Source organism: Pongo abelii, chromosome 3, assembly GCF_028885655.2.
Source record: "Pongo abelii isolate AG06213 chromosome 3, NHGRI_mPonAbe1-v2.0_pri, whole genome shotgun sequence".
Lineage (NCBI taxonomy): Eukaryota > Metazoa > Chordata > Mammalia > Primates > Hominidae > Pongo > Pongo abelii.
In genome coordinates this window covers 39759323-39903501 of record NC_071988.2, presented here as the reverse complement: position 1 = coordinate 39903501, position 144179 = coordinate 39759323, and the positions used below count along the sequence as shown (strand labels likewise).

The 144179-nt window shown below is 42.8% G+C and overlaps 2 protein-coding genes across 2 annotated transcripts; one reads left to right on the top strand and one right to left on the bottom strand.

Annotated features, from left to right (window-relative positions):
- Positions 1-48068: 48068 nt before the first annotated feature.
- LOC112133062 (large ribosomal subunit protein eL37-like) lies at positions 48069-48425 on the bottom strand. The gene is given in 1 exon segment (XM_054553842.2): positions 48069-48425. A coding segment is annotated over 1 exon segment (294 nt). The 3' UTR covers positions 48069-48131.
- Positions 48426-66157: 17732 nt separating this feature from the next.
- On the top strand, positions 66158-118104 carry RBM47 (RNA binding motif protein 47; the record flags this gene model as incomplete). The annotated part of the gene is given in 6 exon segments (NM_001134132.1): positions 66158-66227; positions 75274-75396; positions 102975-104128; positions 105177-105383; positions 108934-109145; positions 115299-118104. Coding segments are annotated over 4 exon segments (1782 nt in total). The 3' UTR covers positions 115539-118104.
- Between the last annotated feature and the right edge of the window lie 26075 nt (positions 118105-144179).

Sequence of the window (144179 nt, the reverse complement as noted above, 5' to 3'; positions counted from 1 at the left end):
TGTTGGTCAGGCTGGTCTTGAACTCCTGACCTCAGGTGATCCTCCCACCTCGGTCTCCCAAAATGTTGGGATTACAGGGGTGAGCCACTGTGCCCAGCCTGTTCATTTTTAACAAAGAATTTTAACGTCCTTCTTATATTCTCTTTTGGCTAATTTCTTTTTTAAATTTTATTTTATTTCATTGACAAATAATAATTGTACATATTCATGAGGTACATAGTGATGTTTTGAGACATACCATGTAAAGCGTTTAGATTGGGGCCTTGATTTTTCTCAAGCCACAGCAAGCATATTTTCCTTGATCAACATGGCACCTGAAGTTAGATGGTGGCGATCTGTAGGAAAGATTAGGGAAGGAAATACCACAGGGCTACTGATGGGAACTTTAAGTAAAATAAAAATAGTAAAACATTTGGAGTCCTTACCCTTTCCTACTAATCATAGCCTAGATTTTCATTCCAAGTAAGTTAATAAATTAAGAGGTAGATATTATTTAACTCACAAGTTGAAAATGCAAGTTGCATTTGAAAAGGAGGAAAACGTGGCCTGCTGAAGACATTGTTTCTTTGGTAAATGGCTCTTCATATTTTGGAATTGTAGCTCATTTAGTGAAATCACAGATCTCTTAGAAATAGATTTTCCTAAAATCCCTATCCTAATAACCTAAAAATCACTAGAAGATATATCTTTTTTTTTTTTTTTTTTGAGACAGAGTCTTGCTCTGTCACCCAGGCTGGAGTGCAGTGGCACAATCTCGGTTGACTGCAACCTCTGCCTCTCAGGTTCAAGTGATTCTCCTGCCTCAGCCTCCCGAGTAGCTGGGACTATAGGCACCCGCCACCATGCCTGGCTAATTTTTGTATTTGTAGTAGAAACGTGTTTCACCATGTTGGCCAGGCTGGTCTCGATCTCCTGACCTCAGGTGATCCACCTGCCTTGGCCTCCCGAAGTGCTGGGATTACAGGTGCGAGTCACCCGTGTCTGGCTTAGAAGATATACCTTTTGGAAAATGGCCTCCTCATCATGTTGTTTCAAAAAGGCATACTCTAACCCAATTAAGACTTCAGGTAAAACTCATGTGGTCCATATGAGGGATGCTTACTAAAGAGCAAATACACCCAAAGGTCAAACAACTGAGCTAAAACACATTGACTTTTCCTTGGCCAACCACTGGTAGGGAACTGTCACAAAATGACCCCAGGCTGCTCAAGGCAATCCCAAAAGGCAGCTTCTAAAAACGAGTTTTCTGCTTCTTCACTTGAAAATGGAAGAGATTTTTTTTTTCCATTACACATTACTTGGTACTGTTTATTTTGTACAACGTAGCTTTTTACTACAAAGAAGGGGAAAGTGGCCTATAATTTAATTTGATTTAAATTAAATCTATGTAGGACCATCATATAAAAGATACTGGAACAAGTATGTGAGGGATACAAAGATAAATCAGACACTATCCTGGCCCCAGCAGAGTTTAAGAATGAGCATTTAAACATTTAGTTAATAAGAAACATGGCTGGGCACAGTGGCTCACATCTGTAATCTCAGCACTTTGGGAGGCCAAGGCAGGCAGATCTTTTGAGGTCAGGAGTTCGAAACTGACTGGCCAACATGGTGAAACCCTGTCTCTATTAAAAATACAAAAAAATTAGCTGGGTGTTGTGGTGCACATCTGTAATCTCAGCTACTTGGGCTGAGGCAGGACAATCACTTGAACTCAGGAAGCGGAGGCTGCAGTGAACCAAGGTTGTGCCACTGCACTCCAGCCTGGACAACAGAGCAAGACTCCGTCTCAAAAACAAACAAACAAACAAACAAACAAACAAAAAAGGCCGGGCGCCATGGCTTACACCTGTAATCCCAGCACTTTGGGAGGCCAAGGCAGGCAGATCAGAAGGTCAAAAGATGGAGACCATCCTGGCCAACGTAGTGAAACGCTGTTTCTACTAAAAATACAAAAATTAGCTGGCCATGGTGGCGTGTGCCTCTAGTCCCAGCTACTTGGGAGGCTGGGACAGGAGAATTGCTTGAACCCGGGAGGCGGAGGTTGCAGTGAGCTGAGATTGTGCCACTGCACTCCAGCCTGGCGACAGAGCAAGACTCTGTCTCAAAAAAAAAAAAAGAAAAAAGAAACAATATCAATAAAACAAGAGTGAATTAGATCAAGGAGCATCCTACTTCACATATGTAATGGTATATTTGAAAATGCAGTAGAAGTTACTGGATCCCTTTTCTCATCTGTATCCAGATGTGCCAGGGAGTATATTCACTACCCTCTTGTCTGGACCTCTCCCTTTTCTTTCCTTCTGCCTGATCTCTGATCAAATTTGACGTCAGTGTTAATTTAGGTATGGAGCCTGCTGGTATTGAAAACTTGTGCAAAAGTAACCCTGAAGTCCTTTGCTGTTTATAAGCATAAATGTATAATTACCACTATGATGCAGACTGAAGAACTTTCCAAGACTTGATGTAGCTGGGCATGGTGGCACACGCCTGTAGTCCTAGCTACTTTGGAGGCTGAGGCATGAGGACCACTTGAGTCCAGGAGTTCGAGGCTGTAGTGAGCTATGATTTATGATTGTGCCACTGCACTCTAGTCGGGGCAAAACAGTGACACCCCATCTAAAAAAAAAAAAGAAGGAAAAAAAAAGACTTGTCAGAGTAATTGGGCTGAATTTACACTTAGCCCGTTGTGAATACGGACAACCAGTGACTTCATCACAAAGCCTTCCTGTAAAAGCTAAGATGGTGCTGAGATCTGCTTTCTGGACCCAAACAGATATTTGGGAAAATGGTTTTTGGTAGAACGTAAGAGCAGTGAGTTTAAGGCTAATTCCAAACTTAATGATTTGCCCTTTTAAAATCAGTTCATCAGCCTGGGCAACACAGTGAAATCGTGTCTCTACAAAAAATTTAAAAATTAGGCCAGGTATGGTGGCTCATGCCTGGAATCCCAGCACTTTGGGAGGCTGAGGCAGGCAGATTGCTTGAACCCAGGAGTTCAAGACCAGCCTGGGCAATGGTGAAACCCTATCTCTACAAAAATTAGCCAGGTGTGGTGGCTTGCACCTGTAGTCCCAGCTACTCAGGAGGATCTCCTGACCCTGAGGCTCAGTCAAGGCTGCAGTGAGCTGAGATGGAGGCACCACACTCCAGTCTTGGAGACAGAGAGAGATGCTGTCTTAAAAAAAAAAAAATAACTGGGCATGGTGGTGCATCCCTGTAGCCCCAGCTACTTGTGAGGCTGAGGTGGGGGGATTGCTTGAGCCTATGAGGTCAAGGCTGCAGTGAGCCATGATTATGCTACTGCACTCCAGCCAGGGCAACAGAGTGAGACCCTGTCTCAAAAATAAATAAATAACATAAAATAAAATTAGTTCATTCATATGGGCAAAAGTTTCATAGATCTAGTGGTTAGTTACTTTGTCTGTGTGCTCTTTGATGTCTTGCTATTTGCCAAACAAGATAACCTATTTTCAAAACTGAAAAGGCAGGCTGGGCGCAGATCACTTGAGATCAGGAGTTTGAGACCAGCCTGGCCAACATGGTGAAACCCCCCATCTCTACTAAAAATACAAAAATTTAGCCTGGTGTGGTGGCAGGTGTCTGTAATCCCAGCTACTCAGGAGGCTGAGGCAGGAGAATTGCTTGAACCTGGGAGGCAGAAGTTATAGTGAGCCGAGATCGTGCCACTGCTCTCTAGCCTGGATGACAGAGTGAGACTCTGTCAACAACAACAACAATTTAAAAACAACAACAACAACAAAAAAAGCAGGACGGGGTGGCTCACGCCTGTAATCCCAGCACTTTGGGAGGCCGAGGCGGGTGGATCACGAAGTCCGGAGATCGAGACCATCCTGGCTAACATGGTGAAACCCTGTCTCTACTAAAAAATACAAAAAATTAGCCGGGCGTGGTGGCGGGCACCTGTAATCCCAGCTACTCGGGAGGCTGAGGCAGGAGAATGGCATGAACCCGGGAGGCGGAGCTTGCAGTGAGCCGAGATCGTGTCACTGCACTCCAGCCTGGGCGACAGAGCGAGACTCCGTCTCAAAAAATAGAAATAAAAAATAAAAGACTCACCAAAAACTGCAAAGGCAGAGAGGTGGATATGAGCCATGACTCAACCAATAACATGGCAGAGAAGCAGACAATTGCCTACAAAAGGAGGCCTGTCTACCTAAACAGAAGAGATCTGGACCTACCATAGAGGAAGAAAAAGAAAATTGTGGACATCAACAAAGTGTATGCGTCTTTTGGCAGAATAGCAGGTCAATAATGGCTTTATGCTTTGTAGGATGGTATTTAATGCTCTAGAAAGCAAAGAGAATACTTCAAGGTTATGAAGCCGAAATTGGTAGCTAATGTCAGCTTTGAAACTTGAGGCAAATTTCATGGGTGATACTTAAATGTCAGCCCTGTAGTTTCCAAGAACAAGGTCTCCAAGCCAGTCATTAGACATGCATCAAAGTTCTGCTGAGGTGGGGCCTCATCCCAGGCTGCACTTTGGGTAAAGCAGGTTGCCCCAGGTGTGTCAGCGGTTGCTGTCAGGTGTGGGCAGACAGAAATAGAATGTCTGACATTCACTTCAGCCATGCTCATTGGTTTCTGTGCAGGTATTGCCTGCCAAGAAGTAACAGTATGAGAACGGCCATACCGCTTTCATAAAGAATGACAAAATTTCTATGTCTGCAAAATAGATGAGTTCTTTGAAACTAAGAACAAGGTCAGCAAAATACAGGTGACACCTCAAGCAAAGAATGAAGTGGGCATTGAAATACCATACCAGAGGCTGGGCGCAGTGGCTCACGCCTGTAATCCCAGCACTCTGGGAGGCCAAGGCGAGTGGATCACCTGAGGTCAGGAGTTTGAGACCAGCCTGGCCAACATGGTGAAACCCCGTCTCTATGAGGGGGAAAAAAAAATACGAGGCCAGGCGTGGTGGCTCACGCCTGTAATCCCAGCACTTTGAGAGGTCAAGGTGGGCGGATCATAAGGTCAGGAGTTCAAGACCAACCTGGCCAACATGGTGAAACCCCATCTCTACTCAGAATACAAAAAGTAGCCGGGGGTGGTGGTAGGCGCTGGTAATCCCAGCTACTCGGTAGACTGAGGCAGGAGAATCGCTTGCCCCGGGAGGTGGAGGTTGCAGTGAGCTGGGATCTTGCCACTGCACTCCAGCCTGGGCGACAGGGATAGACTCTGTCTGAAAAATACAAAAACAAAAACGAAAAAAAAAAAAAAATAGCCAGACGTGGTGTTGGGCACCTGTAATCCCGGCTACTCAGGAGGCTGAGGCAGGAGAATCGCTTGAACCCGGGAAGCGGAGGTTGCAGTGAGCTGAGATGTGCCACTGCACTCCAGCCTGGGTGACAGAGCGAGACTCCGTCTCAAAAAAAAAAAAGAAATACCATACCAGGCTGGTATGAAAAGGTGCTGAGCACAAACTGGGCCTTTCAATCTAGGCATGTCAGTACCCACTGATTTTTGTTCATCTATACCTGTGTAATCAGTGATTCTTGGGATCTTAAAATATTAGAGTTATAAGGAACCTAGAGGTCGTGAAGAAAATAATAATGATGATTTACATTTACTGAGGGTTCACTATATGCCAGGCATAAGGAAGTCTTTTACTTGTATTATCAGTTTTACTTGTATAGCCTCATTTGATCTCTTCCATAATCTCTAAAGAAGGGGCTAGGATTCCTATTTTGTCAATAAGAAAACAGACTTAGAAGACAACAAGGAACTCACACAAGGTCATACAGTTCATGCATGGCAGAGCTGGCTCACGTACCTACGTCAGTCTGAGGCGAGTTTGCATTTTTTTTTTTTTTTTTGAGATGGAGTCTTGCTCCGTCGCCCAGGCTGGAGGGCAGTGGCGCGATCTCAGCTCACTGCAAGCTCCGCCTCCCGGGTTAACGCCATTCTCCTGCCTCAGCCTCCGGAGTAGCTGGGACTACAGGTGCCCGCCGCCATGCCCTGCTAATTTTTTGTATTTTTAGTAGAGACGGGGTTTCACCGTGTTAGCCAGGATGGTCTCTATCTCCTGACCTCGTGATCCACCCGCCTCGACCTCCCAAAGTGCTGGGATTACAGGCGTGAGCCACCGCGCCCAGCCGAGTTTGCATTTTTTAACTACCAGCTCCTTAGAGGGCCAAGGGATTCTCAGAAAAAGGTATGTCCATCGACATTCTGACCAGGTCCCCAGGAGTTCACTAACTCACAGTTCAGTGAAAATGACCAAAGGATGTATTGAAAATCATGGAACCTACACCCTGAAATTTTAACTATATGGAGTGTAATACGCAATTATAAAGTGTATTGGTGGGTTCTATTTTGGCCTCTAGTTCCCGCATCACTAAGGAACTTACTGTAACCCTTAACCTAGGTGGCTAAGGGCACAGTGTGGATCCCAGCTGCTCTGCTGTCCCTTGAACTGTTTTTTCTCTGGGGCATCTTCTTGTGTTTCAAGTTTCAATCATGCTGTGAATTTTAAAAAATTACCAGGCTAGGCATGGTGGCTCAGGCCTGTAATCCCAGCACTGTGGGTGTCTGAGGTGGAAGAATCACTTGAGCCCAGGAGTTGAAGACCAGCCTGGGCAACATAGTGAGCTCCCATCTCTAAAAAAAAAATAAATTAAAAAAAATTAGCCAGGCGCCAGGCATGGTGGCTCATGCCTGTAATCCCAGCACTTTGGGGAGGCTGAGGCAGGTGGATCACCTGAGGTTGGGAGTTTGAGACCAGCCTGACCAACACAGAGAAACCGCATCTCTACTAAAAATACAGAATTAGCCGGGCGTGGTGGTGCATGCCTGTAATCCCAGCCACTCGGGAGGCTGAGGCAGGAGAATCACTTTAACCTGGAAGGCAGAGGTTGTGGTGAGCCGAGATCACACCATCGCACTCCAGCCTGGGCAATAATAGTAAAACTCCATCTCAAAAAAAAAAAAAAAAAGAATTAACCAGGCATGGTGGCATGTACCTGTAGTCCCAGCTACTGGGGAGAGGGAGTGGCGAAGGTCTAGGATGCAAGGATCACTTGAGCCCAGGAGGTCGAGGCTATAGTGAGCCATGTTTTTGCCACTGCACTCTAGCCTAGGTGACAGACTGAGATCCTGTCTCAAAAAATAAAACAAAATAAGACAAATCAATTCAGAGGCAACCCTTACTGAGTCTCTGATTTAATTGGTCTGAAGGGGAACCCAGGAATCAGTATTTTTTAAAAATGTATAGATAACCTCTGGTGTAAACTCCTGCTTATTGGCCTGGTGAATGTCTTTGTATTGCTCTTTCCTACCTGAGAGCATTTTTTTTTCTTCTTTTTTTTTTTTTTTTTTTTCTTTTGAGACAGAGTCTTGCTCTGTTTCCTAGGCTGGAGTGCAGTGGTGCGGTCTCAGCTCACTGCAACTTCTGCCTCCCGGGCTCAAGCGATTCTCCTGCCTCAGCCTCCCAAGTAGCTGGGACTACAGGGGTGCACCACCACACCCAGCTAATTTTTGTATTTTTAGTAGAGATGGGGTTTCACCATGTTGGCCAGGCTGGTCTTGAACTCCTGACTTCAGGTGAACCGCCCACCTTGGTCTCCCAGAGTGCTGGGATTGCAGGTGTAAGCCACTGCATCTGGCCTCAGAGAGCATAATCTGTATTCCCTAGCAGCTGTTTTTACTATTGTTTTTCTTATAGTCTTCAAAGATGTATTGGGCTTTGAAAACCTTTTGGCTCCTAGGAAAAAGCTATTACTGCTTGGTGGAGTCCTGTCTGAAAGTGAATTCTCTGTTTACACTGCCCCATTCATTCCCTGTCCTGTGAACTACAGCTACATATCCTCTTTGTAACACTGTTCAGAATAGAAAGTTTAATTACTCTACCCCTAAAATCTTGCAGATTGCAAGAGGCTAAAAGCTACTGGTATAGCCTAGGGATCAAGGGATCTTGTGTGGTGTTATGACAACTACTTCTATTTATATGTGATGTTCACTTTAAATATACACAGACATATCTGTACGTTAGTTGAAGGGGATCTCAAAAATCTCATCTGACCTTTAACTAGACTCCAATAAGAAGTGGTTAAGACATTGACGTATGGGCGGGGCATCTCAAAAAAAAAAAAAAAAAAGAGGAAAAAAATATTTAAAAAGGAAAAAGAATAATATATTTTTAAAAAAGGCCAGGCATGGTGGCTCACGCCTGTAATCCCAGCACTTTGGGAGGCCGAGGCGAGTGAATCATGAGGTCAGGAGTTCAAGACCATCCTGGCCAACATGGTGAAACTCTGTCTCTACTAAAATACAAAAAATTAGCTGGGTGTGGTGGCACATGCCTGTAGTCCCAGCTACTTGAGAGGCTGAGGCAGGAGAATTGCTTGAACCCAGGAGGTGGAGGTTGCAGTGAACTGAGACTGCGCCACTGCACTCCAGCCTGGGCGACAGAGCAAGACTCCATCTCAAAAAAAAAAAAAAGATTAAAAAAAAAAAAGAGAGATTGATGTATGGCAAAACCAAGGCTGGGAGTTCAGGCCCCACAGAATACCCAGGTCTAGAACTCCTGTCTTTGGAAGCTAATTCTCTTTTCTCCTCACACCCCTGCCTCACTTAACGCTGTCTTTCATGGCCTTTTCTCTTCATTCACACTACCACCTTCCTAGTTCAAGTCATAATGTTAATTCCTAAATTACTGCCCTAGCCAGAGAAGGAGGAAAAAAACTGTAAGAAACCACATCAAAATGTCATCTGTGGTTGGTAGACATCTGATTTTAATTTTTTTATATCTGCTTTTCTGAGATTTATACATTTTACATAATAAACAAGTTTTACTTTCCTAAAGGAAAGACACACATCATTACTGGCATAGCCTTCACCCTGGTATCTGAGCGCATGTCCGTTATACAACCTATCTGTGCCTAGCTGTCAGAGTTGCCTTTCTAAAATGTGTTCTCCAGGCTCCTGCTGAAACCCTCAGGGTGTCCTGGAATTTCAAAGTCATAACCCAGACCCACCCTTCCGCCTATCCCCTTATCTCCAACCATACCCAACCCAACCCTCTCTGCTTGGCAGGCCAGCATCCTCCTTGTCCTAGGACCAGGGGAGCTCCATTCAGCTCCTTCGCAGCTACTCTCCTCTATACAGAGAACCCCATACTCTTTGTCCTTTCCCCTTTATCTCTCCAGATGTTATCCTTTGAAGCTCAGCTAGTCTACGGCCAGACCACCTTGATCACCCCTGATCTCATCTGAAGCTCAGCTCAACTCCTTCCTTCTCCGGGTCAACTTTGTCACCTTTTTTTATCTGCATCAGGAATGGCAAACAGGTTTTGTTTTATGTAAACCAAGTCCATGCCATTGACAATGGTTGCATAGAGAATTCTATTTTCTTTATTTATCCCAGAGTCTTACTCTGTCACCCAGGCTGGAGTGCACTGCCGCGATCATGGCTCACTGTAGCCTCTACCTCCAGGGCTCAAACAGTCCTCCTGCCTCAATTCCTGAGTAGCTGGGACTATAAGCATGCACCCCTCATGCCCAGCTAATTTTGTTTGCTTTTTGTAGAGACAGGTCTCACTATGTTGCCCAGGCTGGTCCCCAACTCCTGGGCTCCAAGGATCCTCCCACTTCAGCCTCCCAAGGTGCTAGGGTGGCAGGTGTAAGCCACCGTGCCTCGCCTTGCATGGAGAATTCTGAAAGCCTGCCCATGTTCAAAGGAAAAAGAGTCCTGTGATTATAGTGGTTTTTGCCATAGGCAAAAGAAGGAAAAGTGACAGAATGAATGTGACATATTTTTCATCCAGATTTATAATAATTATTTTAGACATGTGATGTCCGGTACTGAAGTCCCTAGCCACACATGGCTATTTAAATTCAGATTAAAAATAAGAAAAATAGGGCCGGACGTGGTGGCTCACGCCTGTAATCCCAGCACTTTGGGAGGCCGAGACAGGTGGATCACGAGGTCAGGAGTTCAAGACCAGCCTGGCCAATATAGTGAAACCCCATCTCTACTAAAAATACAAAAATTTAGCTGGGTGCCATGGCGTGTGCCTATAGTCCCAGCTACTCAGGAGGTGAGACAGGAGAATTGCTTGAAACCGGGAGGTGGAGGTTGCAGTGAGCCAAGATTATACCACTACACTACAGCCTGGGCAACAGAGTGAGACTCCATCTCGAAAAAAAGAAGAAGAAAAATAATAATTTAATTAAAATTAAGTAAAGAAGATTCTCCACCTAGAATGTTTAAACTTCATGATTGTCCAGGCATGGTGGCTCACACCTGTAATCTTAGCACTTTGAGAGGCCGAGGTGGGCGGGTCACCTGAGGTCGGGAGTTCCAGACTAGCCTGGCCAACATGGTGAAACCTCGTCTCTACTAAAAATGCAAAAATTAACCAGGTGTGGTGGCACACGCCTGTAATCCCAGCTCCTCGGGAGGCTGAGACAGAAGAATCGCTTGAACCCGGGAAGTGGAGGTTGCAGCCGAGATCACACCACTGCAATCCAGCCTGGGTGATAGAGTGAGACTCCATCTCAAAAAAAAAAAAAAAAAAAAAAAAAAGGGTCTAATATCCTTAAAATCCATCGTGAAGTTTATTTACTTTTATTTTAATTTTTATTTATTTATTTATTTATTCATTTATTTTTTAGATGGAGTCTCACTCTGTTGCCCAGGCTGGAGTGCAGTGGCACAATCTTGGCTCGCTGCAACCTCCGCCTTCCGGGTTCAGGTAGTTCTCCTGTTTCAGCCTCCCAAGTAGCTGGGATTACAGGTGTGTGCCACCACACCTGGCTAATTTTTGTATTTTTAGTAGAGACAGGGTTTTGCCATGTTGGCCAGACTGGTCTCAAGCTCTTCAGGTGATCTGCCCACCTTGGCCTCCCAAAATGCTGGGATTACAGGTGTGAGCCACCATGCCCCACCTTAGATGCTTTTTTTTTTTTTTTGGTGACGGAGTCTCCTTCTGTCACCTAGGCTGGAGTGCAGTGGCACGATCTTGGCTCACTGCAACTTCTGTCTCCCAGGTTCAAGTAATTCTCCTGCCTCAGCCTCCTGAGTAGCTGGGATTACAGGCATGCGCCACCATGCCCAGCTAATTTTTATTTTTAGTAGAGACAGGGTTTCACCATGTTGGCCATGGTTGGCCCAGCTGGTCTCAAACTCCTGACCTCAGGTGATCTGCCCACATTGGCCTCCCAAAGTGTTGGGATTACAGGTGTGAGCCACCTCGCCCGGCCACATTTTTGACTTAGGATATTTTTTGCTTATGATGGGGTTAATGGGAAGTAGCCCATTGTAAGTCAAGGAACATCTGTAAAATTAAAAATTTTTAATATGGTAGCCAGTGGCACATTTCAAGTGCTTAATAGCCATTTGTTGCTACTGGCTACTATCCTGATAGCAGCAAAGATACAGAACCTTTCCACCATTACAGAGTTATACGAGATGGCCCTGTTTTATTATTTATTTCTTTGTTATTTATTTTTGAGACAGAGTCTCCCTCTGTCACCCAGACTAGAGTGCAGCGGCGTGATCTTGGCTCACTGCAACCTCCACCTCCCGGGTTCAAGCAATTCTCCTGCCTCAGCCTCCTAAGTAGCTGTGGCCACAGGTGCACGCCACCATGCCCAGCTAATTTTTGTTTTTGTTTTTTTTCTTTTTGAAACAGGGCCTTACTCTGTCACCCAGGCTGGAGTGCAGTGGCACGATCTCGGCTCACTGCAACCTCCACCTCCCAGGTTCAAGCAATTCTCCTGCCTTTGCCTCCTGAGTAGCTGGGATTACAGGTGCGTGCCACCATGCCTGGCTAGGTTTTGTATTTTTAGTAGAGATGGGTTTTCACCATATTGGCCAGGCTGGTCTTGAACTCCTGACCTCAGGTCTCCCAAGTGCTGGGATTACGGTGGCTCCCATTTTAGATATGTAGTTATATGACAATGCAAGGAAGAATATATTTGCTTAGGTGTGTGTGCCTTGTTTTCTCAGTGAGAGACCAAAAGTGTTTTTTTTTTTTTTAGACAGTCTCACTCTGTGGCCAGGCTGCAGTACAGTGGCATGATCTCGGCTCACTGCAACCTCAGCCTCCTGGTTTCAAGGGATTCTCCTGCCTCAGCCTCCCAAGTAGCTAGGACTACAGGTGTGCCATCACACCCAACTAATTTTTGTATTTTTAGTAGAGATGGGGTTTCAGCATTTTGGCCAGGATGATCTTGATCTCTTGACCTTGTGATCTGCCCACCTTGGCCTCCCAAAGTGCTGGGATTACAGGCGTGAGCCACCACACCTGGCCCAAAACATTTCTATGGGCAGTAATCTTCGCTTACATTTATTTTGTAACCTTAGTGCACCTAACCAGTGCTGGATATGTAAGAAATACTTTGTAAGTATTTGTTGAATTTATTTTTTAGTACTTAGTGGGCAGTGCACCATTAAAGTAAAGTGTATGAATTTTGAAATAGGAAACCAAGTTTCTGGCCCCTTCTCTTCTGCAAACTAGCATGTGACTTAGAATATCTCATTTAACTGAAGCAGGTCAGTTTCCTCAAGAGTAAACAGTTGTAGACTGGACTATATTGGAAGATTCTTCCAGGTTTGGAATTTTGTGGTACATATGGAGTATTCATTTTTAAATAAAAATGTACACCCCCCACCCCCCAAACATACACACACACAATGAAAAGTAGCAGGTTAAAAAATATTCTAGCTTATTTTAAACTTCATTTGTCCTGGGAGGCTGAGGCGGGCGTTATCAGTTGAGGTCAGGAGTTTGAGACCAGCCTGGCCAACATGGTGAAACCCCGTCTTTACTAAAAATACAAAAGTTAGGCCGGGTGCAGTGTCTCATGCCTGTAACCCCAGCATTTTGGGAGTCCAAGGCGGATGGATGACTTGAGGTCAGGAGTTCAAGACGAGCCTGGCCAACATGGTGAAACCCTGTCTCTACTAAAAAATACAAAAAAAAAAAAAAATTGCCAGGTGTGATCTCAGATACTTGGCAGGCTGAGGCAGGAGGATCACTTGAATCTGGGAGGTGGAGGTTGCAGTGAGCCAAGATCACACCACTGTACTCCAGCCTGAGCAACAGAGCTAGATTCCGTCTCCAAAAAAAAAAAAAAAAAATATCAGCCAGGTGTGGTGGCATACGCCTGTAGTCCCAACTACTTGGGAGGCTGAGGTGGGAGGATTGCTTGAACCCAGGTGGTGGAGGTTGCAGTGAGCCAAGATCACGCCACGACTCTGCAGGGTGGCTGCCTGGGCAAGAGAGAGTGAGACTGTCTCAAAAAAAAAAAAAAATAAAACAAACAAACAAAAAACCAACAACTTCATTTATCTGATTTTCCAAAGATATAAGCCTAGCATTTCAGGATTAAATTCTCTGCCACAGCTATAGCTGACTTGGGCAAGTCAGATGGAGAGGTAGTTGCCTTGGTCAAACCTGGTGAGGTTTTGTACTATCTTTAGTCTCACCGCATGCAGCAGTCACCAGTCAATGCTGCCAACCCTTTTCCATTGCTCTAAGTCAGTAAATTGTGGTCTATTGTCTGTTTATGTATGGCCCTCTAGCTAATGGTTTTTACATTTTTAAAGGGTTGCAAAAAAAAAAAAAAAAAAAAAAAAAAAACCAGACTGGGCAGCACAGTGAGAGACCCTGTCTCTGCATAAAATAAAAAAATTAGCCAAGTGTAGTGAAGCACACCTGCAGTCTACTCAGGAGGCCGAAGCAGGAGGATCCCTGGAGCCAGGGAGGTTGAGGCTGCAGTGAGCTGTTATGGCACCACTGTACTCCAGCCTGGGTGACAGAGGGAGATCCTGTCTCAAAAACAAAAAACAAAAACCCCAAAAACAAAAAAAGAAACAAATAAAAGAATAATATGTAACAGAAACCACATGGCTTGCAAAGCCTATAGTATTTACCTAGCCCATGACAGAAATGTTTGCCATCCCCTGTACTCAGTGACTTTCCTGTATAGACCCAACCATTTTTTAAGGCGAATCGTTTTCTGAAGTGTTATAAGGTCCTGTGACTCAAACACCATGGAATTAAACTCTACCTTCTCTATGGTTTAGAAAGAACTCTGAAGACAGGGAAGGGCAGCCAGGCTGGCAGGGAGTAGATGGGGATCCTCGACTTGATCAGCTTTGTGTTGAAATACTACAAAGTAGGCAGGATCACGTGTTCTGAAGGCAGAAAGCAAGTCCTTGGATCCAGAGTCTGTGTGTTCTGGTCTTGGCTTTGGGAATTTGATGAGTCACGGTTTCTGGCTGTGTCCTCCTTGACTTACAGCTTTCACAAGAATGAATTCTGAAGGCCCCATGAAGGGGGGAGGGCTGTGAGAATCGTCATCTAAGGTCCATGCTTGCATTTCAGTTTGTCCTTCTTTTTCTTTTTCTTCTTGCTGCCTCTCCTTTGAGCACTCCAGGGATCTAGATTGGATGGGCAGCTAAAGGGACTGAAATGAAGAGGCAAGAGCCAAACTTCAGGCCCTAGAGCAGGGATGGGCCAGTATCTGAATTCTGATAGCATCATTGCCAGGCAGCCCCAGGGCAAATGCAAAGTTGATTGATTTTTCTTAAGAACTCTTACTTTTCTTTCTGATGCTCACTGCCAGGTGTCCAAGGGCCCTGGAGCTTCCCAAATCTCCTTTCTACTTAAGCCTATTCCCTAGGTTTTTACCAAGCCTTGGCTTTTAAAATGCACCTCTTCTTAGTTACCAAAAAACTCCAGTTTTGGCATTTTTTCCCCTATTTATCCTTTTTTTCCCCCTCCTCTCCTTGTCCCATTCTTTCCTCTAGGCTATTTTCAAAGTTCTTTCGCCCCTGGCTTCTGTATACACAACTGCCTTTAGAATAATCCAGTGTGCCTCACCTTAATAAAAATCCAGATTTACAAAACAAAAATTATTTGAAAGGTGAATCTTTTTGTTAAAGAAATCTGGCCAATATGAAAGACTAGCATCTCTTTTTTTATGTTTATCACTTTGTGTGTTTGTTTGTTTGTTTGTGACAGTCTCACTCTGTGATCTGCAACCCCGCCTCCTGGGTTCAAGCGATTCTCGTGCCTCAGCTTCCCAAGTAGCTGGGACTACAGGTGTGCTAATAGTCGTATTTTGTACTAATAAAATAGCTGGCTAATTTTTGTGTTTTTAGTAGAGACAGGGTTTCGCCATGTTGGCCAGGCTGGTTTCAAACTCCTGGCCTCAAGCAATCTATGCACCTTGGCCTCCCAAAGTGCTGGGATTACAGACCTGAGCCATCATGCCTGGCCGTGTTTATCACTTTCTACATTTCATTATAGCAAGCGGTAACTAGGGGAGGTCCCCTAGTTGGGTGCAAGCAGATTCATTTTTGCATTTGCAGATCATGTAACACAGTGAAATTCATAGCCTTACCCCCATACTGGATCATAAAAATATTTTACTTTCCCTATTTTGTTTACTATCAAGCCTGAGCTCATTAAATATATCCAGTGGCCTGGATCAGGATCATGTGAAAAACAGGACCTTGGCTTGCTTACAACGTTTGCATTTGTTTTGGTTGGTACAGATTCATTTGGATAAATTCCCAACTTATTCTCAAAGAAGATTCTAGCGCAGTACCGGGCTCCCAGTGGCTTTTCATTCATAGTAATGAGCGTTAGCCGAGCGTGGTGACGTGTTCCTGTAGTCCTAGCTACTCAGGAGGCTGAAGCAGGAGGATTGCTTCAGCCCAGGAGGTCAAGGCTGCAGTGAGCTGAGCGGTGTCTGTGCACCATTGCTGCATTCTAGAATTCCCAGCCCGGAACTATGCTGTTGTCATGCCTAGGAAAGCATCCATGAGAAAATCCTTTTCTGAGTCCGAATGCCGATTCCAGTTCTGGTTAGAATTCCTTGACACACACGGCACTTCCAGCCTTGGTTTTCACGGTTGCTGTGATAGCAGAACACACAGCTGTGAAACAGAGAGAAGATGAGCAACAGAAATGGATGTGCTAAAATGTGAGATGAAAATATGCAGAAAAGCCAACCCTCTTTAGAAATCTCATTTATTCAGAGTTCAGTGTAAGCCTAATAGGTACAAGCTGAGATTTTGGGGTCTGGTGGGTTCCAGTCTTGCTTTCCACCAATCACTAGCTTCACTTGACTTCTTTGGGTTTCCGTTTCCTCATTTGTATGAGAAAATAGGGATCATGAGAGTACTTGCCACATGAGATTTGGCAGGAGGTTGTATATGTCGAGAATTTAGCACTGTGTCTAGTACACAGCAGGTGCTTAATAAATGTTCGTATTAGTGTTTTAGGACATGTGGGAGGGACATAGCCCAGTGCAGTGTTTCTCAAATTTTGAGGACTCTGGACATCTTCACAGACAGATAAGATACAGGGCACTCAATTGGCTGTAACTTCAGATAAGCAGTAAATAATGTTTTAGTACAAGTATTTCCCAAACGTTGTATGGAACATATATGAAAATATTCATTTCTAATCTGAAATTCAAGTTTAATTGGGCACCCTGAAGTTTTATTTGCTAAATCTGACAACCCTGTTTTCCTTTCCTTTTCTTTTCCATTTTTTTTTTTTTTTTTTTTTGAGACAGGGCTCACTCTGTCACCCAGGCTGGAGTACAGTGGCGCAATTACTGCTCACTGCCGCTTCAACCTCCCAGGCTCAGGTAATCCTCCCACCTCAGCCTCCAAAGTAGCTGGGACCACAGGTGCATGACACTATGCCTGGCTAATTTTTGGTATTTTTTGTAGAGACAAGGTTTCACCACGTCACCCTGGCTGAATTTTTTTTTTTTTTCCTAGATGGAGTTTTGCTCTTGGCGCCCAGGCTAGAGTGCAATGGCATGATCTCAGCTCACTGCAACCTCTGCCTCCTGGGTTCAAGCAATTCTCCTGCCTCAGCCTCCCGAGTAGCTAGGATTACAGGTGCCTGCCACCATGCCCAGCTAATTTTTGTATTTTTGGTAGAGACAGGGTTTCACCATGTTGGCCGGGCTGGTCTCCAACTCGTAACCTCAGGCTATCTGCCCGTCTTGGCCTCCCAAAGTGCTGGGATTATAGGTGTGAGCCACCACGCCCGGCCTACCATGGCTGATCTTGAACTCCTGAGCCCAAGCCAGGAGGGCTGGGATTACAGGCATGAGCCACTGTGCCTAGCCCTGTTTTTATATTCTTAAAAATTATTAGCCAGGTGTGGTGGCTCACTCCTATAATCCCAGCACTTTGGGAGGCTGAGGCGGGTGGGTCACTTGAGGTCAGGAGTTCAAGACCAGTCTGGCCAACATGGTGAAACCCTGTCTCTACTAAAAATATCAAAAATTAGCCAGGCCTGGTGGCGCATGCCTGTAATCCCAGCTACTTGGGAGGCTGAGGCATAAGAATCGCTTGAACCCAGGAGGCAGAGGTTGCAGTGAGCCGAGATCATACCACTGTACTCCAGCCTGGGTGAGTGAGACTCTGTCTAAAAAAAAAAAAAAAAAAAAAATACAAAGTGCTTTTAAAGTGCTTTTACTTGGGTTCTATATATTGATATTTACTGCATTAGAAATTAAAATTAAGAAAAATATATTAATTTCCTTTAACAAGAATAATAGTAAGCTCATTTTTTATGAAAAATAATTATATTTCCAAAAAAAAAAAAGTAGATAAAGAGAAGATCATGTTGTTTATATTTTTTCAAATCTCTTTTGATGATTGGCTTGATAGAAGTCAGCTGTATGCTCATATTTGCTTCTGCTTCAATCTATTGAGGTATGTCATTTTCACTGAAGTTCTATAGGGAAAGAAAATTCAACCTCACAAAGATATGCAATTGGAAAAGGGAGGAATATTATAGTAGACTTTTTGGATTATTGTGAACATTCTTCTTTGATACTAAACCCAAACTCTACAAGAGGTAGTTTTTGTTTTTGTTTTGTTTTGTTTTGTTTTGTTTTGTTTGAGATGGAGTCTTGCTCTGTCGCCCAGGCTTGAATGCAGTGGCACAATCTCAGTTCACTGCACCCTCCGCCTCCCAGGTTCAAGAGATTTTCCTGCCTCAGCTTCCCGAGTATCTGGGATTACAGGCGCCTGCCACCACGCCAGGCTAATTTTTGTATTTTTAGTAGAAACAGGGCTTCACCATGTTGGACAGGCTGGCCTCGAACTCCTGACCTCAGGTGATCTGCCAGCCTTGGCCTCCCAAAGTGCTAGGATTACAGGCGTGAGCCACTGCGCCCAGCCAAGAGGTAGTTTCTTAAAGGTTAGTTGCATGCAGAATCTGAAACCGTAACAAGGAAATTTTCATGCTCTGTTACATTAAAATTGGTTGGCCCATCTTGAACTTTGAATGGACTGCTTACCCATGCATGATTCTGTAACATCATGGTTGGTTATTTGGAAAATATTGGTTCACTGAATTGTGAAGATCTTCCAAATATTGAAACATTTCAGTATGTATTTTTAAAAATCCACATTTGTAAATGTCATAGCTGATCTCATGAGAAAAGCCCTTAATAACTGGCTAGCAGTCAAGCTCATGGTGATAAATGCGGGTTGCCCCCAAATTTTTTTCTTCCTTTTTTGTATTTTTTAAAATTATTTTTCTTCTCCTGGCACTGCAGGGCTAACTCATAGGCAGTGCACCCAGAGTCAGCCAGGTTCCCCCATATTTAACTTTTGCTTGAAAGCTTGAATTTGATCATTGGAAATCAGTACTGTCTGTTGTGTTCTTTGAAGTGCCAGGGTCACTTCATTCATTTTCTAGAAAATATCTCCCAAATATTCAAGTCTAAATAATCATAGTTTGTTTTATCAAGTAGTTTAGCCTGTGACTCTCAAGTGATTTTTCCTTGAGACAGCAATCGTAATTTGGTATACAGTAGAAGTGCTTTATCATACTTTCCATTTCATCACACAGAATATTTTAAAAACATCTACTTGAATTGAGACTTAATAAAATAAATAGGCTAGATGGGTGGCTCATGCCTGTAATCCCAGCACTTCGGGAGACTGAGGCAGGTGGATCACCTGAGGTCAGGAGTTCAAGACCAGCCTGGCCAACATGGTGAAACCCCATCTCCACTAAAAATACAAAAATTAGCTGGATGTGGTGGCAGGCGCCTGTAATCCCAGCTACTTGGGAGGCTGAGGTAGGAGAATCACTTGAACCCAGGAAGTGGAGGTTGCAGTGAGCTGAAATTGTGCCACTGCACTCCAGCCTGGGCAACAAGGAGACTCTGTCTCAAACAACAACAACAACAAAATTAAAATTAAAAAATTTAAAAAATTTTAAAAAGAAATAAAAAAATAAAATTGATACTGTGTTATCAAATACATTCTTAAGGAAAATTGGCTTAAAAAAAAAGTAGAACAACTTCAAATGCCTGGTGGTAAAAAAATGCCACAATTACTAGTATACTTTGGTGGCACTGCCTCTTACACTGCTAGAAGTTTTAGCCACCATTGCCTTTTTATCACTAGTCAGTGTCAATGCCATGTAAAAGGGAAATATGTTAGTATTATTAAGAACCTTGGAGCCTCTCAGCGTTCCAGGGACCTCACTCTGAGAACTGCTGGTCTAGTGACTGATGTCCCCATTATAGGCAGTACCAGACAGTGTAGATTGATCTCCCCTCTCCTATTGCAGCCCCTCCTTCCTTGGGCATTTTGGGAAAGCACCAAGAGCCCCTGGGCCCTTTCTTAGGCATCTGTTGAGGTTGGCTAGGTGATGAGCAGTTTCTGAGGTCACATTCATGGTACTCTTTGAAGTCCTCTAAAGGGGTTTGAATATGATTCATGGGCATTCCTAAACCCTTGGAAGATTCTGGAAGATTTAGAAGCTCCAGATTAAATCTCTACCTCTCCTTTCTGCTCTATTATTTCCTAGTGTCCAAGGGAGCTCAAAACCCCTTTTAGAAGCTGAAACTATTCTGCAGGCCAAATATATACTAGCCTCAAAGATATACAGGCTAGAAATGGGCCCCTACAGCTGAAAGATGCTTTGGAGTAGGCCTGGGGTGATAGAGCAGCACTTACCAGAGACACATTATTCTGCCCTATTGCAGCTCTGCAGTTGAAAATTCTAGGGGTATACCTGCATGCTGGCATACCAAAAACAATAGAGAAAAAACTCCACTTAGAATCACATGGCTGGAGGTGGAAAATGCTATTATAAAACATTTCTATTGCACAGAAGGCACAGTCCTTTCTCAGGGACACATAATTTAGTCTCTGAGCAGCATGAGACTTTCATATGCCAAGTGCCGTATAGAACACGGGGAATTCTAATACAACCTACAGGGTTTAAAGTCAAATAACAAATTTGTGATCACAGAAAAAAAAGAACATAAAAGGCTTACCCAAAGTGGGAGAATCCATATTTTTTGGTTGGATTTTATGGTCAAGGGAGGGCTTCAATATGAAATAGAGTTCATCAGTAGATTTCAAAGTGAACAGTAGAGATTATCTTAATTAGGGATAAGAGGGTAGGGTGGGCTGGGCACGGTGGCTTATGCCTGTAATCCCAGCACTTTGGGAGGCCAAGCTGGGTGGATCATGAAGTCAAGAGATCGAGACCATCCTGGCCAACATGGTGAAACCCCGTCTCTACTAAAAATACAAAAATTAGCTGGGCATGGTGGCAGGCGCCTGTTGTCCCATCTACTCGGGAGGCTTAGGCAGAAGAATTGCTTGAACCTGGGAGATGGAGGTTGCAGTGAGCCGAGATTGAGCCACTGTACTCCAGCCTGGGCAACAATAGCGAGACTCCGTCTCAAAAAAAAAGAAAAAAAAAGAAAGGAGGGTAGGGTGGAGGGAAGTGGGAGAGGAGGGTGAGGAGGCCAACGTAAAGGATTGAAGGATGCTGGGTGTGGTGGCCCACGCCTGTAATCCCAGCACTTTGGGAGGCCGAGGTGGGCAGATCGCCTGAGGTCGGGAGTTTGAGACCAGCCTGACCAACATGCAGAAACCCCGTCTCTACTAAAAATATAAAATTAGCCAGGTGTGGTGGCGCATGCCTGTAATCCCAGCTACTCCGGAGGCTGAGGCAGGAGATTCGCTTGAACCCGGGAGGCGGAGATTGCAGTGAGCCGAGATCGTTCCATTGCACTCCAGTCTGGCCAACAAGAGTGAAACTCCGTCTCAAAAAAAAAAAAAAAGGATTGAAGGAGAAAAACAGAGTTGAACTGGTTCTGGTCAGAGGTTGGCAGAAAATACATGCAAGTGATTTTTATTTTTTATTTTTGTTTAAGGACAAGATCTCACTCTGTTACCCAGGGCAGAGTACAGTGGTGTGATCTTGGCTCACTGTAGCTTCAACTACAACTCCTGGCCCAAGCAATCCTCCCACCTCAGCCTCCCAAGTAGCTGGGACCACAGGCACATGCCACCATGCCTGGATCATTTTTTATATTTTTTATAGAAACAAGGGTCTCACTATGTTGCCTAGGCTGGTCTTAAACTCTGGGCTCAAGTGATCCTCCTGCTTGGGACTCCCAGAGTGCTGGGACTACAGGTGTGAGCCACCACTCCTGGGCTGGATCTTGATTTAGACCAAGCTTGTCCAACCTGTGGCATGTCCAGCCTGGCTTTGAATGTGGCCCAACACAAATTCATAAGCTTCCTTTGGGATTTTTTTTTTTAAAGCTTATAAGCTATCATTAGTATCAGTGTATTTTATGTGTGGCCCAACACAATTCTTCTTCCAGTGTGACCCAGGGAAGCCAAAAGATTGGACACCCCTGACTGGGCAGTAGGGTGAGTAGGCTACAGTGTGCATGTGCATGAGAGTGTGACTCAGGCAAAGAGAAGGGCTCCAACTGGGACCTGCCTGGATTCTCAGATCTGTCATTATTAGCTGTGTATCCTTGGGCAGCCTCTCTGAGTCTGTCCTCTCATCTGTCTAATTAAATGAGGTGTCATATATCAAATACTTGATTACTGTAGGCACTTGAGAAGCAATGTTTGCAGCTGGGCATGGTTGCTCACGCCTGTAATCCTAGCACTTTGGGAGGCCGAGGCAGGTGGATCACTTGAGCTCAGGAGTTCGAGACCAGCCTGACCAACAAGGTGAAACCCCATCTCTAAAAAAATAGCAAAATTAGCCGGGTATGGTGGTGTGTGCCTGTAGTCCCAGCTACTCAGGAGGCTGAGGCAGGAGAATCGTTTGAACCCGGGAGGTGGAGATTACAGTGAGCCATGATGGCACCACTGCACTCCAACATGGGTGACAGAGTGAGACTTCGTCTCAAAAAAAAAAAAAAAGAAAAGAAACAATGCTTGTTTTGTAGTGTGATTTGATGGCTACTTTATTGGCTATCTGGACTTCATAATCCCATTTTCTCATCCTCATTGAAATACAAAATAAATAAATAAATAAATAAAAGCAAAGCAACTACCTTAAAACCCCAAATTCTGGCATTTGTTTATATAGTGATCCTTCTGTACCCATCGGGGATTAGTTGCAGGCCCCCCAGATTTTGGATGCTCGAGTCCTCTATATAAAATGGTGCAGTATTTGCATATGACCTACACATATCTTCCCATATACTTTGAGTCATCTCTAGATGACTTAGAATACCTAATCCAATGGAAATGTTAGTAAGTAGTTGTTATGCTGTATTGTTTAGGAAATAATGACAAGAAAAAGAAGTCTGTATGTGTTTAGTACAGACACAGCCGTCCTTTTTACATTTTTACATTTTTAATTTTTTGTGGGCACATAGTAGTATACATATTTATGCGGTACACGAGATTTTTGAATATTCTTGATCTGTGGTTGGTTAACTTCAGGGATGCGGAACCCACAGATACTGAGGGCTGACTGTACGTAGAATATATGCCTTTGAAACACTGTTTTGGATTCAGATTTTGTGTCTTCAAACTTTTTTCATCAAAATTTAAGTATATTTCTGAACAGTAAGGCATTGGACTCCATGCCAGGGGGTGCAGAGGTGAGTGTTCTGGTGATCTAGAAAGGAGTTGAGGGTCGGGCACGGTGGCTTATGCCTGTAATCCCAGCACTTTGGGAGGCCGAAGCGGGTGGATCATTTGAGATCAGGAGTTCAAGACCAGCCTGACCAACATGGTGAAACCCCGTCTCTACTAAAACTACAAAGAAATTAGCAAGGTGTGGTGGTGCATGCCTATAATCCCAGCTACTCAGGAGGCTGAGGCAGGAGAATCTCTTGAACCTGGGAGGTGGAGGTTGCAGTGAGCTGAGATTGCACCACTGCACTCCAGCCTGGGCAACAGGGCAAGACTCCATGAAAAAAGAAAGAAGGAAGGAAGGAAGGTGGGGAGGGAGGAAGGGATGGCATTTGAGGACACACAAGTACCCTCATGCAGAGTGGAATGAGACAGGTGACCCAAGAGGGGTGCTCATGGGAAAGACTTCTGTGATGGGAGTAATTACTCCCCAGCATGCAGGGGATTTACTCCTCTTGGGTTTGCATAAAGAAGGGCACACAAGGGACAAGAGGTCAAGTGAGATAAACCCTAACATTTGAATAAGGGGCTGGCCCGCGTGAGGGAGGAAGGAAGTTGAGGAGAGGGATCTGAGAGGAAACTATGCCACAGGTGGCGGGGAGAGCAGGTTAGACCAGGTGGGGCCTTATGGCTCTGAGAGGAGGTGCTTTTGGAGGTCAGTGGCTTAAGGGAAATCCTGGGCTGTCAGGAAAGGCCACCTCAGCCCCTGGCCTGTCAGCAATGGCTCAGTGACCTTGGGCTGTTGTTGGATCTTTCTACATCTCTGAATCTCGAGAATAATAATACCTGCCTAAACCATGCACTGGGTTGTGTGATATGTCACATAAAATAGTAGAAGGAGAAATAGAATGATGAGGGCCAGGCACCGTGGCTCATGCCTATAATCCCAGCACTTTGGGAGGCCAGGGCAGGCGGATCACCTGAAGTCAGGAGTTCGAGACCAGCCTGGCCAACATGGTGAAACCCTGTCTCTACTAAAAATACAAAAATTAGCCAGGCATGGTGTCAGGTGCCTGTAATCCCAGCTACTTGGGAGGCTGGGGCAGGAGAATCGCTTGAACTTGGGAGCGGAGGTTGCAGCGAGCCGAGATTGTGCCACTGCACTCCAGCCTGGGTGACAGAGCGAGAATCCGTCTCAAAAAAAAAAAAAAAGAAAAGAAAAGAAAAGAAAAAGAGAATCATCACCCTCCCCCAACACCCATTATGTTCCTCTCAGGGAAGCAAGGCAAGAAAGGGGAGAGGAAGAAAGGGAAAAAAGAGAAAAAGGGAGGCCCGGATGAGGCGTTATGAGGCGGGTCAGCTCACTGTGGTAGAGGGCAAGACGAGAAATGTTGTGAAAGCAAAAGGAGCTGACAGGCAGGGCTGGGGGGCGGGGAAGCCCTGTCGCCACGCCCCGGGCAGGCAGATAAAACGGTCATTTATGGTACCCACCCTAACAGATTAGTCAGTCAGACCCAGGAGAAGTGAGGTCAATTGCCCTTTAGTCCCAGGACTAACCGGAAGCTTCTGCAACAGGAGGACATTGAAAATAAGATGGAACCCATCCACATAAGGTAGGAGACCAAAAAATGACAACAACCCTTCTGACATTTTAAAACTGTCAAGAACTGCTCTGTGCCATTTTCTAGGCTCCTGGAGCTGGAGACCTGTCAGTTCTTGGAAATAACTTCTGTGGTTCTAGACATTTGTACTTTATAGATGAGGAGACGGGCTCAGGGAGGTTAAGTTACTCCCTCAAGGTCACACAGCTGGAGTGTAGAAAACACATGATCTCAATTCTAGGTTCAGTTTTGTTTTGCTTTGTTTTGTTTCCACCCCAGCAGACATTTTAAAGGTAGGAAATGCAAAATTCTGAGCACTGTCTCGGGGATTGGAGGAGTGGGTGGGGACAGAGAATGGGTTATCTTATTTGCCTATCCTGTCTGTGGGTGTGATCCTGCAACCAAAGCCAATTCTGGCTTCTTCTCTAGACGGTCTTGGTCTCCTTTTAGCGAGTGGGCTTGACTGTAGCTAAGTAATTCTACTTTTTCGTGTCTTAGACTGCCCCACTCAGTCCTCCAGCAGCCGACGAGTGCGTGCTGCTCGCATGGGCCCAAGACTCCAGCAATCTCCATAGGTAGTTTCTGTAAAACCAGGCAGACAGATCATCCCTGGGCACCCTCTCTTTATCTCATTAACCCTGGTGGTACCAGGAGGCACCTGACATTCTAATAGTTTGGTGCCAGCAAGTTTCTGTTATCCTCCAGTTGTAATTGTTAACTTGAATGGAATGCAAAACTTCTGGTTTGGAGCAGAGTTGGGTCTTAACTGTGAATAACTTGAAGGATATGGAAAATGGGAAGTACCTTTGGTTATTGTGGAGGATGGTTTATGAGCACTTTTTTGAGTTGCATTTTCTCTGATAAATAGGAATATGTGGTCAATGTGGAGATGCTACTGCGTCTACATATTCGCCGGTGAACTCCACCCTTTATTAACTCTTGCCTTTGACAGTTTTTCAGCTCGGCAAGCCACGACTTGTTTGAGGATTAGAACAATGAGCTTATCGTAATGCCACCTTTAAAAAAATTGCTCTAACGCTTCCAGCGTCAAGGTTTATTTCTATGAGCCTTTCCTGCAACTCCGCCCCCACCACCTGAAAGTTTGACATTGCTTTCCCCCTTAAGGGGAAGTGTGGAAATAGAGCCTGCTTGTTCATTTTCATTATTGTACATTACATTATATCTTTTCGACCATTATATTGTGTTCCCTCAGTGGTGTTTGCTCTGAGGGTGGGACACAAGCCTGTTTAGTGTCTCGTAAAACATTTACCAAAAGCACTGAGCCATGGTTTTGAAGGGCATTCCGTTGCCAGAGTGTGGGAGGAGAGAGCAAGCAGGGAAAGAGAGCGCCAGGTGCTTAGCAGGTACGTGCTTCCTCCTTTAGTATATTCATATTAAAAATTTCAAATTGCATACGATTTGGGTTCCCTTCTGCGGAAGGGGCAGGGATGGTGAGGGGAAGATGGGGGCAAAAGGGATTTCTTTGCAAACTCTATTTTTCAGTGGCTCAGAGTCCCCGGATAATTGTAATCTTTAGCTTCCATCAAATGCTGTTTTTGGTTTTGCTAGAGGGACGTGTGTGTAATGGAGAGTAAGTGGAAAACCTACTTGTGCTTGAGATTTTACAGTGGGCTGAATCAGAATCCTTTAGCAAAGCATTTGCTTTAGCAAAGAGTTCAGAACCAGGTGCTGTGTTTCTAGGAGGCAATGTGTAACTTTGCGATTTGCACTTCTGTGAGCTCGGGAATTCATTCCATTTAAAGGTTTTGCTAAATGGTGGTTCTGGTTTCATGAAAATACTTTTAAATTTCTCCCCCCACCCCACCCCCTATTCTGTTAAATTTAGACAAGATAACAGCAAATTAAAGGTCAGGTTAGGCTGGGTGCGGTGGCTCACACCTGTAACCTCAGCACTTTGGAAGGCCGAGGTGGGTGGATCACTTGAGGTCAGGAGTTCGAGACCAGCCTGGCCAACAAGGTGAAACCCAGTCTTTACCAAAAATACAAAAATTAGCCGGGCATGGTGGTGCATGCCTGTAGTCCCAGCTACTCGGGAGGCTGAGGCAGGAGAATCGCTTGAACCCCGGAGGCGGAGGCTGCAGTGAGCCAAGATTGTGCCACTGCACTCCAGCCTGGGTGACAAGAGCGAAACTCCATCTCCAAAAAAGAAAAAAAAAAAAGTCAGTTTAAAACGGCCTCTTATCCTCAAATCTGTGTTTTTGAAACAGACCAGCTTGAGACTGACTTTTTCTATACTGGTCATGGTTTAGGATAAACTAATGAATAAATACTTCTTGGGAATACTAAGTCTTTATAATCTAGCTTTTTTGGGCGGGTAGAAAATATAACAAAGCTACAGCCTTAATCAAATGTTTATGTATGATCAATTGTAATAATGATATGCCACACACAGATACCAGTAACTGTGTTATTAATAGTTAAAACTCAAACAGTTATAGGAAAATCTAGGAAAAAAAATAGTTCCAACAGATTTCTATAATTGCCAGTTCTTGGGGAAAGGTGTTGCAGTATAAAATAGGCAATATAACAAGGGTGTGGGATCTTTGGCCTGTACAAGGACAGTACTAAGTTGAAGAGCTCGCCAATTATGAAAGAACATGATTTGGGTATATTTTTGCCCAATGACGCTTGCAGTAAGAAGCCAAGGGTTTTTTCTTCTGAGAAGTGGCCAGTCATTTAAAAACGGCTGGAAGAAATGGTCGTTTCAAAATTGGAAGACATTTCCTCCATAGGACAAACTTCCCTGTGGCTTTGTATATTCAGGCAAATAGGAAGAAATCTAACAATCGTAGAGGTTAAAGACCTTGAGTTCCCTGGAAGCATGGCAGGTTTAATATCTTTTTGTATGCATATCGGAAAATTGAGTTTAGCAGAAAGTCATTTCAGTACTCTGACCACTGCAAGTTTGTGTAACTTTTGACAAGTGGATTAATGTTGTCTTATGTCTCTTTTAAGATTTTGATACTTACTGTATCTAATTGCCTGTTACATAGGTGCACTTAGATTGCTTGAGTTTATCAAGTAGGGAAAGAGAGCCATACCATGTGAATCCAAAATAGAAACCCTGACCAGTGAAATAATTCATGCATTAATAGCACACTTTTTTCTTTTCTTTTCTTTCCTTTTTTTTTTTTTTTTTTTCTTTTTTTGAGATGGAGTCTCTGTCGCCCAGGCTGGAGTGCAGTGGCACAATCTCGGCTCACTGCAACCTCTGCCTCCAGGGTTCAAGTGATTCTCCCACTTCAGCCTCCCGAGTAGCTGGGATTACTGGCACCCACCATCATCTCCAGCTAATTTTTGTATTTTTGTAGAGACAGGGTTTCACCATTTTGGCCAAGCTGGTCTTGAACTCCTGACCTCAGGTGATCCACCTGCCTCGGCCTCCCAAAGTGCTGGGATTACAGGCATAAGCCACCTCATCCAGCCTTTTTTTTTTCCTTTTTTTTTTTTTGGAGATGGAGTTTCATTCTGTCCCCCCGGCTGGAATGCAGTGGCGCAATCTCGGCTCACTGCAACCTCCACCTCCCAGGTTCAAGAGATTCTCCTGCCTCAGCCTCCTGAGTAGCTGGGATTACAGGCGCCCATCATCATGCCCAGCTAATTTTTTGTATTTTTAGTAGAGAAGGGGTTTCACTATGTTGGCCAGACTGGTCTTGAACTCCTGACCTCAGGTGATCCACCTGCCTTGGCCTCCGAAAGTGTTGGGATTAGAGGCATGAGCCACCGAGCCTGACAATACCTCACTTTCTAAAGTAGATTGAGCCTGTGTTGATTCTGAAATTTTATCAAAGGAACAGAAAGACTCTGGGAAAAATCTAAAAACAAACCATTTCTAAACATTTGTCATTCCTTGTTTCCCTTTATTTCATTAGGAAAATCCATATTCGGTACAATCTTTTTGTTTAGTTTTTCTTTTCTTTTCTTTCTTTTTTTTGGGGGGGGGACAGAGTAAGACTCTGTCCCCCAGGCTGGAGTGCAGTGGTGCAATCTTGGCTCACTGTAACCTCTGCCTCCCAGGTTCAGGCGATTCTCCTGCCTCAGCCTCCCAAGTAGCTGGAGCTATAGGCGCCCGCCACCACGCCCGGCTAATTTTTGTATTTTTAGTAGAGACAGGGTTTCACCATCTCCTGACCTCAAGTGATCTGCCCACCTTGGCCTCCCAAAGTGCTGAGATTAGAGGCGTGAGCCCCTGCGCCCAGCCCGACTTAGTATTTCCATGAGGAATTGTAAGAAGCTAAGATCAACAAAGGCTACGTTGGCTCCTCCTGTTAGGGGTTCTTATGGTTTCATGATAGTTTATTGACAGATCTAGTCATGCATCACATTAAGTCCTGAATAACTCGGCCCACGTTTCTGGCATTTTAAACTCTGCTGCTATTAAATGTGATATGATAATAATGCTTCTATGTCAGGTTGGCTGTATTAGGCATATAATTGAGTAACGTCTCTACAAGCGTGCTTGTTTGTTATCTGCTCCTTCCGTCCTTTAGACTACAAGTTCTTCTTGATTTGTAAAATGTCATGAGGCTGAAATTTCTGGGGACAATAATAGGACCCTAATGAAAAGGCATTTCACAACATGCCATAATGCCTAAGAGGCAGGCCTGCTGTCTTTTCTGAACAGAGCTGTACGGCTTTGTTAAGGAATAGGTAGGTGACAACCTTTCAAGGTGATTCTGGTGGCTTTGCCAGAAAAGTCACATGCGTAGGAGCTCGGATCAGAACTACATGGGCAACCTGGAGGAACCTTCATAGACACTTGGGCCATATGTGGCTGGTTTTGCTTTTTGCAGGATGAAGTAAAAACTGAATGCGTATAGGTTAGCCCAGTGATAATGAAAAATCCTTCAGTTGTCTAGCAACTCAAGATCTTAAGTAAGGCAATAAAACAGTCCCCACAGCAGCCAAAATTAATGCCATAAATTCAATCAGTACCTCACTCAGTACCTGTTGACTCTTTGTATTTTCTAGTAGAGACAGGGTTTCATCATGTTGGCCAGTCTGGTCTCAAACCCCTGACCTCAAATGATCCACCCGTCTCGGCCTCCCAAAGTGTTGGGATTACAGGCGTGAGCCATCGTGCCCCTCCCGCTATTGACTCTTAGTTTAGACATCTTTCAATAACATTTCTGGTTTCTCAGTGCATAATAAATCACGTCTCTTTCTTTTCTCCTTTCTACTTTTGCTAATGACCATTCAAGCAAGCGTTCACACATGGACTCATTCATTCAGTCAGTACTTACTAATGGCTCACTCTGGGATAGGGTCTCATCTCACAGTTCTTGAATGTCACCTCTTCAAGGTGACCTTCCCAGGTCCCCTAAAGGAGGTCCTCTAATTTTGCTCTGAAAATACACATTGTATTTGTTTTATGTTTGCCTCTTTTGCTAAAATATTAAGTTCCCTTAGGTCATGGATCACGAGTGTCTAACTTGCTACTGTATCTCCAGCGCTTAGCATATCCCACGCATTCAAAAATATGTACCAGATATATGAATAAATGAATGAAAGGAAACAAATGAGAAGGACAGGGATGATTACAGGCAGGCACACAACAGTGAGAAATAGGGCATTATAACAAAGGGGTAAAACTACTGCCATCCAATCCAGAAGCAATGGCCCCCGAACCTATTGTTCCATCTCAGCTGAGCTCTACCATGTAAGTTTCTTTAGTCTTTTTTTTTTTTTGAGATGGAGTTTCACTCTTGTTGCCCAGGCTGGAGTGCAATGGCGCTATCTTGGCTAATTGCAGCCTCCGCCTCCCAAATTCAAGCAATTCTCCTTCCTCACCCTCCCAAGTAGCTGGGATTACAGGCATGCACCATCATGCCTGGCTAATTTTGTATTTTTAGTAGAGACAGGGTTTTACCATGTTGGTCAAGCTGGTCTTGAACTCCTGACCTCAAGTGATCCACCCCCCTCAGCCTCCCAAAGTGCTGGGATTACAGGTGTGAGCCACCACACCTGGCCAGTTTCTTTACTTTTTAAAAATTTTATAGAGACAGGGTCTCACTATGTTGCCCAGACTGGTCTCGAATTCCTGGGCTCAAGTAATTCTCCCACCTAGACTGCCCAAACTGTTGGAATTACAGGCGTGAGCCACTACAAGTCACCAACCATGTAAATTTCTATGGATAACCTTGGTTCACCAAGAAGAATGTGCTTTGTAGCCTCTGTTTAAAATGATAGTGAGGGTACAAATCATTTTAGAAATATTTTTACCCAAGAAAGTAATAGTGTGTTTGCTTAAATGGGTAAATTCAGTTATTTGGAAAATATCCTATACAAGTGATGTCTGCAATTCTGAAGCACCAGTGAATGAATTTATCATTCAGAGAAAATATTAAGTCAAATAACTACTTTGAAAAAATATTATTTATTTATTTATTTATTTATTTATTTATTTATTTATTTATTTTTTGAGATGGAGGCTCTCTCTTTTGCCCAGGCTGGAGAGCAATGGCATGATCTCGGCTCACTACAACCTCCACTCCCAAGTTCAAGCAATTCTCCTGCCTCAGCCTCCCAAGTAGCTGGGACTACAGGCATGCGCCACCACACCTGGCTAATTTTTGTATTTTTAGTAGAGATGGGGTTTCACCATGTTGGCCAGGCTGGTCTTGAACTCCTGACCTTAGGTGATCCACCCACCTTGGCCTCCCAAAGTGCTGGGATTACAGACGCGAGCCACTACGCCTGGCCGAAAACATATTATTTTAAATATTCATTGAAGTGTATAACATAAAGGCAGTAAACTGCATGACAAGTATACAGCTTGATGAATTTTTACATATATATGTACCTGTGGAACCACCACCCAGATTAAGGCACAGAATATTTTCAGCATCTCAGCATCCTTGTGCCTCTCCTCCCATTATCCCCTCAACCCAAGGTGACCACCATTCTGACTCGTATCACCATGGCTTGCCTTTGGCTATCCTTACTTCATTAAGATGGAATCAGACAGTATGTACTCTTCTGTATCTGGCCTTTCACTCAACCTTTATCAGTGACGCTCATCCACATAGTTTCATGTAGTTATAATTTATCCTGTGGTTGCTGCGTAGTATTCCTTTGTAAGAACAGACCACGATGCAGAGCATTTTCAGGAATTAACAACATGATTATATGAGCTGAAAATCATTCCCTATCTGTGCCAGCTCTCTAAAGTTAAGTGATATCTTAAGGTGGGATGGAAATATTATGACCTGAAAGGGTGGAAGGAAAGAAGTCTGTTTCTGGGAGTGTATTTGCTAAGTGCTCTATGTTGGCTGTTTAACTGCAGTAATTACCCTAGACGGTGACTGCTGCTGTTTTGTACATGAGGAAACTAAGCATCAGAAAAGTTTTATGACTTTACAGTGAAGCTGAACAAAACCTGAAAATCGTTAGTTACACCAGAGGGCAGTCCCGTCCTGGCAAAGACAATGCCAGAACACTGTTGAGGCTCCGCCACCTCCGATTCCTGAGGCTCAGCTTTTCCGTACTGCAGACTTTTCTTTTCTTTTTGAGATGGGGTTTCTCTCTTGTTGCCCAGGCTGGGGTGCAGTGGGGTGATCTCGGCTCACCGCAACCTCCGCCTCCCAGGTTCAAGCTATTCTCCTGCCTCAGCCTCCCAAGTAGCTGGGATTACAGGCATGCGCCACCACGCCTGGCTAATTTGCAGACTTTTCTATCTTCTGTTGGAGAGCTGGCCAGCCACCTGACTTTGTTACTTAGGTCATTTTGTCTCTTTTTCCCTTCAAATTTGTTTTGTTTTAAAGATTAGACTTGCTCTGGACTTTTTTTTGAGATGGAGTCTTGCTCTGTCGCCCAGGCTGGAGTGAAGTGGCGCGATCTCGGCTCGCTGCAACCTCTGCCTCCCAGGTTCAAGCAATTCCTTGCCTCAGCCTCCCAAGTAGCTGGGATTATAGGTGCACGCGGCCACGTCCGGCTAATTTTTGTATTTTTAGTAGAGACGGGGTTTCACCATCTTGCCCAGGCTGGTCTTGAATTCCTGACTCATGATCCATCCGTCTCGGCCTCCCAAAGTGTTGGGATTACAGGCGTGAGCCACCACGTCCAGGCTTAGCTCTGGAATTTTAAATTTTTGCTTATGAATACTTGTTATTTTCAGACACACATGGTATTAATATATTCAAAAACTTTCATTTAGCAATTTTTGAATTCTTTTTTTTTAAGATCAGGTTTTAGTGTGTATACATAAGGAAATATTTAATCATCATAAGAAAATTAGGTGAATTTCAAGTGGGAATTACTGAGAAGTTTCCTGGGAGTCAATAATCATGTGTTTTAAAGTGGAGTTTATGAAAGTGCTTAAGGCCAGGTGTGGTGGCTTATACCTGTAATCCCAGCACTTTGGGAGAATGAGGCTGGCAGATCACCTGAGGTTAGGTGTTCGAGACCAGCCTGGCCAACGTGGTGAAACCGTGTCTCTACTAAAAATACAAAAATTTGCCGGATGTGGTGGCGCATGCCTTTGATCCCAGTTACTCGGGAGGCTGAGTCAGGAGAATCGCTTGAACCCGGGAGGCGGAGGTTGCAGTGAGCCAAGATCGTACCACTGCACTCCAGCCTGGGCGGCAGAGCAGAATCTGTGTTTTTGGTAGATGGGGTTTCGCCATGTTGGCCAGGCTGGTCTCGAACTTTTGACCTCAAGTGATTCGCCTGCCACAGCCTCCCAAAGTGCTGGGATTATAGGCATGAGCCACCACGCCTGACCAAGATTTTTTTGAAGGAAAATTGGAGAGAGGCATTCAAGCCACTGCTTGTTTGGCTCCATCTGAATCATTCTCTTCCTGCAATAAAGAGCAAAGTATTTAGGTAGCATAAGAAGTAGAATCAACTGGTTTCTAGCACCCAAGGTAGGTGCAAATGTCCCTGGCACTCAGGATGGTCTCAGAGACACTGAGTCAGCCAGAAGGTAACTTGGAAGCCAGTTGAGTACAAAAGCCATTGCCACAAGTTTGACCTCATGCTGGTCTTGTCCTGTGTAACAGAATGAAAGAGCCAGTCAACGGTGGAGCCCTCTGCCCTTCCCAGTGCAGTGGCTTTCTCTGTATAGAACTTTTACCCTTTCCACAAAGATTCCAACCATGGGTGTTTATTGTTGGGATTAATTGAGATAATATTCAGTATATTAAAGTATCTGGCACATAATGGGTGTCCAGTAGATCTCAGTTTGCCTTCCCTTTGAACAGGATTCCTTGGAGGGAAGTTTGCATACATGAACGGAACCGGACTCTTACTTAATAGTGAATTCAAGACATTGAACATTGTCCCAGGTGGCATTTTTTTCCCTTGAGGATTGTGAAACATTTAAATTAGCCATTGTTTAAGTAAGCACCGTCATTGTCAATCACAAATGCAAACCTGGACTTGGAGTAGAAACAAAACAAAGACTTTTATTCTGCTTTTCCAATAAAATGGCTTCTTACTATAAAGCCATAATAAATACCTACTCTTTCATTTTTTAATAAGAGTATTAGAGCAATTTGTCTGTACCATCACTGCTGTTGTTTGGTAGTAGATAGGTCAGAAAAAGATCGTATAATGAAGGTTACAGCTCACTGCCCACCCAACCCCCAGTGAAGATAGACTTGTCATATGATAAGGGCTTTATTTGCTGCATACAATGACAAGTAAGTTTTTTTGTTTTTTTGGGTTTTTTTGAGACGGAGTCTCACTGTGTCGCCCAGGCTGCAGTGGTGTGGTCTCGGCTCACTGCAACGTGCGCTTCCTGGGTTCAAGTGATTCTCCTGTCTCAGCCTCCTGAGTAGCTGGGGACTACAGGCGCACAGCACCATAACCAGCTATTTTTTTTTTTTTGTATTTTTAGTAGAGATGGGGTTTCACTATGTTGGCTAGGCTAGTCTCAAACTCCTGACCTCGTGATCTACCCGCCTCGGCCTCCCAAAGTGCTGGGATTACAGGTGTGAGCCACCGCGTCCAGCCAAAAATATATGTTTTTAAATTCTAGGAAATAACGTTGATTTGGATATAGAAAAATTAAATACCAGGGAATGCTGGCTTATAAATTTTAGTCCAGCATCTTTTTCTTTTTTACACTTTTTTTTTTTTTTTTTTTTTTTTAGATGAAGTCTTACTCTGTCGCCCAGGCTGGAGTGCAATGGCACAATCTCACCTTACTGGGTTCAAGCGATTCCCCAGCCTCAGCCTCCCAAGTAGCTGGGAACACAGGCACATACCACCATGCCTGGCTAATTTGTGTGTTTTTAGTAGAGACGGGGTTTCACCATGTTGGCCAGGCTGGTCTTGAACTTCTGGCCTCAAGTGATCACCCGCCCATCTCAGCCTCCCAAAGTGCTGGGATTACAGGCGTGAGCCACCATGCCCGGCCTTTTTTTTTTTTTCTTTTTAGACACAAGATCTTGCTTTGTCACCCAGTCTGGAGTGCAGTGGTGCAATTACAGCCACTGTGGCCTCAAACTCCTAGCCTCAAGCAATTCTCTTACCTCAGCCTCCTGAGCAGCTGGGACTACATGCATGTGCCACCGTGCCTAACTGATAGCCCAGCATCTTTTAAAGATAAAAATCTTTATCTTTGCCTAAAGGAAAATTAAGGAATCTTGTGCTTATTCTGAAAAACAAAATACAAACAACAATTTTTTGTCTTCAGAGGTTGGCAGTCCTTGGTCCTCCCCAAGTACTTCTTTGCTAAAGAATCTGCCATTGGCAGATAACTCACAAATGACTTATATCTAGGCCCTACAAAAACCATGACCAAAATAAGGAATGTGAATAGAATGTGGACAAATTAAATGGTGATAATTTTTGGTGGGTGGGACTTTCAGCACAAATAAGTAATCCAATATTCTTTTAATTTAATTTCTATTAGCAAGGCCTTATCATAGAAGCTGAGGTGGGGAGGGAAATAGAAATAAACAGTCTAATTCGCAAAAGAAAAATACTGGTTTACAACCTCACAAATAACCTGCAGATTAAAACAACAGTGGGGGTCGGGCTCAGTGGCTCAAGCCTGTAATCCCAGCACTTTGGAAGGCCGAGGCGGGTGGATCACTTGAGGTCAGGAGATCGAGATCAGCCTGGCCAGCATGGTGAAACCGCGTCCCTACTAAAAATACAAAAAGATTAGTCAGGTGTGGTGGTGGGCGCCTGTAATCCCAGCTACTAGGGAGGCTGAGGCAGGAGAATTTCTTGAACCTGGGAGGTGGAGGTTTCAGTGAGCTGAGATTGCACCACTGCACTCTAGACTGGGTGACACAGCAAGACTCCATCTCAAAAAAAAAAAAAAAAAAAAAAAAGAAGAAGGAAACAACAGAGAGATACCATTTCCCTTCCATGAAAGACCCCAGCTTACTCATACATGCCTGGTGGCCACACAAATAGCTATGCCTTATTCAGAAAACAGCATGTTTTCTGAATGTATGTCAAGAACCTTAAAGATGCTTAACTCAGTATCCCTAATACTGTTCCAAAGAAAGAATGCAAAATAGAAAACCATCCCTGAAGAATCTGAGCACTCTAATTCCCACCCATAATGAGAGGGTATACCATTTCATTAAAAAAAATTTTTTTTTCACTTTTTTTTCCAAGATGGGGGTCTCACTATGTTGCCCAGGCTGGCCTTGAACTCCTGAATTCAAGAGATCCTCCCACCTCGGCCTCCCAAAGTGCTGGGATTACAGGTGTGAGCCACCATGCCCAGCCTAATTTCATTTTTAATTTTGCTTATTTCCATGTCCTCTTTTGCGTCCCTGTTGTCTTTAATATGAAATCTCTGGCCGTACCTCTGTGTGTGTGTGTGTATGTATATATGTATGTGTGTGTATATGTCTGTGTGTGTGTGCAATATATTTACATATATTCTCTCCTCCCTCTTTAGGCTCTTCCATGCTTTCCATGAGTTTCTTATATAATGAGAAGCAGCATATAATACATACTATTTCTAAAAATAACTGAAATGATTAAAAGCCTTCTGCTGGCAAATCTACAAGACAATGACAGTAAACCCTGTCCAAGGTGAGGGGCAGCAGTGAGGGGTAACCACAGTCACCCTCTCTGCCCTTCGCCTTCACCTTTTTGACCTTTCAGTGGACACCGCTAGTAGCACTTCTCAAACTTGAATCCTCTGAATCTTTTCAGAACGTCCAGGACTGGCATTGCTGGTACCCACTCCTCCTCTTTCACTCTTGTCCTCCCTTAGAGGCAAACCTGCAAATCACCTTTCATGAATAATCCCCTCATCCATGATGTGAAGTACACCTTCTCTTCCCAATGCCCACCACCTACTAATGGCCATCGGCACCTCCAAAAGCATCTACCCAGCCTCCTTCCACCTTGAGGCCACCTTGTCAGAAGAGTCCTTTGCCTAATGCAGACTCATCATACTCCTGTGACAGTTTTTCTTTCTTCTCAGTTTTAGGTTCTGATTTCATATCTTTATAGTGCTTGTTTCAAAGACAGGAAGTGAAGGAGGAGGGAAGATAGAAATGTCAGACTTTAGTCACTGTTTCTGAGTCTGTGATGTAACACTGTCCTCTGTCTGTCCAGGCTTAACAAATTCAACTATTTTCTTTTTCCATTCTTTTTTTTTTTTTTGTACAGACAGGGTTGTACAATGTTATACTATGTTGACGAGGATGGTCTTGAACTCCTAGCCTCAAGCAATTATCCTGCCTTGGCCTCCCAAAGTGCTGGGATTGTAGGCATGAGCCACCACCCCCAGCCCTCTTTTTTTCCGCAGGGTTTTGCTCTCTCAACCCAGGCTGGAGTACGGCAATGCGATTACTGCTCACTGCTGCCTCAACCTCCTGGGCTGAAGTGATCTTCCTGCCTCAACTTCCTGAATAGCTGGAGCTACAGGTGCATGTCACCATGCCCGGCTGACTTGTAAATTTTTTTGTAAAGATGGCGTTTCCCCATGTTGCCCAAGCTGGTCTTGAACTCCTGGGCTCAAGCAATCTTCCTGCCTCAGCCTCCCAAAATGCTGGGATTACAGGCCTGAGCCACTGTACCCAGCAAATTCAACTGTTCTCAAGTTCTGTGTCATTGAAGTCTTACTGATTCACAAGCACTCACTGGCCTCTCTTCCTCACCTCCTCTCACCCCTCCCTACCAGAGAGATGGGAAAAACACTGTCTTAGCTGGGGAAACATTTCTCAACAGCATTCAGGGAGTTCAGTCCGCTTCCTCCTTCATGCTTGACTTCCCTTCAATTCAGACCAGGCTGTATTCATCAAATGACGTTCCGGACTCCATTTTTTGAACAGAATAACAAGGACACATCAAACAAATTTGCTGTGGGAAATGTGTCAACATGAAAACAATATAACAGGTGATTTGTCCAATGTGACGTACCCACCCTTGTCATCCAAGAAGCGAGGCAGTCCAACCTGCTTTAGACATATGTCAGAAACAGTTACAAAATGCTCAAGCTTGGCCTCTGTAAATTCATTCTGTTGAGCTGACTGGCCTGTATGGAGGTTCTAGACCATGATAGTGTTCAAGTCTATATGGATGGAAAACTTCAAGCAGGCCAAGCAGGAGATGGGTGGAAGAAGATGTGTGCATTAGAGGGCTTCGCTGTGGGGCTTGTGGTGGTGTTGAGTGGGTAATTAATGTCAGCATCAAAAAGGGAATTCTGCCTCTGGAGAAGAAGAACTAAAAGATTGAAAATAGGTCACTTGAGTTTCTGAGCTTTATTTCACTCTCATCTGAACATCTGTTGACTCTTGAGAAAAGTTGATCACACATTTCTAATGGTGTATTAAAGCATACTGGAAGCTTCTGCTCACCATTGCAATGGAAAAGGCATTAGTTAGATTAGCTCCTCCACCAGAGTGGGTGCAGCATTTCTAAGACTTACTGATCTAACTCTGCCCCAAATCTCTCGTTCTTCTGTCCAGGAGCTGCCCTATGAATGCAGACCTGTGTTGTCCAATATGGTAGCCCATAGCCGCATGCAGTGTAGTTATTTAAATTTATTTAAAATTAAATGAAATAATTCCTCGTTTGCACTACACACATGCCAAGGGCTTCGTGGCACGTGCGTATCAGTGGTTATTGTATTAGACGATGCAGTCGCAGAGTGTTTCCATCATTACAGAAAGCTCTGTTGGATGGCACTGGCCTAGATACTTGTTTTCAGCATCTGACTATTTGAAGTATGGGCCGTGTATCTCTCCACCCTCTGAGGTTAGAACTGTGAGCAGCAGAACCTAAATGGGTTTTGCATACTAGTCCTCTTTCTGCTTTCCACATCTTCTTTGTCATCCAACTTTTTTTATCATCCAAATTTTATTACAACCTTTGTCTTCATGTTTCTCCATAAGGTATGATGCTACATTGCAAGGATCAAGTTGAAGTTTAGATTATGCTTAAATTAAAACTGCGACTGTTTTCCAATGTTTTATTTTGCTCATCACGATAAATGAAGCCAGCAGCTGCTCTTCTATGCAGCATTTGGACTCTGAGTTAAAAATTCAGTCACCTGGGATCGCTTGTTTTATATTGCTGTTATTTTTTTAACATTGAGGAACTTAATGAAGAACATAATCATTGCCAGTGGCCAGTTTAAATATTGACTTGCAGATATTTTTTCAAAACTTAGAACTTGAAATTCAGAAACAAGTGAAACCTGAGTAAGAGACGTGGTAGAAAACCAAAGAGTGTCACGACCATGGTCAGTGGTTTCTGTGATAGATTTGTTACTGAAAAAATTGTGGTTAAAGGAACATCTGGTAAGTCAATCAGGTTTTAAATGTATTGAGAAAGCATAAGAAAAGTTGCTAAATCATTTTTTTAAATGACTTAAACTACCTTCTAATTCATTTGGTAAAATTCAGAAGTTTATGTACTATGTTGTTATCCCTGCAAGGCTATACCTACAACCAATTCATTAAATACAAAATTAAGGCAAGTTGTTTAGGGTCAAGTAGATGAAACTTTTATTGGTTTTTTATATAAGTAAATATATATATATATTTGGAGATGGGGTCTTGCTTTATCACCTAGGCGCAATCATGGCTCACTGCAGCCTCAACCTACTGGGCTCAGGTGATTCTCCTGCCTCAGCCTCCTGAATAGCTGGGACTATAGGCACATACCACTACACCCAGCTAATGTTTGTATTTTTTGTAGAGATGGGGTTTCACCTGGTTGCCCAGGCTGGTCTTGAACTCCTGGATTCAAGCATTTTGCCCATCTCAGCCTCCCGAAGTGCTGGGATTACAGGCATGAGCCACTGAGTCTAGCCTTTTTTTTTTTTTTTTTTTTGGGACGAAGTCTAGCTCTTGTCGCCCAGGCTGGAGTGCAGTGGCATGATATATATATATATATATATATATATATATATATTTGGAGATAGGGTCTTGCTTTATCACCCAGGCACAATCATGGCTCACTGCAGCCTCAACCTCCTGGGCTCAGGTGATTCTCCTGCATCAGCCTCCTGAATAGCTGGGACTATAGGCACATACCACCACACACGGCTAATTTTGTATTTTTAGTAGAACGGGGTTTCACTCTGTTGGCGAGGCTGGTCTCGAACTCCTGGCCTCAGGTGATCCACCCGCCTCGGCCTCCCACAGTGCTGGGATTACAGGCGTGAGCCACTGCGGCCGGCCTATTTTTTAATGTCACAACCAGATATGTTAGAATTGTTTAAGCACAGCTAGTAGCTTTGGGATACTCCAAATACAAAGGTGTTTTAGGGATTTATGTTATCTTTATGCTAAAAAAAGTTTATAGAGGGTTATAATTATATTATTATGGATCTTGCAAAAGAGAGGCATTAAGCACACATTTATTGAATGAATGACTGAGTGAATGAGTGAGTGAATACCCTATAATATGATTAACCCAGTGGTTCTAAGACTTGCAATTGTGACCTGTGTTTATCTAATTTATTCCAAGGAGTCATAGAACTTAATTTTTTAAATTCTAAAAACAGGCTGAGCGCGGTGCCTCATGCCTGTAATCCCAGCACTTTGGGAGGCCGAGGCAGCAGGATCACGAGGTCAGGAGTTCAAGACAAGCCTGGCCAACATGGTGAAACCACGTCTCTACTAAAAATAAAAAGATTAGCTGGACGTGGTAGTGTGTGTCTGTAATCCCAGCTACTCGGGAGGCTGAGGCAGGAGAATCACTTGAACCCGGAAGGCGGAGGTTGCAGTGAGCCGTGATCGTGCCATTGCACTCCAGCCTGGGTGACAGAGCAAGACTCCATCTCAAAATAAACAAATAAATAAAATAAAACAAAATTCTAATAACAAATTGAAATTAGATTTACCTTAATTTTACAAAAGAAAATCTACATCCTAACCTACTTTTAATGAAATAGGGGTGCTATTACATCAGTCACAGAATGTTATTTCAAAACCTTAAGAGAACTTTGACTAGCCCTCTGCGTTTTGTAGTCTTCATGTAAGTATGTACTAATTGGTTTTGTTTTTTAAAAATTGCAAACATATTGAAGTTTAGAGGGAATAAAATACAAATTCCAATATACCCATCACACAGATTTCTTAGCTATTAAGGTTTTGCTACATTGTGCCATCTATCACTCCCCTTTCCATTCAGCTAAGTCTTCTTTTATTTATTTATTTATTTATTTTTGAGACGGAGTTTCGCTCTTGTTGCCCAGGCTGGAGTGCAATGGTGCGATCTTGGCTCACCGCAACCTCTGCCTCCCAGGTTCAAGCCATTCTCCTGCCTCAGCCTCCCAAGTAGCTGGGATTACAGGCATGTGCCACCATGCCCAGCTAATTTTGTATTTTTAGTAGAGACAGGGTTTCTCCGTGTTGGTCAGGCTGTAACACCTTCAGTTTATAAAGGCACCAAATCACAGTCACATTTATACATTGTGTTAGAAGTGAAAACTTGTATTTTCAGGCACTATGTATAAATGCCTTATACCTTCTTGCAATCAAAAGCTAGTACATCGTACGTCAATTGTCATACTTAACAATTTTTTTTTTTTTTTTTTGAGATGGAGTCTGTCTCTGTTGCCCAGGCTGGAGTGCAATGGCACAATATTGGCTCACTGCAGCCTCCACCTTCTGCGTTCAAGTGATTCTCGTGCCTTAGCCTCCCGAGTAGTTGGGACTACAGGCAAGCACCACCATGCCAGGCTAATTTTTGTCTTTTTTGTAGAGACGGGTTTCCCCATGTTGGCCTGGCTGGTCTCAACCTCCTGACCTCAGGTGATCCCCCTGCAGGGATTACAGGCGTGAGCCACCGTGCCTGGCCAAGGCCAATACTTAACAATTTTTAATAGAATGCTGTACTATAATTTGCTTTTCAAGAATTCCTAAGAGGAATTCTTAAATTTACCAGTAATATAAGTATCTTCAGGAAAGGGAATTTAAAGAAGCATCAATTTTAGGTAACCAGTATTCTGGAGTGTGCATTACTGGAAGGCTCACCTCTGGTTATATGGCCCAAACCAATTGTATATTCATCAAACTAAGCAGAACCAGCTTGTTCAGTGAAGTACGATCATTTTAAAAATGGACATTAGAATTTTGAAGTTGGTCTGCTAACAGCGCTCAACATTTGTCTCTGCTTTCTGGAATTTTATATATATATATATGTAACAAGCACTTACATTTTATTTGCAAAATAAAGGAGGCTTACTTTGGTTTTGTTTTTGTTTTTGAGACAGAGTCTTGCTCTGTCGTCCAGGCTGGAGGGCAGTGGTGTGATCATGGCCCACTGAAACCTTGACCTGCCAGGCTCTCAGGCTTAAGTGATCCTCCTGCCTCAGCCTTCCAAGTAGCTGGAACCATAGTCATGTGCCACCACACCTGACTAATTTTTTTTTTTTTTTTTAATTTTCTGTAGAGACAGGGTCTCCCTATGTTGCCCAGGCTGGTCTTGAACTCCTGGGTTCAAGCTATCCTTCTGCCTCAGCCTCCTAAAGTACTGGGACTGCAAGGAAAAGCCAGTGTGCCTGGCCAGGGAGGCTTACTTTGAATTTATAAGTATTTCTTTGGGTTTTGCTAGTTTTTATTTTTATTTATTTATTTAAAATTTAAAAAAAAATTATTTTATTTGAGACAGGGTCTCACCTTGTTGCCCAGGCTGCAGTGCAGCCTTGACTTCCTGGACTCAAGCCATCCTCCATCCTCAGACTCCCGAGTAGCTGGAACTACAGACCACACACTACCACACTCAACTAATTTTTAATTTTTTGAAGAGAAGGGGGTCCCACTATGTTGCCCAGGCTGGTCTCGAACTTCTGGGCTCAAGCAATCCTCCACATTGGCCTCTCAAAGTGCTGGGATTACAGGCGTGAGCCACCATGCCCGGCCCTTTGCTTGTTTTTAAATAGTCTATATTTGTACACATGGCAGGATATTAGAAGGATATGAACTGAAAGTACTTTAGATTTTGTCAAAAGCGGAAAAAAGTAAAGCCAGAAGTAAAGACACACCGAAGTGAGGGACCATCTTTATAGTGGAGAGGGGTCGAACTTGGGAGTTAAGGCCAGCTGGGATTCAGATCTTGCTGTGCCATTTAATTGCTGTACCTTGTCTTGGGCAAATTCTTTAACAGCTCCATTTTTCCATTTCTTTCTTTCTTTCTTTCTTTTTTTTTTTTGAGATGGAGTTTTGCTCTTGTTGCCCAGGCTGGAGTGCAGTGGTGTGATCTTGGCTCACCACAACCTCCGCCTCCCAGGTTCAAGTGATTCTCCTGCCTCAGCCTCCTGAGTAGCTGGGATTATAGGGCATGTGCCACCACGCCCGGCTAATTTTTGTATTTTTAGTAGACATGGGGTTTCACCATGTTGGTCAGGCTGGTCTCGAACTCCTGACCTCTGGTGATCCGCCCACCTTGGCCTCCCAAAGTGCTGGGATTACAGACGTGAGCCACTGTGCCTGGACATTTTTCTGTTTCTTATGCTAAAAGCAGGAATGGTACTACTTTCCAGTCCAGGGTGGCTGTAAAGATTAGAGATTACGTATGTAATGTGCTTAGTACAGCCTGACACACTGTAAATTTCGAACAGCGATCGCTCTAGTTATCTGCTGGTAGAGAGGAAACAGAGTAGCCTAGGTAGCCATTTTGGTTGGTAGCTATTTTGGTTATAGCCAAAATTGGCTGAACAATTGCAATGGTTGGATAGAGAGTTTATATGAATGTCTGCATAGACAAGTGATTTTTTTTTCCAGCCTTGACTACACATTAGACTCACCTGGCTGGGGTGGTGTTAGAGGGTGCTTTTAAAAACTATTGCGGCCCAGGACCCTACAAAGATTCTAGGTTTTTCTCTCTTTGTGTGTGTGTGTGTGTGTGTGTGTGTGTGTGTGTGTGTGTGTGTGTGTTTAAGTTCTCCAGCCAAGATACTGAACAGTTTAGACCAAGTGACAGTTTGGAAGCTATCACTCCTGCTGGTAGCCTTGCCTTGATTTGTGAGTGAGCCACTGCGTAACCCACACAACACAGGTGCTGATCTGGTTCAACCCTAGTCAAAAAGTCTTATGGATTTTCCACAGTTTCCTGTACAAGTTGCCTCCTTGTGGGTTTTGTTCTTTACTCTGCCTTTTTTCTCAGAGGAAACCAGGAGAAGGCAGATGAAATAAAAGGGAATAGAAAGATGGGGATGATCAATTGTTTCTTAGTCCTTTGAGCCATCTCAGTTAACACTGTCAGGACATTAGGCACAGACAAGAGATCGACAAGCAAGAGAGCTTTTCAGGGCAGCATGTAAGCGGCAATCAGCTATAATCAGTGAAAAAGGTTCTCTCCATGAACGTGAGGATATTCTGTTAGCTTTTACTACAGAGGAGAGGGAGAGAGAGCGCGCGCACAATGTGACCACTTTTCAGAAGTTATAAATAAGGAACCTCCAGAAGGAGCCCTCTTTGATTACAATGTGCTTCGTCAATTTTCAGTCTGAATGCTAGCATGCCTCTTCAAAGAAATGTTAGATTAGCACCACTCTTCTGTTATCCCAAAAACTCTGTATAAATTATTAAATGTCCTTTTCAGTACAGGGAACGAGTCATAAACCAAACTTTTTTTTTTTTTCCTTTTTGAGATGAAATTTCACTCTTGTCACCCAGGCTGGAGTGCAGTGGTGTGATCTTGGCTTGCTGCAACCTCCGCCTCCTGGGTTCAAGCGATTGTCCTGCCTCAGCCTCCCAAGTAGCTGGGACCACAGGCACCTGCCACCACACCTGGCTAATTTTTGTATTTTTAACAGAGACGGGGTTTCACCATGTTGGCCAAGCTGTTCTCCAACTCCTGGCCTCAAGTGATCCACCTGCCTCAGGCTTCCAAGGAGATTACAGACGTGAGCCACCATGCCTGGCTGAGTAAAATTTTAGGGAACAAATTGAGGAGGGAAATGGCAACTTTTCATGAGACCTGGAAAAATAGGAAGAGTGGATCAGATGAGATTTCTATGGGACCTTGGTCATCCCATCCCCATAGTAATATATACCAAGGAAGAGACAGGGTGAGGCCCTTTGTTAATTCAGACCTTTTGGCTGCAAGTAATAGAAACCTAATCCAAAATAGTTTAAGGGCTGGGCATGGTGGGGCGTGCCTGTAGTCCCAGCTGCTCAGGAAGCTGAGGCAGGAGGATCGCTTGAGCTGGGGAATTCGAGACTAGCCTAGGCAACATAGTGAGACTCCCACCTCTAAAAATAAAGAAAATTTTAAAAATAGCTTAAGGAATCAATCGACAAACGAATGCATCAGATTACATTTATACATATATGTTTACCTAACTGGAAATTCCAAAGCATGCAGCATGACATGCTTTGGTCATCAGGACCGTTTTTCTCTATATGTTTTCTGTGTTGGTTTTATTTTCTACCATTCCTGAGGGAAACCTATAGCAGTCTTATCTGCAGGATGAGAAATTCCCCCAAAGGACTCTGATTCACCCTCGTGGTACCACACCTGGACCTGTCCCTGGCTTCTGGGGCTTGGAGGGGTCTGTCATTGGGAGACTTGGGAAGGTGAGTGCGCAGGAGAAAGCACATATGGGCTACACCTGAGAGCCCTCTCCTTGATGCCGTGCTTTGTTGATCTCTGGTTTAGGAATCTCCACATCCTACCCCACAGACTCAGTTGCCCCCAAAGCTGAATGACACCTTGTTCCTTGCCCTCCCACAGATTACTGACTCTCTGGATTATCTCTGTACACCTAAGCCACTTGTTAAGTGGTAGATTTAGCAAGATATTGCTCTGAGGACACTAAGTATTTGACTTGTCTCTACTGACAAACTTGATCATTTCTTGTTTTCACCAAGGAGAAGCCATTTCTAAATATCTAGTTCTAGAAATTAGCAACAGAAGTGCAGGAAAGGTCTGATCAGAAGGGACTCATGTTAACGTTATCTCACTGCTTTATTTCAAGAGCAAGAAAACCTCTGAAGCAATGACTAGGGAGGTGGGGGATAAATGCAACATGCCATTCTGCCGTGTATTATAATTATTGAGAACTTGTTTTGTCTTTCCGAGTCATCTGTAAACTTGTTGTAAGTTCAATTTTGTGTCTCTGTTACCTGGTATCACATAAAAGGGGGTCAATAAATATGTGTCTATTGAAGGAAGAATCAAGGATTTCTGACCATTGTTCTTTGGCAAAGTTAGAATTATCAGTTGAAATTCACAATATTAACCCTAAGACATCAACATTAGTTTGTTATACAATAAATTTATTATAATTAATATCCTTTCTTTTTGAGACAGGGTCTCACTCTGTTGCCCAGGCTGGAGCGCAGTGGTGCTATCTTGGCTCACTGCAACCTCTGCCTCCTATCTTGACTCACAAGCAACTCTCGTGCCTCAACCTCCGGAGTAGCTGGGATTACAGGCATGCATCACCATGCCCATCTAATTTTTTTTTTTTTCTTTTTTGAGATAGGGTCTCACTCTGTCACCCAGGCTGGAGTGCAGTGCCAGCCACTGCAACCTCCACCTCCCAGGTTCAAGCAGTTCTCCTGCCTCAGCCTCCCAAGTAGCTGGGATTACATGTGCCCACCACCACGCCTGGCTAATTTTTTTATGTTTAGTAGAGACAGGGTTTCACCATGTCGGCCAGGCTGGTCTCGAACTCCTGACCTCAGGTGATCTGCCTGCCTCGGCCTCCCAAAGTGCTGTGATTACAGGTGTGAGCCACCGTGCCTGGCCAAAACATATAAATTTTATTTTCTGCATCCCTAGGGCTCTTTGTGAAGAAAGAACTTCACATTCTTTGAGGACTTACCGTGTGCCAAGTGTTCTGTGGACACATTGTCTTACTGAAGTCTTACATTCACCCCAGAATGCCTTCTTCCTCCTTCTCAACCATGAAGAGAATTAATCCCTCCCACCTCCTTAATACCACCTGTCATGGCCTTTGTCACACTGCATTGGAATTTGTTTGCATTTCTATATCTGCTACTACACTACGAGTTTTTCAATGACAGTCTATGTGTCATTCAGGTTGTAACCTCGGCACCCAGCTCATAGCGGGAATCCTATAAATATTTCTTAAAACTGGGTATTGTGTGATCTTCATTTGACAAAGTTGACATTGTAGGCTTGCCTGAGGTTCCTAAGTGGAAAGTGACAGGGCTAGTTTTTGAGCTTCTCTGTGCCACACTCCAAAGCCTGTTTTCTTTCTGTCTCCTTTGCTTAATGTTTGCTTTGTTTAGCTTGGTTGCTTGGGAATATTGGAAAGCAACATTGAGATAATGAGGGTGATGGAGGAGGGGAAGCGGAAGGGGAAGATGCAGGGGAGTTGCTGCCTGCTGAGGCTGGGAAGGGAGGCTAATTATGCATTGCTCAGTTAAGCAATGCTCCAGCCCCCTGATTCCCATCCTCATCACACTGCACACTCATATGCATGCGCGTACACACACACACACACACACACACACCATCAGGGACAGGTCACGGTGGGAGTGCTGAGTGAACAGGGACCAGGAAAGCATTTTCTTGGAAAGCTATTTACTGTGAGAACAAAGAGCTGGGACACAAAACCAGGCAGCCATTGGGACATAAAAATTGTGTGCTAAAGAAACTTCTCTGTAAGATAATTCTGCATGGTGAAGTTTTTAGTGATAAGGTTCTAGTCTGAAGTGAAATTAGGGGAGAACATGGAACATGGACATCATGGCATCCACAGCTGCGTGCCTGAGCTTTATACCTTGGAAACTGATCGCAACAGGAGAGGTGTCACAGGAGCCTTTGAAATGTGCCCTTCTGAAGTGGAGGGTAATAAGTGGCAGCGTGTGCCATACTTCTCCCACTCTCGCAAAGTGTGACTTCATTATTTTTTTCTTTTCTTTACTTTTTTTTTTTGGACACAGGGTCTCGCTCTGTCACCCAGGCTGGAGTGCAGTGGCACAATCACTGCAGCCTCAACCTCCGGGGCTCAAGTGATTCTCCCACCTCAGCCTCCGAAGTAGCTGGAACTACAGGCGCATGTCCCCAGGCCTGGCTATGTTTTTGTATTTTTCATAGAGATGAGGTTTCGCCATGCTGCCCAGGCTGGTCTCGAACTCCTGAGCTCAAGTGATCTGCCTATCTCTGCCTCCCAAAGTGCTGGGATTACAGGCGTGAGCCACCGTGCCTAGCCTTTTTTTTTTTTTTTTTTTTTCTTCAGGTTCAGGTTTTACACCAGCACCTTTATGGCATGACTAATCACTGAAATTCTTAAGATAAGCTGGATGTTGCAATAGCTGCCTTCTTGGGTTTATGTGTTGTTCTTTCACAGAATCCATGCCTGAATCTGCAGTATGCAATTTTTAGGCGCCCCATATGATCAATCCTGGTGGTGTTTCAACTTTTAGCCTTGATACTTCAGTTACACTTTCTCTTGCACTTGGCAATGTAGCCACATTTGCCACAGGTTGACTTCTGAAGGTGGTAGGCTTTAGAGCCACAGCGGTGGCACATCGTGTGCATCTTATTGCGATGCTTTCCAGACGATGACGTTCCCTTTGTCATTTGGCTTCTGCAGCTGAGACCAAAGAGTGTGTGTAGCTTTAGAGAAATGTCTGTTCAGACTCTTTACCTATCTTTAAGTTGGGTTATTTTTCTTATTCATTATTGAGTTGTAGGAGTCCTTTATATATTCTAGATACAAGGCTATTATCAAATATACAATCTGCAAATATTTTCTCTCATTTTGTAAGTTGTCTTTCCTTTCTTAATGGTGTCCTTTGAGAAACAAAGCTTTCCATTTTGACAAAGGACAATTTCATTATTTTTTCTTTTATTGCTTGTGTTTATCATATTTGAAAGGTATCATATCTAAAAGGCTGCCGCCTACCTGAGCTAAGGTCATGAAGATTTATACCCATGTTTTCTTCCAAGAGTTTTACAGTTTTAGCTCTTATGAGGTGGTTGATCTATAATGATTTAATTTTTGTATATGATATGAATTAGGGGTCCAACTTTATTCTTTTGCATTGTGGATATCCAGTTATTAAAGCATAATTTCTTCAAAAGACTATTCCCATCAAATAGTCTTGGCACCCTTGTCCAGAATCGATTGACCACAGATACATGTTTTGGGTTTTTTCCTCTGAACTCTCATTTCGAATCTATTGTCCTATGGCCATCCTTATGCCAGTACCACACTGCCCACCCTCCCCGCACCTTATGGTTTTCCCCTAAGATTTCCGCATCCTATACACCGTCTTGTTTACTGTAGCTTTGTAGTAAATTTTGAAACCTGGAAGAGTGAGTCCTTGAGCTTTGTTCTTCTTTTTCAAGTTTGTTTTGGCTATTCTGGGCCCCTTGAATTTCTATAGGAATTTTAGGATCCATTTATCAATTTTTTTCCCAGAAAACTAGCTGAAATTTTGATGGGAATATTGTGTTGACTCTGTAGATCAGATCGAGGAGTATTGTCATTTTAGCAGTGTTAAGTCTTCTATTCATGAACAAGCAGTGTCCTTCCATTTATTTAGATTTTTTTTTTTCTCTTTTTTTTTTTTGAGACGGAGTCTTACTTGTCAGGGTGGAGTGCAGTGGCGCTATCTCTCCTCACTGCAACCTCCACCTCCCGGGTTCAAGTGATTCTTGTGTCTCCGCCAGGCGCCACCACGCCCGGCTGATTTCTGTATTTTTAATAGATGGCCTAGATCTTTGATTTCTTTGAACAATGTTTTGTAGTTTTAACACTTGTATTATTTTTGATGCTATTGTAGATGAAATTGCTTTGTTAATTTTATATTTTAGTTTGTTCATTGCTAGTGGATAGAAATTTATAATTGATTTTTCTATATTGCTTTTATGTCCTGCAACCTTGTTGAACTTGATTATTAGTTCTAATAATTTTTAATGGATTCGTTAGGCTGTTTGCATATAATTGACTATGTCATCTATGAACATAGTTTTATTTCTTCCTTTCCTATGTGGATCCTCTTTCTTCCTTTTCTTTTTTTTTGTCCTAATTATCCTGGCTAGAAACAAGTACAATGTTGCATATAGAAGTTGTGAGAGTGCACATCCTTGTTGCTGTTCTTCATGGGGAGAGCATTCGGTCTTTTTCACATTAAGTGTATTAGTCACGGGTTTTTTGTAGATGTTATTTATCGGATTGAAGAAGTTCCCTTCTGCTTTAATATGTTGTGTTTTAGTTATGAAAGGTTGGTGCATTGTATCAAATGCTTTTCTGGCAGCTATTCAGATTATTGTGTGTAGTTTTTGTCTTTTGTTGATATGGTGTAGTGCATTGATTGATTTTCATCTGTTAAGCTATCTTGCATTTCTGGGATAAATCAGACTTGGTCATGTTGCTGAATTCAGTTTATTAGTATTATAGTTGTGTATTTTTAAAAAGTCCATATGCATAAGACATATTGATTTGTCGTTTTCTTATATCTTTGTCTGTATTTTCTATGCATGTAATACTGGCCTCAATGGGAAGTGTTCTAGTCTCTTCTATTTTTTGGAAGAATTTGTGAAGGATTGGTGGTAATTAGACTTGAAAACATTTGATAGAATCCTCCAGAGAAGTCATCTGTTCTTGGGCTTTTCTTTGTGGAAAATTTTTATGTTACAAATTCAGCGTGTTTACTTATAAGTCTATTCAGATATTCTATTTCTTCTTGAGTCTGTGTTGGCCCTTTGCATCTTTCTAGGAATTTCTCCTCTACATGTAGGTTATCTAATTTGCTGGCATATAATTGTTCATAGTATTTCTTTGCTATCCTTTTTATTTCTAGAAGATCAGTAGTGATGTCACTTCTCTTATCCCTGAGTTTAGTAAGTTGAGCCTTTTCATTTCTTTGTCATTCTAGCTAGTGGTTTGTCAATGTTGTTGCTCTTTTCAAAGAACCAACTTTTGGTTTTATTAACTTTTATTTTGTTTTATAGTCCGTATTTGCTTTATTCCCACCTAAATCGTTATTATTTCCTTCCTTAATCTGTTTCAGATTTATTTTGCTCTTCTTTTTCCTGGCTTCTTAAACTGAAAGCTTAGATCGTTTACGGTATTTTAACTGTTGTCTCCATTCCCCCAAGCTCCATTTTACAGGGCAGTTTGTGAGTATGAATGACCAATGCTGAAACAGTCAGGGCATGCGAACTTTCTGCTTTGGGGACAGAGTTACAGGGCAACTGAATACATGAGGGGGCTATACAGAGTAAAATTGACACAAAGCTCTTTCATTATGGTGCAGTCCATATAGCATTGTGATTCTGGGGCAAAAACTTGGGCTCTGGGGTCTGGGAACCTGGATGTGAATTCCGCATCTGCCACCTAATAGTTGTGGGACTTTGAACACTTACTTAATCTTTGTAAGCCTCAGTTTCCAGATCTGCAAAACAGCAGAAAGGTAATTAGTACCTCATAGGGTTGTTGTGAGGATTAAATGAAATAGCATATGTGAAGCACCCAGAACTGGTGATAACAACTGTTCAATAAAGATTAACTATTCTAATCTGGTTGTTGTTGTTAGATCAGATGGGCCTTTGCTGAGTCAACTCCATGTAAAGTAGCTACAGAGCTTGTTGTTGTGTTTCCATTAGTTTGTATCTCTTTGCCAACCATCTATGAACTCCCCTGTATGTACTACCAGGGTAGACCTCACCTGCATTTGCTACCAGGTGCTGTGAGATACACTTCTCACTGCGGTTACAAAGCCCAGGATGTTATTTCCAAATGAGCTCTTTTCTCAGACCAATTGCAGGCCTTGCTTATTTGATCATCCACCCATATTACAATGATGATATGAGAACAAATGATGGTATGAGAAGAAAATATTTTCCTAAACAAATTTGAGACATGCTCGGGGTGGAAGTACCATAAATTATGAAAATGGTACTCACTGAAAAGTTCTAATTTTCATTTTATAGCATCTCAAGTTCTCCCCCTTCCCCCCCACCCTTTTTTTTTTCTTTTGAGACAGAGTCTCGCTCTGTCACCTAGGCTGGAGTGCAGTTGTACAATCTCAGTTCACTGCAACCTCTGCTCACTGCAGCCTCTGCCTCCCGGGTTCAAGTGATTCTCGTGCCTCAGCCTGCTGAGTAGCGGGGATTACTGGTGCGCACCACCTTGCTGGCTAATTTTGTAGTAGAGACCGGGTTTCACCATGTTGGCCAGGCTGGTCTTGAACTCCTGATCTCAGGTGATCCACCTGCCTTGGCCTCCCAAAGTGCTGGGATTACAGGTGTGAGCCACCGCACCCAGCCTCTCTTTCTCTTTCTTTCTTTCCCTCACCCCTAACTCTTATTAATCCCTTTCATCAAAAGCTTCACTAAAGAACAGAAAGGATGCGCATTCCGTTTTTCCCTCCTCTGGCCCTGTAGGTGCAGGGAAATTACAAAATACTAGGCTATACATAGGGGAAAAGTGAGAAAAATTCATTAGCGTATAAATTGATAACCAGCTTTCTTTGGTATATCCATCAACATGAATTTTATCCAAGTAGATTAATTTTTTTGGAAGACTAAATATAGTGTGAATAATCAATAATATTTTAATAACAATTAAATTTGATTTATCTCTTCATACTTGGGGCTTGCCATTCTTATTCTTTGTGTAGCTATGCTTACGAAGTGTTATGCCAGGACGTGAAAGGTGAGCAAAGAGGGGTGAAAGGTGAGCACAGTTGACTGTCTGGTTTTTGATAAAAAAAGAAATGATGAGGCCAGGCATGGGGGCTGACGCCTGTTATCCCAACACTTTGGGAGGCCAAGGCGGGTGGATCACTTGAGGTCAGGAGTTCAAGACCAGCCTGACTAACAAGGTGAAACCCTGTCTCTACTAAACAATACAAAAATTAGCTGGGCATGGTGGTGCGCACCTGTAGACCCAACTACTCAGGAGGCAGGAGAATCGCTTGAACCCGGGAGGTGGAGTTTGCAGTGAGCTGAGATCGCGCCACTGCACTCCAGCCTGGGTGACCGAGTGACACTCCGTCTTTAAAAAAAGAAAAGGAAAGAAAAGAAAAGAAATGATGATGTGGAGCTGAAATTACCAACATTATCAGATGGAGGAGTCCTTGAGGAAAATCTCAGTTCCCAAGACCCTGATTCCTTTGGGGTCTTTTTTGTTGCTTTCGGTTCCATCTGCCAATCCCCAGTGAAGGCTCCACTGAGTCTAAAAGAGCTAACAGATGACCCTTGACCATCCTAAGGTTGCTCATTGTGTCTGTCCTTCTTGGGGGAGCACAGAGAATAATTTTTTGTGGCTACTGAAATCTTAGGACTCTTCCAGTTTAAGTGAGCCTTAAAGAAATACTGGCCTTGACTTCAGGATCCAAAATAAACCTGAATCCTTGTGAGTGTCTAGACAACAACTATAGAAAACAGCAACAATCAGAGATCACCTGACAGTTAAGAACTGGCTAAAAATGTTTGCACATTACCAAGATCAAGCAACATATAAATTACCCAGAGACATAGAATAAATGTTGCATAAATGCCTTTGTTATTAAACAGGACATGTGCTCTGTTGAATCATAGTTACATGGGGGAAGTCCTTCTGCCTGAACTTCTAAATTTATGGAAATCACAGTCAAGGTTTCTCAATCCGTGTGCCCTCTACCCAACCCTCACCCCATTTCCTCTAAAGATCCTCTACTGGGGGTAAGATATTACAACTTCCATTTAAATCTGTGATGGGGTTTCACCATATTGACCAGTCTGGTCTCAAACTCCTGGCCTCAAGTCATCCACCCACCTTGGCTTCCCAAAGTACTGGGATTACAGGCATGAGCCACCGCACCCAGCCCAAATTTTAAAATTTTTGCTGATATAGTAGGACTCACTGTTTCGATTTCTATCTATTTTAATCAGACAAAGTTTGATTTGAATAAAGTTGAACTATTTTCATGTTTATTCATCATAGAATTTTGTTTTTCTGCAAACTGCCTGCTCATATCTTTGCTCATATGTATTGTGTTGTATTTTTTTGTTGATACAGAAGCACTCTGGCATATTAAGGAAATTGACTCTTTAATGACACACTCCTAATTGTAGTTTGTCTTTGATTTTGTTTTAATAAATGTTTTAAAATTCCATTTAATGCTCAGTTCTTGGAAAAAGGAAGATAGATTGGGGCCAATGTTTTGTTCAATTTGAAATTCAGATAAATAATCAGTTTCTTCCTTAGCTACTGTATTTAGTTTCTAAACTCTTCACACTAAGTTCTTTTTTTTTTTTTTTTTTTTTTGAAACAGGGTTTTGCTCTGTTGTCCAGGCCAGAATGCAGTGGCTCAAACATGGCTCACTACAGTTGGACCTTCCGGGCTCAAGCAGTTCTCCCACCTCAGACCCCCAAGTAGTTGGGACTACAGGCGCACGCCACCATGCCTAGCTAATGTTTGTATTTTTTTTTTTTTTACAGATGGGCTTTTGCCATGTTGCCCAGGCTGGTCTCAAACTCCTGGACTCAAGCAATCCGCCCACCTCGGCCTCCCAAAATGCTAGGATTACATGAGTGAGCCACCCTACCTGGCCTATTTTCTCTTTATAACAGTATAGTCTCATATTAATGTGTTGCCCCAATTTTTAAAATTGTCTAGTTGAGTAATTATCCAGAATCATGACCGACACTACTGTTTTCATTAATACTTTAGATCAAAGTAATTCTCACTTAATTCTTATAGTAATTTCACCTGACACTTGGGGACTGGTAATTTTAGCATTGGTGTTTCTAAAAACATACTGTGATAAGCTGCTGCATCACCATTTATTTGGTTTCTTTGTCTATAAAACTAAAGCCAGAGAAATGAGGTGCTTGACAAAGCATTGAGGTGTCAAGGGGCACATACAGATTTCAAATTGGAATCCCGGAACAAACATGGTAGGAGAACAGAAGAGGGTCCCATCTGCATATTCTTACTGCTTAGATACAGCAGCTGTCGACTTAGCTTTCCTTTATCCTGACTTTCCAGAGTTGTTCACCAAACAGGTAACAAGATTGAGCTTTAAGTCTTTATTTCATAAAGATTCTTCATAAATTAAATTATCTTATGACTTATGGCTCCATGTTGTAAGTAAAAAGTCATTTGACCAACTGTTTGGAATTCTTGTCACAACAATTATTGAGCACCAATGTTAGTGAATTTCTGTGTGTGTGCACTGGGTGGTGAGAAAAGGTTGAGAGCAAATACCTTGGGTATACTTTGTAAGGAACCATAATCAGCTTGTCATGCAAACATATGACAACTGTGCAAACAAACATTTTTTACAAGAGATAATCTTAACAAAAACAACAAAAAATAAAAAGAAAACAAAAAAAAAACAAGAGATAGTTTTAAACTTTGTGTATAAGCTTTAATTTTCAAATGTAGAATCAGAAGCATTGCTGTTTAGGCAATGTTGTGATGAAACAGGAATCAAATTTGATCCCAAATGACAAACACACAATTGCCAAATATCTAGAAAAGAAGAAGTGCTGAAGTGGTGTGGCAGTGAGTAAAGTTGTGTTGAGAAAGATAGATACCTGGATAAAAAAAAAAATCCTTTTGGAGGAAGGTGATTCTAGAAGAGAGTTACAAAGGAAAACAATCTGGTAGATAGAGAAGGAAGGAAGTGGTCTTGGAGATTTTGTGTGTAGGTGTGTATCTGTTGAGGTTGAAGGGAACAAAGGGAAATTATGCAGTGATTTGTAATCATAAGTTAACCAGAGATTTGCAGCTCATGATCAAAAGCCTGCAATGTTATGGATGACCAAGGATCACCTCAAATTCCCTTCATGGGAGTAACATGATCCCAACCATACCTAAGGAAAATGGTTCTTCCTACTGCTTTCAGGATGGTTAGCAGGGAAAGGTGTCAGCTAGGAAACCCAACAGCTGGGGGTGGGAGGTTGTGCATGGTTAGTGCTGAACTAAATCAGGAAGAAAGGAAAAGAAAAGAATTGGCAGAATGTAATGATGGGTCGAAATGGAGAGAATGAGGGACAGAACAAATAGGTTCGTTTTATCGAATCATTAAAATTTTGCTGATCAAAGTCATATATGTTACAGATATTTAACATACATGTATTATATATGTATTTTAGTCACCCATATTCATATTCTTACTATCCAGAGACAACCACTGTCAATATTTTGTTATATTTTTCTACATTTGATTACTATAATATCAGTAGAAATTGCACCCTACATAAAGTTTTCTCTACTCTCTTTTTTCTTAAGCTCACATATTGTGAACCTTTACTCATGACATTAAATTCTTCATAAATGTAATTTTTAGTGGCTGGTGTGTCACCATTTATTTAACCGTTCCTATAAGGATTGTTTCTCAATGTATTATAAAGAATTCTGAGATAAATATCTTTGGATGTAAACATGATTTTTTTCTTATTTCTTAAGGATAGACTTATAATAACATCATTGCTAAGTAAAAAGAAGAAACATTTCCAGGCTCTTCAAATACACTATGCAATTTCTGTTTTAGAAGGGTTTTGATGCTTTCATACTTGTCTTACTGAAGTGTGACACTTAATCACTATTAAGTATTTTAGCTAATTTTATTGGTTGATTAAAAAGTGATATTGTATTGTACTATACTGTATTGTATTGTATTTTTGTTTTTTGAGATGGAGTCTTGCTCTGTCACCCAGGCTGGAGTGCAGTGGCACAATCTCAGCTCACTGCAACCTCTGACTCCCGGGTTCAAGCAATTCTCCTGTCTCAGCTTCCCGAGTAGCTGGGATTACAGGCATGAGCCAATGCACCCGGCTGCACACCAGTGATCTTAAAAAACAGAAAAGCAGATCACAGCGCTTCTCTGCTCAGAATCCTCCAACCAACCAAGGAGGACTTGAAGTCCTCTCCTGGGTGTTATAACGCTCCCATCTGACCCCTGCCTGTCTCGCTCCCTCTGCTTCCGCTGCCCCGCCCCTTTCTTGCTGTTCTGTTCTTCAGGGACTCCTCTGCCTGTCACCATCCAATCTTCAGGGTCTAGAACAAAGCCACACATAGTAGGATCAATACCCGTTGTTGAACGATTGAGTGACTCTTGCAACCAATTCAAAATTGAATGCCTTGCCAAGTTACCATTTGCTCATGGAAAATCAGGCTCATTGTGTCGAAACGATTTGCTTCACTAGTATTTTATGTTGTTCTTTTTCCTGAGCTTATACTCCTCGCTAATTTTAGCATCCCATCTAAACTGATCAGCCTTGGAGTTGATCTTTTAAAGATGTTCTCGTGTTTCTAATTTCACCTGTAATCATTAATAGTGTAACCAGTATTTATAGATCCATCGCAGCTAAAGTTTTAGTGTTTGATTTTTTTCGAATGATTTCAATTACTTCCATATTGCTTTCAAATTTCTTTAGAATATCTACTTTTATTTTTCAAAAAATAAGAGCTCCCTTTTCAAAGTGGTAAAATAATATGTTGAACAGGTAACTAGGCTTAAATAAGAACTGAACCACAAGGTCTTAAGAAGAAAATTTTTCAAAGATTTTTAGACTCCACATAACTCATTTAGTTACTTGCCAGCTTATCAAGCTCCTGAAAAGTTTCAGTTTCCTGGCTGATTATAAAATGTCTAAGGTTTATTCCAATTTTAGGAATACTCAATTCTTGAAATAAGGAACATTCTTCAGGAAAGAGGTGTTTTACTTTTTAATCACAAAGTAAACAAATACAGAGAATACATGTTTTGAAGTGTAGGATTTTGTGATTGCCTCTGTTTGTAACCTGATGCAATTGTAAATAAGAATGCAGGCTAGACCAGGTGCTGTAATCCCGGCACTTTGGAAAGCAGAGGCAGGTGGATTACCTGAGGTCAGGAGTTCAAGACCAGCCTGGCCAACATGGTGAAACCCCCACCTCTACTAAAAATACAAAAATTAGCCGGGTGTGGTGGCATGAACGTGTAGTCCCAGCTACTTGGGAGGCTGAGGTGGGAGAATGGCTTGAACCGGGGAGGCGGAGGTTGTAGTGAGCTGAGATCGTGCCACTGCGCTCCAGCTTGGGCAACACAGTGAGACCCTGTCTCAAAAAATTAAAAAAATAAGATAAAAAGGAATACAGGCTAGTTATACCTCCTCCAGGAAGCTTTCCCCATGGACTCTCATCTATCTTAGCAATGCTCTTCACCTGATTGTTGTGGCTCCCATTGTCTGGATAGCACATGCTGTTCCATTTCTGTGTATTCTATATGTTGTAATTATCAGACATTTAATGATCTCTCCAAGAGGATTATTAGCTCCCAGTTAATAGAACTCACATCATGGCCAGGTATGGTGGCTCACGCCTGTAATTTAATAGAAACCACATCATGGCCGAGCGCAGTGGCTCATGCCTGTAATCACAAGCACTTTGGGAGGTCGAGGCTGGTGGATCACCTGAGGTCAGGAGTTCGAGACCAGCGTGGCCAACATGGCGAAACTCCATCTCTATTAAAAATACAAAAAGGCTGGACGCGGAGGCTCACGCCTGTAATCCCAGCACTTTGGAAGACCAAGGCGGGCAGATCGCTTGAGGTCAGGAGTTTAAGACCAGCCTGGCCAACATGGCAAAACCCTGTCTCTACCAAAAATATAAAAATTAGCTGGGCATGGTGGCGCACACCTGTAATCCTAGTTACTCTAGAGGCTGAAGCAGGAGAATTGCTTGAACCTGGGAGGCAGAGGTTGCCGTGAGCCGAGATCATGCCATTGCACTCTAGCCTGGGCAACAGAGCAAGACTCCGTCAAAAAAAAAAAAAAAAAAAAGCCACATCATGATCCAGGTCTTTGACTGCACTTCTCCAGGGCTTGACTACATCTCAAAAATAAAAAAAAATAATAATAATAATACAAAAATTGGCAGGGAATGGTGACATTCACCTGTAGTCCCAGCTACTCTGGAGGCTGAGGCAGGAGAATTGCTTGAACCTGGGAGGCAGATGTTACAGTGAGCCAAGGTCACGCCACTGCACTCCAGCCTGGGTGACAGAGTGAGACTCCGTCTCAAAAAAAATAAATAAATAAAAAGAAAGAAACAACATATGATCCAGGTCTTTGATTGCACTTCCCCAGGGCTTGAGTACATCTCAGGATATTATAGAAAGTGCTCCTTAAACACCAATTGAAATGGAAGAGCATAGTACTTGATAAATCCAGAATGTTAGGGGATTTTTGTGGCAATTTTGAGGAAATTATTAAAATATCATTTGATTATTAAAGAGTAAAACTCACAGAATACTTGCCAAAACCACATGCTTCCTGAGCCCTTGTTAACCTGACTGCCTTGTTCCTCCTGGCTCAGGAGGAAATATATCTGCTTTTCACATTATGACAAGGTAGCTGGCTTTTCTTTAGCACAAGTGGAACAAAAGGCTACAATGTTACACATGATCTGTGACTTGGTAATAGGTGTCTTCTCTCTACCAGCATTCACTGTGTATTCTGAACTTTCTCTTTTTAAGATTAAGAAGTCTGTTAAAACTACCACAGAATCTATTAGGTAAATACTGATAATTACTTAGTTTATCAGATGCTACATTTTACTATGTTAGAGGGACAGACAGAAAGGGATCGCCATAAAATCTAGCAGGTTTCTAAGAATTAATGAAGAGTGCTGCCTTGGGTAGAGGAAGGGCTTAGAGAGAAAATGCAAAGAGAATTCTCTTTAGATTCAAATTAGATTTTGTGGCTTTCTTAACTTACGGTTTCATTCATCGAACATTAAAGGGTTTCCTACTTAGCTCCAAAGATGCCGTCTCAAAGTTCCAAAGTTTTTCTGGTTTAGTACAGAAACTCCTGTCCCTGGCAGGCTGACAGAGCAGCAAGGTGAAACATGGGTAGGTAGGTAGAGAGGTAGCTAATTAGGAGGAAAGAAAGATTATCTACTTAGCTTGAGGCGGTAAAGTGTGATCTCTAAGAGCCAGAGTGCCTGGGTTTGAATCCTCACTCCACTACTTATTTGCTGGTTGTTTGTCTTGGACCAATTACTTTATTTCTTGTTTTCTCATCTGTAAAATGGAGATGAGGCTGGGCACCATGGCTCATGGCTGTAATCCTAACATTTTGGGAGGCCGAGGCGGTTGAATCACCTGAGGTCAGGAGTTCGAGATCAGCCTGACCAACGTGGTGAAACCCTGTTTCTATTGAAAATACAAAAATTAGCCAGGCATGGTGGCGGACACCTGTAATCCCAGCTACTCAGGAGGCTGAGGCAGGAGAATCACTTGAACCCAGGAGGTGGAGGTAGCAGTGAGCTGAGATCACGGAACTGCACTCCAGCCTGGGCAACAAGAGTGAGACTCCGTCTCAAAAAAAAAAAAAACAAAAAAAATGGAGATGATACTAGTACCTGCCTCAACCTATGTATGGGAGTTGCATGTGTTAATATATGTGAAACGCTTAGAACAGTGCCTGGTGAAGGACAAGGGCTGTATATAGGAGTTAGCTATAGTTATTTTATTACAGGTGGAGGTGATGAATTGAAGTGGCTGCCTCCCACATGTACTCTTGTCACTGTTGTATGTAGCACACATGGATGCTTGAAGTCTGTGGGCTTCATGACTGCCCATTACACAAGAAAGTAGGGAACACAGACTGACTGTGCTTTTGTGATAAATTTAAATTTATATTATCCTGAAAAAGGTTGGTCCCCACCCACTCTCATCCTTTTCTTCTTCCCCTTTGAGTCAGTCTCGCCCCGTCAGCAAACCTTTCTAAGGGATAGGGATTTGGTCCAGTAGGTGAGCACTCAGGGTGGCCCTAAAGACTGTGATTTAAAGAGGGTAGAGGGAATGGTGAATAAGGCGGAGTGAGGGTGAGTGGAGATCCCAGAGCAGCCCACGGCCTAGCCAGTTTAAACTATCTGAAGTTCCTGCAAACTCGAGAAAGACATGGGAAATCAGGTTTGCTTCAAAATAATTATCCAAAAGCATTATGTTTTCTCTTGGATTTTTTTTCTGTAGTTCCTGTACTAGGATCCTACTACTTTATTTGAGATGGCAGCTGCCTTGCCTATTTTCTTTCTTCTTTTTTATTTTCGAGACGGAGTTTCGCTCTTGTTGCCCAGGCTGGAGTGCAATGGCATGATCTCGGCTCACTGCAACCTCCACCTCCCGGGTTCAAGTGATTCTCTTGCCTCAGCCTCCTGTGTAGCTGGGATTACAGGTGCTAGCCATCATGCTCGGCTAATTTTTTTATTTTTAGTACAGACAGGGTTTTACCATGTTGGCTGGGCTGGTCTCAAACTTCTGACCTCAGGTGATCTGCCTGCCTCAGCCTCTCAAAGTGCTGGGATTGCAGGTGTGAGCCACCGCGCCCAGCCTGCCTTGCCTCTTTTCACACTGACTATCCACTAGCATGTAAGCAAGAAGTACTTAATATATACTTTTTTTTTTTGAGATGGGGGGTGTCTCGCTCTGTTGCCTAGGCTGGAGTGCAGTGGTGCAATCACCACTTACTGCAGCCGTGACCTCCTGGGCTCAAGCGATCCCCGTACCTCAGCCTCCTGAGTAGCTGGGACCACAGGTGTGCACCACCACACCTGGCTAAGATGTGATTTAAATGAGTTTATATTAATAGCATATCCCATGATAAATTGAATGGATTAATATGCTTAATTTTTATTGCTAATAAATGGTAAATATAGTTCCCTTATAATTCAGAGATTATGCGGACATAACCTCCCCACCACCACCCAACACACACGTTTCTTTCTTTCTTTTTTTTTTTTTTTTTTTTTGAGATGGAGTCCGACAGGCTGGAGTGCAGTGGTGTGATCTCGGCTCACTGCAAGCTCTGCCTCCTGGTTTCACGCCATTCTCCTGCCTCAGCTTTCCAAGTAGCTGGGACTACAGGTGCCCGCCACCACGGCCAGCTAATTTTTTGTATTTTTTTAAGTAGAGTTGGGGTTTCACCATGTTAGCCAGAATGGTCTCAATCTCCTGACCTCATGATTCGCCCACCTCAGCCTCCCAAAGTGCTGGAATTACAGACATGAGCCACTGCGCCCAGCCAACACACACACGTTTCTATTCTCCTGCCCTGCTGTTTTTCCTCTGTAGTTCTTTCACAATCTAGCATACTATATACTTTACTGATTCTTTCATTTAATGCCTGACCCCCCTGTGAGACTATGACGTTCGTGAGGGCAGGGATTTTGTCTGTTTTGCTCACTCCTATAGCCCCAGTACCTAGACCCGTGTCAGGCACTTTGAATGGATGAAATATACAAATGTTAGTTACCTTTGTAATGTTAATCTTTAAAACAGTTGTACCTCTGGGCACAATGGTGCAGCTGTAGTCCCAGCTACTTGGGAGGCTGAGGGAGGAGGATCACTTGAGCCCAGGAGTTCTAGACCAGCCTGAGCAACATAGCTAGACTCTATCACAAAACAAAAATAAGTAAATAAACCAAGGGTGCCAATTGAGAAGGTACCATTTTATTTATATTTATTTATTTATTTATTTATTTTTGAGACAAGATCTCACTCTGTCATCCAGTCTGGAACGCGGTGATGCAGTCATGGCTCACTGCAACCTCAACCTCCCAGGCTCAAACAAGCAATTTTCCCGAGCAACTGGGACCACAGGCATATGTCACCATGCCCTGCTAATTTTTTAATTATTTGTAGAGATGAGGTCTCACTGTGTTCCCCAGGCTGGTCCTAAACTCCTGGGCTCAAGCAGTCCTCCTATCCTGGCCTCCAAAAGTGCTGGGATTATAGGCATGAGCCACTGTATCCAGCCTACCATTTTAAATTTTAAAAGGACAGCCCACAGATCCTTCCTAATCTCCAGATAAGGAACACTCATTTCAGATATGACAATGTCCATTGTTTAATTCTTCCTTCTCTGTGACTGTTGATGCTATAATAGGATAATAGACAAATTAACGGAAAGAAAATACTATGGTGCTTTAATCATATAGGCTTGTGGATACTGCTTTATACTTCATCTGTTTTTCAATACTGGTTAATTAGCTTCTTAGCCAACTATTATTGCTGATACCACCAATACAGTTATGTGATTTCATTATCAGTGTTTGACACCTTTTCAGGTGAAGGCTACCATCTGAATGTCTATGTGCACACATATGTGGAGTTTCTTTTATGCTTTAGTCGTGTGTTAATACAATAAACAATTTCAGCAAAGGCTTGAAATTCTAAATAGTGTCAAATATACTTGTGGAAAATGATATGCTACTACTATATACAAAAGCAAATACACACATAATCTTTGCATTGGCTATATCTTAGCTTTTAGATAAATTAAACTAAAAAGTAGTCTGGGCATGGTAGTTCATGTATAATCTCAGCATTTTGAGAGGCCAAGGCAGGCAGATCACTTGAGCCTAGCAGTTCGAGACCAGCCTGGGTAACATAGCAAGACCTGTCTCTAAAAATAATAAAGTAATAAATAATAATAATAACTCTCTTATCAGGATGCCACAGTGGCCTTAATAGATCCTATCTAAAACAGGCCACATAGTCATGTCTTACTATGCTCCATTTCTTCCTCTCCTGGACCTTAGTCCTGTTTCTTACTCCTTTTTCCAAATCTACCTCAGAGCTTATCTCATCCTAGGCTTCTATTTTGCATCTGTACTTTTTTTTCCTTTTCTCCACAGCCTCAGACCTCAGAACTGCCTGCTGTCACTCTACTCTAAATCAAAGATGCTTTGTGAAAATCAAAGGATCACTCCTCCAGGGACGATTTAAGCTTGTTGCAAGCCAGAACTATACAGAAGTTAATGTGGCCGGGCGTGGTGGCTCAGGCCTGTAATCCCAGCACTTTGGGAGGCTGAGGCAGGCAGATCACCTGAGGTCGGGAGTTCAAGACCAGTCTGACTAACATGGTGAAACCCCGTCTCTACTAAAAATACAAAATTATCCAGGCGTGGTGGCGCATGGCTGTAATCCCAGCTACTCGGGAGGCTGAGGCAGGAGAATCGCTTGAACCTGGGAGGCAGAGGTTGCAGTGAGCCAAGATCGCGCCGCTGCACTCCAGCCTGGCAATAAGAGCAAAACTCTGTCTCAAAAAAAAAAAAAAAAAGAAGTTAACATGGCTCATGTGGCATGACTTTTCTACTGTGATGCACGTGTGCCTATACAGAGGGCTGTGTAGTAGGAGCCACTTTTACTATCAGTAGAAGGGGTGACTTGCTTTTTCTGTGTACTTTTCTATATTTTTTGGGTTTGTTAAAACTAGTGTGTTTATGTGCATGTATTTTTTAAATTAACTTTGTTCAAAGCCAAGGCAGGAAAAATTTGCTCATTTTTTGTTTAGGGCAGCCTATAATTGTAGTTGTTGTTTTCAGGTATTCAGTGAAAAATTGCCTTCTCCTTACCCCCTTAGTCTTAAAATTCATCACCCTGAGATGGTTTATTTCCTACGTTTTTGCCTAAGTTATTTTTTGGTAGCATTTGGTATAGGAGCACACGTGCACACACTCACACCAAACCTCAATCTCAAAATACTCTCTAATGCTTAAAACATGCCAGAACTTTTTCTTATATAATATACTAAATTACTCTTATAGAAAAACAGACTTTCTGAGTCCCATTTATAGTCGAGAGGAATTTAAATTTGTCTAAAATCAGTAGTTTTTGAAAACACTGCCTTAGTAACTAAGGATTGCTTCAGAGTTCCTTCAGCCAGAACATAGCAATTTAGTTTTATATAATATTTAACATAGTTATAATCTTAGACTTGTTTTGGATTTTGACCCTATGTTAACTTGTTGATAATTTATAGTCATTGTCGATAGCTATTATTTTATCTAGGAGTAATAAAACTGTCTTTTAAAAAAATATATGGGTAGATGAATAGATTGAAAATGTTCTTGTTGTCATTCTGGCCGTTTTTGTTTGTTTGTTTGTTTTTTGAGACGGAGTCTCACTGTATTGCCCAGGCTGGAGTGCAGTGGTGCCATCTTGGCTCACTGCAACCTCCGCCTCCCAGGTTCTAGCGATTCTCATGCCTCAGCCTTCCAAGTAGTTGGGATTACAAGAGGCCACCACCACACCCGAGTCTCGAACTTCTGACCTCAAGTGATCCACCCGCCTCAGCCTCCCAAAGTGCTGGGATGACAGGCACGAGCCACCATACCCAGCCCATTCTGGCCTTTTTACTTCCAACTGTGGCTCCTTCAAGTTGCTAAGGTTTAACTGAATAAGGTTAACAATGATACAATGATGACTCAGGGAAAACTGGGGACCACATTTTTTTGAAATTTTTGTTTTAGGAGGAGTTAGTTTCTCCTTCCTCTCTTGATGTGCCGCAGAGCTCACTTTCATCCCGATGCAGAGGACACAGAAGTCACATTGCTTTCAAGACCTCCTCCAGGCAGCTTCAGCTCCCTTTTCCTCTAACCTCCCAATTGCCTGAACTGACAAACTCAGCCTCCAGAGAGACTTTCGATGAGGTTCCATCCCATAACTGCTTGAAAAGGAGTGTATTTACTCAGCTTAAGTGCCTCAGGTCCTCCTGATCTGTTGTTATGTACGGATGGTTTTATTACCATAAATCCTGCTGTACTGCCTGCTTCTCTTTCATTCTATGCCTCTTCTACTTGTCTCCACTTCTTACGAGTAAATCAATTTCTAGCTCCAAACTGATAAAGTAAAATAAGGTGAGGGTTTGGTTCATGTGTAATTTTTTCCTATTTTTTTCTTCCCAGACTGATCATCATAAACATGATTGTTGACAGTCTTTTAGACACAAGGTACTTAACCCAAGTTACCTACCCCAGATATAATGAGAAGGGGAAAAAGCAACACTTGCTAAAAATATAACATTTCTAAGAAATCCTAGTAACACTTTCTGAGTACTTTCTATATGCCAGGAGCTTTTCTAAGCACTTTACATGTATTTATTTATTTAATCCCAACAGCCTAGATGAGGTGGGCATTATTGTTTTTTATCTCTGTATGTAGCTGTACAAACGTAATGGGCGTCTATCTGGTTCTAGGATGGTGGATTTTGAAAAATCATTTGTTTCCTTATGGTCGTTATTTGGGTTTCAATAAAATATTTCTGTTAAATGTCCTCCTCTATGAAGTGGCAAAGCTTTTGTCTTCTTGAGCCTTCCCCAAATCCATCAGTTACAGTAGGGTTTCCATTCCGTTTCAGGTTGCTGTTGAGCATTATCTATGTGACAGTTTTAACACCTCCCTTCTTTCTGTACCACCCACTCAAGCTCATTCCAGGTGCCCTTAGCAAATGCCTCCCAAGGCATTAAGTGGCCAAAGCTCATTTCGTTGACCAATGAGGAGCCCTGTGCCATGTATAACAGAGTTACACAGCTCCTGGTATCGGGAGCGAAGGTTGCTTAAGCAAAGCTTTCATTACAGTTAGCCTGTCGCGTCCAGATCAAGATTGGAAAGGTAGGGGAAACCTTATTTGTTTTAATTGAAGAGGAGAAGAGGTAATTGTGTTTGGTTAAAGCAATTTAGATCAGACCAGATAAACAAATGATCCATATTGTTTGTCTTTTAATTGAAGACCCCCCCCACAAAAAAATTGGAAGTTGGTAAGAATTTCAACTGCTGCACAGTCTGCCTTACCAGCAGTAAAACCAAAATTCTTAAGTTAAAAACATTTTTTAAAAAATAAGTTTGTCTAACAGCTTTTCACTTGATATGCTTGAAAAATCTAGATCTTCACAGTATTTTTGTTGTTTTATAGTTTCCTGTTATTTAAACTATGGGGTAAGAAGCAGGAATTTGTCAGCAATGTTGCCCATATTTGTTTTTTAAAGCCATTTCAGAGTCAGTGTTTAGAGAAGGAAATTATAATTTTAAGATGTGATAATTAAAATAAGGAAAAATTAATGGAATTAGCTTTATGATAATTAGCATATAAATGTTGACAATGATGACATTTCCTCTCAGAGAAAAGTTCTCGTATAAGAAGACTCTTATCATTGTTTTCAAACCAAGAGTTAAATTTATGAAATGGAATTATTTAGGTGTAGGTTATATGCTTTAAAGTATTAACATTAGTTTCACTTTCATTATAAATAATTGTTTAGTTATATTTTATATGCTATTCAAAATTTGTTTTAATATTAACTCAAATGACCAGAGAAGTAGAATCTTAGTCACTTCTCTCTGTCTAGTAGTGGAGCAATTTGAATAGCATTTGAAGTAGAAGCTAATCTTTTAAGGAAAAATATTCTTCTCTCTTAATGAACCCTTCTCCCTTCTCATTATGATGAATCAATGTTGCAACAAAATGTATATGTGAGAAATGCATATTCTTATACTTATTTATTAGTCTACATCTGATATTTAGTGTCAAAAGATAAGTTTGGGTTCAAAGAAAAGTGTAACTGGTTTTCCCTGATTGCTTTTTTCCAAAGGTGGCTTAATATGGGTTTGTATTTTATAACAGAGATTAGGTAATATGTTTATTTTAAAATGTGACAAATGAGAGATGGCACCATTTGATTAAAAATGTATTTAAATGTTTCGTTTTAAACTCTACTTTGGTCTAATTTGTAAAGAGAATTTTTTAATGTACGTATCACAAAGTATTAAATATCCAAGAATTTCAGTTATTGCAGATTCCATTTTCTTATTTTGACATATTCATTTAAAAAGACTTGCATCCTGAAATTGTATACTTGTATTCGATTTGTTCCAAATGCCTTTTTGTAAGACGTCTGCCGTTCTCAAGATCCTGGTTATTTGTGTCTTTTACTCTAGTTGACTCTCTGGGGGAGATGGGTGTGGGGGGCGACCAACAGTCACAGTGTTAACTATTCACAATGGAGAACGCTTGCTAGCCACCTTGTCCTGTATAAGTCAATGCTGCTTCTCAGTTCCAAGCTAAGGTTCAAAGGTTTAGACTAACTTCACAGATCAGAGGTCAGGTACAAATTGCTGCAATTTGTAGTTCAATTCTGCCGATATGACAGAATTTGACAGCTATGATGATTGCTTTTTTCCACTTCTGCACAGAGGCCAGGCTGGGCAGTTAACAGCGTAATTTGTCCAAGTCAGCCCTCAGCACCCAAGTTTAATGAGTAACTAGCTGGTGCCTTAGGTTTCACTGGTACAAGGTGCATATTATAAAAAGGGTCAAATGTCAGTGCACAAAGACTGAGTGGGGAGGGGCATGATAATCTCATCACCACCATCTGTGAATCATATGTAAAGATTCACTAATTTGTGTTTATTTGTAAAATTATATTTCCACTGTAAGAATGTTAGTATGTTCATTTTCTTTGCTATTTGAAAGAGGTAGATAATTTTATTAGGTGTTAGCAAGAAAGAACTGTCTGATTAGAGATTATTAACTAAGCAGTAGAAAGTGAAATTGCAGTTTTGTTTACTCATTTTGTGGGGTCTCTGAGTTCTCAAAAACTTTCTAAAGTGTGATAGTTTTTTAAGAAGCTAGGGAAACAAGTCAGAACACCAGGTATTTCTGAGCCCATGATATTTATGCCTATCTGATATTCTCTATTTGTCACCCAAAAAGTTGAACTCCTATCTATATTTCTAACCTAGGTTGAGAGTATCATTTACTGTTTAAAGCTGAATATTGGGGTTCTTGAAAAAATTCCTTCCTGATGGGCCTTAACAATTCATGAATTTGCCATTCAGTTTTAACTCCTCATGTTGACTCCGAAGCTATAATATATAATGCATATAGAATCATTTGTCATTTTTGTTATAGCACAGATTTCAGTTTTCTACTCTTCCAAATTGGAGTGCAGCAGCAATTGGATTCTTCCATAGAAGGCCTGGGGTTTGAACCCCAGCATCTTCACTTCCAGCTAAGGGACCTTAACAAATGGGCAGCCTCGTTATACCTCAGTTCTGGCATCTCCAGAATGAGTAGAATCATAGATCTTGCTTCATGAGGTTGTAGCAATGATTAAATAAGACGATGTATGTGGAATGCTTAGTGCCATACCTAGTGCATGATAAACATTCAATGAATGTTGATGATGACCATCAATACTATTATTAATATTATTATGTTACTCAGGTTGTGAGTTCACCTAGCCTACCACATATACCATCTCAATTTGGTTTAGACTTGGTCTTGGCTGTGTTCATTTCATGAGGGACGTAGTGGGATGTGGCATAGGATAAGGTGATTTGGGAATGTTTCAGGATGCATTTCTTTTGAATGTCATAGGGAAGCTTATAAAATTCCTTCATTTCAAGTCTAGCACTCTTTTAGATGCTATCTTTTTTCTTTAGCTGATTTACTGTCACATGGCAAAAACTGTAAAAGGAGATAAATCCAAATTATCTGGTTTCCTTTGAGAGCTCCTTTATTCTGCCAAGCAGTGAAAAACATTTGAGTTTAAAAAGAAAAAATCCATAAATGTTACCTTACCAGTGGGCTAAATTCTATACTTGTTTATATATATATTACACTTACTAGAATTCATGCTTTCCAGAAATGCCAGAAATGAAAATATGAAAGTGATTCTTTTTCATTCCATTTTTTTCATTTTAGTCCTATGGAATGTATCAATAGCATTTGAAGAAAAACATGATTTTTTTTTTTTTTTGAGATGGAGCATCACTCTTGTTGCAGGCTAGAGTGCAATGGCATGATCTCAGCTTACTGCAACCTCCGCCTCCCAGGTTTAAGTGATTCTCCTGCCTTAGCTGGGATTACAGGTATGCGCCACCATGCCTGGCTAATTTTTTATATCTAGTAGAGACGGGGTTTCACCATGTTGGTCAGGCTGGTCTCAAACTCCTGACCTCAGGTGATCCACCCACCTTGGCCTCCCAAAGTGCTGAAATTACAGGCATGAGCCACCGCACCCTGCAAAAAACGATTTTTTAACTATTAATGACAATATAAAATTTATATGCTTGGCATTAAAAAGGTAGTAACAACATCTCAGACTAATTAAACAATTAAGTGCCTACTATTGGCTTGGATTGGGTGTGGAACTCTAGGATTCTAGTTATGAGTCAGATCTAGATTCTTCCCTGGTAGAGTTTAAAACTGACTCAAGATGACTAGCATTACAGCAATTACTATAAGGCTAAACCAAAGAAAATTGCCAACAGTCTACTGTTTTTGTCCTACAAAATAGCAATTTCATATGGTTCAACCTAGTGCTATATGAAGGATTACATGATGTCGGGGGAGCATATCACAGGGGGCTGCAGGAATAGCTTTCTAGAAGGAATGAAGTTTGGGATGAGTGCAAGCTGGCTAGACAGGGGAATTGGTGAGGGCTGAAATATTGGAACAGCATGTGTTAGGGGGAAGTAACACAAGATGAGGCTGGAGGAGGACGTGGAGCCTCTTTATAGGCCTTACAAACCTTACAAAGGATACAAACTTAGTCTGAGGGCAATGGGAGGAGAGTGTAGGGGTTTAAGCAGAAGGGTGATAAAACTCTTCTTTTTTTTTTTTTTTTTTTTGAGGTGGAGTTTTGCTCTTGTCACCCAGGCTGGAGTGCCTGGCACGATCTCGGCTTACTGCAACCTCCACCTCCTGGATTCAAGCAATTCTGTCTCAGCTGCCTGAGTAGCTAGGATTACAGATGTGTGCCACCACACCCGGCTAATTTTGTATTTTTAGTAGAGATGGGGTTTCACCAGGTTGGCCAGGCTGGTCTCGAACTCCTGACCTCAGGTGATCTGTCCACCTCGGCCTCCCAAAGTGCTGGGATTACAGGCGTGAGCCACCGTGCCTGACCAAATTGTGTATTTTTTAAACAGTCCCTTTGCCTGTAAGGAGACCTAGACTGATTGTTGCAGGCCTGAGTGGATAGGGAGAAGCCAGCTGGGAGTCTACTGTAGAAGTCCAGGCAGGAGCTAATGGTTAGTTTATGAGATGCTTTCAAATGTTGTGTCTTGTGTAATCCTTATAATGGTGATCTTTCAGTATACAGGTGACAACCTGAGGCTCAGAAAGTTATGTAGCATGCCATGGTCAAACTGTTCAGGTGGCAAAGCGAGAACTAGAACTCAGTTATTTGACCCTCAACCCGGTGATCTCCTGGCAGCTTTAGGACCCCATGTACTAGCATCCTTGGGTGAGGGCAATTGGTTTATCTTAAGAAAGGTTCTGGCGAGATGTGGTGGCTCACGCCTGTAATCCCAGCACTTTGGGAGGCCAAGGCGGGCGGATCACTTGAGGTCAGGAGTTCAGGACCAGCCTGGCCAACATGCTGAAACCATGCCTCTACTAAAAAATACAAAAATTAGCCGGGTGTGATGGTGTGCACCTGTAATCCCAGCTACTTGGGAGGCTGAGGCAGGAGAATCACTTGAACCCGGGAAGCAGAGGTTGCAGTGAGCCAAGATCATGCCACTGCACTCCAGCCTAGGCAACAGAGCGAGACTCCACCTCTTAAGAAATAAAGAAAAGAAAGGATCTGTTTTTAAGAAATGGAATTCTCATTCCTTGGTGGAGGGTTGTGGTGAGAAAGTTATTTTTAGCTTAGCTTTATGACTGAGAGAAGTAGAACAGGACATGACTTGATATTAGACTGGAGCATCTTTTTCCAAAAAATAAATGTATTAATTTCAAGTGTTTTATGTATGCTATGCTTCATTCCAAAAATGGACTTGAAACAGCTTTCAAAACTACATACGACACGTCAAGACACAAATAGAAGAGAGGGCAAAAAAATCAAGGTAGGCAAACTAAGATGATGTCAGAAGCATCCAGTAAACATTTGCCCTCAAGTCCCCCCATGTGTTGAAGACAGAGTCATGAGCAGCTATAAGATTCACATGCCCAAAAACATTAAAACAAACCAGTTGTTCTGTCAGCATAGCTTTCCTCCTACTGGAATCTACAAACTTTTCCCTATTTGGTCTTTATGAAGACTCCATGATGGGATGACTGATGTCTATGCAATTTCACGGTACCAGGCTGGGGGGCAGGGGGAGCTGGAATGAATTAACGCCATTAATGTCTGGAAACCACCCCATTTCTCCAGAAACTGCCCCACAAATCTTATTACTATGTTTCCTACCTACTGTGTGACCTTTGGTAAGACAGTTTCCTCCATAGTAAAATCAAAGGTTTGGACTAGAACTAACCTTCTCAAACTGGGTCCTCTGGAGTATCCAATATTGTGTAAGGAGGAATGTGAAGCCACAGGACAAACATAACATATAGGTTTTGCTTGAAGGTTTTTATGACAAACGTAACAATATTAAACATTCCGGCCGCACATGGCGGCTCACGCCTGTAACCCCAGCACTTTGGGAGGCCGAGGCCAGCAGATCGCTTGAGGTTAAGAGTTGGAGACCAGCCTGGCCAACATGGCAAAACCCCGTCTCTGCTAAAAATACAAAATGACTCACGTAGTTTTGTGCTACATCATAAAAAGGGAAAGAAGGATCACAGATGTGCCTTTCACGGCTATTCAAGTAACACAGGACATTTCCCCAAAATAAAACACTTAGGGTCAATGTTTGTTTCCAGAAAAATCTGACTTTCCAGAATAACTCCAAACACAATCTATTTTATTTGATCTGCTGGCCTCTGCCTCCCAAAATTAGCCAGGCATGGTGACGCGCACCTGTAGTCCCAGCTACTCAGGAGGCTGAGGCAGGAGAATCGCTTGAACCCAGGAGGCAGAGGTTGCAGTGAGCCAAGATCATGTGACTGCACTCCAGCCTGGGGGATGGAGTGAGACGCCATCTCAAAAAAAAAAAAAAAAATTATGGAATGGATTGTGTTGGGAGTTTTTCTGGAAAGTCAGATTTTTCTGGAAACAAACATTGACCCTAAGTGTTTTATTTTGGGGAAATGTCCTGTGTTACTTGAATAGCCGTGAAAGGCACATCTGTGATCCTTCTTTCCCTTTTTATGATGTAGCACAAAACTACGTGAATCCTGTGTTTCATTTATATATTAATAATTTGCTTTCAATTCTTAGAGTTTACATATTCATTACCTTGATATTACATTTTAAAGGGAGACATTTTACCATTATAGAAAGAGTGAAAACTCAAAATTCTGCGCAAATAATATATGTCAAGAATGGTGCTTTATAAATATTTTCTCTGTTCTCCACAACAGTCCTGCCAGGAATGATTTCTGCTTTATAGAGGTGGAAACTGAGGCTCAGGAAAGTTGAATATATTTGTCTGGATTTACTTAGCTAGTAGATGAGAGATGCAGGAGTCTAAATTTTATTTTATTGTCCAGACAGTGTACAATTAATTTCAAGATACACCTTCTTGTACTTTGTACATTCGTTTTCATAGTTTTTATCAACCACTATGATCTTGATTACCAGGTATTATCCAGGATGCAGCATTTCAGGAATTATCTTTTCACAGAGTTGGGTAAAGATTATGGTATTAAAACGTAAATCATTTAACAGCTATTGCTCTATAATTTATTTGAGGGTGTGGCTTTTTTTCTTTCAGGAGATCATTGTTAACAAGATTAAAACTAGATCATGGTGAAGTATTATTGCTGTGTTCCCATAATGTTATGGATCTCACTGAGCACCCAGTCATTCCAATATAAAGATAGTTATGGCAGGATAATTTTGAGCTATAGGTGGTATTAAAGGCCATTTAATCCAGAAGGTTTCCAACTGTGCTCTATGGAGTCCTAAAGGTCTTGTGGTGTCTCCACCGGGACACAATGAATGATGGAAGTGGGGGCACCTCCCGACAACATCCCCTACCCATACTTCAACCAGCTTCTGTTTTATTGGTGTTGTTTCTGCAACTAGTTAGATTTTTGGTGGAAAAAAGTGTGCTACAACTAAAACACAAAGAAAAAACAAACAATGTTGTTGTTTTTTTTTAATGTTGAGAACTATTGGTAATCCAACTCCTTTATTATTCTTATTTATTCTTATTTTTATGTATTTAACTTTTTTGAGACAGAGTCTTGCTCTGTCGCCCAGGCTGGAGTGCAATGGCACAATCTCGGCTCACTGCAGCCTCTGCATCCTGGGTTCAAGTGATTCTCCTGCCTCAGCCTCCTGAGTAGCTGGGATTACAGGCGCCCACCACTGTACCCAGCTAATTTTTCGTATTTTTAGTAGTAACAGGGTTTCACCATGTTGGCCAGGCTGGTCTTGAACTCTTGATCTCAAGTGATCCACTCACCGTGACCTCCCAAAGTGCTGGGATTACAGGCATGAGCCACCGCGCCTGGCCTCCTTTATTATTTTTTTTCCATGGGAGCAAACTTTGGCTCAGACAGGTGAAATGAACCGGGCATGACAGAGGTAGCCTTAAAACTAGCCTTCTGGTTCCCAGTCTGGTGTTGAAACCACTGTGCCATATTGAATTTTGTATAAGTTATTTGGAGCTTCACTTGGCTTGATGGGGGCTCTCTGTAGTTTGGAAAATCAGGCAGATTATATTTCCACACATTGAAATAAAAATAAAAGTTTTGTGCTTAAGATATATTTTAATTCCTTATCTGAAATATCTTTATCTTGAACTTTAAATTATTTTCATGTGAATATTTCCTATATCATTACTTACTAAAGATTATTCTAAACCCCCAAATCATATTTTTCATGGGCCTCTCCATGCAATGAACATCCTCAAAAGAGTCTTGACTCTGCCAAGTACAGTGGCTCAAACCTGTAATCCCGGCACTTTGGGAGGCCGAGTCGGGTGGATCACTTGAGGTCAGGAGTTTGAGACCAGCCTGGCCAACATGATGAAACCCCAGCTCTACTAAAAAATACAAAAATTAGCCAGGTGTGATGGTAGGCACCTGTAATCTCAGCTACTCAGGAGGCTGAGGCAGGAGAATCGCTTGAACCTGGGAGGTGGCGTTTGCAGGGAGTCGAGACTATGTGACTGCACTCCAGCCTGGGCAAAAGAGCAAAACTCCATCTCAAAAAAAAAAAAAAAAAGAGTCTTAATTCTACATTTTAGGGCAGAATAGTAAGTCTCTTTCATACCAACTCTGGTTGGTAGTGGATAGCTGGAGTACTTGCTTCAGTGGTTTTGGGAACCCTCTCTGGACCCTGCAGGAAGAGTTTGAATATCTGTTAGTGATGTGTAGCATAAGCTCCCAAATTGGCTGGGAAGTCCATGAGCTAGATATGATTATTTCTGTAAAGGATGCTATCTCTTTTGTGAGTCTATAACTGTAAAATATAGGCTACATCTGTATTCCTTCTTAAACATTACGTGCATCTTGAAGTCATGCACACTCTGAAGAAGGCAGAGAGAAAAACACAAATGGAAGAAATTGGTCATTTTCTTATTGTTACTGTTCCTTGTTTCTTTAAGAATCAGATAAGCAGTTGCACTTGGTTTGTAGAGAACATGATAATTACAGTAATGGTATTTCATTTTTTGAAGAAAATGGCCCCCCAATTTCTAATTATTATGCTTAGGAACTATGCAAGAGAATCTGCCCCCCCCCCACAATTTCTAATGCACATATGAAAATCATGTTGAAATAGAAAATATTTCTAACCATTTCTTTTTTAACCCTTAGGATTTGCCTCAAAGGGCACTGCAAAAATTGAACAGAGGAATCCCAAGGAAGCTGCCTGAATTTGCCTGTATACTCTCGTTCTGCATCTTATAAAGGACCAGACAAATCAAATTAGTGGTTTTGGTGAGTATACTTCCTCTGGTCCTTTTCCTTTCCACTTAAGCAAGAACATAAGTTTTCATTCCTATCAACCAAGATACCTGCTACTTAGACAATGTGTACCTGTTGTGTGTTCATGTGGCAATGTTAGTGGAATATAGAACGTGATAAGTCATTTGGAACCCTCAATATAAACCTTTATGTCTCTGTACACTTTACATCTTTGTGACTTAAGAGACAAGATATAACTATGTGTTGCTTATAAATCTGCCTCTTAACCTCCCAAAAAAGAGGTCAACTCTATTTCTTTTTTTTTTGAGACAGAGTCTCACTCTGTTACCCAGGGTGGAGTGCAGTGGCGTGATCTCAGCTCACTGCAGCCTCCACCTCCCAGGTTCAAGCGATTCTCGTGACTCAGCCTCCCGAGTAGTTGGGATTACAGGTGTGTACCACCACATCTGGCTAATTTTTATATTTTTATTAGAGACAGGGTTTTACCATGTTGGCCAGGCTGGTTCTCAAACTGCTGGCCTCAAGAGATTCACCCACCTCGGCCTCCCAAAGTGCTGGGATTATAGACATGAGCCACAGCACCCAGCCAGTCAACTATGTTTCAGTCAGACTGTATTTTGATTGTGTGACACGAGAAAGGGTTCTTGGTACAAACTAGACTAGGATTCAGTGTGATAGTATCTTGCGTTTTTGATCAATCCTCATACCTTCTCTAAGTTTGTGTTTCCTCGCCTGTCATCTAAGGTAAAAATAACTGTCATCCCAATTCGTGACGGTCCAAAGAACCACAACATATGTAAAAGCACTTTGACAACCATTTAATCTTCTCCAAGTAGGACTGAGCCCAGGAGGCAGAGGTTGCAGTGTGGCAAGATCTCTTTTTTTTTTTTTTTTTTTTGGAGAGGGAGTCTCGCTCTGTCGCCCAGGCTAGAGTGCAGTGGCAAGATCTCGGCTCACTGCAACCTCTGCCTCCAGGGTTCAGGCAATTCTCCTGCTTCAGCCTCCTGAGTAGGTGGGATTATAGGTGCACGCCACCACACCCAGCTAATTTTCATGCCCAGCTAATTTTTTTGCATTTTTAGTAGAGATGGGGTTTCACTGTGTTGCCCAGGCTGGTCTTGAACTCCTGAGCTCAGGCAGTCTGCCTGCCTCGGCCTCCCACATGCTAGGATTACAGGCATGAGCCACCGTGCCCTGCTGAGCCGAGATCTTTCTATGGATCTAGTGAGTGAGATTATTCTATGGATGATAATCTTGTGTGTGCTAGGAAGGGAAGATAAGAGAAAGACTAGCCTCACCCTGACCTTGGATCCCAGCCCTCACATAGCTCCAGAAGGTGGAGGCAGTAGATATCGGTGTGTCAGGGAGGGGCTGCTGGCGACACTGATGTGCCCAACAATCCCTGCGAGAGAAAATAGGTACTTTGTCTTCATGTCCCCTAGGCTAGGTTTTGGATTTAGTCCATTGAATTCAGGGACTCAGAGAGCTAAATTTTTTTAATTGTAATTTTTTTCTTCTTATAAAAGTATACTAATGGAAAGAAATCTGGAAATTATAGAAAAATGTAACAAAATCTACCCATAAGCCCATAATCCAAATATAACCAGAATTAACATGGTGTATTTACTCTGATTTTGTTTGGTTGTTTAATTTTCTTTTTTTTTTTTTTTTGAGACAGAGTCTCGCTCTGTTGCCCAGGCTGGAGTGCAGTGGCACGATCTCAGCTCACTGCAAGCTTTCCCTCCCGGGTTCACGCCATTCTCCTGCCTCAGCCTCCCGAGTAGATGGGACTACAGGCACCTGCCACCACGCCTGGCTAATTTTTTTTTTGTATTTTTAGTAGAGACGGAGTTTCACCGTGGTCTCGATCTCCTGACCTCGTGATCCACCCGCCTCGGCCTCCCAAAGTGTTGGGATTACAGGCGTGAGCCACCGCGCCCGGCTGGTTGTTTAATTTTCATATACAGCTGTCAGTCCCTATCTGCAGTTTCACTTTTCTCGGTTTCAGTTACCTGTGGTCAACTGTATTCCAAAAATAGAGGCATACAGTATGATATTTTGAGAGAGAGAGAGACCACACTCACATAACTTTATCATTAGAGTATTGTTATACTTGTTACATTTTATTATTGTTGTTGTTAATCTCTTACTGTGCCTAATTTATAAATTAAACTTAATCATAGGTATGTATTATATTTGTAAATATGTATAGGAAAAAACAGTATATATAGGGTTCAGTACTATCAGAGGTTTCAGGCATCCACTGGGGGTCTTGGAACAGGTCCCCCTCAGATGAAGGGGGACTACCGCATATCTTTAAATATTATTTAGCAAAATTAAAATAGCTGAGAACATTAAACAGGTACTCTAAGCTGTGGCTATGCCACAATTTATTGACCATTTTTATACCATTGAATATTTGTGTTTATTACATTACACGTAAATATATAATATTACGTTCATTGCATTGTGTTATAAATAGCACTGCAGCAAACAGATTTGAATGTAAATTTTTGCTTGGGTATTTGATTATACATGTCTATAAATGGAATCATTGGGCTAATGAGAATTGACTATTTAATGAACACTGTAAAGCTCTTGATATTGTCCAACTCTTTCAGAAACAGCAAATTTTACCCACCTTCCCACCTATCCCCACGGATCATATATGACAATGTGCATTTCACAGGGCACATGTAAAAACTGTGTATTACCAATTTAGGAAGATTTAAAACCAGAAATATTTTTATAGAGACTCAAAAAATATTTAGGTTGGTGCAAAAGTAATTGCAGTTTTTGCCATTAAATGTAACAACAAAAACTGCAACCACTTTTGCACCAACCTAATAAAAGCCTATTCCCTCCCCTTTACTTACCCCACCTCTAGCTAATATCCAGGTCTCTAAAGTAGAAGACAGTGTCACCAGATCTGTTATTACTTATCAACCTCAATCTCTCTAAAGATATGTGAGGCCTACATTCATTCACTGAATATTTATTATTACCACTTATGTTCATTTCTTGCACTGTGCATCAGGAGAAGCTGCTGGCTCATGTGGTACTTCTGTTTATTGTGATTATATTTTTGAAGCACCACCATACTTTCTCCCACAGGAGCTGCACCATTGTACATTCCCACCAGCAATGCACAAGGGTTCCAGTTTCTCCACATTCTCACCAACACTTGTGGGTTTTTTTTTTTGATAATTGCCATCACAGTGAGTGTGAAGCGATATATCACAGTGGCTTTGATTTGCATTTCCCTAATGATGAATGATGTTGAGCATCTTCTCATGTCCTTAAGGGGCATCTGTGTGTCTTCTTTATTTTTTCAAGGGTCTTTGCAGTGTGTAATGCAGATGTATAATGTATATCTTTGCGGATATATAATGTATATCTTCTTTGGAAAAATATCTATTCAACTTTTTTGACCATTTTTAAATTAGCTTGTTTGCTTTTTGTTATTAAGTTGTAGTTCTTTATATGTTCTGAATATCAACTCTTTATCAGACATGATTTGCACATATTTTCTCCTACACTGTGGGTTGCCTTTTCACTCTCTTGACAGTGTCCTTTGGTGCACAAAAGTTATTCATTTTGATTGTTTACTTTGTCAATTTTTTCTTTTGTTGCTGTGCTTTTGGGGTTGTCCAAAAAATCATTGCCAAATCCAATATCATGAAACTTTGCCCCTGTATTTTCCTCTAAGTTTTTTAGTTTTAGCTCTTACATTTAGGTCTTTGATCTATTTGAGTTTATTTTTGTATATAGTGTAAGGTAAAGGCCAGGATTCTTTTAAAGATGTACTTTTGATTCCCACCAAATCTCGGTGAAAGCCTGTGTCAAGCAGTTAAGAAAACGACACAAGTATTTAAGCCAACATTTGTTCTGAATGGTTTTTCTTCCTCGTATAGGGTTAGGTGGTTTCCCAACAGACAGGTGAAAGCAAGCGTTTGGGGAACTGATGGATCATGTAACTAGGATACAGCAGTGAGGTGGCAGTTGGGCTCAGCAAGTGTTTTGTTGTAAATATGCTTGAAGAAATCCCCAAAAAGAGAACAGCAGGGGTAGATAGTGGCTTAGGCTAGAAAAAAACGTGCATGTGGGTGTTATGTAGGTACATATATTTGCAGCAGAGGGAAGGAGAGAGGACACTCTGTTGTTGGGAATTGTGGGCTATAGAAGATAAAAACATCTTTTGTACAAAAACAAATTTCCTTTCATGCTGCTTCAGAGAAAAAAACTAAATTAGCTACAATTGTGTGCTAACTATGTTTCCAAAACAGTTGTCCTAGTTCTGCTTTATTGTGGACAGAACCTAGCTGTACTTAACAAAATGTGAAGTCTGTCTAGACTTCCCTTGCAGAATATTGAAAAGTACGAAGAATCCCCAGGCTGTGTAAGCTGCCTTGCCTAGCTTCAAATGTCTGCACTGGATGGGCACTGCACTCTGACGGGCTTGGAGATGACAGTAGTGCCATGCTAATGCAACTCAGGGTCTCAGGGGCCTCCCCACATGAACAAGATTCTCTACTAGGCTCTCAACATTGGAACGCTTGACATTGGCAGTTGGCTGTCCAAATTCCAAATAAATTAATGTTAAATCTTTTTTTTTTGAGATGGAGTTTCACTCTTGTCGCCCAGGCTGGAGTGCAATGGCGCGATCTTGGCTCACTGCAACCTCTGCCTCCCAGGTTCAAGCGATTCTCCTACCTCAGCCTCTCGAGTAGTTGGGATTACAGGCGCCTGCCACCATGCCTGACTAATTTTTGTATTTCTTTTTTAGTAGAGACGGGGTTTCTCCATGTTGGCCATGCTGGTCTTGAACTCCTGACCTCAGGTGATCCGCCCATCTCAGCCTCCCAAAGTGCTGGGATTACAGGCATGAGCCACTGCGCCCAGCCTGTTAAATCTTTTAAAACTCTGACTTCGGAACCTATGAGAAACAAACTGAAATCCAGCCCATCCCTGTTTTGGTTTTCACGGGGACTGGTTTAGGTCCTCAGCAACGTGGGCTGCTGTAGGTCCTCATTTTCTCTTTGCCATAAAAAGGGATTTGGGAAAGAGGAAATAACTAAGCCAGTTAAATTTTCTGATGTAGGATGGGATAAGACAGACCATGCTTTCTAAAAAAAACAATTTGCAAGACTGGTATACTATATTTCCCTTGAAGCATTAAAGTCATTTCACACTTTATTAACTCGAAGAATATCCAGTATTTCCCTGTGAGCCTGGGAATAAATGATTAGCTCAAATCTGGGCGTTTTTACTGATGTATTAGTTTTTTAATTGGAATATTAACTCCAAGTGCACTCAGTGAAAGTACAGAGTACGCGAGACATGAATAGCAATTAAATGCCAACAATTGTTCCAGGAGTTTAGTAGACTTGGGAAATCATAAATTTCCTGACACCTGAATTTTTCATTGTAAATACTCTAGGTTCAGTAAAACTCTAGCTATGTATTTTCTGTTCATTTCCATTCTTAATTTAAGTGCATATTTCTTGAGTTTCTTTAATTAATGTAGTTGTGCTTTCTATTTAAATTTGTAAGAATTTCCAATTGTCTCTAACTGCCTAGTTTAATTATAGAGACTGGGAAAACTGGTTTTCCTTCTTTTCCTTCTTCTTTTAATACGTATCTTTTTTTTTTTTTTTTTTTTTTTTTGAGACAGAGTCTTACTCTGTCACCCAGGCTGGAGTGCAGTGGTGCGATCTTGGCTCACTGCAACACCTGCCTCCAGGGTTCAAGAGATTCTCCTGCCTCAGCCTCCCGAGTAGCTGGGACTACAGGTGCCTGCCACCATGCCTGACTAACTTTTGTATTTTTAGTAGAGATGGGGTTTTGCTATGTGGGCCAGGCTGGTCTTGGACTCCTGACCTCAGGTGATCCACCTGCCTCAGCCTCTCTGGAGTCCAGTGGCACAATCTCAGCTCACTGCAATCTTCACCCTCCTGGTTCAAGCAATTCTCCTGCCTCAGCCTCCCAAGTAGCTGGGATTACAGGCGTGAGCCACCACACCCGGTCTATTCCCATTTTCCAGTTGAGTGAACTGAAGCTTGGAAGAGTAAGTCACCCACCTGAAGTCACACAGTTAATAAATGGTATTGAACTCAAGCAGTTGAGCTCTGGCATGCACGAGCTCGAGCTCAAGCACTGTAATAAGCAGCCTCTCAAAATACCTTCAAATAAAAGAATGATTAAAAACTGCCTTCATGGGCAGGCCTCATTTATGTGCCTATTTCCTTGTGGCATAAAATCTCTACCAAATTCCTGAGACAGTATAGCAGAAGCTAAGCATATCAGTTAAGGCCAAAAGAAAAAAAGAAAAAAGAAAAAAACAGTGATGGAAATTTTATAGCTCCCTGGCCAGTACCTATTTTACCAAGACGGCTCCAGGGATATTAACATTGGCATTCAATATAATCCATTAGGGTTTGGTGTGGCTTTTCCATGTGACATTCCTGACGCCTGGGCATGTGTTAGAAATGCCAGCTCCTGGCCAGGCACAGTGGCTCAGGCCTGTAATCCCAGCACTTTGAGAGGCCGAGGCGGGTGGATCACCTGAGGTTGGGAGTTTGAGACCAGCCTGACCAACGTGGTGAAACCCCGTCTCTACTAAAAATACAAAATTAGCTGGGCATGGTGGCGCATGCCTGTAATCCCAGCTACTTTGGAGGCTGAGGCAGGAGAATTGCTTGAACCTGGGAGGCGGAGGCTGCGGTGAGCCGAGATAGCGCCATTACACTATTGCACACCAGCCTAAGCAACAAGAGTGAAACTCTGTCTCAAAAAAAAAAAAGAAGAAAGAAAGAAAGAAATGCCAGCTCCTATACCAAAGCTGGCCTATTCATTCTTTGATGGGCTCCTTTTGGCCATGCAGAAGTACCACCAGATAGTACCTGGGTATGACGATTTGTACCCAGTTCTATATGCAGGTAAACCACAAAAATTTTTTTTAATTATTTTTATTATTAATTTTTTTTAGAGACGGTCTTGCTCAGGCTGGAGTGCAGTGGCACAATCATAGCTCAATGCAGCCTTGAACTCCTAGGCTCAAGCAATCCTCCCACCTCAACCTCCCCAGTAGCTGGGATTTCAGGCATGCACCCCCATGCACGGCTCTCCCACAAAACTTATGTAAATAGATACATGAAAAAAAATGTCCAAAGCAATTTGGTGGATGTTAGATATAAAAGGAAAACTCTTTTTGTAGCTTTGTCCTACCATGTTTCTTACAAAAGACAGTGCACATTCATTCATTCTTCTATCTGTTCATTCTTTTATTCAAACATTCATTCAGTGCCAGGCACTGGGGATAAAATAAGCATCACTGCCTTTGAAATGCTTCAAGTGTAGCTAATAAAATAAGGTATAAACACTATTGTTTTAACTTTTCTAAGACATTTCAAACAATGCACAAAGAAGTGGAAAGAGCCTTTAATATCTAAAATCACTTCATAATAGAAGGTGAATTTTACTTTTTTCTGTGTTAAGGACCTGTCTCAGATGGTCTCATTTCTAATAGAGTTCTTTGAAAAGACTTAGAAACAAATGAAATTGATAAAAGAGCCCACAATATTCACAAATACCACAGGATGACGCAGGTTCCTACTCATATCAATGAACTCGTGGTGCTTACTTTTCCAAATTTTTAAAGTAAACAAGCTATTGGGTATTAGAGTTTAACCTTAGCCATATGTTTGCAGAAGGACCTGTTTTTTAAGCTGTCTTTTTTTGTTTTTCACTATGTACTTAAAAAAGGAAGAAAAGAAAAGGGGGAAAAAAAACAATTATCACCAGAGCTAGAAAGGTGGAACAACATAGAAACAATGCAATGAACAAAAAGAACATGTATTTTCTGGATTAAAGTTGTATTTAATGCATTTTGTCTTTAAGTGATCCCCCCACCAGAAAGTTCACTTCCTTTTTTATATTTTCTCATAAACAGCCTACTATGGTCATATTGTCATAAATATAGTTGATTTTGAAAATATTTTTAGCTTCCAAAATACCCCACGTTCAACTTAAACATTTATAGAAGAAAGTATTTTAACTCATGACTTTTTCAATGTTGAGAGTATTCCTGGGCGAATGCTATTCTACTATAATTATTGCCTTGAGATAACTGGTCAATGAACATGATATCAACATAATCAGGATCTGTTTTTTTCTGTGGTAGCAGATATTGTTTCCTAGTTGCAACTGAAATGACTAATGTTAACCAAATAAAAGCAGAAGGTCACATCTAAAACTGAAGCTAATGTTTGACTATGTCAGTCTGTTTCAGAGCCTTTGTTTCAGGACAGGCAATTTGTCATTTGTTTTACAAAAAGACCTATGTTATTTTTGTATACTACTATTTGACATACCACCAGAAGGTGCATATTGTACATGTATTCATGTACAATATAACACAGTAATAACAGACCATACTGTTACTATATAACTATTACTTGCAAACTACTAATATAGTTTCAAATTAGGAGGAAAAGACTAGCATTCACACACCATTATAATGACTGTAAGTTTATGTTTGGGAACGTTCACTTTCATTTTATTTTATTTTGTTTTATTTAATTTTATTTGACTTTATTAGAGGTGGGGTCTCATTATGTTGCCCAGGTTGGTCTCAAACTCCAAGGCTCAGGTGATCCACCTACCTCGGCCTCCCAAAGTGCTAGGACACCACACCCAGCAAGAAGTTCACTGTCTAAATCTGTTTGAGCATAAATGTAAGAAAATTTTTTTAAACTTAATCCCCAATGTGATAGTAAAATTTAAGAAATTTAACAAATGAAAAATACCCTTGGCTGGGCACAGTGACTCATGCCTGTAATCCCAGCACTTTGGGAGGCTAAAGCCAGCGGATCACTTGATGTTAGGAGTTCAAGACCAGCCTGGCCAGCATGGTAAAACCCTGTCTCTACTAAAAATACAGAAAAAATTAGCTGGGCGTGTACGCACCTGTAATCCCAGGCTGAGGCACAAAAATCACTTGAACCTGGGAGGTGGAGATTGCAGTGAGCCGAGATCATGTCACGACATTCCACCCTGAGTAAACAGCCTTTTACACACAAATTTTAAAATGCCTTTTTTTTTCTTTTTTTTTTTTTTGAGATGGAGTCTCACTCTGTCACCCAGGCTGGAGTGCAGTGGCACTATCTTGGCTCACTGCAACCTCTGCCTCCTGGGTTCAAGTGATTCTCCCTGTCTCAGCCTCCCAAGTAGTTGGGATTACAGGCGCCAGGCCACCACGCCCGGCTAATTTTTGTATTTTTTAGTAGAGACGGGATTTCACCATGTTGGCCAGGCTGGTCTTGAACTCCTGATCTCAGGTGATCCGCTCCACTCGGCCTCCAAAAGTGCTGGGATTACAGGCGTGAGCCACCATGCCCAGCCCCCACAAATTTTAAAATTTTTAAAAATTCTATCTTTTACATTTGGACTCTCTGGGTTTGGTTTGGTTTTAGATATAAAACAACTCTACTGCCAAAAAGAAGTTAAACTATAAAGTATCACCCCAAAGATGAGGCATCTTTATAAAATTACGATCACAAATTTGCCATTATCTAATTGTGATTTTGAAGTAAGCACATGATCACAGTTTCTCCATCAAGAAAATGAGGCTGGCTGGGCGTGTTGGCTCACGCCTTTAACCCCAGCACTTTGGGAGACCGAGGCAGGAGGATTGCTTGAGCCCAGGAGTTTGAGAACAGCTTTAGGCAACGTGGTGAGACCTCATCTCTACAAAAAAATAAAAAATTAGCAAGGCGTGGTGGTAAGGACCTGTAGTCCCAGCAACTCGAGAGGTTGAGGTGGGGGGATCCCTTGAGCCTGAGAGGTTGAGGTAGGAGGATTACTTGAGCCTGAGAAGTTGAGGCTGCAGTGAGCTGTGATCATGCCACTGCACCCCAGTTTGGGTGACAGAGCCCTTGTCTCAAAAAAAAAAAGAAAATGGGACTAATACTTTTGTATAGTATTGTTGGTATATATAGATATATAGGAATAGTATGTATAGGAAATATATATGTATAAATTCTCAGTAACTTGAATCATATTCTTAACAACACAGGAAATTTCCTATCTAAAAGAACACTATTATGAAGTTTTTGCAATTAAAGATGACTTTTATAATTAAAAAGTAATCATGCATCAAACTACCAGTTCATATATTCAACTTCTGGCACATAAAGTTTTTCTAAGAATATTATGCCCAGGTTTCTCTCTTAAACCTGCTTCAGTAATTGTAATATTTTAATTTTAACATGGCATATGACACCATAATTAGTTAACAGGCAATATTTAGGGCCTACTACATCCAATGGGTAGACACAAAGCTCCCGTGCAGGAATACAAAGTAGTGATAAAAAGAACATAATACTTACATAATTAGACAAATATAAAAGAGAACATAGTAGTAGCCATTATAACTACACATTTCACATGTACAGTGTCTTAAAGCACTTTCTTATGTAAATGTAGAAGGTAATATCTGTGTAAATGCCCTTTCAGTGTGTCCATAAACATTTGGGAGTGAATCCCCTCAGGTTCTTTACATTTTAATTTTAAAAAGTATCTTGCCAGGCAGATAATTTGCAACTCTAAACTGTGACTACACAGTTGTCTACAAAAAGAAGATCCTTGAAAAACATTTACTCTTGACCATCTGAAATAATAACAAAGGGCCTTGAGCATTTACTGTAGCCAGGTACTTTTTTCTTTTTTGTTTCTTGTTGTTTGTTTGCTATGAGGCAGGGTTACCCTCTGTTGCTCAGACTGGAGTGCAGTGATGCGATCACGGCTCATTGCAGCCTCGACCTCCTAGGCCGAAGCGATCCTCCCACCTCAGGCTCCTGAGTAGCTGGAACCACCACACCTGGCTAATTTTTGTATTTTTTGTAGAGACAGGGTCTCACTGTGTTGCCCAGACTGGTCTGGAACTCCTGAGCTCAAGTGAGCTTCTCACCTCAGCCTCCCAAAGTGCGGGGATTACAGGCTTGAGCCACCACACCCAACCAGTCAGGTACTTTTTAATCCTCCCAACATTGATAATGATAATATTATCACCATTTTATAGATGGTGAAGCTGAGGCTCAAGGAGAGAAAGTGACTTGTGTGATGGCATTTGTTTTTCAAGTAGTACAGTCAAGAGATAGGAAGCGAGGCAGTCTGGCTCCAGAGCCTGGGCATGGAATCACTGCCTCATCACAGTCCCATGTTCTCACTTAAACATTGCGATTATGTGAATTCTAGTCTTTCAACGTTTCCATATAAGAATTTAATTCCATAGGTTTTTAAGTCTAAAAACATAGTTTGAACATGTTAACTCCTTTACAAAGAGCCAGAAATAGACTATGGGACAGTTTGCAGAACTCTTTGAAAGCTTAAAAGAGTGGTGGGGAGGGTGCAGAGGGGAAGCGATGGGGATGGTAGAAAGTAATGATTTCCCAACAACTTTACCATGTGTCTGTACTGGAAATTCCTTCCACTCTATCAGCCAATGTCCATTTCTCACCAATCATGGTCTTATCCTGTTAACACTGGCTATTGCTAAACCTGCTGTAAGTAAGTAAGTAGTAAAGAATGAGTATCATGGTAGAAAGAGCTTTGGCTTTGTCATCAGATTGACCTACCTTTCAATTCTGTAAGTTGGGTCAAGTTATTTGACACCCTCAATCTCCTGATCTTTAAAAAGGGGCATTATGGCCAGGTGTGAACCACCACGTAATTTCAGCACTTTGGGAGGCTGAGGTGGGCGGATCACCTGAGGTCAGGAGGTTGAGACCAGCCTGGCCAACGTGGCAAAACCCTGTCTGTACTAAGATACAAAAAAATTACCTGGGCATGGTGGCACTTGTCTATAGTCCCAGCTACTCGAGAGGCTGAGGCAGGATTCGCTTGAACCCAGGAGGCGGAGATTGCAGTGAGCTGAGATGGTGCCACTGCACTCCAACCTGGGTGACAGAGTGAGACTCCGTCTCAAAAAATAAATAAATGAATAAAAATAAGTACATAAATAAATAATAAAAAAATAAAAAGGTGGCAGTAATAGCTAACACTGATCACACCCTTACTTAGCTTCATTCTAAGCCCTTGGCTATCTCATTTACTCCTCACAGTGATGCTTTGAGATAGCGATAATTATCACTATTCTCATTTTGCATGTGAGGATAATAAGGAATCAGGATTTTAAATAGTTAGTTTACCAATGTGTCACACAGCTACACAGCTGAAGAGCTGGGGCTCAAACCCAGGAAATCTGACTTTAGAGCAGAGGTCGGCAAATGTTTGCAGTAAAGGTCCAGACAGTAAACACTTTAGATTTTATAGGCCGTATCATCTCTGCTGTTATTTAACTCAACTCTGCCATTGTCCCCATAAATGCAGCCACAGACTATATGTAAACAAATGGCTATGGTTATGTGCAATTAAAACTTTATGAAAACAGCCAGGGAGTCAAATGTGCAGGTCTCCAGCAGGCATCTACCCCATACTCTAGAGCCCACATTTAAAATTTCCACTCATAGAAATGTCATGAGAAATCAAATTACACATACGTGTTCAAAAAAATAGTTAAGTATCATTAACTTGGGAGTTTTAAAACCATACATTAAGGAAACTCTTGGAGAGATTCTTTCTTTCCTTTTTTTAAAAAAAAATTTGACCTCTGAGAGCACAGAACAAGAGAGATTATTTCTAATTCATCTCCTTCCCTGTAGGGAGGATTGCATTTAAGCTGGCTATTCTCTTTTAGTGCTGCTCTGTTCTTAGCACGTAAGTGAAATACACTCTTCAGCCACTTTTCCAGAAATACTAGACATGGGGTGGGAGAGTATCCGCCTCTGAAATTCTCTCATGGTGCTAACTGCTGGCAGTCAGCAGAAGGTCTCACTCATAAAGATGTTCAATAAAATGGAGTTCATCTTCATCATCTTAATCAATTATTTAACATCATCGTGTATTACATTGGCAATAACATGGCATGTGATAACATAATTAGTTCTAAGTGTAAGAGGATAAGTAGAACTTCTACTGCTGCATAATTTCCATCTGTCTCTAAATATAATTAAACAAGAAACATGTAGATTTTCAATCCTCTGCTACATGTGATAGCTGGCTCATTCCCTGAAGTCTGTTTTGGCCCACAGTCCATCCTTGCTTGTGCACATTACTAAGCCACTGTCTTCATTTTGGCACCCAATCAATGTTTGTTGAAGGAAGTTTTGTGACCTCCTAGGGCTGAACAATCTTATATGGTTTTTTATGTTCCTTCCCACCCATTTCTAGCACAGTGCCTTGTACAGAAATAAGTAATCTTTAAATATTTATTGCTATTAATTATGTTATTAAGAAGGAAATTGGCCAGGTGCAGTGGCTCAAGCCTGTAATCCCAGCACTTTGGGAGGCTGAGGCGGGCAGATCACGAGGTCAGGAGCTCAAGACCATCCTGGCCAACATGGTGAAACCCCGTCTCTAAAAATACAAAAATTAGCTGGGCGCAGTGGTGCGTGCCTGTAGTCCCAGCTACTCAGGAGGCTGAGGCAGGAGAACTGCTTGAACCTGGGAAGTGGAGTTTGCAGCGAGCCAAGATCAAGCCACTGCACTCCAGTTTGGGCAACAGAGTGAGACTCTGTCTCAAAAAAAAAAAAAAAGAAGGAAATCACAGTCCATTTAATTATTGACAAATATTTATTGTCTTTTAAGTGTCAAGCTTTGAGGAGTTTATGATAACCAAGAAGAGACATAAATTCTGCTTTCTCAGAGTTTACATTCTAATTGTAGAAAAAAGGCTTAAAAAAAAAACTGCTGTAGTGGTATGTATTATGAAAAGGCGGATGTTTATAATAGACAGTAGATTTGACCTGGCGGATGCTAGACTAAGGCTGACAAGATACAGAACTTCAGGTTTATCTCGTGCTTTTAATTCCTGAGTTTTCGGTCTCTTGTGCCCTTATAAACACTACTCAGGCCTCCTGCTTGCTTAGCAGAATACTTCATAAACAAATTTATAAAATCGTTTCTATTCCTCTGAATAAATAAAACTCCTGGTGCAAGAGCTACTCATTCTTTCACTGGGGACCCAGCCTGAACTTCCTAGTCATGGCTAAAGCTTCGTGGCTCTCCACTGTCTACCACGGAAAGTGAGAGACTTAGACCATTCACAACCTGGTGTCATTTTCTTTTTGAGCCTCATCTTCTGCCCCATATCCACCTCCTACGTTTCAGCTATTCGAGACTATTCCAGAATTTTTGCAAATGCCCACCTTTGCTCATAATGTTCCCTCTACTCTGTCTCCTCCCTTTCCTTCTTTTTTTTTTTTTTTTTTTGAGATGGAGTCTCACTCTGTTGCCCAGGCTGGAGTGCCGTGGCATGATCTCGGCTCACTGCAGCCTCTACCTCCTGGGTTCAAGCAATTCTCCTGCCTCAGCCTCCCAAGTAGCTGAAACTACAGGCACATGCCACCACACCCAGCTAATTTTTGTATTTTTAGTAGAGACAGGGTTTTGCCATGTTGGCCAGGCTAGTCTCGAACTCCTGACCTCAGGCAATCTGCCCTCCTCGGCCTCTCAAAATGCTGGGATTACAGGCATGAGCCACTGTTCCTGGCCTCCCCTTCCTTCTTCATCTACCCTTGCTAGACTGTGAACTCCAAGGAACATGCAGTAGCCACCACTGTATCCCCAAGCATCTAGCACAGCCTCGTATGCACCCAGTGCTCAATTAGTGTTTGAATGAGCGAATGAATGAATCAATTCATATGCAAATATTGTTTAATCATTTATTGTACCATGTCATTGCCTTTTGCCTACAGACCTGTACAGATGCTGACTTCAATACCAGTGAATTGACTGTATCCCAGAAGCCCATTTTCAGTGATTGTTCATAGTATGTCTTTAAAAAAAAACTGTAAATTTTAAGTGAGGGTTATTGCATTATTGAAGGAACCAGTAATGACATTTGAAAACAGCCCAAGTCTTAAAAACCAGATTGTCAGCAGTTCTCATGTGTCCATGTAGCAGCGGGGTTTGAATTTAAATGAGACAGTTGGATGCTTTAGACTGATTTCGGCAGTGATGTTTGTATGACCCAGGCCTGTCAGTTTGCTGTGATGACAAGTCAATTAGACAACAGAATCAGTCTTACAAGCCTTTATGGTAGTTGTTGTTTTGTTTGAAAATTAAATTGATAGTGTTTCAACCAAATTAAATGAGTATTATTATATCATAGAGACACTTACCTCAAACCCTTGAAAAATGTTGCACATTTCTCAGTCTTGATAGCCTTGACTTTTTTCTTTTTCTTTTCTTTTTTTTTTTTTTAGTAGCAACTGCATCTTGCCATGTTGCCCAGGCTGGTCTCGAACTCCTGGGCTCAAGCGATCCTCCCACCTCAACCTCACAAAGTGCTGGGATTACAGGCGTGAGCCACTGTGCCTGGACAGCCTTGACTATTCATAAGAGCCAGATCAAGACACCAGGCGCATGTTGAGGGAGGGCTATAGAAAATAACAACTTCTTCTCTATTTAAAAAGTACCTACCATGTGTGCCAGTATATAATCATATTACACAGTTCCAAGATAGACTCCACCAGTAATTCTCGACAGAAAGCAATTTTGTGCGCACCCCCTGCCCAAATTTGCAATGTCTGGAGACATTTCTGGTTGTCACAACATTGCAGAGGTGGGGGGCTTTTGCATCTAGTGGGTAGAGGACAGGGATGTTATGAAACATCTTAAAACACACAAGACAGCCCCTCATAACATAGAATTATCACAAATATCAATAGGGCTGAGGTTCAGAAACCCTGGGTTAGAGAACACCTATATTCCCTGCGCAGCTCAAATTCTGGGATTTTATGAAATTAGATAATATATGTGAAATAATTTTTTTTTTATTTTTTGAGACAGAGTCTCATGTGTCACCCAGGCTGGAGTGCATTAGTGCGATCTCGGCTCACTGCAACCTCCGCCTCCCGGGTTCAAGCAATTCTCCTGCCTCAGCCTCCCAAGTAGCTGGGACTACAGGCACCTGCCACCACGCCTGGCTAAGTTATATATATATATATATATATATATATATATTTTTTTTTTTTTTTTTTTTTTCTTTTTTCAGTAGTGATAGAGTTTCACTATGTTGGCCAGGCTGGTCTCAAACTCCTCAACTCAGGTGATCTGGCTGCCTCAGCCTCCCAAAGTGCTGGAATTACAGGCGTGAGCCACCTTGCCCAGCCTGGAAGAATTTTATAAATTGCAAAACACTATATGAATTCAAGCTAGTGTTAAATGATAGAAGCCACTGTGGCTTCTCTTCCTTTTCCTTTCTGGTGTCTGCCAGTCGGCCTTTCTGTTCCTTGCCAGATCCCTCAAAGGCTTAGGTTAAAGGAGCCAAGGCAAGGTGTGAAACTAGAAGTCCCTCCTACTGTTTGTTCATGGGTTGGAAAAACGTTGGCCCGGGAGGCATATGTGTGCTGAATTTGTGGGTTTCATTTTTGTTGGTTTCAGCATTACCCCATCAACCTTTTGAGACAAAGTATAAGTAATGCTTATTTAAAGGAAACAAGGCCAGGTGCGGCGGATCATTTGAGGCCAGGAGTTCGAGACCAGGCTGGCCAACATGGTGAAACCTCGTCTCTACTAAAAAAAGTACAAAACTTAGCTGGGTGTGGTGGTGCATGCCTGTAGTCCTAATTACTCCGGAGGCTGAGGCAGGAGAATCACTTGAACCCGGGAGGTGGAGGCTGCAGTGAGCCGAGATCGCGCCACTGTACTCCAGCCTGGGCGACAGAATGAGATTCCGTCTAAATAAATAAATAAATAAAGGGAACAAGATAATAGTTTCCTAACTGGTATCTGGGTGCTGCCAAACCCCTGCAGAAAATCTCCCCACTCCACCCCTTTCGGGAGGGTGGCTTCAGCCGTCTTGTAGTACACAGCAGGCCTCCCTGAGAACCCACAGCAAAAGGCCGCATTCTCAGGTGTGTGTTGATAGAAATGCCTGGGAAAATTGAGCCTCTTGGCTTTGCATCTGTTTATCATACACACAAGCATTCATTGAATGATGTGCTTTGACATAACAAAATCATCAACACAATTAAGACCCATTATGAATGAACGCTTTCTCAGGTGAGCGAGGGGTGGGCAGAAGGCATGGCCCGGAATCTCATTATTCCGTTGTATCCTCAACCCCTCAGGATTTTACCTAAAGAAAGGAGAGTCAAGAAGGGATGTTTATGTGCCCCAAGGGCCATGCTTTTCAATAGCAAGAGGTCCCTGCCTGTGATAGAAAAAAAGAGCCCGTGTTTCAAAGTCTTCGGCTTATTGTTTGGCCTCCCAAGTAAATTCCGTGTTCTGCCTCCATTTTGAGTGGAACTCCTTTTCCACTTTCAAACTCTGAGGTAATAGAGACATCCTGGTGCCAGGGGCCTGCCCGAGAGTGGGCGTGTCCTCTCCAATGTTTATTCTACTGGGTGGTGGTAACTTGGACCAAGGCAGTAAGATAAATGCTCAGGGTAAGGCCAAATCTTGGAAACCTTTTGCAGAAATTGTTTTTCTCTCTGATTTCTTACCCCACCCCCTCCTTCATCCCGAGTTTGGGGCAACATCTTCCTTTAGCAAATAATCAAATAATTTTTCTGTAAACCATGAGGTTATTCTGAACTTTTGTGACAGACTCCTCTCTAAAACACAAACTATGGCTTTTAAGTGACACTCTTTAAAGTAATAATAATTGCCAACCTTTTTAAACAAATTGTGTGCCACACATTGCCAAATGTCACTTAGTCCTGGTGCTATTACTAGAACCATCTTAGAGATGTGGAAATGGAACTAAGGTGATTTGCCTGAGGAGACACAGCTAGTAAGTGGCACAGTCATGACTTGAACTTAGATCTCTGACTCCAAAGCCTTTGCTCTTAAGTGCATTGTGTGTGTTAGGTCATGCTTACGACATGATTATTAGGACAAAATTTTATGGTATGAATAAGGAACATCAAAATAGAAATCTAACCACACAGATAGAATTACCTCTTGGATTAACACATTTTAAAACCCTCCACTGAATTAAATTCCAGGTAGTGATTGGAAGACACTGTACCCCACTGTATATAGCTTCAAATTGCAATTTGTCAGTTGGTCAGCAAATATAGCTCCCCCAAGAATTCCAAATTACATACTCATCTCAAACACACACACACACACACACATTCACACAAATACACACACACTCACACACATACACACACTCACACACTCACACATACACACACTCTCACAGTCACACTCCAAGAGCTGTGAACCAAAGTTAACTTGTAGTCGTATTTATTTATTTTGAGATGGAGTCTCACTCTGTCGCCCACGCTGGAGTGCAGTGGCGCAACCTCGGCTCACTGCAACCTCTGCCTCCCGGGTTCAAGCAGTTCTCTACCTCAGCCTCCCGAGTAGCTGAGATTACAGGCGCCTGCCACAATGCCTGGCTAATTGTTTTGTATTTTTATTTTTTTATTTTTTTGAGACAGAGTCTCACTTTGTCACCCCGACTGGAGTGCAGCGGCACGATCTCGGCTCACTGCAAGCTCCGCCTCCCGGGTTCACGCCATTATCCTGCCTCGGCCTCCAGAGTAGCTGGGACTACAGGCGCCTGCCATCATACCTGGCTAATTTTTTTGTATTTTTAGTAGAGACAGGGTTTCACTGTGTTAGCCAGGATGGTCTCGATCTCCTGACCTCGTGATCCATCCGCCTCAGCCTCCCAAAGTGCTGGGATTATAGGCGTGAGCCACCGCGCCTGGCCTGTTTTGTATTTTTAGTAAAGATGGGGTTTTACCATCTTGGCCAGGTTGGTCTTGAACTCCTGACCTTGTGATCCACCTGCCTCAGCCTTCCAAAGTGCTGGGATTACAGGCCTGAGCCACCGCGCCCGACCAGTAGTCTTAATTCTAGAGTAAACTCATGCATGTTTTTGATCCTAGGTAAAGACTGGTACGTAAACATTGAAAATATTTCCCAGTAGTACACTGGTATCCTTTGCCCTCTAAAATGTCCCAGTTCAAAGTTAAAATCCTAATGAAAGTTACTCTGAACCAACACTAAAAAGAGAATTCAAATCCTTGATGATGTCTGCTTTACCTGTTTGCCTTGAAATTTTATTAACCCAACAAGCTCAAACTCTCCCTAAAACATAACAAAAATCCCTAGTTCAGAATAATAATAGCTTGATTTGAAAGTATATTTTTTCTGCTTATTTTATATATGAAACTGAGTAAATGATTTATTTCAAATATATTGCCATGTTTATTTAATGCTAGCAGCCTTCAGTGAAGACTCATGCATTTTTAGTGTTGGGAAGAATAGCTGTGTGCTGGGAAGGTGCTACCTCAGGGGATTTGGCATCTACATAGATGGTTGGACCTTTTGCATCCAATGTGGCAAGTCTCTTCATGTTCTTTCTGGGAGAGCTTCTGCAGAGTGCTTTAGCCAAGGATTAGGTGAGAAACAGGCTTACACATGGATGCATAAGCCACATCACCAGTGGAGAATCACACTGCCAGACAGCTTACCTGCTATGAAAGGAATCTGGGAGACTCTGATACACCAGTCTCCACCAGAACTCACAGGCTAGGCCTCTCAACTGACTGGTTTAAAGTTGGCTTGGATAACCTCTTGCCTGTTTTCCTGTAAACACAGAATCCTACATATGGGCAAGATTCTTCCCTCCAGTTCAATTTTTTTTTTTTAAGTTTGATTGTCTTTTTTCTTTTTTTTCTTTTTTTTTTTTTTTTTTGAGACGGGGTCTTGCTCTGTCACCTAGGCTGGAGTACAGTGGCGCAATCATAGCTCACTGCAGCCTTGACCTCCCAGGCTCAAGTGATCCTCCCACCTCAGCCTCCCAAATAGCTGGGACCACAGGTGTTACGCCACCACACCCAGCTAATTTTTTAAATTTTTGTAGAGATGGGGGTCTCACTGTGTTGCCCAGGCTAGTCTCAAGCTCTTGAGCTCAAGCAATTCTCCTGCCTCAGCATACCAAAGTGTTAGGATTAAAGGTATGAGTCACCACGCCCCGCCTTAAGTTCAGTTTTCTTGTGCTAACATTCCTTGATCACTTAGTGCTAGGTTCTGCACTAAGAACTTTACACAAATCATTTTATTTAATCCTCATCATAGCCCTATGATGAAAATCAGACTCCCAGGGTTCACACACCAGCTCTGGTGCTCATTAATTGAGAATCTACTTAGCCTCTCTGTGCCTCAGTTTCCCTATCTGTAGGGTGGAGACCCTAGTAATATCCCATATAGACACTGTGAAGATTAGAATGAGTTGATATGCACAAGCATAGCACTCTGCCTGTCACATAACAGGCATTCAGTAAACATTAGTTAATACAGTCATCATTTTAGAGATGAGAATATAGATTCTTAATGATGTTAAATGTCTTTCCTCAAGGTTCACAGCTAGAAGTAGAGGAACTAAGATTTGGACTTCAGACTGTCTGACTCTAGAGACTTGCATTTATTCAACATGCTATGAAGCCTAAACCAGAATGCCCAGTCCCTTTTAAAACTGTCACATGGTGAATGGATGAAACTGGGGAACTCTGTGTTATTTATCTAGATATTTTGATTTGCTCACAGATAAGTTTCTAGTTCTGAAGTATACTTATTATTTATTCTGTCCACACTTTTGCCCCAAGCAAGAATCTCAACATTCAGGATGTGGTATTTCACACTAGTCCCCAGACACCCCTGATATATTTAAAAGCAAAATTCTGATGGTATATGGGCTTTTAACTTGGCGAACTATGGCCTTATCAGAAACGAATGTTAACAATGTTGAGGTGTACGACCCTTTTGAAGCAGGCTCTGGTCAGTAACCGTGAGTACAAATACCTCAATTCTCACCTATTTGGCATTTGAAGCGTAATTCAGTTAACTGAGTTCAGTTAACTCAGAAGTCAGCTCCACAAGGACGAGGTCCACCATAGCTAGCACAGTATCTGGCACATAGCAGGTGGTCAATAACTATTTGCTGAATGAATGAATGAATGAATGAATGAATGAAAACAAACCCTCTTGTATCTCTTTTGGAATTTTAAGAAATTATTAATATATTAGTGTCAGGAGCTGAGCCAACAACCTTCATCAGACATTTTCTTCTTCCATGTCTCATAAATTTGGCCATTGGAGTTAAACGGAAAACAGCTTGGAAGAGGGGGAAAGGCAGTTAAACAACACTGTCTTTTTTTTTTTTTTTGAGACGGAGTCTCACTCTGTCGCCCAGGCTGGAGTGCAGTGGTGTGATCTCGGCTCATTGCAAGCTCTGACTCTCGGGCTCACGCCATTCTCCTGCCTCAGCCTCCCGTGTAGCTGGGACTACAGGCGTCCACCAGCATGGCCGGCTAATTTTTTCTATTTTTAGTAGAGACGGGGTTTCACCGTGTTAGCCAGGATGGTCTCAATCTCCTGACCTTGTGATCCGCCCTCCTTGGCCTCCCAAAGTGCTGGGATTACAGGCATGAGCCACCGCGCCTGGCCAAACAACACTGTCTTTAAAATATGTTAGAATTTAAGGCCAGGCACAGTGGCTCACGCCTGTAATCCCAGCACTTTAGGAGGCAGACAGATCACTTGAGGTCAGGAGTTCGAGACCAGCCTGGCAAACATGGTGAAACCCCATCTCTACTAAAAATACAAAAATTAGCCGGACATGGTGGTACGCACCTGTAATACCAGCTACTCAGGAGGCTGAGGCAGATGAATCACTTGAATCCTGGAGGTGGAGATTGCAGTGAGCCAAGATCGTGCCACTGCACTCCAGCCCAGATGACAGAGTGAGACTCCATCTAAAAAAAAAAAAAAGTTAGAATTTAAAAATTGGTCCTGAAATTAAGTTATCATTCAGCATAGGAAAAATATTATACGTAGCAAGCAGAATCTAAGAGCTTCAAGGATGTGCTCTTCCACATCTCCTAGACCAGGGGTCAACAGAGCCGGAGAGTAAATATCTTAGGCTTTATGGGCCACACTCTCTGGGTCTCAAATATTTCGCTTTGCCATTGTAGTATAAAAACAGCCATACATTATCTTTTCTTTTTTTTTTTTTTTTAAAGGATAGGGTTGTGTTCCAATACAATTTTATTTATAAAAACAAACAGCAGACCATATTTGGCCCATAGCCATAGCTTGCCAATGCTAACCTAAAGCACACATAATTACAATAAGTTAAGCATTTCATTACATCTTTGAGAGAAGGGTCATGTTAGCTGTACAGTTGTCTTTTTCAAAGTAACTTGAAAATCTTTTCCTTTTTGTTATTGTTGTTGTTGTTGTTGTTTTTGAGACAGGTCTCACTCTGTTGCCTAGGCTGGAGTGCAGTGGCGCAGTCACAGCTCACTGCAGCCTCAACTTCCCGAGCTCAGATGATCCTCCCACCTCAGCCTCCCAAATAGCTGGGACTACAGGCACACACCACCATGCCTGGCTAATTTTTGTACTTTTTCTAGAGATGGGGTTTTGCCATGTTGCCCAGGCTGGTCTCGTGCTCCTGAGCTTAAACAATCTGCCTGCCTCAGCCGCCCAAAGTGCTAGAATTACAGGTGTGAGCCACTGCACCCAGCCTCATTTATCTTTTAATATATCTAAGTGTTTGGCATCTGAATTCATAGAGTAGAGTAGCACACCATATAATTTATTTAATATGGTATATTAAACATGATGATAAGGAGAATAAAACTTGTAGGCCCTAAGATTTTCTTGAATGTGTTAACCTGAGTCAGTGTACCTTTTTTTTTTTTTTTTTTTTGAAAAGGAGTTTCACTCTTGTTGCCCAGGCTAGAGTGCAATGGCGCCATCTCGGCTCACCACAACCTCCGCCTCCCAGGTTCAAGGGATTCTCCTGCCTCAGCATCCTGAGTAGCTGAGATTACAGGCATGTGCCACCACGCTCAGCTAATTTTGTATTTTTATTAGAGATGGGGTTTCTCCATGTTGGTGAGGCTGGTCTCGAACTCCCAACCTCAGGTGATCCGCCCACCTTAGCCTCCCAAAGTGCTGGGATTACAGGTGTAAGCCACTGGCCCAGCCCAGTGTACAATTTTTTAATGGCCCCTAATGAAATCCTAGTTTTATCAACTCTAATTTTTGTCTTTTTTGCATCTCTGAACCTTCTCGTTTTTTTTAAGGATTTTGTTTTTACTGTGGTATATTATACATAACATTTTACCATTTTTAAGTGTATGGTTCATTGGCAGGAAGTATATTCACACTGTTGTGTTGCCATCACCACCATCTGTCTCCAGACCTTTATTATCCCTAATTAAAACACCCACACCCATGAAGCACTAATTCCCCACTCCTCCCTTTCTCCAGCCCATGGTAACCACTAGTCTACTTTCTGTCTATGAATCTGACTACTCTAGGTACCTTGTATAAGTGGAATCATATAATATTTATCCTTTTGTGTTTGGCTTATTTCACTATTAGCATAATGTCTTCAAGGTTCTTCCATATTGTAGCACATATCAGAATTTTATTCAAGGCTGAATAAGCTGGGCACGGTGGCTCACACCTGTAATCCCAGCACTTTGGGAGTCTGAGGCGGGCAGAGCACCTGAGGTCAGGAGTTCAAGACCAGCCTGGCCAACATGGTGAAACCCCATCTGTACTAAAAATACAAAAATTAGCCAGGCGTGGTGGTGTGCGCCTGTAGTCCCAGTTACTTGGGAGGCTGAGGTGGGAGAATTGTTTGAACCTGAGAGGTGGAGGTTGCAGTGAGCAGAGATTGCACCACTGCACACCAGCCTGGGTGACAGAGTGAGACTCTGTCTAAAAAAAAAGAAAAAGAAAAAAGGCTGAATAATACTGCATTGTATATGTATACCACATTCTGTTTATCATAATCCATTGATCAACATTTGGGTTGCTTCCATCTTTTGGCAACTGTAAATACTGTTGCTGTGAACATCATTGTACAAGTATCTATTTGAGTCTTTCGGGTATATACCTAGAAGTGGAATTGCTGGATCAAATGGTAATTCTATGTTTAATTTTTTGAGGAACCATCATACTGTTTTTTACAGCGGCTGTACCATTTTATATTCCTACCAGCATTGCATGAGGGTTTCAATTTCTCCACGTCCTTGCCAATGCTTATTTCCTGTTTTTTGTTGTTTTTATAATAACTATCTCAATGAGTGTGAAGTAGTATCTCATTGTGGTTCTCACTTGTTGGTATGCAATACTTGTAGCTGGTGTAAGAGACACAGCAAATTTGGATATTGCATTAATCAATGTCTGGCTCTAATTAGATATATATGCATGTATGTATGCATTGATTCTTCTCCTCCAAAATTACAACATGGTTTATAAGAACATGTGAACAATAAGATAAATAATACAAACAGCTCAATTCATGTCACTGGGAAAACTGAAAAAATAGAAGAAAACTAAAAAATGAAACTATAACCCAAATTAGATGAACATGAAAGTGTGTTGTAATGTCCCCTACAGTTACTAAAATTGGAGTGAAAAAAATCAATCGTGAACTTCCTAGTGGCCAAAGTAAAAATAAAAACAGGGTCGCTAACGTGGTTTGTTTATTACAGAAGATGAAAGCACAGGTGAAAAAAGGCTTTTCTTGGCTCGTTGATGTAAGAAATAAGCTATCGCTATTTTAAAATATGTAGAGATAATTGTGTTACTGACACCAGCAGATTTCAGACTGAAAGCAAACAGGATTTTTTCTTATATTATTGGGGTTGGGATTGGCAATGACTCCATAGCCTGACTACTGTAAGACTGTTTTTGTGGGTAGAATAGTAGTTTCAAAGTACAGTTGGGGTGACAGGAAGGCAACTCCACCTATCTCAGCAGAGAGATAAGTTCTATTCGCTTGGACTTTAGTCAGTTAATGTTGTATACAGTACAACAGGTAAGATCTTGAATTGTCTCCTATGTATTTATATATGTACCTGGCATTTCCTGCCCAGGTCACAGATTGTAACTACATGGGTGTTTATGCAAATAGTCTTCTTAAAAATATATCCTTATCTTCCATTTGGAAGAAGGGAAAGGTCTTCATGTTCAGATTTAATGTTGAAATTTCTTGGTTGGGTGTGGTGGCTCATGCCTGTAATCTTTAGCACTTCAGGAGGCTGAGGCAGGAGGATTGCTTGAGCCCAGGAGTTTGAGACTAGCTGGGGTAACAAAGTGAGGCTCTATCTCTATTTTAATTGGGATCTTTTTTTTTTTTTGGTTCCTTTTTTTGTGGAGAGCGAGGTCTTTCTATATTGCCCAGGCAGGTTTTCAAACTCCTGGGCTCAAGTAATCCTCCCACCTCTGCCTCCCTAAGAGCTGGGATTACAGGCACAAGCCACTGTGCCTGGCCCTCCATCTCTATTTTTAAAAAAAGAAAAAAAAATGTTTTTCAACTTGAAACTACAGAAACTAATTTTCCAAGTATACTACAAAAAAAATTTCATGATAACTGGAGACGTCAAACCAGCTTCCAGGCACTTGAAGAGGAAAAAAATAAGAATAGAAGCCACATATAACAGATATTTTTAAAGAACTGAAAATGTTTATCTTAAGAATTACTCTAAAATTGAAAGAATTGGTCTAAGATTTTACTCAAAAGTTTGGATGAAACTGATAAGTGACATTTCTTGAGCATTTATAATATTCTAGGCACCATTCAAAATGCTATGTATTAACTCACTCCTGTAAACTTAATGAGGTTAATACTTTATTATCATTCCAATTTTATAGGTAGGGAAACTGAGGTGAGGCATGGAGCAGCTAACACTAGCAAGTATTAGAGCTGAGATTCACAGACAAACATATGCAGTCTGGCTCCAGAAGCCACATACTTACCTGCTAAACTGTACTCCCGCTTGATATTAGAGCAAATTAACCACAGAAGGACTATTTTGGCCATCTGGTAAATAAATAGCTCAGATTTATTTTGTTTCATTATAGTTTTGTTTATTCCTTCAATGATCAAATTCATTTTTATTATCCTTGAAATTTCCATTAATATTCTTGTATACATCTCCTAGTCCTAAATTTTAAAAAATGAATGATACTCCGGGTTCTAATTAATTGATGAAACCTTATATGGCCATTAAAAATGATGTTTTTACAAAGATTTTTAAGAATACGGAGGATTGCTTATAACATAAAGTAGCACCATGTAAATTAGGAGGAAGCCAGGCTTCCCCTTCCCACCTCCTCAAGAAAACATCTAGAAAACAGATGGGAAAGTTTCGTTGTGCTATCATTGGGTAGGAAAATTAGGAATAATTTCTTATGTACTTTTCTTAACTTTCTATAAATTTAACTGAATACTTTTATAGTCCAAAAAATGAAATAGATTTCATTTTTTAAAAGGCGAATTGGAGCCTTTCATTACAAAAGTATAGTCTTCAGCTCTTCATGATAATCTTATTGCATAATTTAGAATCACTTCCACAGAGCCCTCGGCCATATAAGCGAAGGTGGCACAATTCAGACCTGCACTGTGATATGTGGCTGTTTAATTAAAATTTAAAATCCAGCTCCTCAGTCACACTAGCCCCATTCCAAGTGCTCAGTAGCCACATGTGGCAAGTGACAGCTTTTCTAGCATCATAGAAAATTCTATTGCCCAGCATTGGTTTGGAAGAAAAAACAGGGAATCTGGAGCCAGAAAACTTGGAATCAAGTCTGCCTACAAGCTCACACTTGCTGTGTGAAATGGGGCAGTTTACTCAACCTAAGCCTATTTCCCCATGACCAAATTGGGACTGAAGATAATACCATGTACCATATACAGAGGTTAAGAAGATTAAGAGAATGCAGGTGACAGTTGTCTGAAAACAATAGTTTGGTTTACCAGGTAGATGCTGCTTCCCAGCCCCCCAGCCTGAAGTCAGTCTAGCTCTTCAGGGACTGATTCCAAATCTTTGAATGCTTCACACCAAGAATTTTACCTGAATGCCACCATCAAAATCAGATTAGCTCTTATTACAGTTCCTAGACCAAGCCCTTGGCAATGTGCACATTTCATTTCTTCCCTGTAAAAAGCTTTAATACACAGCTCTCCATATACAATGACAGCTCCTAAAAGTTTTCTTAAATAATAAAATCTTCACTGTATTTCCATTCCTACAATTAAAAAGACTCTCTTAAAAAAGAAAAGAAGAAAGCTGTGTTCACCAAAGAAATATATGGAGTTTGTCAGATTCCATATAACAAGGAAATCAGACGGAGTTAACGGTGCAGGAATGAGGCAAAAGAACGTGAGGTTTTTACCAACAATGATAGCAGTTTCTCAAAACTTCAAAGCTGTCGGGGTACTGATGAAATGGAAGTACTTGCTCATTCTGATTTTTTTTTCTCTCCTAACTCACTTCTGGTTTTTGCTGAAAGACAACTGGACTATTTTAGAAAAGTGTAGGGCTGCTGCATTTCCAGAACGCCTCCATCCTATTTCTCATTTAAACCACCTCCCCTCCCCCGTGGCCTATTAATGCATACTTGCAAGGCTGCGAAACACAACCCAAAAGAGGCAAGATCCAGCGGTTCCCCACTCAGGCTTCTTTCTGCTTCTCCAGGTTTCCGCCAGCTGTGGATGCCTTTGACATTATGACCGCAGAGGATTCCATCGCAGCCATGAGCAGTGACTCGGCCGCCGGGTCCTCGGCCAAGGTGCCCGAGGGCGTGGCGGGCGCGCCCAACGAGGCAGCACTGCTGGCGCTGATGGAGCGCACGGGCTACAGCATGGTGCAAGAGAACGGGCAGCGCAAATACGGCGGCCCACCGCCCGGCTGGGAGGGCCCGCACCCGCAGCGCGGCTGCGAGGTCTTCGTGGGCAAGATCCCGCGCGACGTGTACGAGGACGAGCTGGTGCCCGTGTTCGAGGCCGTGGGCCGCATCTACGAGCTGCGCCTCATGATGGACTTTGACGGCAAGAACCGCGGCTACGCCTTTGTCATGTACTGCCACAAGCACGAGGCCAAGCGCGCAGTGCGCGAGCTCAACAACTACGAGATTCGCCCGGGCCGCCTGCTCGGCGTGTGCTGCAGCGTGGACAACTGCCGCCTCTTCATTGGCGGGATCCCCAAGATGAAGAAGCGCGAGGAAATCCTGGAAGAGATCGCCAAGGTCACCGAGGGCGTGCTGGACGTGATCGTCTACGCCAGCGCGGCCGACAAGATGAAGAACCGCGGCTTCGCCTTCGTGGAGTACGAGAGCCACCGCGCGGCTGCCATGGCTCGCCGCAAGCTCATGCCTGGCCGCATCCAGCTGTGGGGCCACCAGATCGCCGTGGACTGGGCTGAGCCTGAGATCGACGTGGACGAGGACGTGATGGAGACCGTGAAGATCCTCTACGTGCGCAACCTCATGATCGAGACCACCGAGGACACCATCAAGAAGAGCTTCGGCCAGTTCAACCCCGGCTGCGTGGAGCGCGTCAAGAAGATCCGCGACTACGCCTTCGTGCACTTCACCAGCCGCGAGGATGCCGTGCATGCCATGAACAACCTCAACGGCACTGAGCTGGAGGGCTCGTGCCTGGAGGTCACGCTGGCCAAGCCCGTGGACAAGGAGCAGTACTCGCGCTACCAGAAGGCAGCCAGGGGTGGCGGCGCGGCTGAGGCAGCGCAGCAGCCCAGCTACGTGTACTCCTGCGACCCCTACACACTGGCCTACTACGGCTACCCCTACAACGCGCTCATCGGGCCCAACAGGGACTACTTCGTGAAAGGTTAGTGGGGGCTTTTCTCCTGGGTGGGGCCCCCAAGAACGTTGCCTCCTAGGCAGGGGGCACCAGGGATACCGTGACTGGCATTTGCTGAGCTGGTAGGTGCTGAAGGCCCTCCCACCCCCCTTTTGGGTTTGCATTCTGGGTCTAATTCTTTCCTGGCACCGAAGGCCGTCACTTATGCAGCATTGATAGAAATACAGATCGTTCTGGGGTGAGCGGTAAAATCACAGGAATATGCAAGTGCTGGAATTCTGCCTTGCCGGGGTCCACCGGGTTAGGGGCTAGTCCACCGTTCTCTTGGTGCTTAGGTTAAAACCTGCTTGTGATATTAAATCTTAAGATGTTGGTGGAGTCAATGACTTTTAATTTTGTTTTTTGTTGTCATTGATTAGGATATAATGAAACCCAGCATTACCTGGAAAATAAGTTACATAGATTCTGGGTCCTGTTCTCTGATTCACTGGGTCTGTGACTTTAGTTAGTCACTTTAATCTCCCCTGGCCTGTTTTCTCAAGCATGAAATGAGGAAGGTGGACTAGCAAATCTCCTTCCAAATCCAACTTTTAAAAAAAATTATTTAATAGTATATATATAGATATAGATATAGATATATATTTTTTTTGAGACAGGGTCTCACCATGTTCCCCAAGCTGGTCTGAACCCCTGGGCTCAAGCCATCCTCTCGCCTCAGCCTCTCAAAGTGCTGGGATTACAGGCATAAGACACCACACCTGGCCCCAGTTTTTTTTTTGGGGGGGGGTGGGGTGGTGGTGGGTAGTCTATGAATGTTTTTCTTTACTGAAATTGCAGATACAATCCTAGAAACTCACCCTGCAGGTTTGCCTCTTGTACTAAGAAGACACGCTTAGGGTGCAAATCTAGGCTGAAATAGAATGTTGGAAGCATCTTTACCAGCCTATTAAAGAGCAAAGGTGTAGCCACCTGCAATTTAGACTGGGGCAGTTAAATGCTGAGAACCAAGGGCTGAGGTCTGCCTCCAGCACCGTCACTGTTGGTTGCTGATCATCTTTTGTGTTGTTATTACAAGCAGGCAGCATAAGAGGCCGAGGGCGAGGTGCAGCTGGCAACAGAGCCCCGGGGCCCAGGGGTTCCTACCTCGGGGGATATTCTGCTGGCCGTGGTATATATAGCCGATATCATGAAGGGAAAGGAAAGCAGCAAGAAAAAGGATATGAACTTGTGCCGAATTTGGAAATCCCTACCGTCAACCCAGTTGCCATTAAACCTGGTACAGGTCAGTATGAACCAGATTGAGAATGCTCCCATTCAGCATAAACCCCAGCCCTGCCGTTTGAAGTGAATCCAAGCCTTTCTCAGGCTCTCACATCTGCACAGGGGTTCCTCTTCTCCTAGGCAGCTAGAGACAAGGCAAAAATAAAGTGGCCCCCGGACCTCCTTATCTAGAACTTCAGGGGATGGTGTAGCTTTGACTATGTTCAAATCAAACTTGCCTGCAGTAAGGTTTTCTTTTTTTTCTTTTTTGAGACAGAGTCTCGCTCTGTCGCCCAGGCTGGAGTGCATTGGCATGATCTCGGCTCACTGCAAGCTCTGCCTCCTGGGTACACACTGTTCTCCTGCCTCAGCCTCCAGAATAGCTGGGACTGCAGGTGCCCACCACCATGCCCGACTAATTTTTTTTTTTTTTTTTTTTGTATTTTTAGTAGAGACGGGGTTTCACTGTGTTAGCCAGGATGGTCTCGATCTCCTGACCTTATGATCCACCCGTCTCGGCCTCCCAAAGTGCTGGGATTAGAGGAGTGAGCCACTGCGCCTGGCCGTGCAGTAAGGTTTTCAAAGGGTTGTCACCCATTGTTAGGTTTTTTCTCAGTCTGTGGCTAAGTAGGGAGAGTTATAGGGGGAAGAAAGGAAGAGCATGAGGCTCTCTGTATCTTCTATCAGGTAAAACCTGTCTTTTCCTTACTCAGGCCTATTTCTGCCCCGACCATCTGAAGTCGGAGGGTAGAGCTTATTGCCCCATTCTGAGAGTTGTTTGGAAGGGCAGAAAATTCCCCTTCAGGAGTAAGCAGCACCTTTTGTCCCTCGTCATGGTCTGAGCAAATAAGAATGCTTGGGGACAAGGCAGTGGTGAAAGTTTTGTTGTTGTTGTTGTTTGAGATGGAGTCTTGCTGTGGCACCCAGGCTGGAGTGCAGTGGCATGATTTCGGCACACTGCAACCTCCACCTCCCGGGTTAAGCGATTCTCCTGCCTCAGCCTCCTGAATAGCTGGAACTGCAGGCACGCACCACCATGCCCGGCTAATTTTTGTATATTTAGTAGAGATGGTGTTTCACCACATTGCCCAGGCTGTTCTCAAACTCCTGACCTCAAGTGAGCCACCCGCCTCAGCCTCCCAAAGTGCTGGGATTACAGGCATGAGCCACTGCACCTGGCCTTTAGTGAAAATTTTTGCAGCTAATTCCCTGGTTTCTCATTTCCAGCACTCATTTCCTCCTCTAATTGGATCAGTAGATTGGGAGTAGGGATACTCAAGTATTTCAAGCCAGGGACCCTGAATTTAGCTTTCACCTCCAGGCCCTACAAACCTGTTTATTAATGTCGTTAGTGCCCATGGCCATCTAATGTGAGGCTGGTCTTCTAATCCGAACCTGCAAAAAACATTAACTCCATTGTGTGAGTCTAGCACAAACTCACGTAGCACCCTGCAGAAGCATCCAAACACATGGAAAGCTCAGTCCGTGGGTAATTGGCGTGACCCTCCTCCAGACCCCCTCCTGGCTTCAGCAGGAGGAGGTTGAAGAACTGTTTGGAGCCCGGCTACTCTGATTTTCTTCTGGTTGAGATTGTACACTTCTTTCCTTAGCTAAAATAGAATCAAGGAATCTGTGCATTTGGGACATAGGTACACATTGGCCTCATAGGGTTAAAAAGCATTTCCCCAATTGAACTTTCTTTTGATAATTCTAGTAATGATTTTTTTTTTTTTTTTTGCCTGTGTAAGAATTCTGCAATTTCTGCAGTTAAGTGACACCTTAGACTAGATTGCCTTTTAAATGTCATTGGCACTGTGGGCAAAGTAAAACTGATCCTACAGCTCTGTAACTTAATAAAACAGAGCCTGGATATGGGAGTCGTCGCTTCTACTTGTTGAGAAGGGAACTCCTTTTGGCAAGTTACAGTAGCTTAAGGTTTAACAAGAGAAAAGAACTGTTAAATAATCTTTAACTATGTAAAGTTGTGTCCTGGAGCCTGAGGTAGAAATTCCTGTGGGCTGATAGCCAGAACAATTCATTTACTTCATACAACCCCTTGTAGCTTAAACTCACAACCCTCTCTGGGCCCCATCCATTGGCGTCTATTTCTGATCATCCAGAAAATGAGAACATTGTATTTTAGGAGAGGCACCAGGGTGGTGGTGAAGTGTCTGGGCACAAGACCAGTGGAAGATATGGTTGGAAAGGCAGGTAAAAGATTTGATTAAGATTTTAGGTATATTTTGTCGAATGGCTGTACCATTGTTTAGCTTACAATCATTTGTCTCATTACCTTTGATTGAGTCTGTCCTATTTAGAATAAATGTACCTACAGTTGGAGAAAACCAGAAATAGAAAGATTCTTTGTGTACACATTTCATATTTTTGCTTGTCCTTTCAACACACATAAACACACACATACACCCCCCCCCCCCCCCACAGACACACACTCACAAACCAGGGCTGATATCTTTTCCTTTTGATCTCTTCTTACTGTACCTTGACATTCAATAGCTGCTATCTGTTTGAATCTCTGGTTGAAATCATAATTTTGGACTTTACTTGCAGAAATTCTTTGAATTGGGAGGACCTACTAAAAGCCAATCACTCCACAGCTTCACTACTTTGAGTGGACATGAGGAAATTGGGGAATGTGCTATTTTTTTTACCATGTGTTTTTCCTTGAATCGGTAATGTTGAAATCTGAAATACAGGGTGGGGAGGATGTACACAGGTCTGAGTTCTCAGAATGAAACCCTCAACAGCACCTGTTTCTTAAATAGTGGTGAAAGTGAAAAAAAAGGCAGTGCGGCTGGTAATGAGTGAGGTGTGTAGGAAGGAACAGGTGGGCCCAACTCTCTCAGGCAGTAGGCTTCAAGCCTCTGATCTCACTTCTTCGTCTAAGCCTGTTTTCCCATAGTCAGAGGCCCTTTCTTGCTCAGTAGGACATCAAGAATAAGATTCAAACTGTGATTTTTCTGTAGAAATAGTAGAAAATATGGATGCAAAAGCCTGACTCTAGGGATCTCTTCCACGACAGGCAGGGGGAGTTACCTGCCACCGCCCATCCCTTCCTCTTGGGGAGCAGGCATCTGGGTACATGGCTTGTACTGAGAGAACAATAGTGAGCATGGAGAGGCCCAGGATCTCTAAACGTGGTTTTAAAAAATACCTTAGGCTGGGCATGGTGGCTCACACCTGTAATCCCAGCACTTTGGGAGGCCAAGGCAGTTGGATCGCTTGAGCTCAGGAGTTCAAGACCAGCCTGGGCGACGTGGCGAAACCCTGTCTCTACAACAGCAACAACAACAAAAAGCTGGGCAAGGTGGCCTGTACCTGTAGTCTCAGCTACTCAGGAGGCTGAGGTGGGAGGATCGCTTGAGGCCAAGAGATTGAGGCTGCAGTGAGCCTTGATCGCACCACTGCATTCCAGCCTGGGCCACAGAGTGAGACCCTGTCTCAAAAAAAAGAAAAGTTTTTAAAAAAAAATAAAAATATCTTAGAGCAAGTGCTGGACCCCCCTCAGCGACTGAAAGTGATTGACCCATTTTTCCTTCTTGCTTCTCTTACAGTAGCCATCCCTGCCATTGGGGCGCAGTATTCCATGTTTCCAGCAGCTCCAGCCCCTAAAATGATTGAAGATGGCAAAATCCACACAGTGGAGCACATGATCAGCCCCATTGCTGTGCAGCCAGACCCAGCCAGTGCTGCTGCCGCCGCAGCCGCGGCCGCTGCCGCCGCAGCCGCCGTCATTCCCACTGTGTCGACGCCACCACCTTTCCAGGTAGAGTTCTTATGGCAGTCATTGTCATTTGTGTGTGAAGCCTCTCTTTAACACGGATTCATTTAGTATTCAGCACTGAGAATTTACTGTGTGCCTGGCTCTCTGTTACAGCTATGCGGTTGGGTGACACAAAGCATTTTGAACTTGAAGCATGACAGAAAAAAAAATTTTAATTAACTGTACTACCCTAATAATTAATATCATTGTATTAAGGGTGGGAATCAATATGTAAAAATGAGGTGTAATTTTTCACAGTGTCATAATATTGTGCATATATTTTTTAAAAATAGCACTGGATAATTGTTAGCTCATATTGTTAAAGAGCTGACACACAAAGTCCAGGGAGTGATTTCACATTTTCACATTTCAAACTGCAGCTCAATGAAGATTTTTTTAAAAAATGTTAACCCCCAGTGTGTGTGTGTGTGTGTGTGTGTGTGTGTGTGTGTGTAAAGAGAGAGAGAGAGAAAGAACATCTGTATAGATATGTAAAATTTTATGCTGGGTACAGTGGCTCATGCCTGTAATCCCAGCACATAGGGAGGCCAAGATGGGAGGATCACTTGAGGCCAGGAGTTCAGGACCAGCCTGGGCAACATGGTGAGACACTGTCTCTACAAATTTTTTTTTTTTTAATTAGCCTGGCACGGTGGCATATGCCTGTAGTCCCAGCTACTGGGGAGGCTGAAGCAGGAGGACCACTTGACCAGCCTTGAGGTCAAGGCTGCAGTGATCTGTGATTGTACCACTGCACTCCAGCCTGGGCAACAGAGTGAGACCCTGTCTCAAAAAAAAATTTACAAAATATGCCCATAATCCTCTCCTCCAACCGTATCTCCCACTGTTCCCCTATCTCTTCCCAAACCCATCTTATCATGTTGGCCTCCTTCCCCACCTTTGTTCATAGTGTATCCTGGTTTCTTTATTCTCATCTCTTCCATAGAATCTTCCCCATCCACCTCCTAGAGAAATTTTCTCTCTTGTACTCCTCATTACTACATCATTACTTGGCCTATGGCTGCCAATGTGTTCTATCTCCCAAGGAAAATGAAGCTCCTACAGACCAAAGACTGTGTCTTGTTTCTTTGTATCTTCACCTCATAGGACATAGGGAGGACATCCATTTAACAGAAGAAAATCTTGTTAAAGCTGTTCTCTGTGAGGCAGTGAATTGTGAATACCAATCACAAGTACTCAGGCCCAAGATCCCTTATCCGATTGAAAAAGAATTATCCAGGCCACCTTTTTTGATTTTTGATTTTTGATTTTTTTGAGACAGTCTCACTCTGTCACCCAGGCTGGAGTGCATGGCTCACTGCAACATCGACCTCCCTGGTGCAAGCAATCCTCCCACCTCAGCCTCCCAAGTAGTTGGGACCACAGACACGCAACACCGTGCCCGGCTAACTTTTTTATTTGTAGGGACAAAGTCTTGCTATGTTGCCCAAGCTGGTATTGAACTCCTGGGCTCAAGCGATCCTCCCACCTCAACCTCCCAAAGTGCTGGGATTACAGGCATGAGCCATCGCCTACATTTTTTAAAAAACAGAGATTCTTAGACTCTAATCCCTGAAGATTCCAATTCAGTCAAACTGGGCTGGGGTCCTAGAATTGATATTTTGCACAGCTCCTCAACGATTCTGAAACAGAGCCAGGCCTGTGACCCTCCACAGTAGGATGCTGTTTACTTGCTTTTGCCCGCTCTGAACGCTAGTCTTGACTGCGCTATTCAGACAGGACAGACTAATTGAAGCTTATTTATCTTTCGGTATGTCATTAAGTATTCTTTAACTTGGGATCTCTGAAAGACAAAAAGAGGAATTGGTTGTAAATGACACTGTAGAATAACAACTAAGTGTAGTTATAATACTTATGGACTGACGGTAAATATTTACAATAACTTAGCAGCAGTACTTAGTGGAATTCTGATAATAATTTCTAATTCTCCTTTACTAAGAAATTCATGAACACTTGTCTTTGATGTGCACTGTGAGTTCTGATCAGGTCCAAATTCCAGGCACCATAATCATGTTCTGACTATTTCTGTCTCCTATCAGTCCGCACTGGCTGTTGCCATCAGGGTTTTTTGTTTGTTTTTGTCTTTTTTTTTTTTTTTTTTTTTTGCGACGGTGTCTCACTCTGTCGCCCAGGCTGGAGTGTAGTGGCGCGATCTCGGCTTACGGCAACCTCCGCTTCCCGGGTTCAGGCGATTCTCCGGCCTCAGCCTCCCGAGTAGCTAGGACTACAGGCACGTGCCACCATGCCTGGCTAATTTTTTGTATTTTTTTAGTGGAGACGGGGTTTCATCTCTTAGCCAGAATGGTCTTGATCTCCTGACTTCATGATCCGCCCTCCTCAGCCTCCCAAAGTGCTGGGATTACAGGCATGAGCCACCACGCCCAGCCACCATCAGGGTTCTTATTTGCAGTCTTTGCTTATCCTCCCCTACCTTTGATCATCCTCCCCTACCTTGTAGGTGCTCAGGGGTGTTCCTGTTTAGCCAATTTAACAACACCTCTTGGTATAGTTAGAGCAAGGATAACTGCTCCTCTTTGGCAGGAGGGAAGACTGCAGGGACTCTTCACCTGAATTAGAGGCACTTTTTTTTTTTTTGAGACGGAGTCTCACTGTGTCACCCAAGCTGGAGTGCAGTGGTGGGATCTCAGCTCACTGCAACTTCCGCCTCCAGGGTTCAAGCGATTCTCCTGCTAGAGGCACTTTTTAAAGATGGGTAAATGTTTCTCCCACTACCATCATTGCATTTTTCTTTATTCCTGCTCTTTGATGATGCTGTATTAATGCAGTTGTATACTGGTCCCCCCTTATCCATGGGAGATACATTCCAAGGCCCCCAGTGGATGCCTGAAACACGGATATTACCAAACTAATAATATACTATGCACGAATTTTTTTTCCTTCTTCACAATTTCACAGATAGAAAATTTCTTTCTTACTGTAGATCTTAGCAACCTCAGCATAGGATTTTTTTCTTTCCTTATTAAGTAGAGAACTTTCCCCTTTTCACTTACAGGGAGGCCTTTAGTGCTCTTCGTTGGCATATCCAAATTGCCAGCATCACTGCTCTTGCACTTTGGGGCCGATATTAAGTAAAATAAGGGTTCCTTGACGGTCAATCTGATAACCCAGATGGCTACTAAGTGACATGGGCATGGAGCACAAACAGTGTCGTTTTCCTGGACAAAGGGATGATTGGTGTCCCAGGCAGGACGGAGAGGGATGACATGAGATTTCATGGAGCTACTCAGAAGGGTGCACAATTTAAAACTTATGAATTGTTTATTTCTGAAATTTTCAGTTGAATATTTTCAGACTTCAGTTGACCACGGGTAACTGAAACCATGGAAAGCAAAGCCAAGTGCTTCCCCGTATATTCTCATTTTACAGATAAGAAAATTAAGGCCTAGCAAGGAGACAGAATTGCTGGCCAGGAGTAGAATTGGGATTGGGAGATCAGATGCCTGATCTCTGCATGCTTTGTCCTTATAGTGTGGTGAATGCCATCACAAAAGGGACATCACATGAATGAAAAGAGAAGCCATGGGTTTGGGGACCTACTCTTGATTCCAGGCCATAAGCCAATGCACGTCTATGTGCAAAACTTGGTGTTGGAGTGGGCAGCCTGAACCCAGATGTCGGGCCGGCCTGTAGCACACGGAAAGGTCTCTCTCACATTGTTGCCTTCCCTGCCATTTCCTCTCCCTTTTTGCACTGGTTATTAAACCTACGTCCACACATGTGGAAAAGATGGCTTGTGTCTTGCTGTGAACCACAGTCTTTCCAGTTCTGGAGCTCCTCTCCCTGGTTGTAAAATGTCACTGATGAGACACTCATTGTTTAGTGTTGTAAGAAGCAAGTTAACGTAGGGCTAAAAGTGCAGGCTCCAGAGTCACACATTGCATTGCTTAAAAGCTGTGTCACTTTGTGCAGGTCATTTAACACTTCCACACAACTCCATATAATCATAGTACCAACTCTACTGGTGGCTGTGATGATTCAATACTGTCATACAAATAAGGCACTTAGAATAGTGCCTGAGTCTGGGGGTTTGTTTTGTTGTGTTGTGTTTTTTTTTGTTTGAGACAAGGTCTCAACTTCCATTGCCCAGGCTGGAGTGCAGTGGTGCGATCCCGGCTCACTGCAGCCTTGAATTCCCAGGCTCAGGTCATCCTCGCGCCTCAGCCTCTTGAGTAGCTGGAACTACAGGAGTACGCACCGCCATGCCTGGTTAAATTTTGTTATCTTTTGCAGGGACAAGGTTTCGCCATGTTGCCCAGGCTGGTCTCGAACTCCTGGCCTCAAGCCATCCTCCTACCTCAGTCTCCCAAAGTGCTAGGATTACAGGCATGAGCCACCTCACCCAGCCTCTGTGTTATTAATTGTTATAATTATCATTATAATTATAAGTTAAAATTATTATAAATTATAATTACTATTTGAGTATAGTTTTAAAAAGTAATCTTAGGCTAGAAGTTCCTAAGTTCCTTTGAGCACAGTTTTGGAACTCTGATTTGCGAATTTTGTAACAGAAATTAGAGCTAATTCCTTTATAAAAATCCAGGAAGAAATAATTATTTTAATACGCCATTTCATATATGCTGAATTGTTTATTTTGGAGATGTATTAACATATAGGGAGACCATACCAGCATCTGCTACAAGGCATTCTACGGCTCACGAGGTGCACCAAATATTCTGTTAAATGACTGTTTTATTTTATTCAAAATCTCTTTTCAATGAAGCATCTCACAGAACTAGTTCCGTGGCAAACAATTTGGGAAATACCGAACCACAGTCTTCCCATTCGTACTCCTGTTTGTTCTGAAAACATCTTACGTTGCACTTTCAAGTAGACAGAAGGAAGTAGCAGGGGCTTTTCTAGAGCCAGTGGTGGCCGTCAACAGTTCAGGCAGCTTTACTTAGCTTGTCCTTCCCCACTTCTTCCTCATTTGGAAACTGCTCCTTATCCTTCAAAACCCAGCTCAAATATCCCCGCTGCTGAGACGTTTTCTCCAACTTCCCCGTTAGTTGGTTCTTTCTCTAAGCTTCTACAACAATTTGTATACGTTAATGGTGTCATCTCTTAGGTGGGAGATGATGGAAACCATCCCATTGGCTGAAAATTGTGTATGGTCACAATTTTTTAAGGTCACAGCTCAAGAAGCTGTCCCTTTGGAGATCAGTATATTTTGTTTCTCTAAGTTGACACAGTCTGTTCCTCTCTCTGTCTTTGAGACAGATCATATTCCATCAGTTAAGTGTGAGTTGAGGCAGCTGGCATGTATCTAGAGGCCATGTTTAAGGAAAAATACTGATTTTTAATCACTGTGAAATCAATTGTGTGGATGGTAGATTCTCCGCTGCCTTCTCTAGCTCACTCTGGGGCATAGACTGATTGAGTGGAATGGTAAGTAGAAGATTCTGGAATACAGTACAGAGAAGGTCCTCCTTATCCGCAGGTTCTGCATCTGGATTCAACCAACCGTGGCTTGAAAAAATAAAGACAATAGAAAATAACAATACAACAATAAAAAAATACAAATGTCAAAATACAATATAACAACTATTTACATAGCATTTGCATCATATTAGGTATTATAAGTGATCTAGAGATTATTTTTAAAGTATATGGGTCCCAAGACTTCGGGAGGCTGAGACAGGAGGATTGCTTGAGGCCAGGAGTTCAAGACCAGCCCTGGGCAACATAGTGAGACCTTGTCTCTAAGAAAAAAAATTTTTTTACAGTATACAGGAGGATATGCATAGGTTAAATGCCAATACGCCATTTTATCTCAGGTACTTGAGCATCTGAGGATTTTGGTATCCACCGAGGTCCTAGAGCCAATCCCCTGTGAGGATACTGAGGGGCAACTGTATTTCACCTTTCCCTCAGCCTTCCAGGCCTCTCACTTTCACAAGGTGGCATCACTGAGTTTGAGGATGCAGCTCCACCTTACCTCTTCAGTGGGTCTTATCCCACTTCCTTACAATCATTGCTATTTGCCCGCCCCTCTGCCTTCCTCTCCCTTGCTTTCGTGTCTTCGTATTCCCATCTTCTGGGAGACGCTTGTTGAATGAATGGATAATGGGTACATACACGTGTTCAGGAAGGTTCCTTTTTGTCTCTTCTCCTCAGGGCCGCCCAATAACTCCAGTATACACAGTGGCTCCAAACGTTCAGAGAATTCCCACTGCCGGGATCTACGGGGCCAGTTACGTGCCATTTGCTGCTCCAGCCACAGCCACGATCGCCACACTACAGAAGAACGCGGCAGCCGCGGCTGCCGTGTATGGAGGATACGCAGGCTACATACCTCAGGCCTTCCCTGCTGCTGCCATTCAGGTCCCCATCCCCGACGTCTACCAGACATACTGAGGCTGGTGACCAGCACGAAGACAGACCACACAAACACCACTGAAGGAACGCTTGACTATTTATGAAGAAGGAACATGTTGGATTCGCACATGCAACCTGAAAGTGAAGAATGTTAGCAGATTTATTTCTGAAATATTTTATATACATGAAGTTTTCACTAGTTTTTTAAGACTATTTTCAACTTAGCATGCCTACATTCATACATTTCCAAAAGACTTGCAATGGTTCGTGCCTTCATACCATCTTTTAAAAATTTGTATGCTGTACTACGTTTGTATAGAGGTTTTTGTTGTTGTTGTTGTTTTTTTAAGGATATATTTTCAGTATGAAGGTTATTTTCTTAACTTCTGCACTCCAGAGATTTCTATTTTGTAGTACCTTCAATAATATATCAACTATATATTAAAAAAGCACACTTGAGCAGCTAGGGAACTATTTTGAAAAATATATACAATATTTAAAGATACAAACAGTAGTGCTTAAAAATACTACATAAAACATTATTTTAAAGATTATACTGGAAAGTGCAATTTTAAAATGAGTAAAACCTCTGCATTTCTGCTGGCATTAAGGGTTGATGGTGTTACCATATATCATCATGGCGGTACTATTTTTTAAAAGAAATTAAACACTGGATCTCTCCTTAAGCCAACATTGAAAAGACTTGCCACATTTCTGAGTCCAAACACTGGAAAGCTCTCCTTTGCCACCGTTAACCGGGGCTCATTCTCCATGTGCCTTAGCCTTAAACATGCCCCTGCTCCCCCATCTCTCACCCTGTCCCCTCCTCCCCAGATTCCCAATCCCACCGCAATGTTTGGCAAGCCTAGGACTGATGAATAGCTCTGATAGAGGAGCTGGTGGCTTTTATACTTCTTCCTGGGTTTTTGTTGGGGTTTGTTGTTTCGTTGTTTTTTGTTTTGGTTTGGTTTGGTTGGGGAAGTATTATCTTCTACGTGTGCTGTTTTCAGTAGCAGAGTAAGCACAAGGTTTTAATCGAGTTGCATAAGACACCTTTGCATAGCTATTTAATTGCCCAATGTAAAACTTTAATGCCATTTCTAATGCTTTTATTCATTTTTGAAGTGTGAGTTTGTAGGGACAAAGAATGTACGTTATCGTAGACAAGACCTCCAGAGACTCTTGTCAGCAGAAAGTTACGCTTCTAGTTGCCTTACCATGTTTCATGCAAAACTGTCTGTGGTCCTCAAGGGTGTTGGAAACATTATGTTTATTAAATGGGCCTCTCTTCCTTTGCTGTGCACTTGATGGGTGAACTGGATTGGGGTGTGCACATCTAGGAGGAGGAGAAACCTGTAGAAGTTTAAAGATAGTTTGTAAATATCTTCTAATGCTTGTTTTTAGTCCTTTTATGTTGCAGAAGTTCATGGTATGTAGTTTAATGCAAAATGAAACCATTTTATTTCAATGTTATTAAAAAGGTTTGTTTCATTAGGAAGTTAATGTATTGTTGCAGTGTTTTGTGCCTGTTTAAAGGCTTTTGTTTAGCAGAGTGAATGTAAAATACAGTAAAATGTTAAGATTGTCATCTACTTTTTAAAAAAAATATCAACTTGGAATTGTTTTTTAAAGGCTCAATCAAGGAAGTGAGGTGTGCAATAAGGTAGCAAGTACGCAGTTGCGTTTTTATGTCATGTTAGAGATCCATACAATCTTTCCACTCACGGGATTTTTGTTGATGGCTGAATTCTTGTGGATTCATAAGAGGATCATGCCCTTAGCAAGTACTTTTGTTTTGTTTTAAATTAAGAGATTCCCAAATGCCTTTTTCCCCCTCATCTTGAAATGAGATGAGTTTTTATGTGTAAGCAATATTTATTTAACTATTCTATAAAATTATTGAGTGCCTACTGAGGCCTTTAAGCACCCCTAACATTCCTTTCCATCATTCTTTTAAATGACATAAAGTAATTGTGCAATGTTCCTGATGATGTACCCCACAAGCTGCATTCAAGCTCAAATCTGTGGGAATGAGTGACTCAACAAAATGTAATTCGGATCAGATCCTCATCCCCTGACTGTGTGAAAAAAGTACTCTCTTCCTAGAGAAGGATTGTCACAGAGTTTCACTGCATGAAACTGTGACCCAGTATTCTTACTGTATTTTACATATGCCTGTAAATTATTTGCAAAAAAGAAGAAGAGGAAGAGGAAGAAAGAAAAGAAAGAAAGAATAAAAAAAAGATGCCTTAACATGGCAACCACCAAACTCCCTTAAAAACAAATGTTGGTGACATGGCCAATTAAGTATCAGTGAGCCTCCTATCTGGGACTTATCTGCTCCTATTGTTTCAAAACCATTTCACGTACACTACTGAGGTAAGTTTATAACTTGAAATGTGAACTTTTTTTTTTTTTTAGTGTTAAGAACAAACTATATAAATGTAAAAAAAAAAGTTTTAGAGTTCTGTTTTCAAACATTGCTAGTGGTTTAGTTAACTTTAGCTGCTTTATATTTGAAAAGCTTTTATTTAGATCTTGCTCCATTTACAGTACATTCTTAGGATGTATGTAGTAAATAAAGCTTTCTTTAAAGCAATCGCAAGACCTTATTTTAAATTGTGTTTTCTTTATACTGATTTATTTTTTCTAAAAAAATTAGGAAAACCCTTACAGCATAGAAAGGATTGGCTAATTCGATATTTTCCGTTGGAGAAATCAGCAAGTTACGGTCATGTGTTTGTCTTGGGACTACCATTGAAGATGGGTTACATCGGCCAGGTGCAGTGGCTCACTCCTGTAATCCCAGCGCTTTGGGAGGCCAAGGCGGACAGATCACCTGAGGTCAGGAGTTCGAGACCATCTGGCCAACATGGTGAAACCCCAGCTCTACTAAAAATACAAACAAAATTAGCCAGGCATAGTGGTGGGTGCCTGTAGTCCCAGCTACGCGGGAGGCTGAGGTAGGAGAATTGCTTGAACCCAGGAGGCGGAGGTTACAGTGAGTCGAGATCATGCCTTTGCACTCCAGCCTGGGCAACAACAGCAAAACTCCATCTGAAAAAAAAAAGATGGGTTACATAGCTGAATTGTGAATTCTGAGTATCCTCAAACTTTGGCTCAAGTGGCAGGAGATTGAACACTGAAATAATACTCAAATCTGGATTGGAATAGGTTGTGACAAAGCCTGTCACCACCCTCAGTGCCAAAGTTTATTTATAATCCCAAAGGCTTTACACGCAGAATTTTAAATGGAGAGAGTTGATGTACATTGAGTTTTTTGATGGTCTCATGAAAGTGCTGGGATGACCTTGATGTTGGTCATTGCATTTGAAACCAAAACCTTCTTGTTTCTCCTTTTCACAGTGCATAGCGAGGTTAACAGGACACTTTCCTTTTCTCTAGAGATCATCACTAACTTCAGACAGTATCTATCATCAAAGCCAATCAGATGACAGGAGGGAAGGTGGTGGATTGTCAATAGAATAAAGTTCCACTTGGATTTGCCAGTGATTAAGAATTTTACCTTCTTAGATTTGAACCTGGACTATGGCCTCCCAACCTGCATTTCTTGGAATTCTGACTTCCTGCTTCCTCTTAAATGGATAAAGGCCTTTTTAGAGGCAGAACAGACCAGGAAACTTCCCAAGATGACAGCTTATTAGGCAGTGTTTTTAGGGGCAACAAGAGCTGCTGATCTTCTTGTTCTAGGAAATAAGTACAAAAGGTCTTCAAGTTGCAGGATCATATTCAGGTTAGATTGATCTCTTTAGAAAAAGAATTAACAATCAAAATGAGGAGGCCAACAGCATGTCACATGAGGATAATGACTATGATCATGTGATTCACTGGGCTGTTAGGCTTCCATAGCCTCAGATGGACCTCACAAGAACTCAGTGAAACAGGCAGGACAGATAAAGATATGTGACTGGTCAAGATCACACAGCTGGTAATAGGACTCAAAGCTATACAAAAGGCCAAGCGCAGTGGCTGCTGCCTGTAATCCCAGCATTTTGGGAGGCCAAGGCAGGTGGATCACTTGAGGTCAGGAGTTCAAGACCAACATGGTGAAACCCCATCTCTACTAAAAATATAAAAATTAGCTGGGCATGGTGGTGGCACCTGTAGTCCCAGCTACTCAGGAGGCTGAGGCGGGAGAATCAGTTGAACCCAGGAGGGCAGTGGTTGCAGTGAGCCGATATCGCGCCACTGCACTCCAGCCTGGGTGACAGAGTGAGACCTTGTCATAAAAAAAAAAAAAAAAGTCTATGCTCAAGACTCCTTGTCCCAGGTTCTAAATGCCCCATTTTTTTATTCCAAAAATGTCTGTCATGACAACATGCAAAGAACTTAATTGAAAGAAGAGTTAGAAAACATCATCTGATTTTTCTTGTATATTCAATTTTTATATGATTTCTTTATTATAAAGCCTTCTGGGCACTGAGGCTTTGTATTTGAGTTTTTTGTTTTGTTTGTTTGGATTTGATTTTTTTTTTTTTTTTTTTTTTTTTTTGAGACGGAGTCTGGCTCTGTAGCCCAGACTGGCGTGCAGTGGCGCGATCTCAGCTCACTGCAAGCTCTGCCTCCCGGGTTCACACCATTCTCCTGCTTCAGCCTCCAGAGTAGCTGGGACTACAAGCGCCCGCCACCACGTCCGGCTAACTTCTATTTTTAGTAGGGACGGGGTTTCATCATGTTAGCCAAGATGGTCTCGATCTCCTGACCTCGTGATCTGCCCACCTCAGCCTCCCAAAATGCTGGGATTACAGGCTGAGCCACTGCGCCCTGCCTTGGATTTGATTTTTTAAGTCATAGGAAGTGTGACATTTTGGCATGGCTGTTTTGATGAAATAACGTTTTGACACCATGATCCTAAAAACAAAATCCATCTTCAGCTTTTTACAAAACTACTGGGTAGGATGACACAGATATTCTCACCTTATCCTACATTTTCCTGGACACATTCACCATTTCTGAATCCCCAAGGTCAAAGGGAGGATTAGGTTTAAATATAGAAAGAGACTCAGGGGACATCCACAAAATGTTTTACTTCAATTCCAAGGTCTAAGCTATTGGACTGGATACAGCCTTTTCTCCTGTCTCCTCTTTTCACTTATTAGTACCCAGCATTCCTGTTTCTAACTCTTCATGCCAATAAACTTAGGGGACAAATGTGATTACCCAAATGCTTACCTGTAAGAGCAAGTGCCATGGCCTACTAAAATAGGCTGGGTTTGTGGTTGGAATGCCTAGGGGTGAAACCCCAGCTTTGCTACTTGCAAGTCATGAGACTTTGAAGAAGATGCCTTACCTTTCTGAGCACCAGTTTCTTAACTGGTAAAATAGGGATAATAATCCAGACCTCATAAGGTTATTATAAAAATGAGATGAGTTGGCCAGGCGTGGTAGCTCACGCCTGTAATCCTAGCACTTTGGGAGGCTGAGGCTGGTGGGTCACTTGAGGTCAGGAATTCAAAACCAGCTTGGCCATCATGGTGAAACCCCGTCTTTACTAAAAATACAAAAAATTAGCTGGGCATGGTGGTGTGCACCTGTAATCCCTGCTACTCAGGAGGCTGAGGCAGGAGAATCACTTGAACCTGGGAGGCAGAGGTTGCTGTGAGCCGAGATCGTGCCACCGCACTCCAGCCTGGGTGACAGAGTGAGACTCCATCTCAAAAAAAAAAAAAAAATGAGATGAGTTACAGACAGTTATTTCCTTTCCCATCTCCTTTTTAAACTCTAGGGTGACTGCATTCCTCTTTGTTAATTCTATCAAGCCTTTCCATTTTAAATCCTTTTATGATTTTTTTAACTCTTTCATTCACTGAAATTTTTTATTCTTTTATTCACCTGTTTATTCCATAAACATTCATTGCTGGAGTGCCAACTATGCAGGATTCACTGGAGAAATAAGTCAACAAAATTGACCCTCTGCCTTCTGGAAACTCCTAGGCATGATAAGACTGTTTTATGGGAGGGGCACATACCCAGGCTCGAGCCAGAGACCTACAAGATCAATAGGAGTTAGGCAGATGAGTAGGGGGAAAAGGGAGAGGGAAATGCCTGGGCCCGGAGGAAAGAACATGGTATCATCAAGTCCATGAAAGCAGTTCAGGGTGGCTGCCTTAAAGGAGGAGAAAGTGTGAAGAAATCCAACCTTTGCACTGTTCAACATTAAATAGGGTTCATGGCCCTGCGTTAACTGTGGGAGGAAGAGATTTGGTTCCTGTGACAAGGAAGCTAGGGGAGCCAGTAATCACGTGGAAAGAACCCTCAATCATTCATTCCTCCTTAGGACTTTCAAGAAATGGTGGCGCCCTGCATTTATCTACACTGCTGAAGCTAGAGCTGCTCCTAGTGAAAAACTCCCTTCCTGCTGCCTTACTGGCCCCAGGGGGGATGCCTCCCAACTCTGAGCTTGTCCAGGAGTTTATAGGAGCAATCAAAGCTTTTAGGGCTGCCCACCTGTTTCTTGTGCAGGTCCAGGTTCCAGCCTCTGGGACCTTCACCCTTTCCTCTTGGGTCATACAGCAGCTGCATGTGGGTGTCCCCACTGTTCCTACGTAAACTCCCCATGGGACAGGAATGCAGGCTTCTCAGCAAAGGTGATGGAGGCCTATAGTCCTCCAGATGACTGAGGGTGGATGATACGGTTTGGCTGTGTCCCCACCCAAATCTCATCTTGAATTGTAGCTCCCATAATCCCTATGTGTCGGGGGAGGGACCCGGTGGGAGGTAATTGAATCATGGGGGCAGGTTTTTCCTGTGCTGTTCTCACAATAGTAAGTCTCATGAGATCTGATGGTTTTATAAAGGGCAGTTCCCCCGCACATGATGCCCTGCCTGCTGCCGTGTAAGACGTGCCTTTGCTCCTCCTTCACCTTCTGCCATGATTGTGAGGCCTCCCTGGCCATATGGAGCTGTGAGTTCATTGAATCTCATTCCTTTATAAATTACCCAGTCACACATATATCTCTATTAGTAGCATGAGAATGGACTAATACAGTGGAGGAGAATCCTAAGTAAAATCTTCAGAGACACATTGCCTTCCCCAACAGGATCATAGTTCCTTGAAACTCCATTCTGCACAGTTACCAGAAACAAAAGCAACACTAATCCCTGCATATGCAAGAAATACGACCTTTCCTAGGCTAATTTTTAGCCACCCTTCTTTCTTGGCTTGTTCTACTTTGTTTGTCAAAAATCTTCGTTAATGATTAACCAACCATGAGGTTTAAATAACCTTAGTCATTCTAAGGCAGCTAAGAGATGTCACTGAAGCCCAGTTGTTTCTGAGATGACCTTGCTGGGGGTGTGCTGGGTCGAAACATTTGCGCTTAATGGTATTGTGATAACACTGGGCCATGCCAGTTTGGTTTTGCTGGGATTTTTCCTCTCCTTCTTCAGGACCTTTATTCCAAACTGACAGCACCATGAGATAGTTTTACTTCCATCGACCTCACCATCCTCACACCTCCACCCCAATTCAAATTTGGCCATTTGACCCTTTCTCAATCTTATATACAGTACTATGCAGACTCAGCTTCCCAATAAACCCCTAATGTCCCCTTTCCAAATAAGACACTCCCCTAAGGAGAGAAATTCTGGAAACGCAACTGATTCTAAATGTGCTCTAGCATTTATAGAGGGAATCTCTTGTGCATAAGAGACAACAGCCAAAATAATCTACTTAGAAATTACCCAACCCTTTAGTGCAAATAGCCATGCCATTGAGTGCTCAGTCAAGGCTGCCTTCGGTGAGCATGTCTTTTTTTTGTTCCTCATTTCCCTTGTGTTTGGGAATAATGTTAAAGTCTTAGATGATGATCATTCAGCAGGAGATAAGAATAATGGCTGACAGTAACTTACCATATATGCCAATGGTCAAGTAGTTTACATGGATATTTTTTAAACTTTTTATTAAAAGAGTAACATAGATACAGTGGTGTACATACCATAGAGAGCTTGATGAATTTTCACAAACTGAGCCCATCCATGTAACCAACATCCAGATGAGTAACATGACCAGCCTTCCAGAAGGTTTTGCATGGCCCTTTCCAGTGACCACCTCAACAAGGGAAACAGCCAAATCTACAGCATAGATTAGTTTTGTATGCATCATGTTTTCACACTTGAGCTTGCTACTATTAATACCCCATTTTACAGATAAAAAGCAAGGAGGCAGAAGGAGGTTTAACAACTTCTCCCGAGACCATGTCGCTGGTGAGTAAGTGAAACAGTGTAGATCTGAACCTGGAATATCTAAGTCCAGAGCTGGGGCTGGGGTTGGAGGGATTTTAGATCACCTGTTTTGTAAGGATATAGAGTCATTTGTTTGTTCTAGAAGTCACACCAATCTCCTCATAGAGTCACTTTATCTTAAAGGACATTGGAGCAAGTGGAAAGGAAAGTTTGAAAATTACACACATTGCAGAATATAGATGCAAAACTTTCTGGAGTCTGAAGGTCTTATAGGATTACCTTTCTACATTTTTTTTTCCCGGTGGCCTCCAAGCCTCTTACATTCTAGCATGTCTTTTATCAAATGTTGCTCTCAGAAAGGGAAGAAAGAAACAAATTCATTCCCAAAGAGGTGAGTTATGTGGGGCTTTTTGTCTTTTGTTTGTTTGCTTGTTTTGAGACAGGGTCTTGCTCTGTCACCCGGGCTGGAGTGCAGTGGCGCAATCCCTGCTCACTGCAGCCTCGATTTCCCAGGCTTAGGTGATCTTTCCACCTCAGCCTCCCGAGTAGCTGGCACTACAGTCACGTGCCACCACATCCAGCTAATTTTTTGTATTTTTTGTAGAGACGGGGTTTCGCCATGTTGCTCAAGATGGTCTCGAATTCCTGTGCTCAAGCGATCCTCCCATCTCATCCTACCAAAGTGCTGGGATTACAGGCATGAGACACTGTGCCTGGCCTCCTGAGTTATGTGGTTTTCATTGAACAAATCCCTTGTCCACGAAGCTAAGGAAGAAAGCCCTAACTTTGGAAGTTAAGGCCATAGCCAGTCAAATAAAGAGAATGACTTCAAGAGTCAGGAGGTTCTCCACCAGCTCCAGGACACTGTACCACAAAAGCAGCCCAATCTAGGGAGGCTAGCCCAAGCCTTCTGAGTTGCTGAGGGGCCAAATAATTAGACCCTCTGGACAGTTCAATGAATAATATTAACAACTAGCATCTCAAATAAAAGATATATGATATAAAATGCTGGAAAGATATGCCAATCAAGGATAATCAGCTAATCCTTGAATAGCATTTCACTGGCTACAGAAGCCTTTCGAAAACTCTACCTCCCTTGAACTTCATGACAATCCTGTAAGATAGTTACAGATGACATTCTTCTCCCCTTCCCATTCATTCAACAAATGTTTTGTTTTTCAAGCATTTATGTTCCAGGCTTTGTGATGGGGCCTAAAGACAAAATGGTGAACATGATCTCCATTTTATCAAGGGAGAAATTGAGGCCTAAAAAGGATAAGTTACTTGCTCAAGATACAATGATACTCAAAGTTCCATTTTTTTTTTTTGGAGACAGTCTCGCTTTGTCTCCCAGGCTGGAGTGCAGTGCACTCTCTGCTCACTGCAACATCTGCCTCCCGGGTTCCAGCAATTCTCCTGCCTCAGCCTCACAAGTAGCTGGGACTATAGGCCTGTGCCACCACGGCCGGCTAATTTTTTGCATTTTTAGTAGAGACAGAGTTTCACTATGTTGGCCAGGCTTGTCTCGGACTCCTGACCTCGTGATCCACGCACCTCAGCCTCCCAAAGTGCTGGGATTACAGGCGTGAGCCACTGCGCCCGGCCTCTTGCTTCTCTTTCATTTGCCTTCCACGCTGGGGCCACAGTGATCTTCCTAAAATCAAATCTAAGTGTCACTCATGTCACATATCTTTAGGGGTATCCCACTGCTGACTGTACCAAGTCCAGCTTAAAACACACAAGGCCCTTTATAAACTGGCCTCTGTGCACATCTTCAGAATTATATCCTGCCAGTTGCAGATGGGCAGAACTGATATCCACTGTGCACTGGTATGGCCATTTTGATCACTTACTGCCCATGTTCCTCTGACTGACCAGTGCCTGTCCTGGTTACTGTAAACTTTGATTTTGTCTTTCACCTGCTTACCAGTCTCTCCCATTATTCCGAAATATTAATATTTGCAGTTCCTTTAAAAAGCTCCCTTCCCGGCCGAGCGCGGTGGCTCACGCCTGTAATCTCAGCACTTTGGGAGGCAGAGGCGGGCGGATCACGAGGTCAGGAGATCGCGACCATCCTGGCTAACACTGTGAAACCCCGTCTCTACTAAAAATACAAAAAATTAGCTGGGCGTGGTGGTGGGCACCTATAGTCCCAGCTACTCTGGAGGCTGAGGCAGGAGAATGGCGTGAATCTGGGAGGCGGAGCTTGCAGTAAGCTGAGATCTGGCCACTGCACTCCAGCCTGGGCGACAGAGTGAGACTCCATCTCAAAAAAAAAAAAAAAAGCTCCCTTCCCTCTAGGAGTGTCCACCCAACAAACTCCCATTTACTCATCAAGTATTTATTGAGCACCTACTATATATATACTTGGGCTAGGCATTGAAGATAGAGAGCTAAAAGTCCTGTCCTCAAGAAGGTACTGGTCTAGTGAGAACACAGACAAGTTAAAAGATCGTGATAAACTAGTGGGAGAAGTGTTAGGACAGAGATAAATCCTGGTGCTTGGGTAGCACAGAGAAGCGATACTTAACCCCAGACTTGGGGTTCAGGGAGCTGCTCCTGGATCGGGGACATCTAAGTTGAGTTCTGAAGGCTCAGACAGGGCAGAAGGAATCTTGATAAAGGGAGCAATGGATCTGTAAAGAACATAAAATAAGCAAAGCCTAGAATGGGAGGTGAGGCTAGTGATATGAGGCTGAAGAGAGTTGCTGGATGGTGTGTGTGGGAGGGAGCTGGTGCACGCTGTGCCCAGTTGGCAACTCAGGTGTAACATTTTATCCTGACCACAGTGAGGAGTCAATGATTGACTGGAGTCAATCATTACCAGTCTCTCCCATTATTCCAAAACATTAATATTTGCAGTTCCTTTAAAAAGCTCCCTTCCCGGCTGAGTGCGGTGGCTCACACCTGTAATCCCAGCACTTTGGGAGGCTGAGGCGGGCGGATCACGAGGTCAGGAGATCGAGACCATCCTGGCTAACACTGTGAAACCCTGTCTCTACTAAAAATACAAAAAATTAGCTGGGCGTGGTGGTGGGCCCCTATAGTCCCAGCTACTCTGGAGGCTGAGGCAGGAGAATGGCATGAACCTGGGAGGGTTGGAGTGCAGTGGCATGATCTTCCCTCACTGCAACCTCCACCTCCTGGGTTCAAGCGATTCTCCTGCCTCAGCCTCCCAAGTAGCTGGTATTAGAGGTGCATGCCACCATGCCTGGCTAATTTTTGTATTTTTAGTAGAGACTAGGTTTTGCCATGTTGGCCAGGCTTGTCTCAAACTCCTGACCGCAGGTCCGGAGTTTGCCTCTGCCTCCCAAAGTGCTGAGATTACAGGCATGAGCCACTGTGCCCAGCAAATAATTGATTTTCAACAGAAGAGTGGCTTGATCTGAATTGCACTTTAGAGAGAATGTTCTGGCCAGAGCATGAGACTAGACTGGAGGGGAAAAATGCTGAAGGGAGGGGGACCAATTAGGAGGCTGTTGCAGAAAGCAGGTGAAAAATGATGGTGGGCTGGGCTAAGGTGATAGCAAAGGGACAGGAAATGGACTCAGGAGGTACTAAGTTAAAGTAGATCAGTGCCGGTGACTAGTAAGTGATAGGGCAAAGGGAGGTGGATGAAGAATGACTCCTGAGTTTCTCACCTGGGTAATTGGGCAGATATGGTGCAGTTTTATGGAGCTGAGAGTCCATAACTCTGCACTAGGCAGTTTACGTGAATTGACCCATTTAATCCTCTTAACAACTCCATGAGTTGACAATATTCTTAACTCCATTTTACAGACTAGGAACCTGAGGCACAGAGAGTTTAAGTAGGTTACGCAAGGTTACACAGCTAGTAAGTGGAAGAATCAGGATTTAGACCCATACAGTCTGAATACAGAATTTGTCTTTTTCTTTTCTTTTCTTTTCTTTTTTTTTTTTTATTTATTTATTGAAACAGAGTCTCGCTCTGTCGCCCACACTGGAGTACAGTGGCGTGATCTCGGCTCACTGCAACCTCCACCTCCTGGGTTCAAGCGATTCTCCTGCCTCAGCCTCCCAAGTAGCTGGGATTACAGGCACGTGCCACCATGCCTGGCTAATTTTTGTATTTTTAGTAGAGATGGGGCTTCACCATATTGGCCAAGCTGGTCTTGAATTCCTGACCTTAAGTGATCCACCTGCCTTGGCCTCCCAAAGTGCTAGGATTACAGGTGTGAGCCACTGCGCCCAACCCAGAATTCATTTCTTAAACCCCACTACTGGATTGCGATTTACTTAAATGGGGAGTACAGACAGAATGGCAAATTTGGTTGAGCATATGACAAGTCCAGTCATACTGGGACATATTGAGACATGTTGAGCTTGAGATGCCTGTGGAAGATCCAGGCAAAGTCTAGAAGGTAGTTGGATATAAGGAGGTGGAGTAAAATTATGAATTTTAAAGTAGGACCTATTTTAACATAAGACAGTATATTACTTTTGGAAAATATAAATGGATGTATTTTTCATTTGCCTTAAATCATGGTGCTCTGAGACTCCCCACACATGATATCAATGGGATTCAGGGAAGGGTGGCTGCCAGCCAGATGTCTGTCAGCCCTCAGCATTGACCATCAAGTCAGTTTCTGTTCAGTCCGTAGTGAGACAATAGTCCTGAGACTCAGGTCTCATCTAAGGAGAAAAGGAATTTCTGCATTGTGACAGTTCCTTTTTCAAGGGCCAGCCCTGTCAACTCAGACTGTTGAACATTCTCACGATTGGTCAGTAGACAGCATATGGGTATCAGCCAACAGCTAGGCTGATTGATCAGCATCTATTCTGATTGGTGGATTCTGTGTCATACCGGTAGTTAAATATTTTTAATATCACACACATGTTCGTGCACACACACACACACACACACAGAGAACCCAGGATATGACTAAAGAGACATGCCCATCTAACAGGAATAAAGGAAGAAAAGGCAAAATATAGGAAAAAGGACAGGGAGTCAGTGACAAAATTTCTGGTCCAAAGTCAAAAAAACTTGACTAGTGGATGAGCGTGGATTTTTTAAATGTTTCAGTGCAGAGCAACAGGATGAGATCATCTAAAATCCTTCGTTCAAGAAGAGTCAAAGAACATTACAGCCAAAGTGATGTTCCTCTCACATGTAATATGGCCCAGAGAGGCAGAATGATGTGTTGAAGGCAGGTGGCTGGATAGATGTGCTCCTGAGATGGTGCTGCTGGTTCCTGGATCTCCAAGGCCTTATCATGATGTGTTCCCACGTGCCCTCTGCCCCTCTCCCCACAACACCCAACCCAGAGGGGAAGGAAGGGTAACCAGGGTGACCCACAGCATAGGTTGCCATGGACACCCAAGGCAGGGGCCTGGTGGAGGATGTGACAGACACCAAAGGTCTGTAGTTCCAACACCACCAAATGCCCTGGTAATCTCTTATGTTGGTGCAAAAGTAGTTGTGGTTTTTGCCATTACTTTTAAAGGCAAATGGGTGGATGAAGAATGACTCCTGAGTTTCTCACCTGGGTAATTGGGTGGATATGGCGCAGTTTTATGCAGCTGACAGTCCATAACTCTGTGCTAGGCAGTTTACATGAATTGACTCATTTAATCCTCTTAACAACTCCATAAGTTGACAATATTCTTAACTCCATTTTACAGACTAAGAACCTGAGGCACAGAGAGTTTAAGTAGGTTGCCCAAGGTTACACAGCTAGTAAGTGGCAGAATCAGGATTTAAGCTCATACTTTTAAAGGCAAAAACTGCAATTATTTTTGTACCAATCTAATAGAAGGATGGGGCCAAACTCCCCATGCCTGGCTAAGAAAACTTAGTGCAGCTTCACTGGCCATAGACTTCATTGAAAGGCACCCAGGACCAAAGCGCCCAGGAATTGGATTAAATCATCTCACTGCATCAGAAACCAGCAAAGACTCATGGACCAGCCTGAAGATGCAGAGCTCCTCATCTCCTGCCATGATGCTATCTAAACTCCCTGCAAACACAGCACCATCTTGGGGAGGAGGAGCAAGAGGGGAGGAAGAGCTCTGGCAGGGAGGTGAACTAAATTGACTGAATATTTACTGGAAGGAAATTTTTTAATCTGAAAGAGATTATTATAGACTAAGAGAGCCCTAGATACTTTCAATGGCAATACCAGGTATTGCTATTATTCTGGCTATCCAGGAAAACAAAGATGTAAACTGTTACATAAAACAAAGGAAATTATATTCATCTTCAATATTGAGTGCATATTTCTGATTCTGTTAGAGTAAGGAGAATGCTATCCCTTCTGACATTTCCTTTCATAGGTAGTGTAAGGAGTTCAATAAATACAACTCTGACCCTTCTTCTGCTCCCTTTTTATCTTCACTCCTGGAGTGATAGACTTTCATATCTGATTGAAAAATTTGAGAATGACTGGACGTTCTTGGTTATGCAAGTCCCTCTTCTTCTTGGGGGAAGTCTAACAATAGATGGGTTCCCCTCTGTTTTTCCCTCTCCTAATCCTCTCAAGCCCAGTGTTCTGACTGAATGGGGTAAATCTGCTTAATTTGGGGGCTCATCTAGAGGCTCGTTTTTCTCCAATATAAGCTAAGTCCTCCAGCCCCCTCCAATCTCCTCCATCAGTAAGAAACATGATACTTTACCCTTTTTTAATTATTTATTTTTTATGTAGAGATGGGGTTTTGCCATGTTGCCCAGGCTGGTCTAGAACTCCTAGGCTCGAGCAGTTCATCCACCTCGGCCTCCCAAAGTGCTGGGATTACAGGGATGAGCCACTGCGACTGGCCCCTTAATTTTTTTAATTGAGGTAAAATTAACATGACATAAAATTTGCCATTGTAATCATTTTACAGTATACAATTCAGTGGTTTTTATTATATTCACACTGTTGTGTAACTATCATCACTACATAATTCAAGACCGTTTTCATTACCCGCCTGCAAAAACAAACAAAAACACCAAAAATCAAACTCAGTAAGCAGTCACTTCTCATATCCTCTATTCCCAGCCCCTGGAAATCATGAATCTGCCTTCTGTCTCAATGGACTTGCCTATTCTGGATGTTTCATATAAATAGAATCATACAATATGTGGCCATTCACGACTAGCTTCTTTCATTTAGTGTCGTGTTTTCAAGTTTCATCAATATTGTTGCGGGTTATCAGTATTTCATTTCTTGTTATGTGTGAATAATATCCACTGCATGGACATGCCACATTTTCTCAGTTCCACAGTTCATAAATATTTGTATTGTTTCCACTTTTTGTTAAAAAAAAATTTGCCTGTAATCCTAGCACTTTGGGAAGCCCAAGGGGGAGAATCACTTGAGCCAAGGAGTTTGAGACCAGGTGGACATAGGGAGATCCCATCTCTACAAACAATGCCAAAATTAGCCAGAAGGGGTGTCACACACCTGTTGTCCCAGCTACTTGGGGGGCTGACGTGGGAGGATCACTTGAGCTCAAGAGGCTGCAGTGAGCCGAGATCATGCCACTGCACTCCAGCCTGGGTGACAGAGCCAGACTCTGTCTCAAAAAAAAAGAAAGTGACTTTTTTCCACAAGATTCATAGCTATTATGAATAATGAACACCTGTTTTCATTTCTCTTGGACATATATGGAAGTATACAATTGCTAGGGCCTATGGCAATTTTGTTTAACTTTCAAGGAACTATCAAACTGTTTTTCACAGCTGCTGCACCATTTTACCTTCCCATCAGTGGTATAAAGGATTCCAATTTCTCCATATTCTTGTCTACACTTGTAATTTTCCATTAAAACAGTTTAGCCAACCTAGTGAGTATGAAATAGTATCTCATTGTGGTTTTGATTTGCATTCCCCTAATGACTAATGCTATTGAGAATGTTCTTATGTGCCTATTGGCCATTCTATGTATTCTTTGGAGAAATGTCTGCTTATGTTCTTTGCTTACTTGGTTTGCCTACTTGGTTTGGGTTGTCTGGATACCAAACCCATGTCAGATACATGATTTGCAAATATTTTCTCCCATCTATGTGTTGTCCTTTCATTTTCTTGATTATGTCTTTGATATACAAAAGTTTTTAATTTTTATGAAGTCCAATTTATCATTTTTTTGTTCCTTTTGTTTCTTTGTTTTTTGGTTTTTGGTTTTTTTTTTAAGACAGGGTCTCACTCTGTCACCAAAGCTGGAGTGCAGTGGCACGATCCCAGCTCACTGCAACCTCTGCCTCCCAGGCTCAGGTGATCCTCCCACATCAGCCTCCTGAGTAGCTGGGATTGCAGGAACACACCACCACACCTGGCTAATTTTTTTTTAATTTTTATTTTTTTGTAGAGACAGGGTTATGCCATGTTGTCCTGGTTGGTGTCGAACTCTTGGACTTAAGCAATCTACCTGCCTTAGCCTCCCAAAGTGCTGGGATTACAGGCACGAGCCACCACACCCGGCCTTTTTTTGTTTTTTGTACTTTTGGTGTCACATCTAAGAATCCATTGTCAAATCCAAGGTCATGCAGATTTTCCCCTATGTCTTATTTGAAGAATTTTATAGTTTATAGTTAGATCTTTGATTCATTTTGAGTTAATCTTTGCTTATGGTGTGATATAGGGGTCCAACTTCATTCTTTTTGATATTTCATTGTCCCAGCACAATTTGTTGAAGACTATTATTTCCCTATTGAGCAGTCTTGGCAACCTTATCATAAATCAATTGACCATAGATGTATGGGTTTGTTTCTAGATTCTCGATTCTATTTCACTGGTCTATGTGTCTACCCTTATGCTGGTACTGCACCATCTTGATTACCATAGCTTTGTAGTAAGTTTTAAAATTGGGATGATGCTAATGTACCTTCAAAAATAAAAATAAGGCCGGGCATGGTAGCTGACGCCTGTAATCCCAGCACTTTGGGAGGCCGAGGTGGGTGGATCACCTGAAGTCGGGAGTTTGAGACCAGCCTGACCAACATGGTGAAACCCTGTCTCTACTAAAAATACAAAAAATTAGCTGGGTATGGTGGTGCGTACCTGTAATCCCAGCTACTAGGGAGGCTGAAGCAGGAGAATCACTTGAACCTGGGAGACAGATGTTGCAGTAAGCCAAGATCACGCCATTGCACTCCAGCCTGGGCAACAAGAGCAAAACTCCATCTCAAAATAAAGAAATAAATAAAAATAAAATAAATAAATAAGTAAAATAAAATCAAATTGGAAAGAGTGAGTCCTCTAACTTTATTCTTCTTTTTCAAGATTATTTTGGCTATCAGGGTCCCTTGTAATTTTGTATAAATTTTAGGATCAGTTTTTCCATTTCTTCAAAAAAGACTGTTGGGATTTTGATAAGTAAGTATTGCATTGAATCTGTAGATCACTTAATGAAGTATTGCTCTCTTAACAAAATTAAATGATCCAATTCATGAATACAAGATGTTTTTCCTATTTGGGTGTTCTTTATTTATTTCAGCAATGTTTTACAGTTTTTAGTGTACAAGTCTTTTGTTTGTTTCTCTTTTATCCTTTTTTTTTTTTTTTTGAGACAGTGTCTCACTGTGTTACCCAGGGTGGTTCCAAACTCCTAGGCTTAAGCAATCCTCCTGCTTCAGCCTCCCAAAGTGCTGGCATTACAGGTGTGAGCCACCATGCCCAGCATCAGTGTACAAGTCTCTTATATCTTAGTTAAATTTATTCCAAAGTATTTTATTCTTTTTGATGCTATTGTAAATGGAATTGTTAATTTCATTTTTGGATTATTTCTAGTATATAAAATTATATCTGATTTTTGTGTGGTTTTAGCATCCATTTTAGTTATTTGTTTCATTTCTCAGATTATTCAGAATATGGAAGGGAAAAAGAAGTGCTATTTACTAGGATTCTTTCAGAAACCAATACTTGATATACATACATTTGGCAGCCAAGGACATGAGATAAAGAAGATCAGACAGGAAGAACATGCACAATGACAAAGGAGGCAGGATGCAAATAGAACTTGGAGGAACATCAACAATTAGAGGGCAGTTAGAAAAAGAGGAGCCCATGTATGTGTCTGAGAAGCCACAGTCAGAGAAGCAGGAGGGTGGATTAGTCCGTTTTCGTGCTGCTGATAAAGACATACCCGAGACTGGGCAATTTACAAAAGAAAGAGGTTTAATGGACTTACAGTTCCACATGGCTGGGGAGGCCTCACAATCATGGTGGAAGGCAAGGAGGAGCAAGTCAGGTCTTACCTGGATGGTGGGAGGTAAAGCGCGAGCTCATGCTGGAAAACTCCCCCTTATAAAATCATCAGATCTCATGAGACTTATTCACTATTATGAGAACAGAACGGGAAAGACCTGCCCCCATGATTCAATTACCTCCCACCAGGTCCTTCCCACAGCATATGGGAATTTGAGATGAGATTTGGGTAGGGACACAGCCAAACCATATCATTCTGCCCTGGCCCCTCCCAAATCTCATGTCCTCACATTTCAAAACCAATCACGCCTTCTTAACAGTCCCCCAAAGTCTTAAGTCATTTCAGCATTAACTCAAAAGTCCACAGTCCAAAGTCTCATTCCAGACAAGGCAAGCCCTTCCGCCTATAAGCCTGTAAAATTGAAAGCAAATTAGTTACTTCTTAGATACAATGGGAGTACAGGCATGGGTAAATACAGCCATTGCAAATGGGAGAAATGGGCCAAAACAAGGGATTACAGGCCCCATGCAAGTCTGAAATCCAGCAAGGCAGTCAAGTCTTAAAGCTCCAAAATGGCCTCCTTTGCTTCCATGTCTCACATCCAGGTCACACTGATGCAAAAGGTGGGTTCCCATGGTCTTAGGCAGCTCTACCCCTATAGCTTTGCAAGGTACAGCCTCCCTCCCAGCTTCTTTCACAGGCTGGTGTTGAGTGTCTGTCACTTTCAGGCACACGGTGCAAGCTGTCAGCGGATCTACCATTCTGGAGTCTGGAGGATGATGGTCCTTTTCTCACAGCTCCACTAGGCAGTGCCCCAGTAGGGACTCTGTGTAGGGACTCTGACCCCACATTTCCTTTCCACACTACTCTAGCAGAGGTTCTCCATGAGGGCCCCGCCCTGCAGCAAACTTATGCCTGGGCATCCAGGTGTTTCCATACATTCTCTGAAATTTAGGTGGAGGTTCCCAAACCCCAATTCTTGATTTCTGTGCACTTGCAGGCTCAACACCGTATGGAAGTGGCCAAGGCTTAGGGCTTGCACCCTCTGAAGCCATGGCTCAAGCTCTACATTGGCCCCTTTCAGCCATGGCTGGAGGAGTGGCTGAGACGCAGGGCACCAAGTCACTAGACTGCACACAGCATGGGGACGCTGGGCCAGGCCCACAAAACCATTTTTTTTTTTCCTATGCCTCTGGGCCTGTGATGGGAGTGGCTGCAAAGTTCTCTGACATGCCCTGGAGACATTTTCCCCATTGTCTTGGTGATTAACATTTGGCTCCACATCATTTATGCAAATTTCTGTGGCCAGCTTGAATTTTTCCCCAGAAAATGGGACTTTCTTTTCTATCACATTGTCAGGTTGCAAATTTTCCAAACTTTTATCCTCTGCTTCCCTTGTAAAACTGAATGCCTGAGCCAGGCATGGTGGCTCACGCCTGTAATCCTAGCACTTTGGGAAGAGAGGCGGGTGGATCACCTGAGGTCAGGAGTTCAAAACCAGCCTGGCCAACATGGTGAAACCCCATCTCTACTAAAAATACAAAAAATTAGCCAGGCGTGGTAGTGTATGCCTGCAATCCCAGCTACTTGGGAGGCTGAGGCAGGAGAATTGCTTGAACCTGGGAGGCAGAGGTTGCAGTGAGCTGACATTGCACCATTGTACTACAGCCTGGGCAACAAGAGTGAAACTCCATCTCAAAAAACAAAACAAAACAAAAAAAACTGAATGCCTTTAACAGCACCTAAGTCACCTCTTGAATGCTTTGCTGCTTAGAAATTTCTTCCACCAGATACCCTAAATCATCTCTCTCAAGTTCAAATTTTCACAAATCTCTAGGGCAGGCGCAAAATGCTGCCAGTCTCTTTGCTAAAACATAACAAGAATCACCTTTGCTCCAGTTGCCAACAAGTTCCTCATTTCAGCTGAGACCACCTCAGCCTGGATTTCATTGTCCATATCATTATCAGCATTTTGGTCAAAGCCCTTCAACAAGTCTCTAAGGAGTTCCAGTCTTTCCCACATTTTCCTGTCTTCTTCTGAGCCCTCCAAACTGTCCAACCTCTGCCTGTTACCCAGTTCCAAAGTCGCTTCCACATTTTTGGGTATCTTTTCAGCACTGCCCCACTCTACTGGTACCAATTTACTGTATTAGTCTGTTTTCACGCTGCTCATAAAGACATACCCGAGTTTATATATATTTTTATTTCTATTTTTTTTGTATTTACAAGCCCATAACTAACATCGTAAGGTTTATATATTTTACTTTCAGTAATGGCTGTGTTTAACCATTGGCTTGTCTAATTTCTGAAAATTTCACAATCAGCTCTCAGGAACCAGCACAAGCCAGCTTCAGCCTGGGCTACAGGCATACTTTGAGCTAAGGGACACGTCCTTGCACAAAAGGAAGAGCAAGGACCACGGGGTCAGACAGACCTTTCTCAGACTTTCTTCTTAAGAGAATCTGGGCCAGTCACTGAATCTCAGTTTCTTTATCAACAAAATGGGTGATAATATTAACCTCTTGAGGTTGTGATAAAGATTAGAGATCAATATGTAGAGACCGATCCATAATAAGGGTTCAAAATTACCAGAATAATCTTATTTTGCTACACCTTTAAGCACAGCTTTAATACACAGAAAGATAATTGGGAGTGACCCAGGGTACAGTTGAGATAACTTACCACATCCCTCATTAAGTATGGCATTTGTGTGAGGAAACAGATGCATAGAAGTTTCGCTTACTATATACTTCGCATGGACAGAGCACTGGAAACCTTTTCTCCAGCAGTTTGGGAAGAGGGCAAGTAGAGTATCAAGCTTGTGACAACCCTAGAAATGAGTGACTCAGCCTGTGATTGTATGCCCCTCCAAGGTCTTCCTGGCTCCCCAGATGTATCCCTGACAGATGACTCAAAACTTGACAACTCCACCTTTTAAATCTCAAATGTGTTACCTAAGTGGAGCAAGTTTCCCTTGAGCACGTCACGTGGATCAGCTTATCACTCAGCCCGGAGGACAGAGAACAGGGCACCAGAGGAAAGGCACACGGGACAGGTAGTGTTTATGGGACAGAGGGAAGGAGGACTAGGGCAGAGGTTCTGGTGTGGGGTAGGGCTTTGCAGGGAACGGTTGGGACATGAAGGAAGGAAAAGACACCAAGCAGCTGGAGAGGGATGGGGCAAGAAGAGACACAAACTCAGCTCGGCCCCACCTCCCAGGGCTGTGAGGAACCTCTGATTTCATACCACCGCGTGAGAAAGCTAACATCCTCTTTGCTTTCTGTGTCCTCAGCGACAAGGGCCATGGATACAACTAATCAGGAAGTAAGTGCACAGTGCTGGCACTTGATCCAACTTTAACTCATTTGTCAACATTTCACAGCCTTTTTGGAGAGGTCTATGGAAAGCTGAGCTGAGAGCTATAATTCTTTCGTTCTGAGGAGGGCCAGGTAGTTTCTTCTCCCTGTTGTACTGGTCTTTTACGAAACAGCAGCGCTTGCAACCGGCCAATCATGTCATGTCATGTCTTAGACGTGGAAAATCCAGCATTCTGACAACCCCACCAACAAAACAGGGTCTCACTTTAGAGAGTGGTGGCTGAGAGAGTGTTGGAAACCTGGCTTTGGCTGGGCATGGTGGCTCACGCCTGTAATCCCAGCACTTTGGGAGACCGAGCCAGGCTGATCACCTGAGGTCAGGAGTTCGAGACCAGCCTGGCCAACGTGGTGAAACCCTGTCTCTACTAAAAATACAAAAAAAAAAAAAAAAAAAAAAATTAGCTAGGTGTGGTGGCAGAAGCCTGTAATCCTAGCTACTTGGGAGGCTGAGGCAGGAGAATCGCTTAAACCTGAGAGGTGGAGGTTGCAGTGAACCAAGATCACACCACTGCACTCCAGCTTGAGTGACAAGAGGGAAACACTGTCTCAAAAAAAAGCAAAGAAAGAAAGAAAAGAAAAGGAAACCTGACTTTGTGCTAAGCTGGGGGGCTCCCCTGGGCAAGTCATCTGCCCTCTCTGGGCTTCCATTTGCTTTCTGTGAATCAGAGATTATAGTACCTATCCTGCAAGGTTGTGGTGAGAAGACATAATGCAGGTAAAAGCTTTGCCCTATAGTAGGTAACATAGTAGGAGCTTAATAAGTTGGGGCGACTGGTGTTATTCATACTGGGCCTGTGTGACCTTGGGCAAGTTATTTCATCTTTCTGGGTCTTAGTTTCCTCATTTGTGCACTGTGGGCCAGATGATCTAGGAGGCATCTACCGGTTCTGCATTCTATTATTCTACGACAAACAAGATTCTTTGCCTTAGCTCTGGCCCTGCCTATCTAAGTAAGAGATTAGGCCATTTGCTTTTGCTGTTGCAATGCTCAGATAGCAAAGACCTTTGACAACTGAGAAGGCTTGCTCACTCCCTCCCCTTGAACTGAGTTCTGAGGCTGTGGGATAAGGAGCAAACTGGAGTGTTTCTCTAAACACAGGATTAGAAAGGAGGCAGGGGTGCTGGGCAGCAGGACCTGGGTGTGTTGCAAACTGCCTAGAGCAGGGCTAAGGTCATGACAGGTATGCCACCACTTGCTCAGGGTCCCAGCACCTTCTCCTGGGATTCTAACCCCAAGGCAAGAAGTGGGGGAGATAAGACGGATCTCCACTTTCAGAAGAAAATTCCTCTCTGGACTGTTGAATGAGGAAAAAACTTTTCCCTCCAAATGAGGCCCTGTGCATGATTATCATAAAGTAAGGGAGAGAGATGGGTGGATGAAGTCAATGCTTGTGTTTCCTGGTTGGAGGGGATGGAGGGGTAGGTTGAAGGCAGGTGGAACCCTATTGATGTTCTTAGCCTTGCCTAATATTTTGGGCTGTCCTAATCCTGAACTCAGGCACATCATGGGATAAGGATTGAGTACCTTGAACACAAGCAGAGGGAAAACCTTTCCCCACACCTGGGTCCCTGGGGCAGGATGCTGAGCAAGCCAAGCGATGAGCAATCTGGCTCATTCCCTGAATAGCTTGGGTCAACCGATTTACATTTTAAGAAACCATTGTTTTAAAAGAGTAAAACCCACCAGGTGTGGTGCCTCATGCCTGTAATCCCAGCTGTTTGAGAGGCTGAGGTGGGCAGATCACTTGAGGCCAGGAGTTCCAGACCAGCCTGGCCAACATGGCAAAACCCCATCTCTACTAAAAATTTGTACAAAAATTACCCAGGCGTGCTGGTGTGCGCCTGTATTCCCAGCTACTTGGAAGACTGAGGCACCAGAGTCCCTTGAACCCCTAAGACGGAGGCTGTAGTGAGCCAAGATTGCTCCACTGTACTCTAGCCTGAGTGACAGGGCAAGATATTGTCTCAAAAAACTAAAACAAAAAATAAATAAATAAATAGTAAAATCCAGGAATATATGTTATACATATATGCATACATATATGTACATACATATACATACACATATGAAATACATACAATGTATTATATGTATATATGTATTCTATGTATTTCTAGAATATAATAATCCTAGAAATGTGTAGGGTTTCTATAGTCCGTGTTTTCCCAGAGTCTGATTTCTTTTGGGGCCTCCCCTAATTTCCATTAGTCATTTCCAGATGTCAGTTAAGCAGCTGGTTTCCAGCTGGTAGAAAGCACTGCTCATTAGGAACATTCACAAGACCCCAGGCCTTTGGCTGACAAGTCACAGAGCTTCTGTCACCCTTGCAGCTGGAAGGACTCTGCTAAATGACAAACTTCCTGACGTTTTCTCTTCTCAGCCTGTACTGTGATAAACTTTCGGGGATCACGTTTCAGTTTCTACACCGTCTCTCATTTTGTGCTGCTAATTTCAGCCTACACCTCAAAAAAAAATACATAAAAAGGCCGAGTGCGGGGGCTCACTGCAGCCTTGACCTCCCAGGCTCAAGCGATCCTCCCACCTCAGCCTCCTGAGTAGCTGGAACTGCAGACACACGCCGTCACGCCCGGCTAAGTTCTGTATTTTTTGTAGAGACGCCATGTTGCCCAGGTGTGGCTCTGTTTAGCCATGGAGACACTCACTTGCACAATTCTGTTACCTGAGCAAAAACAAAGAAAGGTGAGTTTATTGGTTTTCCAGGGCTGCCATAACAAAATACCACAGACTGGGTGGCTTCAACAAGAGAAATTTACTCTCATAGTTCTGGAGGCTGGAAGTGTGAGGTCGAGGTGTTGGCAGGTTTGGTTTTTTCTGAGTCCTCGCTCCTTGGCTTGGCAGATGGCTGCCTTTTTGATGCACGTTCACCCGGTCTTTTCTCTGCATGCACTGTGTGTGCACCCCTGGCATTTTTGTTTGTTCGTTTGTTTGTTTTGTTTTTTGTTTTTTTGAGATAGGGTCTCTCTCTGTCACCTAGGCTGGAGTGCAGTGGCATGATCTCGGCTCACTGAAGCCTCGACCTCTTGGACTCAAGTGATCCTCCTGCCTCAGCCTCCTGAGTAGCTCGGACTATAGGAGCATACACCACCAGGCCTGGCTAATTTTTGTATTTTTTGTAGAGATGGGGTCTCACAATGTTGCTCAGGCTGGTCTTAAATTCGTGAGCTCAAGTGATCCGCCCACCTAGGCCTCCCAAAGTGTTGGGATTATAGGCATGAGCCACCATGCTCGGCCCCCTGTCTCCTCTTATAAGGACACCAGTCAGATTGGATTAGGGACCGCCCTAATGTCTATTTTAACTTAGTCACCTCTTTAAAGGTCCTATCTCTAAATCAATGTATGAATTTTGGGGGACACAATTCAACCCAGGAACAGCGACACTTTCCTGCTTCTTTTTGTTGTTGCTGATGTTGAGGAGGAGGGAGAAGAAGAGAACATACTCTGGTATTTCAGAGGGATATGAACATTCAGAAACTACACAGAGGTTAGCAATTTGAACCTAGAAGGTAAAATAAGAAGAAAAGTTAAAAGATCTGAAACCACTGGGCCTGATAGAACAGCTAATTTTCTTTTATTGAAATATACAGTGGCAGACTTAAATATGCTCACCATACAGCTTGGATGTGTAGGGAAAATATTTTATGTTGTCATCTCATTTGTTATTTGCTAGGTAAAGAGAAGAAATAGAGCTAAATGCCCAGTTCAGCTTAAACCTTAGTTCAAATCAACAGTTTAATTGGTCCCTTTGGGTCCTGCTTAGGGTCTCTGATTTCTGCTGCCTCCTCCCCCATTCCTCATCAGAAGGTGTCTGAACCTATGGCCCATGGCATTATCAAGGGGAAGAAGGCACCTTGGCTTTGTGCAGGTCCTGAACCCTATGGGTTCAGCTGGCGCCCATGACTGGAGCCTTCAGCTGGCATAGCACCTGGCCTGGGTTCCCTCTTATTTTCCCCCTGTGTCCTCACCTCGCCCCAACTCCTTCTGGAGCAGTGGCCCCATCAGAGCTCTGCACCCCCTCCCTCTGCCATCCTGGACTGCGGTCATCAGGCCTAGCTTGCAGGCTCTCCAGTGGGGCTGTACAGTAGGCCGTCTCACTGCCTGACATGTGACCTGCTTTGTGCTCCATTTGGACTGCTCACCCCATCCTTGCTTTAAGTCCTAGAGTAAAGGACTCTTCTCCCACAGTTCTAAACAAGGACTGAGGAAGAGCCATGTCTTCTGTGTGCCTCTCAGCTTGTCAACGTGCCTTTCACAGAGATGTCAGAGCACACATCTCACACCTCCCTCCTAACCTGGCATCTGTTCATGGCTTCCTCTTCTCACAATCCCCCAGGACAAGAAGAGGCAGTCAGTTCATTTACTTCCTCCACCTCATAACTTCCTTATTCCTGTAGTCAGACTCCAGGCTAAACCTAAATAATAAACTGTTACCTTCTCTCTCCTGTGGGAGAAACTGTATGATCCGGACCAACTGGGAGCTAAAGAGATTCAGAAAAATCCTTTCTTTCACTCCAAACCTAGCCTTCAAGTCATTGGCTGGCTGTGAAATCCATTTTGAATGTCAGAAACTGAATACTAGCTTGCTTGCTTTCAATTCCTTCAGGAGCCGCTCTAATCATTCCCCTCCTTCTCCAGATAAAATAGTTCCTCCAGCCAGTAAGGAAAAAATTAGAAGAGAAAAGCACATTAATCCCCACAATTATTCCTCCCATTGTAATAGTTTTTGCACTTTTTTTTTTGAGTGGGGTGGTGGGGAAGGAGTTTTGCTCTTGTTGCCCAGGCTGGAGTGCAATGGCGCGATCTCAGCTCACTGCAACCTCTGCCTCCAGGGTTCAAGCGATTCTCCTGCCCCAGTCTCCCAAGTAGCTAGGATTACAGGCACGCTAGTTTGTGCACTTCTTGATGGGCAAAGACAATTCCCCCAAAGCACTTGCTTCATATTCTTTTTAGGGAAGAGAAAGGAAAGGAAGGAAGGAAATTAATATTTTGAATATCATAATTAATTATTCCTGGTTTTGACAGGGTAGAATAAGGAAAGCTTGGTTTAAATCAAAATGGAAAATGTTTTGAGCAGTATGAGACAGACAGAGCGTGTAACCATTCTTGGGGGTTGGAATAAGAAAGTTTAATTGTGGCCAGGAGTGGTGGCTCACGTCTGTAATCCCAACACTTTGGGAGGCTGAGGTGGGTGGATCACGAGGTCAGGAGTTTGAGACCAGCCTGGCCAACAGAGTGAAACCCCATCTCTACTAAAAATACAAAAAATAAGCCAGGCGTGGTGGTGGGCGCCTGAAATCCCGGCTACTTAGGAGGCTGAGGCAAGGAGAATCGCTTGAACCTGGGAGGCGGAGGTTGCAGTGAGCCGAGATCGTGCCACTGCACTCCAGCCTGGGTGACAGTGCGGGACTCCGTCTCAAAAAAAAAAAAAAGAAGAGGAAGAAAAAAAGAAAGCTTAATTGTGCCAAAGGTGAAGAGATGAAGTCAGAGACCTACAAATCTCTTCTAGGTCACCCTCCTGTTCTCCTAACCCCAAGAAGGCCCAGAGATGCTATTACAGCCATCCTTTGTGGAGTCCAGTGTATGCATATGGTCAAAGGGGCTCATGAACCTGTGTTCCTTCAGGACCATTCCCAGCATTGTGGCTTCTGTGAGAACCAGAACATTACGGGGGCAAGAAGTCTTTGGCTCTACAGGATGTCTGTGCAATTCTTCTCAGCAAGGCTACTGAAGCTTGGTTAACTTTGGGAAAATTGGAGCTTTATAGGAAGAAGGAAATTCAAAAGGCAGCAGAGATTCCTCTACCCTTGGAAATGAGGAAGCCGCAGAAGCTGAGGGGCCTTTAGGAAGAGTGAACCAAGCCCATCAGAGGACCTGCCAGACAGGGTTCCTGAGAAAAAGATCACTTGGTTTCTACAGGTCTCAGTTTTGGTACCTACCTCTTATGTTTATTGTGAGGGTTACATGAGATAACACAGATCCAGCACCCAACATATGGCCTGATATATAGTAAGTTTTGAGTAAATGGTAGCTGTTTTTATGACTGCCATCATTTTTAAGGAAAACCCAAAAGAGGCCTGGCACCATGGCTCACACCTGTAATTCCAGCACTTTGGAAGGCAGAGGATCACTTGAGCCCAGGAGTTCGAGACCAGCCTGGGCAACGTGGCGAGATGCCCTCTCTACCAAAAATACAAAAATTAGCCCAGATGTGGATGTGTGTGCATGTAGTCCCAGGGGCTTGGGATGCTGGGGTGGAAGGATTGCTTGAGCCCAGGAAGTTGAGGCTGCAGTGAGCCATGATTGTGCCACTGTACTCTGACCTGGGCAACAAAGTGAGACCCTGTCTCAAAAAAAAGAAAAAAATATTGGATAACTCTAAAATTCATACTTAAAAAATAAAACCCCCCAAAAAAGTACAGGGTTGCCAGGCAGTGGCTCACACCAATAATCCCAGCACTTTGGGAGGCTGAGGAAAGTGAATCACCTGAGCTTAGGAGTTCGAGATCAGCCTGGGCAACACAGTGAAACCTCATCTCTACCAAAAACACACACACACACACACACAAAAAAAAAAGCCAGGCATAGTGGCCTGCGCCCGTAGTCCCAGCTACTCAGGAGACTGAGGTAGGAGATCACTTGAGCCTGGGAGGCAGAGGTTGCAGTAAGCCAAGATGGTGCCACTGCACTCCAACCTGGGTGACAGAGTAAGATGCCGTCTCAAAAAAAAAAAAAAAAAAAAAAAAAAAAGAGAAAAGAAAAGGAAAGAAAAGAAATAGTACAGGGAAGGCAGAGTGGGAAAGACTGTGAGAAGATCCTCTGGTATATAAAATAAACAAAAGATCAGGCCAGGCGTGGGATCTCATGCCTATAATCCCAGCACTTTGGGAGGCCGAGGAGGGTGGATCACTTGAGGTCAGGGGTTTGAGACCAG